A 144,179-nucleotide genomic window follows, 5' to 3' on the forward strand; every position below is an offset into this window, starting at 1 on the left:
AAAAGCCTTAAACTCCTTTTTTACTACTAATAGGTCACCCCTAAGGTGGGCCCTAGATAGCCCTATCGACAGGGTGCTATGTAAGTGAAAGCTAGAAACGCCCACTCGCTCAATCATACATTCACTGACACAGTTATTCACCCACCTAAACAGCCACTCACACAACCACTGATACTCAAACACCCACTTATACACCCATAAAGCCACTCAAACCCCCATATAGCCAATCAGGCACCCACTCACACACATATGCACACTGCCACACAGCCACACACACAATATATGTTAGAAGTAGTATCACTCATTTGTAGTACACCGTAGTATACTAATATAACTTTTGTAGTATCTTAGTATATAGTTTTATTATGTTATTTGCTTACTGTAACGTCCCTGAAACCTTTGGGTTTTGTTAGTGAATTTATATCATTTTTAATGTTATTTCCCCAACTATAACACCCCTTAACCTTTTTTTGTGTGAATTTCTAAGGTTTTTATAATTTTATTTCCTAACTGTATCCTGGAACGGTTGAGGGTGAATGTATGAGTGAGTGCATGAATGTCTGAGTGAGTGTGTGATTGAGTAAGTGAGTGTCTCAATGGGTATGTGAGTTAGTGTCTTAGTGGGTCTGGAAGTGGCTGTATAAGTGTCTCACTGGGTCACTACAGATTGCACTCAGATCAACGATGCATTCACCACCACAAAGCATTTCAGATCGTCTTTTAACATGGAGTTGCTGAGAGAACACACTTGCTCTGCCTTCGTCAAGCCCAGGAAGTCACAGTCCATATCTCCTTTACAGAAATGGTGCTTCAGTTGGGGCACCTGCTATGTTTGTGCTTCTTGTTGAGGTTACATTTCTGGGAAATAAGCATCAGGGCCACCTGGGCCCGGTCAAAAGTTAAATGGGGCAACATGAGCCACCTCCCGGGCTAGTTTCAGCCCAGGGACCCCATCCCCTAGGCGTAGCCAAAATTTCCCAGGCTAGTTTTGGCCCTGGGGTCACCATCCCTTGGGGACTGGCCTCTTGCTCCTGGGTGCCCTGGAGTCCACACAGGGCACCCAGTGACCAATGTTGGGGATCGCGTTGGAGTCTCAATCCCCCACGGTCCCTGTCATCTCGCCGCCTCCAGCTGGAGCTGCAATTGCTCCCACACGTAGGGAACAGCTAAAAATGCTACTTCTTGCATGTTAATGTTTGCTCTCACTTGGAGGGAGCTGTCACAGCTCCTGCAAAGCAAACTGCTATTGATAGCAGGTGTCTCCCTGGGGAATGGCAGTCCCCAGGGCCATTAATGGCTCCAGAAAGGGGGCCATAAAGCCCCCCCATCAGTTTCTATCGGTAGGTGGTGGTCCCCAGGGTCATATATGGCCCGGAAGGGGGGATTTGAGGCCCCCTCAAATTTTAGTCGAATTTGGCCTGGGGAGGTGGGGGTCCTCGGGTCAGGGGGGTATGCTGGCCCATGCATCTTTATTTATTTATCCCGAGGGAGGGGATGTTCCCCGAGGCATATTAAATCCCCAGGAAGGGTGTCCATGTAGCCCCCCTCCACTGCTGATGAAAAGCGCCAGGGAGGTGGTTGTGTCCGGTGCTCAATAGGCCCAATGGAGGGGGTCTGCACGGCCCCCCTTCCAAATTAAAATAAAGCCCCATGGAAGTGGGGGTCCCCGGGACTAAAAATAGAGCTAGAAGGGGGCCCCCGTGAGCCCCCCTCCTTCTTTTTATTCAATACCTGTGTGCCCCCTGGACCTGGCCTACCCGGGGACTAAAGTGAAATCAAGCACAGGAGACTGGTTGTTTTTTTTTTGCTCCAAATTCACGAATCTGTCACAATTTTTGCCAAAAAATGTAAAATAAAAATGCTGCATTGCGTTACATTTCTTTACAGAGCCACGCAAAGTGGCGCAAATTGCCCCTTGAGTGGTTTTGTAAATACTAGGGGGCTTATTTACAAGCCCCTTGCACCAATTGTGCGTCATTTTTAACATGGGAAAAGTGACGCACGGGTGGCGCACTGGGCTTGTAAATAAGCCCCTAGCATTTTGGGTCATGGCTACGGAACAAAAGTGACGCAACCACGAAAACAAACTGTTGGTAAATCAAGCCCTAAATCAGTGGATCAGTCGTATTCCATTGTTCTCACAGGCACCAGAGCAAATATGTGCATTTATTTTCAAATGCAAGGATGGATTAAGTGATTCATTTTTAACACTATAAAAATTCTATTAAGACTGATTAGGATGTTTAAGACATTATTTCATATTTGATTAACCATATGGATGGTAAGTGCATAACATGCCTGCGTTTCATTACTGCAGATTAACTATAATAGGAGAGAGGGAGATTGTGGCTGCACAGTGACCTCAGGGAAGGTTCACCTACAGTAATGAGTACACATCGCTCATTTCAATCTTGTCCGTGAGTGAAAGTCCTGCTCCATTTTAACTGCAATTGTTGTATACATTTGTACTAACGGCTCAAAGCAGGCGTACACTGGCAAAAGAAAGAGTAATTTGTTTCTAAATATTATGATACTAGACCGATATATCTCTAGAGAACTCACAAGTAAGTGTAATATGAAAGCGAATAGTTTCTGCAATCGTGTTTTACAACCGTTTAAAAGATTCGAAAACAAATGTATATGTTCACCTTAAAATGGTAATTGCTTTTAGCACCAGGTACAAAGTAATATATTGTTCCGGAAGAAGAATTATTAAGCACACTGCATTTCATATGGATTCAACTCTCACTCTGGGGCATCTCCTTGACACCGTTCCAATCTGTACCAGTGCTGGACTTCAATTTTGCATTTTGTGGACAACCAGAGGTCAAAAACCATGAGATGGATTGTATAGTGCGCCTTGTACTGAACTACGAAATCATATTCACTTTAATCAGGCTATGCTAATTGCTCATGGGTTCAAACTGGAGGCTTGATTTTTGTTGCAATACTTAGTAAAGGTACTCTGTCCCCTAATTGTGGTGCTAGAAGTGATGCTACAATATTGCACATATACCAGTAGTTTAGCATCTCTACCAACATGATGCAACTGAGATACTATCATTTTTGTTTCTTTTTGTAACTTTGCCAGTGGCAAGATAAATTATAGAAGCGACCGGGGGATGAATATTAGCAAAGGCAGCCCCATGTATAACTTCTTCTCCCTTTGTTCTCGAGTACCTGTCTGAGAGAATGCACCTGATTTCCACCAGAGAAGCTTTCTTGTTGTTTCACCTGGCCAGTTGCATGTAGACAGTGGCTACCAGTATGCATTCTAGCAAGATATCAGGGGTGTTCTTCCCTAAACCACATACAGAAGTGTGGTTGCCTTGATTTTAAAACTATGACAGTGAACGCCGTTGCATCACGGCAGGGGCGAACTGCCAGGACCTGCAGACGTTTCCTTCCACCTTACTGAAAAGCGTTCCTCGAACTTCCCGAACATTTATTGTACAAACACCTATTTGAAACATGCCGCTCTTTGTTCATCTAGATCATCAAGCTGAGTACTTTTCTCTTGGAAGGGGGAAGGGGAGCGACTGGGAAATGGGAAATATTTAGCACTAAAGGGGAGGGGTATAGGGAGCTGTAAGAAAGGGTGAGGGTTGGAGGGGAGGGACATGAATCCACCCTCAAAAGAGTAAGGCCACCCCTATTCACAAACTGCACTTCTATAGTTACTAGTGCTAAAATTGGACCAAAACAGTAGCAGCTGGAGTACGCTCAGTACCGCACATGGATACTCATAGGTAAACCCTCCCATAGAATATAGTAAGGAAGGGAATTAAAATAAAAAACTCATATGAAATAGCATTAAAATAAATAAAATTAGTTAAAATAGTTAAAAATATAAATAAAGAGAATTTAATGATAAAACAATGAATTGTTCTACAAATTAGACATACTTTTGTTGTACTTTTTCATATTGTAATAAAGCTTTTTGAATTTAAAAATTAATTAAACAATATTCTTTATGACAATAACATTTTAAAAGCTTTAATTAATTCTATCCAACACTGTTAAATTAATTATACATAATACAAAATATTATGTTTTTACTTTAGGCAGATTTTTTTAGAATACAAACTGTAAAAAAAAAATTAAATTGAATTTAATATATATCAATAAATTACATTTGAAATGTAATCTGTTATTTATTTGGTAACTTTTTTTCTTTAGTACTAAATTTAAAATATGCTCAGCATCATAAATAAGAGGATGACAATAGAGAAGGGCAACAACCTAAAGGGGATACTATAATATATTGATAAGATTGGAGGAAATGTTTTAAAACAACTATAAGCCACCCCCTAAACACCGGCACTACCCTTGAAAGGATTATCACATGGCTAGACAACATTGCTTTAATGCTCAATAACTGTCTTTGTGCTTTGGCAATAACACCATTATTTCACTTGAGCAGTTATTAGAAGACCCAACCTAGCAGCAGGACAATTCCTGAACTATGGGGCATTGGTCCAAGTGTATACAGAACTATCGGATAATTCCATGAAAGAGTCTCAGCACCATACTGCACAAAAATTGCTTATGTCAATAGGGAATGGGAGACATTTATTTACACGGGTTTACATGGCATTCAATGGGATGATGAGAAAGGAATTGACCAGGTCCAGGACAAAGTTGGAGAGGTATCTGGGACACAAAATAGTAGATAAAGAATAGGCTGGGATACTGACTTATGAACAAAAAAGTGGCAAAGAACAACAGGTTGAAATTTACTCAGTTTAACTAACATGGAAAATATAACAAACATGTAGGTAGGGGATCCGAGACCCAGCCTGAGATGCAGGGCACTGACAGTAGACTTTTCCATATGGTATGGGCATTCCTCACAATTCAAACATTTTGGAACCAAATTGCCCGCCAACTGTGCTGCACCCTAAATAGAGAGCTAGCAAGACGTGGTCAATCAGAACCCCTAACACCTACGATTAATGTTGTCAGAACTACAACAGGCCCGACTCCACATTAATGCCAAAAAGAACAAATTGGGACACCAGTAAGTTAAATATTTGGATTACCTCCTGGGGGAGGGTGTCATAGAAACACAGACTTAAAAAAGCAAGGCTGTATCAGAAACCCCCTTCCCAAGACCAAAAAGGGAATTGAGTGTACTGTTAGGTCTTGTGGGGTTACTACAGATGATTCAGCCCTCACTTTTCCCAGTTACCTGCTCCACTTAAGGAAATGTTGAAGAAACTTGTCTCCTTTCTGTCTTTAAACACCTAGCTCCCTCAGTTCTTGATGATTTCCAGAGGTTGAAGACAGCCGTCACCAGATCTCCTGTCTTGCTCTCACCTGATTTCAACAAAATCTTTATACTACAGACAGACTCTTCTGATGTTAGGATTGGGGCGGTCCTGTCTCAACTGGACTCAGAGGGGCAGAAAAGGCCTCTCCTCTATATTAGTAGGAAGTTGTGGCCTAGAGAATGTCCATACCCCACTGTAGCAAAGGAAGTCTTGCCCTTAAATTGAGCATTGAAAAATGTAGTTACTACCAGAAAGGAAGACCCTTTACACTGTACATTGATCATGACCCCCTTACTTGGCTCCATCGTAATAAGTGGAATAACAACCGGGTCCTATGATGGTTTTTCTCTTTACAACCCTTCCAATTTAAAGTAAGGCATATAAAAGGCAAATAACAAGGGAACACTGACTATCTTTCCAGTTTCTCCCTTTTCCCCTATTGGGAAAATCCTAGGGAGGGCTGTGTGAGAGGGAGGACAGTGTGGGAGACTCAATATCTTGGCCATTCCCTCTACTCAAGCATCACAAGTTGTGCTTCTCATTCTTCCATAGGCTAACTGGGAATCCTCCACCTTTAAGACTCCTGCAACAGAGCCAGAGGGGGTGGTACTTAACCTTTGGCCCTGGAGGATGGATGCTGATTCGAGAATACAAACCACAGTGTAAAGCACGCAAACCTTAGAAAAGGAACGCATTAGTAGATGCAGAAGGCAGTAGAATAGGGGAGAAGGACATATCTTGGCCAGAAGGGACAGAGTCCGTTGTCACACCAGGATTTGCAGAAGTCGTCGCTGAACCATCCTGAAGGAGATGAATCCTCAACTCCGAGACCAAGAAGCAACGGGAGAACCCAGTCAAAGGAGTGAATCGTTGGATTGCCAGCGGTCCCAGTTACACTTCTGGAGGAGCATGGCTGTCTCAGATGGGTGCCGAATTCCAGGATTGGGGTTGTTATGAGGGTACAGTACTGGGTTCTACCGGCACGCAAAGGAGTGATGAGCAATCTGTCCTACTAACGTCTTAGGTACCTGGGAGTCCCAGTGGCCTCAGTTTTTTTTCTTATCTTCTAAATCTCTGAGGTCTTTATGTCACAAAGTCCTGCACTTTGCTTTCTATTGAACAATAGGTGATGGTGGAGGTTACAAAAGTCCTATGATGAAATAGGAGACTTACCAGAGTTATTCTCTTTGTTTCGAGGATTCCGGTAGGAAGACTCCTGGTTTCAGACTTAAGGAAGGAAAAGAAGAGAAAACTGTCATTCCCCAAGAGAACTTATATCTATAAAAAAAACAACTGATAATAAATCAAATCATGTGCAAGTAAGACTTGTCTTTGTTTGAGTCTATGTCATATACACAGTGACTAGACCCAAGTGTGACAAGGAAATTACCACTTTTGGAAGTTGCAGGAGCCTACATACCTTTACATATGAAGATTTCACAGCCTTTTCCCTTCAAACCATTATATATAAAGGTAACCAGATGACCTACTGTTTGCTCACAACAGTGTTTCAGTTTTTCACTGTTTATGTAAAAATAGAACCTTATTTCCTCGCTATCTATATGCAATTATCAAATGTGTGTTAATAAATATGTTATGTACGTAACAATACATACTTGACATCAAATGTTATAACTAGTAAACAGATACTGAAAAAGGACATTGTACTGCACTCTAAGATTTCTATGATAACTAAATTCTGAAAATCTCTGAGACATTTGAGTCTTTCCCTTGAGCTTAGTCAATCATTTGCCTGATTAATACAAATCAGCCATTTCAACTCATTTCATTCCTCAATCTGTGAAAGCTGTTACTTGCCTTGATCTCTCCCTAAAACACTGTCACCACTTGGAGCATATAATTACAAAATCTATTTATTCCATGCATTCTCCTGTCTCCTCCTTGTGAAACATCTCTTTTTTATAACTACTGCTTGTTGACCTTGATGGATCCTCTGATTGTGCCTCTTCTTTGAAAACATACTGCTGATCCTCGGACATTGAATAACATCACTCAATTTCTTTGGTATCTTTTCCATTTGAAATTCACAAAAGAAGATTTAGCAAAAGATCTTTAACTCTGATTACTCTAACCAGCTATTGAACACCTTACAGGCTCGTTTTACCCCATCATGACACCACGGTTGCTATGTCTGGTATGAACTTAAATAGATGTTGGATCACAAAGGATGAGTTGCCAAAGTGCTTCTTGATCTCAGTGTCACATTCAATACAGTGGACATTTGCTTCTTCTTAGTTGACTCATGCATTTGGAAATCCATGATGTTGCTCTGCCCTGGATTACCTCCATTATTTCACTTTCACTTTCCTCCTTTCTGCTCTCAGCCAAATCTTTCTGGTGCAGCTTGCCTCAGGGATTGTCTTTCAGCTCACCTCAGGGTCATCACAAGTGTGGTGAAACCCAGGTTAATTGCCAGGTGCCCACTCTAGGCAGGTGCCTGCACTTCTGTTGACAGGTTATCAGAATATTAATGGTTCAAAGCAAAAAGAAGGTAAAAAATTCCAATCATGACCAGCAGGAAACTGGCCTTGTTTGTAAGGCGTTGGAGCCACAGGAAGAGTAATTACTCTTCCCACAAAAGTGAAATCTACCACATGTGTTCAATATCCTATTTTGGATACAGCAGTGTATGTTTTCCTCCTCTAATTCACTAAATGTGTTAACATGCACAGGCATAGGCTTAAAGGAAGTTAGTGGATGATTAACGGAGACAGGATAGAGAAAGGACTGTGAGGAATGAGAGCTCGTTTTGGGAGAATAGAGGTAAGTACACTGCATTAGCCATTGCTAAATTGCTAATGAACTGGTGACACTTGCCTCAAGGCCACTTTCAAGGTGCCAAGGACTAAGCTTTGAATTTTCTTTCAAATGTTTCTAAATACACTCTTTTGTTTTGTATGCAGTTGGAAACAGTTAAAAGACCAGCTGTCTATAGTTGTGTGCAACTGGTAAATCTCAGATGTCAGTCCTGACCGTGCGCTTTGCTTTTCATCCTTACAACTCCCCTAACTACCCTAATTTATTCTTTCATCTTTTCTATCAAATCTAATACTGAGAACACCCAGAAAATAATTTTTTCATGATAATTAGGGAATTCTAAATAAGGATCTCACTCTTGTACATCTTCTTTACCTGCCTGGATAAATTCTATATGTCTGAAGTGTAGTGGGACACAGGTTCCTGTACTTAGTGGCCAATCTTCTTTGTGGTCTTTTAGATGGTGGTCCTTTGACCTCGGTCTTTACCCCTCTCTGGTTCAATTTGCTATGAATCTTAGCATCTTTTTAGTTGACAATGGAAAGTTCATGGTTCTATATCAAGATGTTCTGCAAGGTATTACAAAATCAGTGTATTTCAGCTGTTATAGTTATAGTTGGTGAACTAATTATAACTCGTGCCCCCACAATGCACTGCTTATAACCTTACATATTACATCACTCATGACATGATCAGTGACATCACTCATGAAATCTCAAATGACATTGCTGATAATATCACTGATGACATCATCCAATGACTGTGAGTGTTTAAAAAAAGTTTCTGTGTGTTAAATATATATACACCGAGGCGTATCGGTGAATCAGTGGGTGTATGAATGCCTGTTTGGATGATTCAGTGGGTGCGTGACTGACTGTATAAGTGAGTGATTAGGTGTCTCAGTGAATATATAGGTGAGTGACTGGTAGTGTAAATGTCTGAATCAGTCTGCCAGTTGGTGTCTAAGTGGCTGTATGGGTATGTGAGTGGGTACTTGAGTGTCTGGATAGTGAGTGATTGGTTGTCCTCTATAGGTGTCTAAGCGTCTGTGTGGGTGGGTGAGGGGGTGTGACTGTCTGTATGGATGATTGAATGTGTGAGTCGGTGGCTGTATTGGTTAGTGAGGGCATGTGTAAGGGACTGTATGTGTGAATGAGTATGTGTATGTTTGTGTCGTTGAGTTAGTGCATGTGACAGTCGTATATGGGTGAGTAATTGGGTATGTGAAAGGCAGTATCGGTGAGTGATGAGGTATGTGAGTGACTGCATGGGTGAGTGAGTGCAATTCTGAGTGACTGTATGGGTGAGTGTGTGCTTGTGTCAGTGACTGTATAGGTGAGTGAGTAAGTGTTAGTATCTGTCTGAGTGAGTGAGTGTGTGTGTAGATGCATGGGTGAGTAAGTGTCTGTGTTATTGGCTGTATAGGTGGGTGAGTAGGTATGTGTGTAGCTTTATGGGTGACTGACTCAGTGTATGAGTGTATGTATGGGTGTATGAGTAGATATGTCAGTGGCTGTATTAGTGAGTGAGTGGGTGTATGAGTCGCTGTATGGATGAGTGGGTGTGTGTATTGATCTATGAATCAGTGAGTGGCTGTGTGAGTACCCGTATCGGTGTGTGAATGGGTTTGAGAATGGTAGTGTGGTAGTGCATTACGGGGGTGCAAGTTATAGTTAGCTCATTAACTATAGCGGCTGAATTTCACTGGTTTCTTATGAGTGAAAGCTGAGCCTAACTATAACGTACCTGTAACCTTTTTTTAATTGAATTTCTATGTTTTTTTATTCCATTTCCTAATTATAACACCCCTATAACCTTTGTTATTTTCAGTGAATTTCTATGTTTTTTTAAGCAGTAATGGCGTTTGCAGAGTGGTAGCAAACGCTTAGCAATCCCTGTGTGGGACTTACTGGAGGTAACAGGAGGGGTTGTTTGCCCCCAAGGACCCTCAGCAGCCAAGGTGACTTCATCCCCCAACTAGTTGTGCACCAGGAGGCATGTTTGCAGAGTGGTAGAGAAATGGGGACGGGCCATGAAGACCTCTCAGCAATCTCGTAGAGTGGGAACTTACTGAATATAAGAGGAGAGGTAGTCCACTTTTTTTCTGAGGGTCCTTGGGGGCCAGCTACCCATCCTGTTACCTCCAGTAAGTCCTACAAAGCTGGATTCCTAAGAGGTTGTTGAAGGTCACACACCCTTTCTCCACCACTCGGCAACAGCGCCTCCTGGTGCACTGCCGGTTGGGGGAACAAGTCCACTTTAGTGCTGAGTCCCTCAGGAGGCAAGCGGACTTCATCCCCCACCCAGCAGCATGTTAGGTGTCGCGTTTACTGAGTGGTGGAGACAGGGGGTATGGAATCCAAAGACTTCTCAGCAATTCTGCTGTGTGGGGTTTACTGTAGGTAACAGGATGTTATGCTGGCTCCAAAGAAACCTCAGTAGCTAAGGGGACTTTATCCCCTAACCAGCATTGTGCCAGGAGGAGTGTTTGCAGAGTGATGGAGAAAGGGGGTGGGGCCTCCAGCGGGTTGCCTGGTGTTTTGTTTTCTTGTCTTTTCTTTTTTAGGGAAGAGGGGCTGCATATACTCATGTTCTCTTTGTTCTCTGAAGGCAGAGAGGCCTTAGCCTAGTCCAAAACAGTTCTGGTCAGTCCTGGAGCACTCTGTTCACATGACTCCTTCTTTCCTTTCACAGTCTAGGCCAGGGACATCAGACGCACCATTGGAGGTGGAGCCAGCATTGTGGAGGGAAGGCACAGCCCTATTCAGGTTCCAGGTGCAACTCCTCCCAACCACCTACATGCAGATCTCTCTATTCAGCCCTGTGCTGACTCACCCTGTCTCCTGGAATCCCCCAGCCCCTCTCACTCAAACTCCAGACAAGGAATACAAAACCTAGCAGAGGCAGGCTTGGATAGTTAGGCAAGAAAATACCTGCTTTGTAAGAGTTATATTTTCAAACACAGAATGTTAAAACCAACTTTACTAAAAGATGTATTTTATCACTCTGAATTCAGGCATACTAAACTCGAATGTCTACCTAGTTCTCTGAGTCAGTTAGGATTATAAGATGTTATAATAAAACTGCCCATTCTGGCCTATGGGGAACAGGCAGCCTTGCAATAGTGAAAAACGAAAATGGCTGTAATTCACTATTAGGACATGCCACACACACCAGGGCATGTCCTAACTTATACTTACAATGCACCCTGCCCTTGGGCCTACCATAGTGGTGTCTGATATGAAGAGAAGGGAAGGTTTAGGGACTGGCAAGTGGGTGCACTTAGCCAGTCAACATGGCAGTAACAGACTGCACACAGGCTCTGCAATGGCAGACCTGAGACACACTTTTACAGGCTGCTTCAGTGGGTGGCACAACCAGTGCTGCAAGCCCACCAGTAGCATTTGATTTACAAGCCCTGGGCACACTCAGTGCACTGTACTAGGGTCTGACAAGCAAACCAAATCAGCCAATCCTGGAATGACTAATCCACACATCAATTTACCAAAGGGAGCACTTGCACTGTGGCACTGAATAGCAGTGGCACAGTGCCCAAACCAAATCAGCCAATCCTGGAATGACTTATCCACACATCAATTTACCAAAAGGAGCACTTGCACTGTGGCACTGAATAGCAGTGGCACAGTGCCCAAAGCATCTAACACCAGCAAAAACACCTGAGGCAACAGCAAAAAAAATGAAAGGGAGACACACGCCAATGGTGCCAGGTCTAACAGTAAGCAAGAGGAATTTTTCTGCTCTCGCCTACTAGAAGTGGAGCAGAGTTTACTAAGGCTTGACTGGAGTAGTTTTGCTCCAGCCTAGCCAGAACAAACAGCTGCTTCCTGCAAGAGGAACCTTTTGATGCTTGGCAGGCAAGGGGTTGCCTTATGATCTCAGACCTATTCCACAAAGGAGAATTACTCACCTTCAGAGAATGCATGCGACAATTAAAAGTATCTGCTAAGGAGGAATTTCACTATCTACAGATTACACATTGTGTTGAGCAACCTCTGGAGCCGCAGGCCACTACAAGGGACCTGCTCCCGACAGAGAAATATGCCCAGTCTGGGTCCACTTCCAAGGGGCGCATTTCCTTCCTGTATGCCCTCATCCAGGCGTTGAGCCCAAAATCGACCTCGAGACATTGAACATTTTGGGACACACTTCTGGCCACTCCAGTAGCGGAAAAGCAGTGGGAACATCTATGTAGAGACATCACCAAGTATAATAGATCGATGTTTCTAAGAGAAGCTCATTATAAAATCATGTATGATTGGTATCTCTTCCCCCAGAAACTGAGCAAGATCTTCCCCAACTCGTCAGAGGATGTGGCTTGTTGGGAGATTTCTGCCACATCCAGCCGTTTTGGAAGGAGATCTTGTCTCAAATCAAAAGCATACTGGGGTACCCAATTCTGAACTCTATGGAACACACGCTGCTGGGATTGAGGGACCCGACCCTAGAACGCCAGACGCAAGGGGACAGATTGATCATGTGGCTATGCCTGGGTGCGGCAAAAAATGGCATGCGCAGCTGTGGAGGGCGCTAGCCCTTGAGTGCATGGCCGACATAGTGTAAGACACAAGAAAAGGGTTTGATTATATTTGGTCCCCGCTAGTTGGTTATTTATCGAAAGGGATCCCACTGTTAGCATGCAACCCGCGGCTGAGAGCCCTCCATTTGTTTCACATATAGAAATCGTGGGGTTTTTAGGGTGGGCGATGGGAGTTTGCCCTCGCGAGGATGCCTCTCTCGCCGGCTGGGGGGCATATTATCAAGCCAGGCGATAAAATTATCGCCGCTTTAGCGGCAGAAAACTACCGCTAAAACGGTGATAATGGGCTTGATAATATGCTCTATGGAATTCCAATTGAAGCCCATGTTAAATATGAAGGACGTCTAACGTGGGCTTCAATTGGAATTCCATAGAGCATATTATCAAGCCCATTATCGCCGTTTTAGCGGCAGTTTTCTGCCGCTAAAGCTGCGATAATATTTTCACCTGGGTTGATAATATGCCCCTAAGTGCCTTCCTCTCCTGACCTACACAACAAAGTATACACCATGACACCATTGTTTTTTTGTTTTTTTTGTTCTTTTATTTCTTTTCCAGGTTTGATATTTTAGTTACAAGGAACATGTAATGTGAACTGAAATCCACTGCAACATATCATAGCTTCGTACTATATAGATCTTTCTTCTCTCAAGCGAAATTGGAGCTTTTCCAGCTCAGTCTTTCTTCCTTCGGGGATTGTGTGTACTCAGGGAAGAGGCTAATTCAAAATAGATTGGGCAATTCGAGACCTCGTGAAGAAGCTGTAACTCCTATGTGATATCTGTAACTCTTGTCTGGCAAATAACATGTTGCTACTGTGCTATACTTGTGTCATTTGACATAAAATTGCCGAACAAGTGGTATCTGGGGCACTTTATTTGAAACGTTAAAAAGATTGGAGTTATTGAGCTCCAAGGCTTTGTGTATGTCATCCACTTTGGAATTTAAAAAAAGTTGGTATACGATCACAAGATTCCTGGGAATTTTCTATGCATTGTGGAATGGAGGGAACAGTAAGATAGCTAATTAATTTTAAAAGATCTTTAGATGATTTAGCTGCAGCAAGTTTATTGGAGCAGAAACACTTTTTTTCCTCCTTGATAACTGATTTTTATTCAGCCAACAGCCTTATAGGCCATTTTTTTAGAGAGAAGGTAGGATTTTCGCCAAACTCGCTCCTGACGATGACACGACTGTCTAAAGAGCCTGAGTCTTTCGGAGAACTATGGTCCTGTGGCCAGCTTTCTTTTTGAGTAGGTTGCCTTAAGCCGGGCCAGGATGTCACTAGCTGACGTAAGCCAGGTGAGAAATTATCTGCCCTCTAGCTCAGCGTCCTCCTGAACTGTCCATTTCCAACTATTTAAGGTGTGGGAAAGGGCTTCTATGCTGAGTCCCAGCCAGTTTATGTTAGGGGGTAAATGCTTACTGTCAACAGGAGAACTGAGAACGGGAAGCAAAGAAAGAGAAAAAGGGACCGCAAGATGGTCGGTCCAAGTAAGGGGCAGAGGGCTTGCTGCTTTCAGCCGAGCATCATTAATGAAGATGCCGTCCAGAATATGGCCAGCTTTGTGTGTCGAACCCGTTAATATTTGGAGCAGCTCACAACAGGCCACCATTTCTTTAACCTCTTCTGTGCCCATGACGAGATAGTCTCGTCATGGAGCACGGTCGCGCTGTGCCCATGACGAGACTATCTTGTCATGAAACCCACCCGCGTGGGAAACGCCCGGCACAGGAGGGGGAAAGGGCGTGGCACCGAAGGGGTTAAAGGCCAAGGTATCCTTGGAGATGTCACTTTCCAAATTAAAATTTAAATCTCCTAGCACTGTAAAGTTATTTTTACCCAAATAAAAAAAGACCTGCAACCCGGTGGTCTATAAACTAAAATCCCAGAAAAGGGTTCATTGGGGCAAATTTTTAAGGAGAAGAATGATGCTTCACAAAGTTCGGAAGCCTGGACTGTGGTAAGTTTGCAGGTATATTCACATTTATATATTACTGCTATCCCTTCTCCTACTCTACCACTTCTATCTGATGCTTAATCAAATATCCTGCGGGAACAGCATCCAGCAGGTTGGGGCCAGAACAGGTTTTAGCCCAGGTCTCTGTAAGAAAGACCCAATTGGTCTTATAGGTGTAAATTAACTCATCAACTTCTATGTTATTTTTAATGAGCAAGCGAGCACTGATCAAGAGTCCTAATGAACTCACTGTGCAATGAGTACACAAATACTCAGAGGGAAATGGCGAAAAAAGTTCCAGAACCAGGTTATAGGAAGAAGAAGGAGAATTAACTGGTATTGCCATGAGGAGGAATGGCTCGCATTTCTGTGATAGTATTGAAATCGAAGCAGTGTGTGCAGAATGAGACGATGCACTGATTTGGCAGATTTCAATGCTGATTCTAAGTGTAAAACAGCCCCAGGGCCTTTTTGTCAGTAAAAATGCCAGGGATTCTGGCACAAGGCAGAGTCCAGGCGTGGACGGGCATGGACGGGCACAGACGTGCTTGCCATTGGAGCACCTTTGGCATGCCAGTGGTGCGCCTGTTGCGCATCTGCTCTGGCATCCAGCTTAAATGCCTTCACCCCCTGCATACAACTAGCCTGCTAACCAGATTGTGCGCGCTCCAATCCAGAAGTGAGGAGGTGGAAAAGCGAAGAAGTCTTCCCTCTATACAATCTGCAACAGCCGTGATGGACCGGGAAATCGAAGAGAAGATCAAGTTGAGGAGTAAGGGTAAGAGCGGTGAGCAAGGTACACTGAATTAGAATAGGGAATATCAAAATGGCATTTAAAATCTTAAAATAAAAGTCCTGCACATGAGGTAAAACAGAAGAAGCCGCCTTCCATACAGCTGTCTGCTGCGCATCCGCTTTGGCATCCAGCTTAAATGCCTTCACCCCACCGCACAACTAGCCTGCTAACCTGACTGCACGCTCCAACCCAGAAGAGAGGAGGTGGGAAAGCGAGAAAGTCTTCTCTTGTACAATTGATAACAGCCGTAACGGACCGGGAAAGCAAAGAGAAGATCAATTTGAGGAGTAAGTGTAAGTGCAGTGAGCAAGGTACACTGAATTAGAACAGGGAATATCAAAATGGCATTTTAAAAAAATCTTAAAATAAAAGTCCTGCACAAGAGGTAAAACAGGAGAAGGCACCTACCATACAGCTGTCTGCTGCGCGTCCACTTTGCCATCCGACTTCAATGCCTTCAACCCCCGCACACAACTAGCCCACAAACCTAATTGTGCGCATTCCAAACTGGAAGTGAGGAGGTGGAAAAGCGAGGAAGTCTTCCCTCTGTACAATCGGCAACAGCCGTGACGGATAGGGAATCGAAGAGATCAAGTTGAGGAGTAAGAAAAAGTGCATTGAGCAAGGTACACTGAAGTGAACGGGAAATTTCAAAATGGCATTTAAAATCTTAAAATAAAAGTCCTGCACAGGAGGTAAAACAGTAGAAGCTGCCTTCCATACAGCTGTCCTTCTTTTTATTAAATAGCTGCATACTCTGGCACCTAGCCCACCCGAGGGCTAAAGTATAAACAGGCACAGAAGATCTGGCTTGGTTTTTTATTTTTATTTGCCACACATTTGGGAATCAGTCATTCACCACACATTTAAAAAAAATGCTTTTTGGTCCTGACGTGGCCCCTAGGGGACCCCAGCACTAGGCCTAGATGTTCAGGTTATTCCTACCCTTGTCTTTATTGTTTATGTTTTTCTTGGGACTCAGCTGAGACCAACTCCCAACATGGCTGCCAACACTTCTTGGTTGAAGTTTTGGCAGCCGATCCAATATCAGGCTGAGGACTGTCGGATCCCTCGGAGGATCCGCCTCGCTAGATATACAAATTCAGTTAATGTCTCAAAAACTACTGACCGGATTTACACCAAATAACAAAAAGGTCCTTTTCCTAAACAAAGACTTACTTTTCTGCCAAATTTTGTGTAATTCTATCCAGCAGTTCGGACAGTAATCATGTCGAAAATCTCTGTGGGAATTAACATGGGAAATGCACATTATTTTACACCAAAACTTTCCATACACAAAAAGGTCCACGCCACAATTTTTGGGGACATTTTTGTGAAGATTTGATAACTGGCACCTGAGATATAACTCAAAATATTTTGGGGCTTATTTACAAGCTCCTTGTGCCATTGGTGCGTCAATTTTTGTGACGCACCAGAGGTGCAACCTGCTGCCCCATATTTAAAAGGACACGTAAAGCCATTATGCTTGACTTTTCATGTCCTTGTAAATATGGCCCCTTTACACCCAACACTCTGCGTGAATGGGACTTACCGTTGGCTTTGCTGTGGGTGTTCCCATGCAACACCAAAGGCTTCTGCCGCATTTCGAGATTTACGGGAAATTGTTAACCTGGAAATTGTTCAGAATGCTATGGAGACGCAACAAGGAGAAATGTTTTCATGTCTCCTTGTGTTTTTGCTCTTTCTATGCATGCTGCATTCTGCAGCACACCTAGGAAGAGGAAATCACCTCTTGTGATACCTTCCTGCACATAAACAATCATACCGTGGTGCAGGCACCCTTACACCATGGTGCAAGGGTGCCTGCATTGGCGCATGGCGGTTAATGTAGATTTTCCTAATAAATTATGACGGAAAGTCTTAATTTTATTAAAGACACGGAGGCGCGTATTATGCTTACTTTTCTTGCTTTATTCCAATAGCAGCAAGATAAAACTACCACTCCCAGAAGGCTTGGTGGAAGAACTACCAGCCAATGGGAAACAAAGAAACAAATTCTGACCAATCACAACCAAGGTAATAGTAAAAGGTCTATCGTGACTGCGAACAGCTCTCTTTTCTTATGCGAGCAATTACAGAGAATGCAAAAATAAAGGAGAAACAGATAACAAAATGCATAAAGTCAAAGTCCACGTAAAAAGTTCTTTTCCGAAGACCACCAGAGGAGATTCGGAGAGAAGGTCAAATCCAAGAACGGAAGGTGACGTATCAGAAGGAACGATCTTGGCAGAATTCATGATGACCTCAGGATGATGCCGGTGGCAGCGCTGGAGTTCCTGTGGGGAGGGAGAACACCCGTTAGAAGTGTTGTGGCGGGATAATACTCGCCTCCGTGTCTTTAATAAAATTAAGACTTTCCGTCATAATTTATTAGGAAAATCTACATTTTATGTCAAGACCGGAGGTTCCTCTTATGCTTGTTTAAAGCATATCTACCACCAAAGAAGAAGCAGTAACAACAGGTTTGCAATAAAATGTACGGAACACTGTATCATTAGACCAATCTGCTGACTTCAGGATATCCTCCAGACGGGAGCCAGCCCAAAAGGCTTTAGAAGCCATGGCTCCTCTAGTGGAATGCGCTCCGAAAACGGAGACGTCAATACCGGCCAGGGACATGACCCAACGAACCCAACGGGCCAGAGTAGCAGCAGAAACAGGATGAAAGGGTTTACGAAAGGAAATAAGGAGTTGGGAGCTGGAGGAAGTCCTGAGAGCAGAGGTCTTACTTTCATAAACTTTTAAACATTGACCTACACACAATTTGGGATTGGAGGGAAAATAGGGATAGAACACAGTATGTAAATTGGTCTTGGTACGTTTATGAATATGAAACATTACACCAGTAGGAGTAAACTGTCAAGAAGAAACATCTAAGGCTTTCACATCAGATACTCGTTTAATGGAAATTAAACATAATAACATAGTAAGTTTAGCTGAAATCATTTTCAAAGAAAGAGCAGAATTGTCAGGCCAGTTAGAAAACAACTGCAAAACCAGATTGACATCCCATAAACTAGAATAGTTAGCCAATGGAGGTTTTGAAAAACAAATTCCTCTTAGCAATCTGCATACCAAGGGGTGAGCTCCCGCAGGTTTTCCATCAATTTGGGCATGATTGAGAGAAATGGCAGATCTGTATAGGTTGATGGTACGATAGGATTTGCCAGAGCTAGCCTCAGAGGCTAAGAAATTAACCATGAAATTTAAAGAGGCTGAAACGGGATCGACAGATTTCTGCAGACACCAGCTTGACCAAAGAGACCAGGCGGACTTGTAAGCCTTGGAGGTGCCTGGGGCCCATGCCCGACTAATGAAGACTGAAGCTTCCTGTGAAATGACGAGATCAGAACAGGAAGGCTGGAGATTTTCCAGGCGGGCAACATCAGAGACTGGTCGACCACTAAAGGATGGGGGTTGCCCTGAGGATCCGAGAGAAGATAGGGGGAAGGAGAAAGAAGGACGGGAAAGTCTACCGCCAACTCCAGGAGTGACGGGAACCAAATCTGGGACTGCCAAAAGGGAGTTACTATCACCAGAGACGTCATTTGGCGACGCACCTGTGATAGGACTCTGTTGATCAACAGAAAAGGAGGAAAGGCATAATTGAGGTGAAGGGACCAATCTTGGAGGAAGGCATCGGTCGCCAGAGCCAAAGGATCCGGACGCCAGCTGTAGAAGTGAGGCAACTGCGAATTGAGCCGGGAAGCAAAGAGGTCTATTGAGAAAGGACCCCACAACTGAGAGAGGGAGAGAAACACGGAGGGAAGAAGCTTCCAATCGCTGGAATCCCGGAGGAAGCGAGAATGCCAATCGGCAACGGCGCTGAGATCTCCTGGGAGGTATTCCGCAGAGAGCGAGAGTTTGTTGGAAAGGCAAAATTCCCAAAGGCTTTTTGCCAGATCTGCTAGAGCCTTTGATTTTCTGCCACCGAGATGGTTTATATAGCGAACCGCAGAAACATTGTCCATGCGTAGGAGGATGGTACAACTTACTTTGTCTTTTGCCAGACTCTGGATTGCAAAGGAGCCTGCTAGCATCTCTAAACAGTTGATGTGCAATTTGGACTCCTCTTTTGACCATGTACCGCCAGTCGATATTGGTCCACAACGGGCGCCCCAACCCGTCAGACTTGCATCGGATTCTAATACAAGATCTGGGGCGGAAGTGAAAATGGTTCGACCGTTCCATGCCTCCAAATGGTTTAACCACCATTGCAGTTCCAGGTGAGATTCGAGATCTAATTCTATTTGATCGGAATACGCGAGACCTTGTCGAAGATGTCTGATCTTTAGGCGCTGAAGAGCGCAATAATGGAGAGGACCTGGGAAGATTGCCTGAATGGAAGCCGATAGAAGGCCGACTATCCTCGCAAGGGTCCTGAGAGAAATGAATGGACGACGCAGAGCCTGGGAAATCTTTGTTTGAATCGTGGAGATCTTGGATTGAGGAAGAAACAGAGAAGCCAAAGGAGAGTCTATGCGGAACCCCAGAAACTCCATACTCTGAGTCGGGATGAGAGAGGACTTTTCTAAATTGAGGAGGAAGCCCAATTCGAGTAGAAGAGAACGGGTAGTGTTGAGATCGTTCAATAATGCCAATTTGTCTAGGTTCATGAGGAGAATATCGTCGAGATAAATGATGAGTCTGATCCCCAGAGATCTTAAATAAGCTACGACGGGTCTCATTACTTTTGTGAAGCACCAGGGTGCTGAAGAAAGACCGAAAGGCAGAGATCGAAAACGATAAGTGACGTTTTGCCATTGAAATTGGAGGAATTTCGTGTGCGATTTGTGAATAGGAATAGAAAGATAAGCGTCTTGAAGATCGATGCGGACCATCCAATCATTTTGACGCAAAGTGTCTCGTAAATGAAGAATTGTCTCCATTTTGAAGTAGCGATAAACCACGAATTGATTGAAAAATCTGAGATTGATCACCGGTCTCATCTTTTTGTTCTTCTTTTGAACAAGAAAAAGGGTGCTGAGGAAACCTGAGGGATCGAAGGGGGAAACGAGAATAGCTCTTTTGGATAGAAGGGCCTGTATTTTCGAGGTGACCAGAAGGGACATTTCTGTTGAGAACACTAGAGGAGAAGGAAGAATGTCTTGAAAAGGTGGAGCATAAAGCTCGATACGATAACCTTGGACGGTGTCGAGAACCCATGGATCTGCAGTGAGGGTCTGCCATCTGTGAAGGAAAAGAGCTAAACGACCCCCCACAGGAATGACTGCCCTCACCTTGTTGAGAGTTGTTGTGGCGGAAACCACGTTGGCCCCTGCCTCTGTAACCCCGACCTCTTTGGGGGTAAAATTGGGGCTTGAAATCCTGTTGGTTGGAGTTGAAGGCACCACGGGAGCCTTGGGACTGGAACCCACGGCCGGTAGAGCGGCTCCTGTCTCTTCCGGCCCTGCCAAAAACCCGAGAAGGGAAGACCTTCTTGATGGACTGCTGCGCCTTATCCAAGGAGGCAAAGGTGGTGACGAACCGACTTAAATCTCTCACTAACGAATCTCCAAAGAGAAGACTGTCAGCCTTGACACCAGGATCAAGGGGGGCAAGGTTGGCAAGCTTGGGATCTAACTTTATTAAGAGGCCCTTGCGGCGCTCATGAGTCAAGGCCGCATTAGCGTTGCCTAAGAGACAAAAAGCGCGCTGGACCCACAATGAAATATCTTCTGGATTAAGATCCGTGCCCTCCAGGCGAGCTGTTTCAGCCAAATCAAGAATGCGGGCCAGCGGCCCCACTAAATCAAGCAGTTTGTCTTGGCAGGAAGACCAAGCCTTGTCCACCCCTTTGCGTGGATCCTTGCCAAACTTTGAAAAGAAAGTGAGGAGAGGTTGATCAATAGCAGGGGTAGAAGTTATATGAGAAGGGAGAGAGGGTTTCGGACACTCGGACTTTAGTTTAGCCCTGACAGTTTTGTCTAAAGGAAGACGAAGTATGGAGGTGATATACTCTCCCACGTGGTCAATGGGGAACCATTCGGTAGAATTAGGGTGTCTGATAGAAGCAGGGTCAAAAAGAGGGGTACCTTCAGGGTCAAGCACCGGCTCCGATGCAAAAGCATCTAATTTTAATTTCTTAGGAGGGGACGATGGGCTTACAATATCAAAGATATCATCAAGGTCAGTGGCGTCACCCATATCGTCATCTGTATCATAAATTGTTGAAATGACCAATTTCTGTGGTACCTCCGGGTTGTTGGACTTGGCCTTACGTTTGCCAGCTAAACTTTTTAACCCCTCCTGAGTAGGAGGCCTGGGAGGAACCACGTCCTCTGTCATATGTGAGGAAGACTCACCAACCACTTTTGACGCCAAAGAAGAAACCTTGGAGTGTACCACTGTAAGTTTTCTGCTAGCCCCCGCAGATTGGGCCATTGCTTCGGTCATTAAACTTAAAAGAGAGTTCTCCATAGTCTTTGAAAAACGCTTTATAGAAGCCTCAACGGCAGTTTCTACTGAGGAATTAATAAAAGAACTCAAATCCTCTTTAAACTCTTCCCCTTCATTATCATTATGCTCGTTTGAAACCTGCATGGTAAAAGGAAGGCAGGGAACCTGCCACAAACCCGACGAGAAAGGGTTAATTGTTGAGAAAAAAGGAGTGGGCGTGTGAAAAGGAGGAAAAACCCCTCCCTCTAGGGGCGTGTAAAGCAGAGAACGTTAGACCACAAGGACTGAGGCAACGAAGCGTGTGGAACTGATACCAGCGGAGTCGTCGAAAACTGAGGAGAGGTTTTGGAGCGCTGCGCCACCGTTAGAGCCAGCGACCGGTGAGGGAGGCGCGCGCGGGACAGACAAAGCGCGCAGAGCGCGGGGGGAAACGGAACAGAGAAAAGGCATGTACGCGCGTAGGAGCGCGAGGGAAACAGCAACAGGGAAGTTTCGCTGTAAAGCCCACTAATATGATTAAAAGAGCACAATTCAATAAACCTTAGTCAGAAAATAATGGCAATGATAGAAAAAGGTACTTATCTTGACTGCGAGCAGCAAGAAAAGAGGGCTGTTCGCAGTCACGATAGACCTTATACTATTACCTTGGTTGTGATTGGTCATTATTTGTTTCTTTGTTTCCCATTGGCTGGTAGTTCTTCCACCAAGCCTTCTGGGAGTGGTAGTTTTATCTTGCTGCTATTGAAATAAAGCAAGAAAAGTAAGCATAATAGGAGCCTCCGGTCTTGACATAAAATTGTGCGCCAGCGCAGAGGACAGCAGAGGTATCTGTCATATCACTGTAGATATGATGCATCCCTTTGCTTCGGTATTTAATGCAGCACAGCACAGCCAAATAGCTTGCAGTACAGCACTGCATTAATTCCTTTTAAATAAGGCCCTTGATTTGAAAGGAGCACACAAAATGAAAGGAAATAATAACTAGAAACGCAAGTGTTTTCTGCTTTTATAAAAGACAATTACCAAGAGGCCTGCCTACCTGTTCAGAAAATGAAACCCCAGAAGCTGCATTCATAGCAGTGGTTAGGAGACATTTACTAACTCATTCTTCCAGGAGAGATATTTTAGAATGGCAAACAATGTCAGAGATAGATCCTTCAGAAGATTTCTTGAACCGAGAAAAGACACTGCATCCTAATGGCAATGATTATGTGACAAATGTGGCAAATCTATAGTTATGCAAAATATGCTGTTGCCACACAATCGGATAATGTCAGTGGCCCTGAATAAGATATGCTGCATTTCTGCTCTCATATAGCGCTGGTGCACTTCAGTCTGAGTTACAAGGCAAATTGTTTTCTTTCTTGTGGGAAAGGACACCTTTATGCATAAAAAACAATCATTTTTATCATTTTTCTTTTTCTATGTGGGCTGAAGAATGAAGCACACATAGGGAAAATTGAGAGGAGAAAAAAATATTTTTTTTCTACTTTACACTATTGTCTGGGAAGCATTGCGATTTCATGCAATCCCAGGTTTACAAACACTTGTAAATCTGGGATTGTGTGAAATCCATGGGTGGATGCACGGAACGTCCATTCTCCACCCAGGGAATGCCTTTGAAGATGAAATGTAACAAAATGCAGCTCAAACTGCTGCATTGTGTTGCATATCTTTACTCAAGATGCCCCTTTGGTCAAACACTATATGGAACATCAACATAAACCAACCGATATCCGTTGGTTTATTATTGAGAATCTTGATTTGGCAGGTGGCACAAAGACTGGTGAAATCCGCAAAAAACGTCAGGTTTATTGGATTTTTACTTTAGCAACACATAAAAAGGGATGGAAGAATGATATCCCCTGGGAAAACGTCATTCGTTATAATTCCATTTGATTCCTTTGATATGTTGTACCTTTTTGACTTTTGTTTAAGCCGCTATTTATCCTCTGATGTTCTCTAATCTATACCTTTTTGAGAACACAATTGTGACCTTTTTTCTTTTTCAATTTTTTTTTTTTACTGTTAATGTCTCCATATTTTTTAGAAAAAGATTTTTAGGTACCTTTGTTATCTTGCTATTTAAAATTCATCTTTACTCTCTGTGTTTTATTGATTCTTCTATCTTTATGCCCGCTTTTGAGGTTGGCGGTCTAGTGGCTGGTCAGGTTTTCTCTATTGGTACCATAGAGACTACATCGTATTATCTATACGGCACGACTCTACTGCCATGTCACGCCTAATTAGTGCTGACATAGACAGGAGCATGTTCAGGCTTGCGATATATTTTGCGCTATCACTGGTAAACTCTTTCATTGGAAGAAGAATATGTAGACGCCATCCTCGCTATCTCTGTGAGTAATTGTTCTATTCTTTAAGTCTTATTTGTATGTTTTTCACATACGTTTTCGGCCCCATGCTAGTATCGCTTTGCCTATTATTTGAGTTCTATTAGTCCGTCTTTTTCATTTACGTTCAGTCATATTTATTCCAAGCGTAACTACTCTCATTTGCCAGGGTTTCCTGTGACACGCAGCGATTTTCAACTCATTTGTGTACAAAAGTCTCCCACAGGACATCCCTACATGTATGCGATAGTAACGTTAACCTTCAGCTTTAATGAATTATGGCACTTGTAACGGAGACATTGTCGGTATAATTTTTATGAATTACCCTTAAAAATGTTTTTCACATGTCTTTTCATTTTCTTCAAATTAGAGAGATGCAACGAGTGAACGTTTGTTCTTCTTTGACAACACATCTATCTCTTTCTGATTGATAATTTTCTTTTGCATACGAAACAAAATCGACATCAAGCTCTTAAGGTATTATCGTTTCTAGCTATTGTTCCTAATTCTTCCGTATGCATTATGGTTGACAACCATATACCTACTACTCTTCACAGATACTTGTTACGTGAATCCCCCTCCTTAAAGCTCTTTGGTAAGGTGACTTGGGCTCAAGCACCACTAAAGCACTAGTCTCCATTTCTGTGAGACCTTTTGGAACACCTTCAGGTGATTGACGGCATAGATAAGTAGTTCTTAGTGCATTTCCCTATACAATGTTCTCTATTCCCTTATACATATTTATTTTTGTGTTCTTTAGATTTATCAAATCATCATTTTCCTTTTTGCGTTTCATCATTCAACTACATTGTTTACATATCAAGTGGACGTAGCATCTTTTGCAGGTAATTATCCGTATGTACCTGGTTGCGAATTCACTCTTGTTCTATTCTCTCTATGTCCCCTATCCTTACTGCTTGGTTCTTATTGCAGAATGACTTATCCAAGACAGTCCATATTCAGTGTTTAGCTTCTGTCTCTCTTCCAACTTGGTAAGTTTAATCTACCTGCAACATGGGGTCCATAGGTTGCTTTTGGAACACATAATTGTTATTGTGTAGATTCTACTTTACACAATTATCCTTGATTTTACCCTTTTTTTGTTGTATAATTATGTTTTTTTTTTCACTCACTTCGATATTCTTTTAACAGTTAGAACTCTTTATTTCTATATCTATATCCTTTTCCTTTTCCAATATTATATTTATATTTATGGAGTTTATCTATTTGGAAGTAATTGTACAGCCTTTATCCTTACATAGCCTCAGCGTACTGTCTTGTCTTAGGTGTGATTTATGTCTCTCTATTGTACAGATATCTATGTGGCACTTCCTGAAGAAGGCGTCCTGCACGCCAAAACGCGCGGAGCAAGTTGTCCACACATCAAGTGGACGTAACGTCTTTTGCAGAATCACTTATCCAAGACAGTCCATATTCAGTGTTTAGCTTCTGTCTCTCTTCCAACTTGATATCTATGTGGATCTTCCTGAAGAAGGCGTCCTGCACGCCGAAACGTGCATAGAGAAAAACCGTACACCTACAACTTTCAGCCACACGTGGTTCACACCACTAGAATATTCACTTTGTCTTTTATAACTCTTGGGTTATTTGTTTTATGGTATTATTCAAACTGATTATTTCAGTAATTTGTCAAATGTGTATATATTGTTGGTTTATATGTCATGTTTATGTTCTATCATGGCTGTTTATGTCCAAAAACAATTTTTACATTTTATATGAATAAAATGAAATAATTTTAACTGACCTTTGTAGTACACTGAGCCTATGTAGTTATTATCTTTACATGTATAGGACTTGATTTATAAATAGTCCCTTGTTGCCTAGGAATGTTACTTTATTAAGAATATCTTTACAGAGCCACACAGTGGCGCAAATTGCCCCTTGAGTGGATTGTAAATATTTAGTGGCATAAAGAGTCGTGACTATAGAACAAAGGTAACGCAACCACGAAACAAAGGGGTATATGTACAAAAACTTCCACTAACTAATGCTAACGCTAGTTAGCGTCAGTTTTCTAAATACGGCCTATCACCAAAAACGATCTCCCTGTTACCAGGGCAGTTACAATATGTCGCTACATGGCGATAGTTTCAAGTAGCCACGGTGAAAATTGTCGGTAACACTAGCGTGAAGGTGATACAAATTCTGATGCTAGTGGGTGAAAACTGACAAAAGGCCAATTTGCGGGCAAAAAACTCACGCTAGTCAGCCCAACGTTACTTTTTTTGCCTCTAGAGGCAAAAATAGCCTAAAAGTCCACCTCCAATGAAAAATTGGAACAAAAACCAACGGAATGCAAAATGGAGCAACCACGGTCAAGTGCAGCACAGATCAACAACCCCCCAAGACCCCCCCAAGAGCCAGGATGACCAGCCAGAGTCCTAGGGAAGAGGAAATGCAGGGCCACAAACATGAAAAGAGGCGCAACACTGGGCAAAACTAGTGATGCATCACTTATCATTGCCCACTCCTTGCAACACGATGGCATCCAAAACCTTGAAAGCGCAGACAGTTCCCGGGGCCTGGAGGCCTTTCTGGGCCTGTGTCTGGGACTGGGAGTGGGAGGCAAAGGTGCTGTGGAGTTGCTGGGCCGTGACAGTAGACATTGAGGTGTCGGTGATCGCCCTTACCTGGTAGTGAAGTCTGCCAGGTTGCATGGAGAAACATTGCTGTCCTGTGTGAGAAGACTGCCTGGTGCCCCTTGGAGCTGTGAATGGTAGAGGTCTTTATTGCATACCATGTGCCACCACTACACTGTTATGTACGGAGGAGATTACCAATGGTGGGCCTGGCCTTTCTGCATCACAGGCCGGAGGATGTTGCGCTGGCTGGACGCTGTGCAGGGTGAGGCCCCTGAACTGCGCCAAACTTGTGTGGTAGGAGCTCTACAACTTCACGCCTAAGGGGGCCCAGCTGCATCACCTGCATCGGGAGGTCCCCCAGCAGACTTAGCGGTGACTGCTGTAGCCAGGCTTGTGAAATCCCACCTGGCTGAGGCTCCTCCTGGCTAAGTCACAGATTTGGAGACAGTGCAGCAGATTGCACAACTGTGTCAATGTTCAGGTGAGGAGAAGGTGGTACATATAGCAGAGGAGGACCGGGGGTCGAGTCGGGCCCAGGTCCAGCACCTGTGGGTGACGCACCCCCAGTGGCAGTGCATCCGCTATGGCGGAAGAGTGTCGCCAAATTGCTTTCAAGCAGTGCAAGAAGAGGAAACATAAAATGATGATAACTTTCTGATGTACTCATGCTCTGTTTCTTTTGTGGACCAGAGGGTGGGTGGGGCTGCTCTACTCAGGGAGCAGGCTCACGGAGCAGGGCAGGGGTGCAGTGGTATACCCACTTAAGTGCCCAATGACTATTTGGTCTGCCCTCTTTGGCCGCCCAAAGCAGTCATGCCAGCATCCCTGTTCGCAATGCAAGCTGCATTACAGCCTGCATTGAAAACATGCCCACCCCTCCAGCCCCTGGCTCAACGCCTTGTCACACTGCTCAAGAACAATCACAACGCCGCATTGCAGCATTGTGATTGGATTAGGGAAGGGAGCCTGGCTGCCTGCTTCCTGTTTCTGGAAGCAGACTCAGGAGAGCAGGAGCACAGAAGACGCGGGACCCAGCCTCGAGGTAAGAATTTGTTAAAAATATATTTACAACCCCCGCTCCCCCCACATCCCCACCCCCTCCAGTATCCTTCCACGCCTCCCAGCTGTCCAGTTCCCCATAGTGCTACACAATGGCGGCTTCTGTGCGGCCATGCACAACAGGCGTACCACTGGTGTACTAAAGGCAAGTCTGTCTCACTCTGTCCGCCCCGGGACTGCACCCAGCACCAAGTACCCTTCCTCTTGGACACTCCACCGCTACGACCCCAGCACCGTCCTCACAATCACCCTGGATGCCACACTGCCTGCCATCTAGCAACACTGTAGAATTCTCTTGCACCCTGTACCTGTCAAAACTGCAAATGCACCTTCTGCTACATCAGCACAACAGCGTCTCCTGCCGCCCAGGTGACCAACAGTGCAGCCAACTGGCTCAACTGCAGCCTCCTCCATGTCAGGTCCCTCCACAAACATGCAACAGAAATCTGGGACCTCCCTGATGCCACCTCTTCAGCCACCGCCTTCTTCGTGGAAAACTGGACCAACCTCTGCTCCGGACCAGACATTGCCGTCACCCGCACAGACCACCCCGAGCAGCCAGGAGGAAACATTTCCATTGTCTGAAAAAGCACACTCCGACTGACCACACACTCTAATGACCCGATGGTGACCATGGAACACCTCCACTTCCAGATCTGGCCCAACCCCAACACCACCCTCTGAGGCATCCTTACGTTCCTCCACTCAAGGCAATTTGGCAACACCCAGATTTAAATAAACCAGAATGGGTGGCCGCTCCTTTGCATGTCTTGGGCCAAAACTCTGGAATTCCCTCCCAAGTTCTATGAAACACGAATCTTCCTACCTCAGGTTTCACCGAGATTTCAAGACCTGGCTTTTCTCTCAGTGACTAGCTCACCGTTTACTCAGTCTGCAGTAGTGGACATGCCTGCATCGGGAAACCCTGTCAAGGGTAGCTGTGCACAATATAAATTCAATTTAATAATAATAATAATACTCAACCACAGCCCCCCGGGCCATGAACTCCCATTCACCAATGCTATTGTAGACCTCGTTGCACCCCAGGCTCTCCCATCCAGGGACTGCATCCTACTCGGAGACCACAAGTTCCACCTGGACAACCCCAGTGACCAGAACACTACCCCTCTCCTGGGGAACCTCACCAACATCGGACTCAAGCAGCTAATTACCGCACCAACTCACATAGCCGTACACACGCTCCAGCTCGTCGTCTCCACCAGCGGGAACTTCAACTGCAGCCACAGCACAGGTCTCTCCTGTACCAACTATCATTGTTTACATCATGCCTTCACCACGCCCCCATACACCATTACCATCATTGCCCCCCTTCACAGCTGGATCAAGGCCACTGGAGAGCTTCCCGTCAACTCCCTCAGCACCACCACTCTGTCAACGCTTACAGACGCCAACACCGCAGTGCGCAACCTCCACCAATGGATCTGCAACTGAGCCGACTCCCTGGCACCCCTCAAGAATAGACCAGGCAAACAACACTCCAAGAAGGGCACCTGGTTCACTCCTGCCCTACGCTAGTCCAGCCCCACCTGCAGACGCCTTGAGAAGAGATGGAGCCACAACATCAATCAACCCTGCAACACAGTCACCCTTGCACCACGGAGCAAGGGTGCCTGCTAACCCTGGGCGTAGTTTGCAAAGTAACGCTACGCGTAGCTACACGAAGTGCACTTCGCACTACGCGAGCTACGCGTAGCTTCACAAACTGCGTAATGCACTGTGCAAGATGCTGTTCGCACTGATTGCACAGTGCCGGATGCTTGTCCGCACTGTGCAATCAGTGCAAACTGCATCTTGCACAGTGCAAGCGGTCATTTACTGCCGCTCGAGTAGATTTCTACTCGAGCGGCAGCTTTCTCAACGCGGACTGGGAGTTTCTCATCACGAGCGGTCGCGAGCATACGCGACCACTCGCAATGAGAAACCTGACCTCCCTGCATTGAGAAGCTCGCCGGGAGGTTTATTTTTCATGCTCGTGATCGACAACTTGATGTTGCTGATTGCGAATGAGGAAGAAGTCTTTTCGGGATGTCATTTTGCTTGCTCGCGGTCACCAACTTGAATGACCGCTGCACTACGCTACGCATGTTTGCACTGTGCTACGTGGAATTCACGTAGTGCGAAGTAGCGCACCGGGAGTTTCTCATCACGAGCGGTTGCGAGCATACGCGACCACTCGCAATGAGAAACCTGACCTCCCTGCGTTGAGAAGCTCGCCGGGAGGTTTATTTTTCATGCTCGTGATCGACAACTTGATGTTGCTGATTGCGAACGAGGAAGAAGTCTTGTCGGGATGTCATTTTGCTTGCTCGCGGTCACCAACTTGAATGACCGCTGCACTACGCATGTTCGCACTGTGCTACGTGGAATTCGCGTAGTGCGAAGTAGTGCAAACTTCGCAAGCTACGCGAGCGTAGCGTAGTGCTTTGCCCAGGCTTAGTGCCTGCGTTGGCGCATGGCAGCCATTGTAACGCCAACGTAGGTGAAAAAGACATGGGGGCTTATTCATAAGCCCCTTCTGACAGTTTCACCCCACTGGTGTGTCATTTTCTTGACGTACTTGTAGCGTGATTCTTACACCACGTTGTGCCGTATTTGCAAAGTGACTCATCTAGGCATATGCGTGACTTTGTGAAGCCCTGTGTCACATTATACCTGCATCAGGTATGATGTATGCAGGGTGGGTGTTCCCATGCAACAAAGCCTCATAGGATTTCACAGCAACAATTGTAGGACGTCACGGTGTCATTACCTTACGACTGCCTCATGGCAGGCATAGGGGTGACGCAGTGCCATAGGGATAGGCTGGCCCCATGTATTGCTGGAGTTGCGTCATGCTTGTGACACAACTGCAGTGATGCGTGGCTTTATCACTTACAGATACGTCAGGATTCCAGATGTATCTGTCATTAATTGCGACATGAAGCACCATGTAGTGAATACAGCGCATCCATGGTGTCGCAAGAAGGGTGTAGTGAAAAGTGTTGCAACGCTATTTAGTCACAGAGATGCAACACATTTTCATGAAGGAGGTCCAGGAATGCACCCTATCTTATTGATGGTGTGCATTCCTGCCCTGTAATTTTGTTGCAGAGCAGAACAGCAACGTTCCTTGCAGCACTGTCCAGCACCAAAACCTTCTGAAACGAGGCCCCAAGTGTTTTTACCATTTTTAAGACCAGCTATCTTCTGGACTTAAAAAACTGCCTCTAACTGGAGTTAGAGGCAGTTTTTTTGGTTTTGCACCATAGAAGTAATTGCTTGTAAATATCGCAAAGTGGGGTTAGTGGCAGTTTTTGCACGGGAATGCCTACCTTGCATCTCATTATCGATAAGTCCCGCTAACAGAAGTGGCGATCCTAAAATTTCCCGTAACTGAGGTTAGCGGCAACTTGTACATACGGTGATTTAAAAAAAAGCCGCAGTAATGTAAAAACAATTACGCTACGGGGGCTTTAACGCCTTGTACATATGCTCCAAAATGTTGGTAAATCTGGCCCCCAATCAGTGGATCAGTCGTTTTCCATCGTTCTTACATCACCAGAGCAAATATGTGCATTTCTTTTCAAATACAAGGAAGGATTAAGTGATACATTTTTAACACTATAAAAATTCTATCAAGACTGATTACGATGTTTAAGGCAATATTTTATATTTGATCAACCATATCTATGGTAAGTGCATAACATGCCTGCGTTTCATTACTGCAGATTAACTATAATAGGAGACAGGGAGTTTGTGGCTGCACAGTGACCTCAGGGAAGGTTCACCTACAGTAATGAGTACACATCGCTCATTTCAATCTTGTTCGGAGTGAAAGTCCTGCTCCATTTTAACTGCAATTGTATACATTTGCACTAACGGTTTAAAGCAGGAGTACAGTAGAAAAATAACGAGCAATTTTGTTTCAAATTTTGTATCTATTAGACCGATATATCTCTGGAGAACTTATAAGTGAGTTTAATTTGAAAACGAATAATTCCTGCAATCGTTGTATTTTACAACCGTTTAAAAGATTCGGGAACAAATTTAAATGTTCGCCTTAAAATGGTAATTGCTTTTAGCACCAGGTGCAAAGTAAATGGTGTTCCGGAAGTAGAATTGTTAAACACACTGCATTTCATATGGATTAAACTCTCACTCTGGGGCATCAACTTGACACCGTTCCAATTTGTACCAGTGCTGGTCCTGAATTTTGCATTTTGTGGACAACCAGACGTCAAAAACCATGAGATGGATTGTATAGTGCGCCGTCTACTGAGCTACGAAATCATATTCACTTTAATCAGGCTATGCTAATTGCTCATGGGTTCAAATTGGAGGCTTAATTTGTGTTACAATAATTAGTAAAGGTACTCTGTCCCCTAATTGTCGTGCTAGAAGTGATGCTACAATATTGCACAGATACCAATAGTTTCGCATCTCTACCAACATGATGCATCGTTTTGTGTCATTTTGAAACTTTGCCAGCTGTAAGATAAAGTTTAGACTCGATCGGGGATGAATATTGGCAAAGGCAGCCCGATCCATCACCTCTTCTCCCTTTCTTCTCCATTTTCCCCCAAGAAATTGTCTGAGAGAAAGCAGGTGATTTCCACCAGAGAAGCTTTCTTGTTGTTTCACCTGGCCAGTTGCATGTAGACAGTGGCTACCAGTATGCATTCTACCAAGATGTCAGGGGTGTTCTTCCCTGAACCAGTACACAGGTGTGGTTGCCTTGATTTTTAGGTCTCGCCTGACCCAGCGCATGCGCTGGTCTGGCGAGACTTATTGAGAGGGCTCCAAAAAGTGCTACCAGGCCAGCCTAGAGCTACAGTGCATATGCGCGGGCGCGCGCGCTGCGTTTTACCGCGATTACTTTCACTTTCGCGGCCACACGGCCGCTTTGCATAGCTAAAGGTCTCGCTTTTGGGACCTTATAAGTATTTAGTTATGCAACTGTTCCATGGCTAAACACTTATAAGGTCCCAAAGGCGAGACCTATTGGCTATGCCAATGCTTGTTAAACTATGACAGAGGACGACATTGCATCATGGCATGAGCGAACTGCCAGGACTTTGTGAGATCAGCAGAAGTTTCCTTCAAAATTTCAGAAAACCGTTCCTCAAACTTACTGAACACCTCTTGTACAAACACCTATTTAAAACACATGCTGCTCTTTGTTCCTGCAGCTCATCAAGCTGAGTACTTTTCTCTTGGAATCGGCAAGGGAAGTGACTGGAAAATGGGAAATATTTAGGACTAAAGAGGAGGGGTTTAGGGAGGATGGAGGGAGGGAAATGAACCCACCCACAAAAGAGTAAGCCCATCCCTATTCACAAACTGCACTTCTATAGTTACTAGTGCTAAAATGGGACCAAAACAGCAGCAGATGTACTGCAGCTGAGGCCTGGAGTAAGCCCACTATCACACATGGACACTCATAGATAATCCAAAGCCCTCCCATAGGATATAATGAGTAGGGACTGAAAATAAAAACCTCATAGGAAATAGCAATAAAATAAATTAAATTAGTTGAAATAGTTAAAAATATAAATAAAGAGAATTTAAAGATAAAAAATTGCCTAAAAATTAGATATTCTGTGGTTGTAGTTTTACATATTGTAATAAATCTTTTTGAATTGAAACAATTTTCTCTGTGAAAATAAAATTATATAATGTTTAATTAATTCTATGCAACACTTTTAATAATTATTTATACATAATACAAAATGTATTGTTTGTGCTTTAGGTAGATTTTTTTAGAATAATAAAAAAGTATTTAAATTTAATTTAATATATTCCAATAAAATATATTTCAAATGTAATATGTTATTAATTGGGTAACTGTTTTTCTTTCGTACTACATTTAAAATATCCTTGACATCATGGATAAGAGAATCACAATAGAGAAAGGTAACAACCTAAAGGGGATCCTATATTATATTGATAAGATGTTGAGGGAAATGTTCCAAAACAACAATAAGCCATCACCTCTTTGCTTCGGAACTACCCCTGATCGGATTATCACATGGTTAGCCCCCATTGTTTTAATGGACAATAACTGTCCTAGTGCTTCGGTAATGCCACCTTTGTTTCACTGGAGCAGTCAATAGAAGACCCTACCTAGCACAGGACAATTCCTGAAATATGGGCCATCAGTCCACTTGGATACAGAACTATGAGATAATGGCATGAAAGCGTCTGTGCACCATGCTGCACTATTATTGCTTATGTCAATAGGGAATGGGAGACATGTATTTACATGAGTTTACAAGGCATTCAATGGGATGATAATTCCCAGGGCCAGGACAAATTTGGAGAGGTATCTGGGACACAAAATAATAGATAATGATGGGCTGGGATACTGACCTATGATGAAAAAAGTGTTAAAGAACACCAGGCTAAACTGTACTCAGTTTAACTTAACTGGAAAATATAACAAACATATATGTAGGGGAATCAAGACCCTGCCTGAGATGCAGGGCACTGACAGTAGACTTTTCTTTATGGTATCAACATGCCATACTATGCAAAAAGTTTGGAACCAAGTCACCCTGCACCTGGGTAGCACCCTAAACAGAGAGTTAGCTGCAACACCAGGGAATTGACTGCTGGGAGGTTCTCTCACCCCAAATCTACAAATACAGGCACTAAACTAATGGAACTTGCCATACTAATGGCTAAAAAACAAATTCTCAAGACATGGTAGGGGAGCTCAGGCCCAATATATTTCCGGTGGTGTGCAGTAGTGGAGCATTGTGCCAGGGCGGAAGAGTACGTTTTAATACATGAAGGAGCAAGGGGCTCAACAGAGAACCGCTGTCAGATATGTTGGAAGAAGTGGTCCAAAGTTTTATTGAATTTTCTGCTACCACTCTGGGCCCCGGATGGGACCGCTATTGTACCTGATAATGGGGAAAGAGATAACAGAGTAAATAATAGATACATTTGTAGCTGAAATGGCATATACTAATGGGATGGGGATGATGGTGTGGGTGAGTCGATACCTTGGCCCTTCCCCTCTAATCAATCATCACAAGTTGTACTTCTCATCCCTCTGCAGGCTAACTGGAATCCCAAAAATGTTATTCTATAAAATGAAGGATGCCGCTGATCAGTGGTTAACCCCTTCAGTGCCCGCCCCTTTCCCCGCCCTGTGCCGGCCGTTGCATTAGCGGGCGGGGTCTATGACGAGCTGGACTCGTCATGGGCACAGCGCAACCGCGGCCCATGACGAGTCCAGCTTGTCATGGGCACTGAAGGGGTTAAAGCCTCTGGAATCAACTTGCGAAGAGATCATGGATAACATTTACATTGAGCAATATCTTGAATTACTACCCTTCCACACACAAAAATGGCTAAGGCAACATGCAGAACTGACCGTGGAACTTGCTGTGAAATGGCCACTATATTTTCAAATGCTCAATCATGTGGATTTCAGTCACATGGAGAGAACAACCAAACCTCTAACCCCAACAGGTCATAAGTTTGAGAGAAATACATGCAAAACATCCCCTGAACCACCAAGGAATAAGCTAGGGCATCAAGATCCTGTTGTTAATCAAGGATCCCAGTCTTACGAATGTGGGGAGTGGGAGCACATTGCCAGGTTCTGTAAGAAGAAGACAGAGAAGAGTAAAGAAGAACCCGTGGACATCAGGTACATACCTCTGTCCGTCCTTTATGCACAAGAGACAGGCTCTATCAAATATGTAAGTTAAAGCCTAATGGAAATTTCCTAACTACATTACTACACTCTGGGTGTAGACAGTTAGTAGTTAAGATTGAGCTGGTCTATCCTTCCCAAATTATAACAAATAAAAGTGTAGGGATACGTTGTGTTAACGCAGACACCAGTATATCAAGTACTCTGGATAACCCTTCCTAATACAGTAGGACAGGAGAGCGCAGTTGAGGTTTGGGCTGCTTCCCCACCTTCTCAAGAAAATCATTATTAGAATGGACATCTCCTGTTTTCTCATATTTCTACTTGGTAATCTCAAGAACTTGGAACATCCCCAAAACAAAAAAAATGGTAGACAAACTCTTTAGGGTGGCTCAGATTGCACACTTCCACTATTTGGCTGGGCATTGTGAGTTGGAAAACACTAGCCAAGCCATCTTGTAGAACTTATTTTGCCCGAGGATATATGCCAAAATCAAATGTTACTGCCAAGAATGCGCCATATGTCAGAGAAAAACCCAGTATCAACCACCCTGAGTCCCTTTACAAAACCCTTTGATAGAATAGTAATGGATTTAATAAGACCCTTACCTCGCTCCACAAAAGCCTTCCAGTGCCAACTAATCATAGTCGATTATGCTACCCAATATCCTGGGGCCATGCCATTAATGGTCATCGCCACCAGGGTAATTGAACCACACCCCATAGAAGTTTTTTCGAGTATGGATTTCCTCTGGAAATCGTTATGGATCAGTGTACCCCTTTTGTTTCATAATTGATGAAACAAGTGAGTAAGCAGCTTGACATTAAATACACCGGAAACTTCTGTGTATCATCCCCAGACCCATGGCCTCATCGAGAGATACAAGGAAAGCCTCAAGTGGACTCTCAAAAAGATGTGATCTGGGGATGAAAAAATGTGGGATCCCTTACTACTCCTCACCTTTTTTGTTTCACAAAGCAGAGTACAGAGTTCCCTATGGAATTACAAAGAAAATTGGGTGGGCTACTTATTAGTTACATCTTTTGTCTGGGAAAGAACAGATCTATCATGTTAACATTCTAAAAAAGTGGTTGAGTCCACCCCCAAGACAATTCAAACAGCAATACGTCTAGAACCCGAAACAATCTCATTTCTAAGGAGGAAAGGAAGGATATTCTTATGGTCTTACTGTCCTTCTCAGACATGTTTTCTGATTTACCTGAAAAAACCACTCTCAGCATGAATTCCATACCTACCCAAGAGGACGATGTTATAAAACAACAGCCCTATTGGCCCCTGTAGCTCGTAGGCTGGCCCCTCAGACAGAATTCAATCAAATGCTCAAGATGGGAGTCATTGTCCCCTCCAAGAATGAATGGTGTTTGTCAATAGTGCTTGTCCCTAAACCTGATGGAAGCATACCTTTCAAGCTGTCAATAGGGATGCCATACTAAATGTCTCTCCCTTACCCAGAGTAAACAAGCTGATTGAGAAGCAAGGAGAGGCACACTATATAACAACCATAGACTTAACCAAAGGCTATGGGCAGGTACCCTTAAATCCTGCAGATCAAGAAAAGAAAGCCTTTGTTATTCCTGACATCCTCTATCACTTCACTCTCCTGCCATATGACGTACATGGTGATCCATCCACCTTTTAGAGACGCATTAATACCTTACTCCTAAACCATCTAGCATTCATCATCCTACCTGGACAACATAGTTATATATAGCAAGACTTGGTCAGAACACCTCAAACACCTACGGTTAATTTTGTCAGAACTACAACAGGCCTAACTCCACATTAATGGCAAGAAGTCCAAATTCGGACACCAGAACGTTAAATATCTGGATTAATTCCTGGGGGAGGGTGTCCTAGAAACACAGACTTGAAAAATCAAGGTTATAACAAGAACCCCCTTTCCAACGGCAAAATAAGAACTGAGATCACTTTTAGGTCTTGTGGCGGTACTACAGATGATTCATCCACCACGTTTCTGAGTTATCTACTCCACTTACAATTATGTTCAAGAAACTTGTCTCCCCTTCTGTACTTAAACACCCCTCTACACCGTTCTTGATGCTTTCCAGAGGTTGTAGACAGCCTGAACTACAGCTCCTGTCTTGCTCTCACCCGATTTCAACAAAACCTTTATACTACAGGCAGATGCTTCTGATGTTGGGATTGGAGCGGTCTTGACTCTACTGGACTCTGAGGGGCAGGAAAGGCATCTCTTCTATAGAAGTTGTCGCCTAGAGAATGTGTATACCCCACCATAGAATGTTTTGCCCTTAAATTGAGCATTAAAAAGCTCTGTTACTACCTGGAAGGCAGACTCTTTGTATTGTATATTGATTATGCCCCCCTTACCAGGCTCCATCGGAATAAGGGGAGTAACAACAGGGTCCTATGTGGTTTTGTCTTTACAACCCTTCCAATTTCAAGTACGACATAGAAATGGCAAAGAACAAGGGAATGCAGACTATATCACCAGTTTCTCCCTTTTCCTCAATTGGGAGAATTCTAGGTAGGGGGGTGTGACAAGTCCTGCTTCTCATCCTTTTATAGGCGTACTGGGAATCCTCCAACTTTACGACTCCTGCAGCAGAGCCAGAGGTGGCAGGACTTAACCTTTGACCCTGGAGGACGGATGCTGATTCGAGGATACAAACCACCGTTCAAAGTAGGAAAACCATAGAAGGGGAATGCAAAGTAGACGCAGAAGGCAGTAGAATAGGGGAGAACAACGGATTTTGGCCAGAGAGTACAGAGGCAGTTGTCACACCAGGATTAGCAGACGTTGTCGCTGAACCATCCCAAAGGAGATGAATCCTAATCTGCGAACACAAGAAGAAACCCGACAACCCGGTGAAAGGAGTGACCGGCCGTTCTGCCAGCAGTCCCAAATATGTTCCTGGAGGAGCGTGGCTGTCTCAGGTGCGTTCCATATTCCATAATTGAGGTTGACGGGAGGGTACTGTACGGGCTTTTATTTTTATACATCCTTTTAATTTGAGCAAAAAAACAAAAAGAATCAGGCAGTACAAATTAGTCAAGCATTACTTTTGAAACGTACAGGTAAAAGGCAATTAAAAACATCTCACAAAATAATCATCTAATTCATGCAAATAACCTAACACATCATCCTCATAATAGCAGCATCAATAATCTACTTTAGAATACCATAGTGCAATCGTATCTTATTAAAAACAACAAGATTAAATGTGCAAAATCCAATACTAAAATCTATATAGCAGCAGTAACCTTATTCCAATAAGAGCAGGAGCTTCCCATACTCCGCATCACAAACCTCCTTCATCTAGATTGCATAAAGATCCTTATATTTCATTGAAAAACTGAGAAGTAATCAGTTCACGTAGCCTTAAACCTACAGGGTGCCCCTACCGTCTTCGCATATGCCTCCTCAAATTCATAGGTCTTACTCAATTTATTAAGCCACTGACCTATTGTCTGCACCATTGATGGTTTCCAGTTCTGCAGTACAAAGGACCTAGCTACCGCTGTTGCTATGCATAGAAAATACTGCTAGTGTTTTGTTAACTGAAGCCACAAATGCGAGAAGCTAAATAAAACCCACATTGATGATTAAAGAAAACCCATTGACATGCAATGACTTATAATCTTAAAAACTTCTTCCCAAAAGTGCTGTAGGCTAGGGCATGACAAAAATATTTGGGCCCATCCATCCGCCTCATTCATCTTGCATCTGAATCATTTATCCGGAGTTGATGGGAACATTTTATGTTGTCTATGAGACGTATAATAAGCCATCCATCTAAATAGGAAAGCCATTCTCTCAAAGTTTGCCGCTCTCAATGCTCTATGACCAATATCTCTAAGTAGCTCCCATTTTCTAATGTTAAACCTGTAGCCTGTTTCTTGCAAATCTTTGGGAAGAAACTCCTCCTCTAGATTATTATTAACACTCTGTGGTAATAGGCAATACCAGTTTCCTATTCCACTAATCTTAATGTTGTTAATTCAGTTTATTATTGTTCTTGAAGTTTCATTAATCATCATGTAATTATTTGTAAGAAAACCAGTTATTTGGTTAAAACATAGCCATAGAGCTGCATTTTAACTACCAAATTGTTGCAATACCACTTCCCATGTAATCAAGTTAGTAACATTATAAAAATCACCTAGCTTCCCGAAACCTGGATCACTACAGGACTGCAAGAGCCCTTGTGAAAACTGTAAGCCCCAAATCAGACAGTCCTGGGGAGAAGCAAGAGTGTGGCATGCAGGTATATTATATGGATGTATGTCGTTACAACGCACACTTTTACAACGCATGCACTTACAACGCATTTTTTACAAGGCAACATCCACTACAACGCATTCCATTACAACGCAGGACACTACAACGCATTTTTAAAAACTACCTTTACAACGCATTCCATTACAACGCATACTACCTTTACAACGCATACCATTACAACGCATAATATTACATTGGATTTAAGGTAAGTATTGGATAGTATAGGGGTAAAAATTACTATTCTTACTCCAGGGGGTGCAACAGTAGGGTAAGTGTTGGATAGTATAGGGGTAAAAATTACTATTCTAACTCCAGGGGGTGCAACAGTAGGGCAAGTGTTGGATAGTATAGGGGTAAAAATTACTATTCTAACTCCAGGGGGTGCAACAGTAGGGCAAGTGTTGGATAGTATAGGGGTAAAAATTACTATTCTAACTCCAGGGGGTGCAACAGTAGGGTAAGTGTTGGATAGTATAGGGGTAAAAATTACTATTCTAACTCCAGGGGGTGCAACAGTAGGGTAAGTGTTGGATAGTATAGGGGTAAAAATTACTATTCTAACTCCAGGGGGTGCAACAGTAGGGCAAGTGTTGGATAGTATAGGGGTAAAAATTACTATTCTAACTCCAGGGGGTCCAACAGTAGGGCAAGTGTTGGATAGTATAGGGGTAAAAATTACTATTCTAACTCCAGGGGGTGCAACAGTAGGGCAAGTGTTGGATAGTATAGGGGTAAAAATTACTATTCTAACTCCAGGGGGTGCAACAGTAGGGCAAGTGTTGGATAGTATAGGGGTAAAAATTACTATTCTAACTCCAGGGGGTGCAACAGTAGGGCAAGTGTTGGATAGTATAGGGGTAAAAATTACTATTCTAACTCCAGGGGGTGCAACAGTAGGGCAAGTGTTGGATAGTATAGGGGTAAAAATTACTATTCTAACTCCAGGGGGTGCAACAGTAGGGTAAGTGTTGGATAGTGTAGGGGTTTTAATGTAATATTATGTGTTGTAATGGTATGCGTTGTAAAGGTAGTATGCGTTGTAATGGAATGCGTTGTAAAGGTAGTTTTTAAAAATGCGTTATAGTGTCCTGCGTTGTAATGGAATGCGTTGTAGTGGATCTTGCGTTGTAAAAAATGCATTGTAAGTGTAGTGCGTTGTAAAAGTTGCGTTGTAAAGGTTGTATACCATATTATATGCCTTAAAAAATACATGGCTGTGTGATACTTTTGTCGATATGACCTTTAATCTCATTTTCTTAGGTAGTGTTGTTGCCTGAGAAAAACTGGTGGATTACTTGCACTTTCTTTTAGCATATAATTTAAAATAAAATATCATATTTTGATGATGCTGTTGCTAATTGTACCAACTGACTAACCAGAGAGGCCTGATAATATGTTGGAAAATGTGGAGATGCTAATCCCCACTGCTCTGTGCTTAGTTGAAGGATAGACAATTTTACCCCAAGCTTGTTTTTTTGCCCATACAAACTCACTAATAACTTTATCGAACTCACTAAAGAATGAGCAAGGCACTTTCAGAGGAAGGTTCAGAAACAAAAATACAATCAAGTGGAGTATTGACATTTTACCTAACGAAACTCATCCAACTAATGACAAAGGTAATAGAGTCCACCTATCTAATAACCTTTTTACCTTTATGAGAGTATTCCAATAATTTTAATGGAACAATTGTATATAATCAACTGTCAAGTAGACCCCTTAAATATTTTATGTGCCGTTGTGGTAGAGTCTGTATCCGTAGAATTAACAGAAGCAACTCGGTTTTGGATTGAATAACTTTCTATGCACCTAGGCCTGTAAAAGACTGAATTTCCCTCAGCGCTTCTTGTATATTTGCACTTTCAGCCTTAAATATATAAGATGATGTCAGCAGCAAAGTGTTTGGTTCTGGCCATCCCATTATGGGACCTAGGATTAATGGGTTAGAATGGATTTTGACAGCGAGTGGCTCAATGAAAAAGAGAGAACAGAAGAGGGGATAATGGACATCCCTGACGGATGCCACCCCAACCTCTCCCATCTGTTCCGCATTAATCAGTATCTTTACTTCAGCCTCCTTATATAATTCCTTTAGCATCACTATCAATTGAGATGTAAAGTCAAACTTCCCTAAAATAAAAAACAGAGTTTACCAGTCAACAAGGTTGAACGTCTTTTAGGCATCCATCATTAATATCATCCTCATCATCATATTTTTCTTTATTTCAGTTTATACACCATAAAAGAACAGACACAAATAGATAGAAACATTGCAAAAACAGGTAAAAAGGCTAAAAATTATGGTAAAAGCAATTATAGGTTAAGATGGTACTTGAGATTAAAACAGTGAGCAGGTTATTCACATAGCCTAGTCCATGGTTAATCTTTGAGAAAATTCATCTGTGCCCACCACATCGAGCTCGCAAAACGTGATACCACATAGACAATGTGAAGTTCTGTGTTATATTTTAAGAGCCTGAATGCTTCTTTGAAATGTGTTGTGCCAATGTTCCTACAAAATTGGATCAGCCATCTTTGTCTAATTGTATGGTATCCCTGGAAAAAGATGAAAACATGGAGTTCAGACTCCTCACCCGAGCTACATCTAGGACACCCCAATGAAGTACCACTGGACCACTTGTGGTGAAGGAACCCAGGGGAATATTGTACGTAACCTTCACATCCAGAAAGTTTGATGTAGGATAACCAGTGTTAGAATCTGCATGGAGTTTATCGAGTTTGCCACCCCAATAACTGGTAACTAATTATTTATGCTGGATTCTCAGGCAGACTGTGTCTGGATTATCCCAAAGATCGTCTCTACCAATTGTACAAAGACCTTCCCCAATATGTACAAACCATGTCAGCTTTCCTATGCAGGGGAGTCTCAACATTTCTAAGAGTTCAGATCTATACTAGGCCAGTTCCGGTGTCACCAGATGTGCAGCCAAAAGAGTAGAGGTATGCAGCCAATTTCCTCTGCGATGGGTCTCACCCCTAGATCCATACGCAGTTGAATCCGAGGGGAACTCACCGTTAATCTGAATAACTGCCGAAGAAAGTTGTTCTCTGTTTTAACAATAGGCATAAGGTGAGAGTGCCCCCAGAGTTCAGCCCCATATAGGGCAGCACTTCTAAGATGAGTTTTATAGATCTACATGACTCCACTTACCGGCTTGTTGGACGACTTTCCATAGAACTTGGCCAGGCCACCTGCTGTTTGAGCCAGTTTAAGATTTGACTTATCTATTTGAGGCTCCCAGGCCATTTTTTCAGTAAGTTTAAGGCCCAGGTAGTCAAATATAGATACCCATTCTAGGGGAGTACCGTTCATGCATAGGTTAGGGCGGGTTGATCTATTGGAGTTGAAGACCATACATTTTGATTTTTGGATGTTGATCTCCAACCCCATAGACCTACAGAACTCACAAAACACGTTTAAAATTCTCTGGATACCCATAGAAGACTTGGAGAGGAGTAGGGTCTAGTCTGCAAACATCATGGCCGGAATTGGCTTGTGCGCTAGTTTGGGGGCGTCTATGTCCTTAAGTACACTCAGCGCACTTACCCGTCCATTGATGTATATGCAGAACAGGGTAGGGGCAAGCACACATCCCTGTCTTACTCCCCTGTTGACAGGGATGGGCGGCGTGAGTTCCTTATTTTTCCTATACCTAATTTGGGAATAGTTACCATTGTGTAACCTTCTCAATATATCCAAAAGATAGAGGGGTAGTCCTACCTCACTCAGAACCCTCCACAAAGCATCTCTGGGTACCGGGTCAAATGCACTCTTGAGGTCCACAAAGACCAGATACAGGCTACCTCCTTCGAGATGTACTGTTTTCCAATAAAGGAGTTGGAGCCTGAAAATCTGGTCTATTGTTTTTTTCTCTAAAGCCAGCCTGCAAAAGGGTCATGATTTTATGTTCCTCCAACCAGGATTGCAGACAATCTAATACAATCCTGGCAAATACTTTTTGTGAAACATCAATCAAACTGATTGGTCTGTAGTTTGTAGGTAATAGAGGTGATCCCTTTTTGTATACCGGAAGGATCTCAGCAGCACCTGGCCAGGTTGCAGGAAGGGCCATTCCCTGTAAAATGGCATTAAGAACCACCCAAAAATAAGGACCCCAAATCTTGGGTTCTGCCCGATAAAGATCCCCTTCTATCTTGTCCAGGCCTGCAGCTTTCCCAGGAACTATTCTACTAAGGGCTATTGTGACTTCTGCCAGAGTGATCTCGGGATAGCTAGTTCAGACACCAAGGGGGTCGGATTAGCTGGAGTCAGGCTAATGGCCTCAACAGCATGTGAGGCATAAAGAGCCAAAAATGCTCTTTCCAACAATCGGCTGCTATGTTTGGCTCGAAGGCCGCCTGTCCTTTGTTGCTACCTGTAGATATAATGCTCCAGAATGTTTTCATATCTCTTGTCTCCAGGGGCCGTTTTAAACTATCCCATTGATCCATGTCACATGCTGTTTTAGCAGATGCAATGGTGGTTTTATAGAGGGACCTTGCTGATTTTACTGCAATATAACACTTGGATTTTATATAATCCTGGATAGTGGGGTGGCCAACTGTATTATAAGTATAACTCCCGGGGGAGTTCAGAGCTAAAATGACCATTGCAGGCTTGCAGGGAGTGATTTAGGGTGAGTGCTTTGATTTCCAGAGCCAAAGGTGTCCAAGCCCTAATTGGAGAGATATTGGTCTCAGGAATAGCCCACAGCTCATCCTCCTCTGTAGCAGGTGTACCAATTAGATCTTTCTTTGGTTCAAATTGGCAATTAAGGTTGCCACCCAGCACTATTAGAGCGTTATTCGAGAAACAAGATAGCAGATCGTCAAGTTGGTCTAGAGTTGGAAATTCTTGACCGGTCCTCACCGGCCTCAAATAAATCTTGATTAAGGCTATTTTAAACTCAGGGTTGAAGGTCAGTATGAGACACAGTATGTCTGGGGAGTGATGCACCACTGGAGTGATCGTACATCCTAAATGACACCCAACCCACGTAGAAAGCCCTCCTGAAGGTCTACCCCGTCCCCTAGTTACAGCAGTTATGTAAAATTCAGCAAAACCTAAGCGAGTTGGTTCCTCGGTTGCCCAGGTTTCCTGAAACATACAAATGTCACAGGTATCCACAAACCCCCCCCAGTCAGGACAATCTAATTTGCTTTTAATATCAGCATGGACCAGTTGTTGCAAACTATGAGCAAACCTGTTCGCCCAGATTTTCAGAAATAGCTTGTAATCCGAATCTAATAAGGTTATTGGGTGATATGAGTTGGGGTCACTAGGATCTTTGTGCCAGATGTATGACCATTTTATTTTGCGCCTCACAATTTGCGACTAATAGCGAGGCGCAAAATAAAATGTCCAACAGTGTGTTTAACACTGTTTGTGATTTCCAATGGGGTCGCAAATTGCGAGCCCATTGGGAATGGCAGGCCATCCCAGGGATGGTGGCCTGCTGGGCTCAGCAGACCACCATGTCTGGGACTGCTTTTAAATAAAGCAGTTTTTTTTTTAATTGCAGCCGTTTCCTTAAAAGAAAACGAGATGCATTTAAAAAAAAAAAATTTAATGTTTTTGTTTCACTTTTTAAGGGCAAGCAGTGGTGTCTGGGACCACTGCATACCCTTCAAAAATATTTTCGCATGCATTTACAAAGGGGAACGGGTCCCCGGGGGACCGCTTCCCATTGGTGAATGCTTAACCACCTACTTGAAGTAGGTGGTAATTGCGAGTGTTTTGCGACCGCACTTGCGGTTGCAAAACATTAGTACATGGTTTTGAGACTCACTATTTGGAAGGAAACGCCCCTTCCAAATAGCGAGTAGCAAATAAATTGCAACTCGCTAAATAGGCTTTGTACATGGCCCATTATGTTTTTGCAGGCGCAAACGGGTTCGCAAACTTTTTTGCGCGTGCAAAAACGGGTCGTACATCTGGCCCTTTATCTTTTTTAAGAATATTGATCACAACTGTCTCCTTGAATATTTTGTAGATATGCATCACGTCCATAATTTTATTAAGGAGAGATATTAAGAATGGGGAAAGAGCAGCTAAAAACATGTTATATACTTCATTGAGAATCCAGTCGTCCCCACTAAGCTTTGCACTAGCCATACTTTTTAGTGTTTCAGCCAGTTCTATAGGATCAATGGATTTATTCAAAGCTTCTATATTGTCCCTAGTGATGTTTGGTAGCTGGAAAGAGCCAAAGTAGTTTACTAACTCTTGTGGGTCTATTACCTGTACTTCGGCATAGATTAGTTTAAAATGGCAAATAAATATTTCAGCTATCCTGTCTATATCTTTCAACATTATTCCAGTGCTAGAATCTCTCATTTGTGCGATTTCTTTGCCTGTTCCTCTGTGATTTGGTAGTCCATGCTAGATATTTGCAAATAATGCTGGATTTCTTCATACACTTTCTGTTGGTAGGCCTTACTTCCTGTAAAATCCTCTAAAGTAAAAAAATGTCTTAGTTGGTCTTTCACCCTCATCCATTCTTGCTGTAGTGCCTTACTACAATGATCTCTAAACATCGCACAGTTGAGTTAATTTCTAACCTGTTCTAGCATGTTTTGTAAAATTTCTATCTTCTGCGCCCTCTGCTTGTATGTCCTAACTGTATAAGAAATAACCTGGCCGTGAAAGGAGGCCTTAAAGGCTTCCCACACCATAAAAGTTGGGTCAGTATAAAATTATGCATTTGTTTCAATTCATATTTGGGCGGTAAGCAGAGATTTATCAAACTGCCATTTGGCATTCCTTTTTTGAGGTATACCTAATATTATGACTGAGGAGACTATGGAGTCATCCGAAAAAGTGTTAGTAATAGTCCCGGAATTGGGGTTGGCGGGAGAGTACAGTACGGGCTTCTACCGGCACGTGAAGCATGATGAACAATCTTTCCTCCTCATTGATATCTGGTAGTCCCAGTAGCCTGATTTTTTTTTCTTTGCTTCTAAAGCTCTGAAGTCATGCACTTCATTTTGTGTCAAAATCTGTTTATTTGAGTTTTTGTTTGAGACTGATATAAAAAGCAGTACACAGGCAACAAACAATCGAGAAAACCAAGAGTTGCAGATTGCATATGATGGTTACAGTTTGTTCACGAGGTCTATGGCATAGCCATTGGGTGAGGATGACAATCCAAACTTGTTGCCTCCATCATCCGCACGTGTTATTCAATACCCCATTCCATGAGGGTAGCTTAAAAAGAAACTTAACATGTCTATAAAACCTAATAAAACTGAGATGTCATGGTGCAACAAAAAAAATAAAATCGTCATCAGCTTTGCTGTGTGATTAGATAAGAAACAAATTGAGGGCCCGGAGTCTTGGGTCGCAGGCCATCAGAGGAAGCCCCTCTGACAAGTAGCTCACCAGTGGAGACCATATATAGTCATAACCTTTTCTGGCGTCGTCCACTATGTCGGCCATGCGCTTCATTGCCAGTGCCCTCCACAACCTCGCGTGCCATTGAGTTAGGGATGGTGCCTCTTGTTTTTTCCACACTGCTGCTACTGCCATTTTAGCAGCCCCCAAACAAAGCCACATGACCGACCTATCGCCTTGTGTTTGACGCTTCAGGGCTGGGTCTCTCGCCTCCAACAACGTGTGTTCTATGGACATAGGGATTGGGTAGCTCAGGATAAGTTTAATTTGGGATAGGATTTCTTTCCAAAACGATTGTATTGAGGGACAGTCCAACCAAATGTGGCAAAAGTCGCCCAGCATGCCGCAGCCCCTGCAGCACCTGTCTGAAGTTCTTGGAAAGATCCTGTGCAACTTCTGGGGATAAAGATACCAATCGTATATAAGCTTGTAGTGTGCCTCCCTCAGGTACATCGAGCGGTTATACTTCACTACATCCCTACTCGGGTGCTCCCACTGTTTTCCCCCAAGCGGGGTATCCAAAAGGTCATCCCAAAATCGTTTATGTCGCGGGGTCGACCTAGGGCTCAAGGCTTGTATGAGAGCATACAGAAAGGAAATGCATCCCTTAGAGGTGGATCCCGATTGGGCAAATTTCTCTATAGGAAACAGGTCCCTAGTGGCGGCCAGCTGCACCAGGGGTTGCTGAACCCAGTGTTTGAGCTGCACATAATGGAATTCCTCCTTGTCAGTTAACACAAATTGTTTCTTACACCCTTGAAAGGTGAGGAACTCTCCTTTGTCAAATAGGTGAGATATCACCTGACACCCTACTTCCCGCCACGCCTCGAAGGGGCCCTCTTGAAGTGCCGGGGGAAAAGACGCATTATAGTGTATGGGGGAATAGGGGGAGGGGAAAGTAGTGAGCTGCAGCTGTCGAGTAAGAGCATCCCATACCCGTAATGTAGTAGATGTGGGGGTGCTAATGTATGCGTTAGGAGGTCAGTCCTGTTTTGGCTTCCATAGTAAGTCCTAAATAGATCGGCCTATGATCTGTCTGTCTATGTGTAGCCAATGCTTCTCTGAGGCTTGCAGGGACCACTCTGTGATCACGCGCAGTTGCCCCACCCTATATTACCCCCTAAAGTCCGGCAGCGCCAAGCCCCCATCCCTCCGTGATCTTGTAAGCAGACGGTAAGGCAAGCGGCCCTCTTTCCCAGCCAGATAAATTTAGTAATCATTTGTCATAGTTCCCTAAATAAGGCCTGCTCCACTGGAATGGGCAATCCCTGGAAGAGATAGAGTAATCTAGGAAGAACATTAATCTTAATGGCATTGATCCTGCCTAGCCAGGAAAGGTATGCAACTCTCCATTTACCCAAATCAGTTTTCAGTTGTCGTAATAGGGGGGGAAAGTTTGCCTTGTGAAGGTCTGATACACGGGGGTGAGCTTAACTCCCAGGTAGGTAATCTCTTTAGTCGCGCATCCAAAGGGGGATAACCCTTCCAACCTTCTCCACTCCTCCCTTGGAAAGGACCTATTAAGTAGGTATGATTTGGCCAAGTTAATCTGAAATCCCGCCGCTCGCTTAAACCGCTTAAGCTCTTCCTGAATATTTGGGAGGGAGAGCATTGGTTCTGTCACTGGGAGAAGCACGTCATCAGCAAAGAGCATTATCTTATGCTCATCTGTGCCAAAGCGTGTACCTCGAATGTCAGTGTTGCCTCTAATTTCATGTGCTAGGGGCTCGATGCTCAAGGCAAAAAGGAGGGGAGACAGGGCATCCCTGCCTCGTCCCACGCTCCAAGCCAAAGGGGGGGAAGCCTGTTAGGGTTTGTGCACAGCAAAGAGCATGTCCCCTCTCATTGCACTAGTGGTCTTAGTAATAGCTCTCTTTTAAACATACTATTGAAAGCCTTTCTTGTTATCTCAGCCCCCTCCCAAGGCTTCTGTGTATGTTGCTTAATGTATTCACAAGTTTGGATTTTTCTGTTTGATTGCACATTGGACCTTGCATTTACCAAGGCTTATTTAGAAAACCCCTCCCCAGGCCATGTGTTACTTCAACTCATTTGCTTAATAACTGACGCTCTGCACCCCTTTCTAGAACATGGGCAGCAGGTGTTAATTCTACTCATTAGCATAATAACAGAAGCTCTGCACACCGGCATGTGAGAACCACACCCAGTTCTTTGAACCACACCCAGCTCTTCGAACCACACCCAGTCCTGTCTATAAAAGACAGCCCCTGAGCCTCATCCAGTGCTTGTGCTCGTCTACCTCCTGCTTACCTGAGGACGTATCCTTCGGCGCTGGCATTCCTGCTCTCTCCTGACCTTCATTGGCTTCAACGGGCGTGACTGCTGGCTCTTCCTTCTTCCGGTTTCCGGCTCCTTCCTGCCTCAGTCCCTCTTCTGCCCACTGCAATCAACCTGCAAAAGAGAAAGAGGACAAGGTTAGACTGATCAGTATCCCTTTCCAGCAACAAGTAAGTGCAAAACCTTTTATTACCTGAGAGAACTTTGACGGCGATTTCTGGATTCATGTATAGACAATTTGGAACAAGATAGCTCCCACGAACTTGTGGAAGAATACTTTGTGGAACTTAGTGAAATAAACATTGTTTTACTTGGAACTTTTGAAAATCGAACAGAGGAAATCATTGGCAGCAAGGCCAACAGTAAAGCAAGGACTTGAACTAATTACCTGCGTTATCTTGATGTAAAAGTACAGTATTTGTTTTATAAAAGTCTGGAAATGTGTCAAAAGTCAGAATTGACCTCAGGATTAATCACAAAACAAACAAGTCCACTTGTCACTGTCTGTCAAAACGGACATTCAGAAATGATTAACTTTGATCTAATAGATACCCCTAATTTTGGCTTGATTCTCGGGGTACCCTGGTTAACAACTCATAACCCAAGAATTGACTGGGTGAACCGAACAGTTACTTTGGATTCCTCATTCTGTAGAACCAATTGCTATCAAGAAGCAGGTACAGAACAAAGCACGGTAATACACTGTGCTAGTGTTTCACAAGATGAAACAAGTCTCCCTCTTGAATATTCTGACTTTAAAGACATTTTTGACCCAGTGAAGGCTAGTGTATTGCCCCCACATCGGTCATATGACTGCCGTATAGATCTTATCCCAGGGGCCCCTTTACCTAATAACAGAGTATATGCTTTGACTGACGAAGAACCTATCTAGACGACCTACTGCTGTCTGGGTTCATCCGACATTCCACATCTCCAGTGTCATCTCCACTTTTTTTTATCCCGATGCCGGATAAATCTTTGCGCGCGTGTATCGACTGTAGAAGATTAAATAAGGCTACAGTAAAAAATAAATATCCTCTTTCGCTAATACCTGTGTTGTTGGATCAATTAAGACATTCTACTGTATACACTAAACTTGATCTGCGGGGAGCTTACCACCTGGTCTGAATAAAAGAGGGGGATGCGTGGAAGACAGCTTTTAAAACAAAGTTTGGTCTATTTGAGTACACAGTAATGCCCTTTGGGTTGTGTAATGCCCCTGCGGCTTTTCAATTCTTTATGAATGAGGTCCTACACGAATTCTTGGACGTTTGTGTCATAGTATACATAGACGACATCCTCATTTACTCTAAGAACCCAGAAGAACATACCCAACATGTTCGTGCAGTATTATCAAAGTTAAAAGAAAATCATCTCTTTGCAAAATTAGAAAAATTTACTTTTAATGTCAGCAAAGTGGACTTTTTAGGTTACTGTCTGTCACCTCAAGGAATAACTATGGATGTAAAGAAAATTAGTGCTATCACTGATTGGCCAGAACCATCATCTGTGAAAGATGTTCAGAAATTTCTGGGTTTCGCCAATTTTTATAGGAGATTTATTTCTCATTTTGCAGACATTGCGGCCCCAATAACCACTTTGTTGCGGAAAGGGCAACAATTTCTTTGGTCTGATGAGGCAGCACACGCCTTTCAACTCCTGAAACAAAAGTTCACTTCAGCCCCAATTCTGACACATCCTGATCCTGACTTGCCATTTTTTGTTGAAGCGGATGCTTCACAAGTAGCTTTAGAAGGAGTTCTCTCTCAACGGAATGCTTTAGATGGCCAATTACATCCTATAGCATTCTATTCCAAAAAGTTATTACCAGCTGAACAAAATTACACTGTGGCTGAAAGAGAACTATTAGCTATCAAAGTAGCCTTTTCGGAGTGGAGGCACCATTTAATGGGAGCTAAGTACCCTGTTACCATCTTTTCTGACCATAAGAACCTACAGTTTTTCGAATAACTAAAAGCACTAACTCCACGGCAGATGCGCTGGTTAAATTTTTTTAGTACTTTTGACTTCGTTATAACCTATAGACCAGGTGCACAACAAATTCAATCTGATGTGCTATTTAGATACGGACATACCTCAGACATGAAACAAGACAAAATAGGAGAACCCATTATTCCTCCCCAAAAGCTTTTGGCACCAGTACAACAGAAGGATTTCATCACAGATCTATATAATACACACATGCAAATAGCACCTCAAGATTGGTTAAAGGATTCCCATAACACAATACAACAAGGTTTATTGTATCACGACAACATGCTGTTAGTGCCCACCACAGAATTACAAACACAGGTGATAATTTGGCATCACGCCTCACCGTTGGCAGGTCATCCTGGCTGGGTAAAAACTCTGGAAAATGTGCGAAAACACTTTTGGTGGGATAATATGATTAAGGACATTAAGCAATTTGTCACTACCTGTCCAGTTTGTGCAAGGCATAAATCTTCTCATAAGGCCCCTGACGGTTTGTTAATACCAATGCCATCACCCAAACAACCTTGGCACACTGTGAGTGTAGACTTTATTGTAGGTTTACCACTAGTAAAATCCTTCACAACAGTGTTAGTGATAGTGGATTTTTTGTCTAAAATGGCACATTTTGTACCATTACGGAAATTGCCAACTGCGGCAGAATTTGCCGATATTTTTATAAGAGAAATTGTGCGTTTACATGGTTTGCCAAGTAAAGTGGTGTCAGACCGAGGTAGCCAGTTCAACTCTAGATTTTGGAAAACCATATACAAAAAACTGAAAATAGATGTGGCTTTATCCACTGCTTTCCATCCTGAAACAGATGGACAAACTGAACGACTGAACCAAACCTTACTTCAAACGCTACGTTGTTTATTGGCTGATTATTCTAGTGAATGGTTGGAAGCTCTCCCAGTAGCGGAGTTTGTTTATAATAATACTGAACATGCAGCTCTACTTTGTTCACCATTCTATTTCATGCAGGGGTATCATCCAAGAGCTATACCCATTTTGTTAGAAGATTCCCTGTTGCATACAGTCACAGATAGACTAACGAGATTAGGTGACATACAAGACAAGGCCAGGAAACATTTATTAAAGTACAAAGAAAACATGAAAAAACAAGCAGACAAACACAGATCTGAGGCCCCAATGTATAAAATCGGTGACAAAGTATGGCTCTCTACAAAGAACCTAAATATAGAGGGATCCCGAAAGCTGCAACCACGTTTCATTGGACCCTTTAGTGTAACTGCCATAGTAAACCCGGTAACAGCAAAATTGGATTTACCAAAAGACTACCCAGTACATGCTACTTTCCATGTGTCCTTGCTTAAGCCGTACAACCCAAAAACCCGACCTGAACCACCACCTCCACCCATACTAATTAAGGGAAATCTAGACTATGAAGTGAAAAGCATAAAAGACGCAAAAATAATTCGGGGACGTCTGTTTTATTTAGTAGAATGGAAAGGTTATGACGAAACTGAGAATTCATGGGAACCAGCATCCTATGTACATGCCCCGCGGTTGATTAGACAGTTTTATTTCAAAAATCCAGGGAAACCCCGTCCAGTAGGAGGGCCTTTGAGGAGGGCGACTGTTAGGGTTTGTGCACAGCAAAGAGCATGTCCCCTCTCATTGCACTAGTGGTCCTAGTAATAGCTCTCTTTTAAACATACTATTGAAAGCCTTTCTTGTTATCTCAGCCCGCTCCGTAGGCTTCTGTGTATGTTGCTTAATTTATTCACAAGTTTGGATTTTTCTGTTTGATTCCACATTGGACCTTGCATTTACCAAGGCTTATTTAGAAAACCCCTCCCCAGGCCATGTGTTACTTCAACTCATTTGCTTAATAACTGAAGCTCTGCACCCCTTTCTAGAACATGGGCAGCAGGTGTTAATTCTACTCATTAGCATAATAACAGAAACTCTGCACACCGGCATGTGAGAACCACACCCAGTTCTTTGAACCACACCCAGCTCTTCGAACCACACCCAGTCCTGTCTATAAAAGACAGCCCCTGAGCCTCATCCAGTGCTTGTGCTCGTCTACCTCCTGCTTACCTGAGGACGTATCCTTCGGCTCTGGCATTCCTGCTCTCTCCTGACCTTCATTGGCTTCAACGGGCGTGACTGCTGGCTCTTCCTTCTTCCGGTTTCCGGCTCCTTCCTGCCTCAGTCCCTCTTCTGCCCACTGCAATCAACCTGCAAAACAGAAAGAGGACAAGGTTAGATTGATCAGTATCCCTTTCCAGCAACAAGTAAGTACAAAACCTTTTATTACCTAAAAAAATTTTGACGACGATTTCTGGATTCATGTATAGACAATTTGGAACAAGATAGCTCCCACGAACTTGTGGAAGAATACTTTGTGGAACTTAGTGAAATAAACATTGTTTAACTTGGAACTTTTGAAAATCGAACAGAGGAAATCATTGGCAGCAAGGCCAACAGTAAAGCAAGAAGATGAACTAATTACCTGCGTTATCTTGATGTAAAAGTACAGTATTTGTTTTATAAAAGTCTGGAAATGTGTGAAAAGTGAGTTTACAATTAAGAACTTCGGCTTTAGTTATATTAAGGTGAATGTTAGATGTTGATAACTCTGATAATGATATTCGTTTGATTTTTATAGGAATATAGGAATTTTACAGTAATAGAAAACACATCCCAGAACAGTAACACATACCAAACCTGGAAGCTAAAGACCAGGATCCAAGAGGTACTTGTAGAAGGGAATTTCTAATAGATTAAGGGTTAGTCAGGAACACATGTAGGGATAGGTTGCACTTATCTGTTCTTTGTTTATATTCCAATAGGCACCCGTTTCTACAGAAATCAGAGAGGGCCGCAGCTTGTAACGGCACTTCAACAGTGGAAACGCAAGAACGGTGTTGTCTCTCTCTCTTTTTATTTTATCCACTTCCCCCCTTCCCTTGAGCTTCTGGTTCTTAGTGCACTGTTTACACTAGTGTGCTGGAACAAGCGGTTTCAGGGTGGGGTCGGACTGTTTTCAACCTCCATCAGAACTGAACAGAAACTCAGGTGAGCTGGGCTTTGACAAAGCCACACCGTTCACCAAGACCGAGGAAGTGGGAGAATAATAATTGGATCGAACCATCCCTATAAAAGTCTCACTGAATCCAAAGCGCTGCAGTACTCGAAAGAGAAAGGACCACTCTACGCGGTCAAACGCTTTTTCTGCGTCTAGCGATAAAAGTGCCGCCCGGATATTCTTCTTTCGGGCCTTTTCAATTATATGGATGATGCGCCGTAAATTATCATGCGTCTGTCGTCCCTAGATAAAGCCCGATTGATCTGGGTCAATGAGGCCGGGGAGCACTGATTCAAGGCGGGTGGCTAGAATCTTGGAGTAGATTTTGCCATCTAGGTTTAAAAGGGCTATTGGACGATGGGAGGAGCATGCTGTGGGATACTTCCCGGGTTTGGGAACACCGCTACAATCGCCTTGCCCATGGTGGGGGTAACATGCTGTGTAGAGGCATTAACATTGAATAATGTAGTTAAAAAAGGGACTAGCTCCGGCGCAAAAGTCCGATAGAAGTGTGCCGTGAAGCTGTCCGGTCCCGGTGCTTTTTGAAGTTTCAGCTCATCAATTGCTTTCTGGACTTCCTCACCAGTTATGGGTTGCGCCACTTCTTCATTAGTGCTAGCCGCGACCTGCGTGAGAACTAGGGGATCTAAATACTCCACTTGATCCAGCTCCCGTGGGAGTTCCGAGGTGTATAGATTACGATAAAATTGCTTGAAGGCTTGCGCCTTCCCTTCCTCTGTGTTTTGTGGGATGCCCGCGCCATCTACAATAATTTTTATTTATTCCCTCTACTGTTTTGCCCTCAGTTGCCGTGCTAATAGGAAGACCACTTTGTTCCCCCCCTCGTATCCCCTGGTCTGTAGGCATAAGATGGTTTTTTCTGCCCTATTAGTATGTATTGCCCTCAGCTTTCCTTTGAGAGTTGTGACCTTCCTCATCGCTTGGACCGTGGTGCTAGCCTTGTGGGCCTGCTCTGCCGCATGCAGCTCCCTTTCAAGCATAAGGCGTTCCTCTCGCTGCTGTGACTTCAGGGTGGTGGCCAGTTCGATGCATTTACCCCAGATGACAGTTTTGAGGGCATCCCAGGTAGTGGCGTGAAAAGTACTTTCGTGGTCGTTGTGTTTGAGGAAGTCCTTAATAGACTTCCTGATGTCATCTCTTAGCAGTCTATCCATGCAAAGGAAGCTAGGAAAATAGCAGCGCGTCGGTCTTGAACGTGGATTCAGCCAGTTGAGTGACAGCTCAGGGGGCATGATCCGATAGGCAGATCGGATGGAAGTGAGTTTGCAGCATCGAGGGGAGCAAGGATTGACTAATGAATATATAATCGATGCTGGAGTATGATCTGTGGGAGTGAGAGAAGAAGGAGTAGTCAAAAACAGTAGGATTAGCATCTCTCCATATGTCTACCAACCCTATAAGTTGGAGTTGTGATTTGAGTGCCTTGCCGAAAATTCCTCCCGCCGCCCTGTGTGCATGAGTCGTATCCAGCTTTTGCTCCCAGACCAGGTTGAAGTCTCCCAAGAGTATTATGTCTCCCTGAGCAAAGAACTCTAAGTCCATAAGGAATGAGAGAATAAAGTCTTGCTGACCTGTGTTTGTGGCACATATGACTGCAAATGTACATTGTCGGCCCCTTAGCTCCCCCCGAACCATAACGTATCTCCCTACCTTGTCAGCCTTAGTGTCTTGTGCTTGGAAGGGGACTCCCGCGTGAAAAAGTAGTGCCAACCCATTGTGTTTTGCAGTGTGAGAGGATCTGAAAATTAGCGGATAGGCTTTATGACGCAAGCGCTGTTCCTCCGATTTTTTAAGGTGTGTCTCCTGAAGAGCCGCCACCTGTACCATTGTGGTCTAGCAGAAATTTCCAAAGGCGCTGTCGCTTGTTAGGGGAATTTAATCCCCGGGCTTTCCATGTTAATGTACTGACCGCCATAGAGAAATGTGTGAGACACTTACTCCCTCGTGAATGGCCCCTCTAAAATCAGGTATCCAAACTCCCCTTCCATTCTCACCCCAGTGTTTAAACAAAATAAAAAAGGCACCATGACCTCTAACTAAAGTAACAAACCAGAACAAACTAGAATTGAGTGTGGAGAGTAACCCTCCTAGAGGAGAACCCCTTGCCAGATCGAGCTCGTGGAGAGAGTAGCCATTCCCATTCCCCCAACCCCTACAACACTCTCTATTGAGGCAGATGCTCCATAATGTTGTACGTCCTGTGAGAGCTAACAGATGGCTTCTCCCCACTCCACCCAAATTCGTTCAGATCGATAGGCCCAGCGGCACCTCAAGGGTCCCTGTGATTGCAAGTCCTCAGCCCCATTTAACTCTTCTTACCACCTTGGGACTAAGTCGCTCTACCCCACTTTCACAGCCAACGCCTCTTGCCCAGGCTGCTCCTGAGCATCAGGCAGCAGACCCCGGGCCCCCAGGAGCAATCAGGTCCAAGAGTGTCTCATAAAGTCATTGCAAGTCCTCCACTCCATCCAATTCTCCATGGCAGAAACTGCTCGCTCCCCCGGATTCAGAGGGGATGGCAGAGTGTCCTGACCCGTGCTGTGATTGTGGTCTCAGGTTCCTTGTATCGCGGGGCTCATTCCGGAGTTTTATTACTCTTGTGGCCCACTCTCTCCATTGGCTTCCCCCCACTCGGTCTCACTGTTTGCCTCCTTCCATTGGCCTGGGGGGTGCAGCGCCAGCAGGCATAGGGGTGTTGATTCCCAGGATGTCCGCCGCATCAGTCAGCTCGGTCCAGTGCAGATATTTACTGTCCCACTGGAAGGAAAGACCAAACGGAAAGGTCCTTCTGTATTTGATCTTCTTCTCCCTCAGACAGTCAGTGATTGGGCGGAACTGCTGTCGGTGAAGAAGGGTGGCCTGCGCCACATCGTGAAAGAGCAAGCATGTGGCATTCTGGAACGAGACTCTGTCCATGTTTCTGGCTTTTTGCAGAACCATTTCTTTGGTTTTAAAGGAGCTAAATTTCACAAGTACGTTGCAGGGTCTCCTGCCTTCCCCGGGTAGCCACGGGCCCACCTGATGCACTCGTTCCAGCCGCATTTTGGGGCCGCACTCCCCCAGCACTGAGGAGAAGTGGCCCACCATGAAGGCCTCTAGTCCTCCTCCAGGCCCCGGACGCGGATGTTATCGTGATGAGATCTATTCTCCAGGTCCTCGCGCTTAAGCTGGGTGGCACGTAGTTGAGCCTTTATGTCCGCATTGCTCTCCTCCAGGGGCCGCACGCGATCTGTCAACTCCTGCATTTTCACCTCAAGATCTAGTGTTCTGGTGCCGACCGAGTCAACATCCGTCTGCAGGGATACCACTTTCTTTCTCATTTCTGCCCGAAGCACCTCAAAGGAGGCATGCATGTCCGCTTTTATGTCTGCTCAGCGTTCCTGTCTAAAATATCGAAGGGAGGCCAGCAAGTCCTCCCTGGTGAGTGCCATTGCACCAGGGGGTTGCACAGTTTTCTCACTGGAAGAACCTGCTCCGGTGGCCACAAAGTAGTTGGATACTTTATTGTTGGGGGTCTTTTTCGGTGGCATATGTGGGTGCTTTGCTAGGTCAGCTCTGTGCCAGCCTTCCTCTTCACAGAGAACCCAGGCATGCGTGCCTAGCATTCCAAGGGCCCCGCTCGACGTCCCAGGACCCTAAGGGCAAGCTCCAGGCGCCGGTTCCCTGGGCCACAACATCTCATCTGGGTGGGCGCTTGTTGAGGCCGGGCTGTTATTTAATGTTGATGTCTTGCTAGGAAGGGGCCGCCTCGGACGCTCTCCTTCTCTGTGCCTGAACACCTGTGGTAGAGATGTGGTAATGGGGGCCAGCAGCATGGCACCACTGTGGGCTGCAGAACAGTGCTGCCAGAGGCCTCAGTGACCAGCGGCCATGTTAAGGTCAGGCACCCACAGCACAGAGCGCCACATTGGGGCTATATATAGGGCTCTTGTATAGCATGCTTCATAGGCCAGGTACTCCCAGCGCCGCCCCCCGGAAGGTTAAGACCAACCCAGTCTCTGTAGGGCTCACATTTTGTGAATGGTGGCCATTTTAGGTCCAGGCACCTTGTGTTGCTGGAGATCTGAGGCCCACATACCTTCTTGTTGGCCCCCTCCTCGACGGTAACTGCCTGATCTCTGAAGGGCCCCCCGTCAGCAGGGGCCCCCTCGTATGGCAGAGGAAGAGAATCAGCAATCTGGGGGTCCCGCCTCCGGCTTCACCTGGTGCTTTCACTGCTCCCCTCGCCTTCTCGACTCAAATCACCCGGCCTCCGGAGATTTCCAGCTCACCTCCCTTGTATGTTAATGTTTATAGGCCCTTGGCGGCCCATCGGCAGCCCACTCGGGTTCTGGTCACAGCAGACCCACAGTCCACCATAGCCTGGTGCTCACCCGATGCGGTCCCGCACCGTCTTCTCCGCCGCTCCGCACTCAGGGCCGTGTGTGCGCCAGTGCATCTAGGTATTTCGCGGGTGCCTCCCGCTGCTTTATACTGCTCTTCTTTCCCTGCAAGCCTGGATTATTTCAGCAGTGGGTGTGTTTGGGGGCACCAGCCACCGAACCCTCTCGCCAAGCCCCTCAGGCCGTCTGGGGCTCAGCTGCACGGCGCATCGGCCTCTCCGATGGGAGAGGTCGCCATTATGTGAGGTGCGCGCCGGATCATCTTCATATGGCTAGGGAGTTGTTGCTGGCCCCATCAATCGTCCTAAGAGTGGTATCCGCTGCGCTACAGCTTCCCCTCTTCTGGGCTCTGCATGGGGTGGTCAGATCGCCCTAAGAAACGCCTCAGGCCGAGTAGTTCACGGGTCTTGGGATGGAGCCGATCGGAGTCACGTTCGGTCAGCCATGATGGATAGCCATGCCCCCATGCACTTCATTTTGTATCAAGCACTAGGTGACAGTGGAGGTTTCAAAATTCCTGTGATGAAATAGGTGACTTAACTGAGTTATTCTCTTTGTTTCAAAGATACCAGTGGGAAGACTCCTGGTTCCAGACTTAAGGAAGGAAAAGAAGAGAGGACTGTTATTCCCCAAGAGAACCTATATCTATAAGCAATATACCTGATAATAAATCAAATCACGTGCAAGTACGACTCGTCTCGGTTTGAGTCTATATCATATACCCAGTCGCCAGACCGAAGTGTGACAAGCAATTTACCCCTTTTGGAAGTTGCAAGACCCTACATACCTTTACAGATAATGACTTAACAGCCTTTTTGCTTCAAAGCATTACATATAAAGGTATCCAGATGACCTGATGTTTGCTCACAACAATGTTTGAATGTTTCAATGTTTATGTAAAAATAGAATCTTGTTCCGAAAATATTCATAAGCAATTATCAAATGTGTATTAATGAAAATTTTATGTATGTAACAATACATAATTATCATTAAATCATATTAATAAAGAAATACTGAAAAAGGACATTATACTGCACGCTAAGATTTCTATGATAACTAAGAGGCCGATTACGATGGCGGAAGGCCCGCCACTGCCAGCCGTGCAGTGTCGCACCCTCTGCCATCGTACCTCAATTCCCCGCCCTCCAAATTAGGATGGTGGGGGGAATTGGACCGTGACCATGGCAGGTGCAAAGACCAACCGCCACGGATCCGCCACATACAGAATAAACAATTGGTTCTGTCGGGTGTGGACTATTTCTTAAAACATTAGAACAATCATAGGTTGATTCACATAGAAAACAAATTATCAAAAACAACACACATAGAGACCAAAATAGGGGGGTATTTGAAAAGTTTTATGAATTACATAATTTATAAATCCCCACATTCAGTTTGCATGGCTGTCACGACGAAAGGTAAACTATAATTTGTGACATGGTGACGTGTGGTGCTCAGTGCTGTGGTGAGGGTGCGTACTATATACAGAGTGACTTTTGTGACATTTCTTTTAAAAGGGTCAGAACGCAACAGCTATTTGAATACTTCTGTAGACTGAATAAGTAGGTCTTAATACAGAATCTTTCAGCTGGTCCAAGAGATATGTCGACGTTTCAACCCAAGGTGGCATTACTGTCTTAGTCAATGCGGGTCTTCATCAGGACAGGGACAATGGGGACAGCCAAATGGGGCCCAGAGCGATTCAAGGGGCGAGTTATTTCTCTTTGTCTTGTGTCGGTATGCACGCACTAGCAAGGGTATAATGCACTGCAAGAATTCTTCCCAGTGGAGACTCCCTATGAAGGGGATCGACTCCTGTTCTTCAAATTAATCTGGGATGGCAAGGTGTGGTGAAGGATCACAGGCGATCGTCCTGTCTCTTGTGATCATGAAGATCACTGTGCGATTCTCTTAAGGAAAACCAGGAAAAAACCAATTATTCCGGTTAGCGGGCGCAGGCAAACGTCCTGTCTACTCCAGCTCCATCATTGGATCGCTCTGATTGCCTGACGGAGTGGTCTGCAGCTGTAAAATGGCTGGTGGTGCCTAGCAGGCACCATCCTCCAAATTACGATGCTGACCTCAGCCAGACTTTCCATGGCGGTAGAACCGCCATGGAAAGGCTGGCAGGGATTGGTTTCGGGGCCCCATTGCAACCCCCACCTTGTGGCGGGGTGGGGAGGTGATGCACTGGGGGTACCATGGGTACCCCCCTGTATATCCCTGCACTAAGTTGCAGGCACCGTGTGGTGCCTGCCACATAGTGCAGGTAAATGCATGGCATGGTAATTTAACATTGCAGCGGGTGCTGCTGCCAGCAGCACCTGCCACAATGTTAAAATGCCTGAATACGACCGTCATTGTGGCGGTCGCATCCTAATGTGGGGTCAGCGGTCCCCGGCACTGCTACGATGGCGGGCAGAATCGATTCCATCCGCCATCGTAATCACCCACTAAATTCTGAAAATATCTGAGACATTTGAGTTTTTCCCTTGAGCTTAGTCAGTCACTTGCTCGATTAATTCAAATCAACCATTTATAACTCCTTTCATTCCTCGATCTGTGAAAGCTGTTACTTCCCTTGATCTCTCCATAAACCAACGTCACCATACAGCATATATTTGTAAAATCTATTGATTCCATGAATCCTCCTGTCTCCTCCTTCTGAAACATCTCTCTCCATAACTAGTCTTCATTGACCTGGACAGAACCTCTGATTGTGCCTCTTCTTAAAAAACATACTGCTGATCTTCAGACATTGAATAACATCCCCTAAATTTCATTGATATCTTTACCATTGGATATTCTCAAAAGAAGGTTAAGCAACATATTGGTTACTCTGCTTACTCTACCCAGCTATTGAACACCTTAGAGGTTTGGTTTACCCCATTATGGCACCACCGATGCTACGTCTTGTATAAACCTAAATAGATGTTGGGTCACAAAGGATGAGCGGCCAAAGTGCTTCTTGACCACAGTGTCACATTTGATACAGTGTCACATTTTGTTCAAGTTTGCTGCCTTACTCATTTGGACACCCATGAGGTTTCTCTGCCCTGAATTACCTTAATAATTTCTGATAGTTTTCAAGTGGTTCACTTTCCTCCTTTCTGCTCCCTGGCCAAATCTCTCAGGAGCACAGTGCCTCCGGGCTTGTCACACAGCCTCACCCTAGGGTCATCACAAGTGGGGTGAAACCCAGGTTAATTGCCAGGTGCCCACACTAGGCAGGTGCCCTCACTGTTGTTGACAGGTTATCAGAATATTAATGGTTCAAAGCAAAAACAAGGTAGCAAATTCAACCATGACCAGCAGGAAACTGGCCCTTTTTTGTAAGGCTTTGAAGCCACAGGAAGAGTAATAGCTCTTCACCTCACAAGTGAAAAGTACCACATGTGTTCACTGTCCTATTGTTGATACTACTGTGTATGCTTTTCTCCTCAAATTCACTAAATATTAGCAAAGCAAATTGTTTTGTCTTGCAAAAACCATTTCAGTGTTCACACGCACAGGCATAGGATTAAAGGAAGATAGTGGATGATTACCAGAGACAGGATAGAGAAAGGAATGTGAGCAATGATAGCTTGTTTTGGGAGAATAGAGGCAATTGCACTGTATTAGCCATTGCTAAGCTGCTTATGCACTGGTGACAATTGTCTCAAGGCCACTTTCAAGGTATCAAGGACTAAATTTAGAATTTGCTTTTAAATGTTTCTAAATACACTCTTTTGTTGTGTGTGCAGTTGGAATACGTTAAGTACCAGCTGTATATAGTTGTTAGCAACTAGTAAATAAATCTCAGATGTCAGCCCTGACAGATTCACTTTGGTTTTCATTCTTCCATCACCCCCAGCTACCCTAATTCAGTCTTTCATCTTTTCTATCAAATCTTATACTGACAACACCCAGATAAGCATTTTTTAATGCTGATCAAAGAATTCTGCATGAGGCTGCATGAGGATCTCACTCTTGTATATTTTGCAGATCTTCTGTACTGGACTGGATAAATTCTATGTGTCTGAATTGTAATGGGACGCAGTTTCTTGTACTTAGTGGTCAATCGACTTTGTGGTCTTTCAGATAGTGGTCCTCTGACCTTAGCCTCCCCCCCAGTTCAATTTGCTAGACAACTTTGCATCATTTTAGGTGACAAAGTCTCATTTTATGAACGAGTAAGTCAATTGTCATCAAGTTCATGTTTATATATATATATTTTTTTAATAAACTTTATTCGCATTTTCAATAAAGCAAACATTCCCATATGCAACATTTTGACATGTCTAATTCTTAGTATTTTCAGGTTACATCACGCTGTTTGCTCAATACAAATTCGAACCTCTCCTTATGTCAATAATTTTCCTTAACCCTACTTCATATTGATCAAAAGAAACAGCAACCCCAACTCCCCCCTCCCTCCCCCAGCCGGTAACTGTTTCATCTACTACACTCTCTGTCGTCCATATGCGGTCTCTGCCTGCTGAGTCACTTGTTTCATTAATCTCCAATCGTGAGTTCCCCAGAGTCTGTGGGCTGTCTGTCCCCGTCTGTGAGGGCTTTACCCTAGGGGGTTGTAAATCTGTTATAATCACCGACCATGCCTGGAGGTCATCCTCTAGTTTTTCGTCTCTCTCCTAACGTGTGCCATGCGGACCCTCTCGGCTATTGCCCATTCAGTTATGTCTTTCAGCCATTGGTCTAGCATTGGGGGCGACGAATTTTGCCATTCGATGGCAATGCATCACCTTGTGAGTATGAGGCCCAGATTCACAAATTTCCTGCTCAGTTTCCTATTTTTTGGTATCAGTAGAAGACCCAATATTGCTTCTTTGGGAACCTCCCAACCCGTGGCAATTCTTGTTTTTCGTAAAACTTCCACTTAAAACGCCTTCACAGGCGGGCATGTCCGTACCATATGTACGAAGTCAGCCCCCGGGGCTTGGCATCTGGGACATGTATTGGAACGCTCATGGTAAATTCCACAGAGAGTTTTGGGGTAAGATAGACCTGATGAACAAAATTGAATTGTATTAATTTAAAGCGGGCATTGGAACTCCCTTGTTTTACCCCTTCATGGATCTTACAACAGTCTTTTTCTGACATGGGTTCGCCTATCGTTTCTTCCCATCTCGCCTGAAGTGGGAGTGGTTTCCATGGCAGGTCCTCACGGATCGCTTTGTAGAGCTGGGTTATCATATGCCTCCCTTGCGCCATGGACAGCATCATCTGTAGGGTTCTGGTTACCGGTGGTTCCTCTGGGAATGTTGGCCATATCTCCCTGGCCACCTGCGAAATCTTTGCGTATTGTAAATACTGTCCCGCGCCTAACGCAAATGCGGCCTCTGCGGTGTCCCTTGTGACAAACCGCCCATTGTGATATAGGTCCCCCATAGACAGGCAGCCTCCTTCTTTCCATTTGTGAATTGACATTGATTCTGCTATTTTTGCAAACCCTGGAATTACCCATAGATGGTCTTCTGGTGCGAACGGTGCATGTTTCACTACTTTTTTAATCATATTTTCCCAAACCTCCGCTATCTGTCGAATAAGGTATGGCTCGGTGACAGGAACCCTTCTACCCCTCATCAACAATTCTGGAAGAGAGCCTCCCTCGTACGACTCTTCCAGCAAACTCTTTTCCCAGTTCCCCAGGTCATCCAACCAGTGAATTGAATGCTGTAGGTGTGCGCCCATATAATAAAATTCAATACAGGGGACTTCTACCCCTCCCAGCTGCCATCGTATGCCCAGACGTGGGTCCCTTGAAAACTGTGCCACTGGATTCAAGCAAGCCTGGCTGATGAAAGGTGACATACCCTGAAACCGGTCCCAGGATGTTTGTTTCCGGACCAGGGAGGACCTGGCCTGGCAGTTCGGTCTGGACTGTTTCCATGGGGCACAGGGTCAAGACTGATTTGCATATGGCTGGGTCCAAACTGAGGTGGTTTATTCGGCAAAAGAACGATGGATTTAACCCTGATCTTTAGACTGGGGGAGAATGTTTGCATTGTCAGCATTCCATCCACTATTTGTTTGCTGTAACACTTTTCACCCTAAGTGGGATGGGTATGCCCAGACGTGAGTCCCTTGCTCACTGTGCCACTGGATTCAAGCTAGCCTGGCTGATGAAGGGTGACATACCCTGAAACCGGTCCCAGGATGCTTGTATTCGGTCCAGGGAGGACCTGGCCTGCCAGTTCGGTCTGGACTGTTCCCATGGGGCACAGGGTCAAGACTGACTTGCATATGGCTGGGTCCAAACTGGGGTGGCGTAGTGGGCAAAAGAACAATGGATTTAACCCAGATCTTTTGACAGGGCGAGAATGTTTGCATTGTCAGCATTCCGTCCATCATTTGTTTGCTGTAACGCCATGGTTGCTTCAGCATTGACAGGCTAACGCGCTTTCGTTTGGACCGCCACAACAGGTCTGTTATTAGGATATCTAATTCTTTGAAAATACTAGGTGGTATTGTATACAACGAGTTTTGGAGTACATATAAACATCTCGGTACTGTAATAATTTTTGTGGTTGCTACCTTTCCCATCAATGACAGGGGCAAATCCCTCCAGAAGCGCAGCGAACCCCGTATCCCGTTGACCACCTTGCTCATGCTGAGACCTAGAAAGCGCTACGCTGGTTGTGCTAATCTGATCCCTAGATATCTGGGGGGTCTGTCGTCCAGGGCAGGCCCACCTCCGGCAATGTATCTGTCGGTTGGGACGATAAAACTCCCCAATGGCAGCAATTTTGACTTCTGAGGATTTACCCGGAGGTGGGATACCCTCACAAACTCCTCCAATACCGTCAACAAGACCGGGATCGAGTCTGTCGGTTGTCTGCAGTATACCAGGGTATCATCCGCATACATTGAGACCACATGGCGAGTGTTCCCCACCTTATTGCTCCATTCCTCTAGCCACTTTCTGAGCATCTCTGCCAGCGGCTCCATAACCATCGCAAATATTAAAGGGGAGAGTGGGCACCCCTGCCTCGTGCCCCTCTGAAGGTGGAACGACTTACAGATTATAAGTCCGGTCTTTACCCTCGCACTGGGCCTAGCACAGAGCAGTTGCACCCAGTTTCTGAACCCCAGGCCCAGTCCCATTGTTTCCAATACTGTCCAGATATAGACCCATGCCACGGAATCAAACGCTTGTTCGATATCTAGAAGAACTAAGGCATGCTCCTCGTGTATCAAATTGGGGTCATGCCATACATGGGCTAAGCGCCTCAGGTTAAACATCGTGTTCTGTCGTGGGATAAATCCCGCCTGATCTGGATGGATCAAATGTGGCATATGGGGAAGGAGTCTACTCGACAATACGCCGCTCATCAACTTCACATTTATATTAAGAAGTGAGATTGGTCTGTATGACTTGGGCAGTCGTGGGTCCCTGTCTTGTTTCGGGATCATGATCACTAAAGCTTTGCGCATAGAGACCGGCAACCGCTTCTCTTGCAAGGCCTCGTTGTACACTTCCGCTAGCTGGTCTACTAAAAGTGGTGTGAATTTCTGATGGAATTCCGCCAGGAAACCATCATTTCCAGGTGCTTTCCCTGATTTGAGCCGTTTAATAGCTCCCAGAATTTCCTCTCTCGTGATCGTCCCACCTAGCGATTCCTCCAACCCCTCAGCCAGTTGGGGTAACTCCACTCGCTCTAAACATTCCGCTATAGCTGCAGCCACAGGCCCATCCCCCCTCCATATATTTTAGCCAGATGGTCCGCAAAGAGATCTGTCATCCCCGCTTGTGTATACACTAGGTTCCCCGCCCCATCCATAAGTGACAATCTCGATTCCAGCGACGTTTCCCTTTTTAATAGTCTCGCTAACATGGCTCCGGATTTATCTCCCTCCCGGTGCAGTCGCTGCCGGTACACCGTATAGTCATGCTTTTCCAGCTGCTGGCATGCCTCCAGCAATGTAACCCTGGTCTCGCACCACTCCCCCTTCGCATCGTGGTCTCATGTAACCTCTTCTCAAGTTTAGCCAGTCTACGTTCCTGCTCCTCTCTGTCTCTTATTAGTTGCCGCCTTACCCCGTATGTTGTGTGCATACACACCCCCCAGAGGACCACCTTCATAGCATCCTATTCATAGTAGGCCTGGGCGAAAATTTCGTTCCGTTCGCAGAAATTGCGATAATTTGACATTTTCGCGTTCTGCAGAGAGCGCGAAAATGTCAAAATTTCCGCATTCCGCATCTTGGCGATAATTTGTTTCTTGCTCGCGCTGTAAAATAATACATTCTCGCGCGATCGCCTTACCTGAATCCCTGCGTTCGCCGACAAGTTTTCTTGATCCGGTCGCGTTCTCCATGAGATGTTGTATTGTTTTTAGCCATTTGCGCTGTCTCGCGACAGTTCGCGCCCGCAGTGATGTCATGCGTCGTGCGATCACGTCTTTCTTCTCGCGATCATGCACCACGAGACAACTGAAAACAAGATGGCCGCGCCCGCGAGCAACCACATGGGTAAGTTGGCGAGCCGCAATCATGCAGAAAATCTCGCGAACATACGGGAAAAAAACTTCCGCATCTTCGCGATATTTCCGCGTGTTTGCGATAATTTTTAACATTTTCGCGATAATTTGCGAAAGTGGATTTCGCAAATTCCGCCCACCCCTAATTCATAGGCTCTATTCGATGCTGATCAACAGTTTTCCGTGAAATATTTGTCTATTGCTGTCTCCACAGCCTTTTCGAACAGGGGGGTCCAGCAAAGCTTCAGCCCTAAGGCGCCATGTATCCCTCCAGAAGCGCAGCGAACCCCGTATCCCGTTGACCACCTTGCTCATGCTGAGACCTAGAAAGTGCTACGCTGGTTGTGCTAATCTGATCCCTAGATATCTGGGGGGGTCTGTTGTCCAGGGCAGGCCCACCTCCGGCAATGTATCTGTCGGTTGGGACGATAAAACTCCCCAATGGCAGCAATTTTGACTTCTGAGGATTTACCCGGAGGTGGGATACCCTCACAAACTCCTCCAATACCGTCAACAAGACCGGGATCGAGTCTGTCGGTTGTCTGCAGTATACCAGGGTATCATCCGCATACATTGAGACCACATGGCGAGTGTTCCCCACCTTATTGCGCCATTCCCCTAGCCGCTTTCTGAGCATCTCTGCCAGCGGCTCCATAACCATCGCAAATATTAAAGGGGAGAGTGGGCACCCCTGCCTCGTGCCCCTCTGAAGGTGGAACGACTTACAGATTATAAGTCCGGTCTTTACCCTCGCACTGGGCCTAGCACAGAGCAGTTGCACCCAGTTTCTGAACCCCGGGTCCAGTCCCATTGTTTCCAATACTGTCCAGATATAGACCCATGCCACGGAATCAAACGCTTGTTCAATATCTAGAAGAACTAAGGCATGCTCCTCGTGTATCAAATTGGGGTCATGCCATACATGGGCTAAGCGCCTCAGGTTAAACATCGTGTTATGTCGTGGGATAAATCCCGCCTGATCTGGATGGATCAAATGTGGCATTTGGGGAAGGAGTCTACTCGACAATACGCCGCTCATCAACTTCACATTTATATTAAGAAGTGAGATTGGTCTGTATGACTTGGGCAGTCGTGGGTCCCTGTCTTGTTTCGGGATCAAGATCACTAAAGCTTTGCGCATAGAGACCGGCAACCGCTTCTCTTGCAAGGCCTCGTTGTACACTTCCGCTAGCTGGTCTACTAAAAGTGGTGTGAATTTCTGATGGAATTCCGCCAGGAAATCATCATTTCCAGGTGCTTTCCCTGATTTGAGCCGTGTAATAGCTCCCGGAATTTCCTCTCTCGTGATCGTCCCACCTAGCGATTCCTCCAACCCCTCAGCCAGTTGGGGTAACTCCACTCGCTCTAAACATTCCGCTATAGCTGCAGCCTCAGGCCCATCCCCCCTCCATATATTTTAGCCAGATGGTCCGCAAAGAGATCTGTCATCCCCGCTTGTGTATACACTAGGTTCCCCGCCCCATCCATAAGTGACAATCTCGATTCCAGCGACGTTTCCCTTTTTAATAGTCTCGCTAACATGGCTCCGGATTTATCTCCCTCCCGGTGCAGTCGCTGCCGGTACACAGTATAGTCATGCTTTTCCAGCTGCTGGAATGCCTCCAGCAATGTAACCCTGGTCTCGCACCACTCCCCCTTCGCATCGTGGTCTCATGTAACCTCTTCTCAAGTTTAGCCAGTCTACGTTCCTGCTCCTCTCTGTCTCTTATTAGTTGCCGCCTTACCCCGTATGTTGTGTACATACACCCCCCCAGAGGACCACCTTCATAGCATCCTATTCATAGTAGGCCTGGGCGAAAATTTCGTTCCGTTCACAGAAATTGCGATAATTTGACATTTTCGCGGTCCGCAGAGAGCGCGAAAATGTCAAAATTTCCGCATTCCCCAGCTTGGCGATAATTTGTTTCTTGCTCCATTGTAAAATAATACATTCTCGCGCGCGCGCGATCGCCTTACCTGAATCCCTGCGTTCGCCGACAAGTTTTCTTGATCCGGTCGCGTTCTCCATGAGATGTTGTATTGTTTTTAGCCATTTGCGCGGTCTCGCGACAGTTCGCGCCCGCAGTGATGTCATGCGTCGTGCGATCAAGTCTTTCTTCTCGCGATCATGCACCACGAGACAACTGAAAACAAGATAGCCGCGCCCGCGATCAACCACATGGGTAAGTTGGCGAGCCGCAACCATGCAGAAAATCTCGCGAACATACGGGAAAAAAACTTCCGCATCTTCGCGATATTTCCGCGTGTTTGCGATAATTACGACCCTCCATGCATATTAAAAGCGGAGAGTGGTCCGAGCAATATCTTGCTTGGTATGCTACCCCTTTTACTTCTTGGGCTAGCGATGGGGAGATGAAGCAGCAATCTAGACGGCTGTGTGTATGGCATGGGAATGTTTTGCATGTGGGGTTGCGTTCTCTCCATATGTGCGTGAGCTGCATGTCCCTCAGCAAGTCCGTCAGGAAGCTAGTCATGCGTGGTTTTGTACGAAGCTGTGGCGGCTCCCGGTGAAGGTTGCCATCAATGACACAAGTTACATCCCCAACCATAATGGTCACCTCACCTATAAATGGTGCGGCAGCCACTCTAACAGATGGGAAGAAATTTGGGCAATCTACATTCGGGGCATACACATTGATGATGCATAAATCCTTCCCTTCTAATGTGCCATGCAGAATTACATACCGACCGTCCGGGCTCACTATCTGATTCAAACACTTAAATGGTACTCCGGCTGCCACCCATATCAAAATGCCCCAGGCGAAACCTGAATACGAGGTGGCATATAATTGGCCTCTCCACCTGCGTTTCAGACACGGTAGTGCATTCCCCCATACATGAGTCTCCTGCACGCACGCAATTTGACACCCTGTATATTCTCAAATAAGCGTACACCCGTCTACGTTTCTCAAATGCAGCGAGCCTCCGAACATTCCACGTGAGAACCTTCAAAGTTGAAGATGACATTGCTACGTTTCAGCTTCACCCCACTACCTCCCGCGCACCCCACTCCCCCTTTCCCAACTGAGAGTAGACTCGGACAGTCCTTCTCTCATACCTAAGCAGAGACCTCTGTAGCTGCATGAACAACCGACTTTCCCCCACCCCTGAACTTAAATAACTCTCCCCTTCCCCCCACCCGCTGGGCAACCCGGCTACTTCCCCATCTCTCTTGGTTCGGCAAGTCCGGGCTCGATGGAGATGCCCCATACCCCCCTAGATAGTTTGTTGGGGGCCAACTCGCTGACAATCCAGTTCTCCAAGAGTAGGTCCGCAGCCGGCTCTTCCGCCTTTTCACAGAAACCTATGAAGTGCAGGTTATTTCTTTGCGATCTACCCTCTGCATCCTCCTCCCCCTCATCCAGTTGCACCACCCTTTTCTGCAGTCGCACCATTGAGTCACTAAGTTTGCGGACCTCCTGTTGCATAATTTCCATGTTGTGCTCCGTGGCTGTTACCCTGTCTGACACTTTGTGAAGATCGCATCTTGGAAGGTTCACCTCTATCGCAACTGCGTCAATTCTATGCACCACCTCAGCCTTTGACGCCTGGATCGCTGCCATAATTTCCACCAGTGATTGGGACGTGTCTGGTGACCGACTCGGTCCATCCCCCTGCTCGTCCGGGTTTGCTGCCACTCCGGGCTGTTCCGCGTGGCACTGCTGTGTGTAGTTAGAGATTTTGCTAGTTTGGACTTTTTTGTTCCTGTCGTTCACCATCATACCCGGGCAACACAGGACCCCAGGGCCCAGCCAGCCCCCAACATTCGCACCCTCAAATAGCGTCTCCTCCGCGGGGCTCTGGCACCCTCACTTGTCAGGTGGAGTCCTCTTCTTCTCCTTCCGGCCAGACAGCGACTCAGCTCAGGCTCCCTGGTGTCCGCTTGTCTCGCTATCTACTAGTGCCAGGCCTGCATTGCCATCACGAGGTGCCCCTGTCTGGCAGGCACTTCCCTGGTGTGCAACGAGCAGCTGTGCCCCCCCAGTCCTGTAGAGCCAGGGGATTCTCCCCGCATTTGGTGTGTGCCAGCACCTGGTTCTTGGGTATATCCCTATCGCTCAGCATCTCCTGTAAGGCCTACCAGTTTGCGCATGCTTCGGTGATCCGACCGCCAATTCCACCACCCCTGTTTCTCTGAAGCAGCTCGGTTATGGCTCCAGCCACCCTCCGTTCTATCCACCCAGTCGTGCGAGCAAGGGTGTGCTGTTCACAGCCCCCACACCTCCGGTGGTTCTCTCCCAGGTCCAAAACTAAGCCCTCGGTAGGAGGGGGCACTCGCACTGCCGGCCAGTCTCCTTCTTAGCCCGCCAGCCCTCCGGCTTACTGTACTTCACGGCGGGCTCTCATCAGGGCTTGCCGGGTCCACCACTGCGCCACCCCCGCCCTCCGTTTGCCCGGGGCCCGACCTGGACATGATCTCGAGGTTTTCTGTCACGCTTCGGGACGTTCACGCCCCATTCGCCGTTAACGGTCCCTGGGTTGCCAGTATTAATCCCTCGGCTCCTGCCGGGCGGTCTGAGCCTCCGAGCCGTACCGTTCTGCACGGGGCCTCAGCAAGATGGCGCCCGCAGCTCTTGCCGGCTCAGGATTCCCAGTGGCGTTCATGGACGGTAAACCGAATCTTCTCAATCTGTAGATGTCATAGATGTCGTAGGTCAGCGAAGACCTTATCCTGCCTTGAGGAGTGTTTTTTTGCACCTGGAATATTGCGTATATATGCCGGATAATTATTAACCAGCGGGCGCTCCGGCAAACGTGACTATGCCTCCATGCGTCCAAGCCACGTCCCCCAAGGTAATACCCCTGCAACCTCTAGACATACGCAAAACCGTGGCAAGTCTATTATTTTTTCTCATGTTAATTTACAGCAATTTACTCAGCATCAGCAGTCCTACTTTCTTCATGCATATATTGCACTTTATTCAAAATATGTCTACCAGAATCATTTGTGTTCTCCCAGATCTCACATCTGTATCTTTAATCTTTATAGTCTATAATGGCTTCAAACAAGCTATTTTGAAAGCACTCGGCATCAGCCAATTAACTCTACACAACAATGTCCCCTCATTCAGAAACACATCCACCGCTATGCTCCTTGGACTACTCCTTTCTCTGCTATCATCTACCTTCTATATATTCGAATTATCACAAAATCTCACCGGGAGGCCGCTCTTTTTGTTACTTAGCTGCCAAAACCGTTTAACCCTCTTCCTCTGCACCTACTTGATTATAACCACATAGATTTCCATAAAATAGCTTAAGAATGTACTTTTGTTCAACATGGCTCTCCCTCATTGGCAAGGGTAACAGTCAGTGCTTGAAGAAGCCTACTTCATGCATTCAATTGGAACGACAGATTTGATGAGTCTTTTGCCTCTTAGTTGATTGGATGGCTTCTGGTGTTGTGGTAACTGACAGAAATATGGGAAAATTAATGGATTGCTGTTCAGATGCTTTGGGTATGCCCCGGAACAACGTCAGTTGGAATTTAAGGAGAAATTGAAACATCTGCATGAGACATGCGGGTCAAGAGTGGATGCTGCTACCAAGAACATGAAAGGGCAAGAAGGTGGGTGACATTTGATTAGCTGTGAAGCTTGCTGTTAACACAGCACCTTTTGGATGATTGACCCCATCTCTGAGTCAAGACCAGTCAATGTGAGAGACTCGGCATCCTTGAGATCTTGGATAGGTAATGTAAGTAAAAAACAGTGGTTCCCTTGAAGTAAATATCTACATACTCAAGAAAATAAATAAAGAGGAAACACAAGCATTGGATAGGCAGAATTTTATCTGAATCTTTAAAAAAAATGCAGGTCCTCCCTAGAACAACACAGTAATAGTGATCAGTGATAGGAGTGACAAGAAGTGAGCTGTGATAGTAATAAGACAAAATGTTGACTGCGATGCAGATAAATTTCACAATTCACATACTTTGATTTGAGTTCAGCATTGACAGTTGTACATTTTTTGAAAAACAGCCAACACATATGGATGTTAAAATCTGACTAGTCTTTCAGGTTCCCAGAGTTCAAAGACTGGAAAGAAACTCTTATGTAGTGAACAAGTACTCCAGGATTGCAGAGATACTGACACGTGTGGTTTGTTCCATCAATGTATAGTCTTTGGAAATTCTTGGACTACTCACTGCCACCTTCAAACTTTTGTTTTTATTGAGCTGCAAAAATGCATGATTAAAAATGTCATTAAATACGATAGATGTTTCAAGGGAAATGTACACCAACAGACAATACTTCAAGCGGTTTTCATACAAAATAAAAATATTTATTCTGTTTCTATAGATGTAAACAAATATCCCAAATCCTTGACTTTTCTAAACTAACCCAATTTGCTTGTAGTATAATGCTTTTATATTTAAATGTTTCATTCGATTCAGAAGTGTTAAATCTACAGAACATTACCATAAGAGACTCTGGGCCATATGTACAAATTGTAGGGACTTGGACTTCCTAATTATGAATCTTTGCAAATCACAATTAGGAACCGCAGTTCCTAATGTATTAAAATCATTGAGTTTCATTTAGCAATTCATAATGTGTTCACAATCATCCTACCTCATGAATATTAATGAGGTATGCCACAATTTGCAACCCATTAGGAATCGCGCCCACCACAGGGGTGGTGGCCTGCTAGAGTTAGCAGACCACCATGTCTGTGACTGCTTTTTAATAAAGCTAATAATGCATTCAATTTTCCTCAAAGTAAAACGAGAAGCATTTAGTAACAAAAAAATAAACTTTGAAGTTCCATTTTTGAAGAGAAGGCAGTGGTCCCTAGAACCACTGCCTGCTCTTCAAAAATATTTGTTTCAAAATTCACAAAAGGGAAGGGGACCCCTTCCCATTTGCAAATGGTTATTACCACCCTTGAGCTGTCAGTAAAAAAGAAATGTTTTTTTACTATAATTTGGTCAGAAAACAGTCATACATATCACAGCGATTCATTATTAGGAAGGGGCGCCCTAAACACGCTCCTTACAAATACTAAATCACAAATTCAAGTTGTGATTTGGTGACAGGTTACTGAATCTCAATTCAGCTTTTGTACATTTCAAAGAGCCTTTTTTGCAACCACAAACAGCTCGACTTTGTGAATCGGACCATTTGCGGCCTCAAAATAGGTTCTGTACATATCTCCCTCTTTTACTGAAAAAATGCCCAATCCAGTAAAAATCTTTCTAGACAGAGACACTAAATCGAGATGATTCAGCTGCATATTCATACTAAAAATTAGTTTTCACAGTCTAGTAAAAGTCCTGATCAAACTGCCTGAAGCTCGTGGTTGTATCAGGAATATACACCATAGCAGTCAACTAGTGGAAGAAAACCTAGGCAAATGCGGAAAGGTGTGAGAGGGATGTTCTGTTAGCGTAAAGAAAACCTTCTCTAGACCAGCATTCTTATATCTAATATCTATATGTTGGCCTAAATTAAAAAGAGCTTGTTGTGATTTACTCTTGAGATCTAGAGTAAGCCAAGAGTAAGTCAATAAAGAGTGTTGCAAGAGTAAGTCATAACTACTCATAGCAAAATCTTTTTTAAGTCAGCCTTTTTGTACTTTAGTTTACAGTTAGTCTTGCAAAGTGCAAGGATATATATCCTCAAAGCACCAGTCAATCACATATATGAGTCAAAAGCTGTTCTACTTGCAAGTTAATTTGATCAAGTCCAAACAAGCTAACCAGTTGTGAACATTTATATAAACAAGATCTTTGGTGCAAGTCATATTTCAGAACGGCATAAACCATTTTGAGTAAAAAGATACTGTAAATGAGGTAACACATTTGTCTTCCCATCCCTTCATCCCTACGTGTATGAAATTCTAATCATTACATTTAGAAAAATAGCTGGCATGCATTGAATACCCAAATTTGTCATTCAATCATTTAATGTTCAACAATTTAAATCAAAATCTGCACATTTTGTAATAATTGTTATGCTTTTCTTTTAAATCGATAAGTCCAGTATCTCCCTCCTATCAAATTCAAATCAACACAATTGAAAAAAAACGTCTAGTGCCGGCAGAACCAACCTATTGAGATATTGTCAGTTGATTGTGTTTTATTTTGTCAACAGCCCAAGACTGGAACTGGCCTTTTGGGCCTGGTACTTAAGATGCAGCTCGAGTCCAACGGTAAAATGAGCGTGACTTGGCACTCCCATCATGTTTAAGGCATCTCACTTAAAAAAGGAAATTTAGGACGGGTGGAATGCTTGAATAAACTAATTATGCTAATTAACATCAATATTATTTTAAGTGTTGAAGTGAAAGGATGTGCAAGTGGAGGCCCATTGGTGGATCCGCTCGCCGATCCGGCTTTTACCTCATGAAGGTTGCTGTAGTGGATTTCAGAGTGCATCTCCACAGGTGGGAACCTTGGAGCTTTGATGTACACGCGGCCTCCCAGCCGCGGGAGATGCACCACCTGAAAATTTGGGGCCACGGAGCTCTATATCACGGAGTCTCAATGTGGAGGCATCGATGGAGGATTGACAAGCCGGATGTGCAAGTGGAGGCCCATTGGTGGGCTTGAAATGTCTCAGACAGTGGCACATAACTGAGGCACACACCACTAGACCCACAAACCAATGCAGACTCATTCGAGTCTCCCATTGGAGGGCGCATATTTCAAAGTGGGAGGTGTGGCCTCTATGCCAAAATGACTGTCGCGCCTCTGCAGAGTGCAATGAGCACGAAACGCGTCAGGCGTGAATCGACAGGCATGCTGTAAACTGGATCCGCTCGCCGATCTGGCTTTTACCTCATGAAGGTTGCTGCAGTGGATGTCAGAGTGCGTCTACACAGGTGGGAACCTTGGTCGCCAGTAGATAGTTATAGTTAGGACCTATTTTCCATAGGAAATCTGCAACATTCTATTGGGAATATCTTTGGGGCCGATTGACGAATCTTCGCGAAATTCTCCAAACTTTTGGCCAGCTCTGCTCCGCTCCTACCCTGAAAGTTTTGCAGTGATCCGTGAAGCGGGGACCGAGAAAAAAGGGGTCCCAAATCGCGTTTTCCCCATGCAATTTCCCATAGGATCTGTTGTCGCAGCTACAGCCCGAACCGCTGAACGGAATGACACCAAATTTGGCAAAAAGGTAGTCCTCAGTTCGGACTCGTGCCTTTTGCATATTTGGTGTGAATCTGTTCAGTAGTTCCTGCGAAAATTAGGGTAAAAAAGTTAGTGATATCTATGGCCGCGGAGGATCCGCGGACCGTACCCGCACCGTAAGCGCACCCTCCCCGAACGGAGCGCGCACCCTCCCGATCGCACGCTGAATGCTAATTGGCTGTTGAGCGTCTCCCTACATTCTAAACCAGGAACTGTTGGCGGCCATTTTCTGCCTCGGTAGAAGCGAGGCTGAAGATGGAAGGGGAATAAGTGTGTAAAAGATATAAAGGGGGCAGAGTGGAAATACTCTGACCCTCTAGATCTGCTTAGGGGGTCCCAGAAGGACCCCCTGTGGCCCCCCTTGTAAAAAAAAAAAAAGCGGCGAAATGCGCGCACGGTGCGCGCATCCTATCGCGTTGGATGCACAGATTCTCTGGCGGTGGGTGCGTGGATCCACGGCAAAGTTTTTTGAAAAACGACAAGAAATCATTGGTTGTATAACAACTTTCTAAACTGAAAGGTAGGGTGTATATTTTTGTTTTCTAAAGGTATGATTGTTATTGGTTAACAAAAACAGATTGGAAGGAACATTATATATGATAAGCTGATATGTTGAAAAGTCAAGCACACTTCCTGTCTTGTGTTTGGTATCAAACATTTTGGAATCATACCCCAACACCATAAATGGTGTTGGGGTATGATTCCATACACTGTAAAGCTCCTCCAGGAAGCCCTTAGTGCTCCCGGTACCAATCTTCTAGACCTGGACAGCAGACTATGGTTCCAAGCTCGAGCAGGGGAAGTCAGGACAATAGGTTTCCTGTCACAGGGAGGTTTGACTACCTCCCAGACAGGACGTATTGTATTGGGACAGGGTGGAGATGCTTGCCAGTGCCACTAGACTGCTTTGAGGGGCACATTTGGTGCCCTTCCTTGCATACTCCAGTTGAAACCAGTTCAGGGAGCCATTGGCTCCTGCTCCTGTGCGAAACTGGACAAAGGACATGGGAGTATCCTCCCCACTGTCCAGCCCCTCCTCTGGGAGGGACCCGTGATTCGTCCCAACCCTTTCCTTACGGTATGTAAGGGCTTACCTGTGGGTGGGTGCCTAGATTCATCATGGGACAAGATTCAGACCCGAAAACCCTTCAACTTCAGCCATCTGGGCACTTTAGACTACGCTGGACTTCGCTTTAGGAACCGAGACCGCAACTGCGAAGATTCCTGCTGCTCCTAGTCTCCTGGTCCTGCCAATCTTCTGCAATGCCTGTGTCTGTGCTCCATATAGGTTCTTCTCATGGTCTGTGGCCATCCAAGACACCCAAAGGAATCTCCCTTGAAGTGAAAGAATCACTCCCAGACATATTCAGGCACCACAATTAAGCTGATCCGTCTGTGTTACTGAGCTCCTATGGACTCCGAAAGGTTCAGCAACACAGATGGTGATTCTGCAACTCTCTAGAGGTCTGATGTGTCTCCACAGCAAGTTTGAAGTCAATATCTCTTGTCAGAACCCCTGGAGCAGTACCCCTGTGCACCGCGTCGACTTGCCATTGCCAAATCTTGTTGACTCTCTCTTCCAGAGATCTTTGGGCTCCAAGAAGCTTCAGCCTCAAGCATTTCCTGCAGCCAAGATCTTTGTCTGCACTGCATGCTCTGGACCGCGGGCCTTCATACTTTGGTGAGCTGCTCAAGGTCCTCTTGCAACTACTGTTCCTCTGGCCTTTAGGTCCTCCTGAGGGTCTTCTTTGGTTCCAGTGGGTTCTCCTACTTGCTCGGGCCTTGTCTGACTTACCTGATCATGGTAAGTCCCTTGGACCTTGCTGATTCCTACACTGCACCTTTTTCTACAACTGTGTTGGTTGCTGTTGCCAAGGCTTGTTGGTGCCCCTGCTGGACACTGACCCCTTGGCTCTTGACATCCGATGTGGGCAGCTTGTGAACAGCTCCTGGTCTTCCACGTTATCGCCTGGTACGAACAGCTGCAACTTAAAGGGCACCATCAACTCTCATGCATCCTCCGACATCGGTGGGCATTTGTCTTCTGTGCCTCCTGGTCACTCCTGAGTGCCATAGACTCTGTCCCCTCTGCTTGCAGGAACCTCTCATCTTGAATCCACCTTTGGGTTCTACTGTACTCTTTCATCTTACTCGCCAGCTGCATCTTTTCTGAAGTCCTTCATTGTAGTCTACAGCGTTTTCTGACGTCACTTCGCGCCAATACACCCGGCGTCCTTGGTGTGGGTATCCTGGTTACTGGGGTATCCACGGGTGAGGTGACTCTCCAACCTTCCATCACCAACGGGATTTCTTCAGGGTCCACTGGGAAGGGTCTTTCTTCTTTAAAACTGCACCCGCAACTTACCCATTGGCTTGCATTGAGTTTGCCTTCGTGTTCCCACAATGCACATGGCTGCATGGAGGTTCCTAGATACTCACCTTGGGTGGTTCTTTGGGTCCCTGACTGTTCTACATCTCCTGGGTCCAGTCTCGACTTATGTCGTGGTTCGTATTCCACCATTTTAGCATATGGGTTAGTCTCTCCTGAAGACCACTGTATATTTCATCTACTTATGTGTACTATTTCCAAATTATTTGTGGGTATTGTGTTACATCTCCGGGTAGGAGATATTGCAATGTGTTAGTGTTTATAAAAAGTACATATTTAAATAACTACACTGTGCGCTTCTTTTTCACTTAACCTACATGATAAGATTAAGTACTGGTAAAACACGCTGCTTTACACTCGTTCTGGACTAAGCCTGAAGGCTGATCTTCACAGCTACCACTTAGAAGCTTTCTAAGTATGTCTAAGACCACAAACATCACCATAAGGGTTGTCTAGATAAGTGAGCACCATATATGAAGGCAGCCTCCTACATAGGGTTTCACCACATTCCACAGACCTGATTGAGCAGCCAAGTGATGAGGCGGTGGTGGTGGAGTTCTGTGACTAGGTTGTCTCTCTCAATCCCATCTCTATTGCTGGCCATCACATTAGTGTATGTCTGCTCACTAGTGGGGCTGGGGAGGGACAGAAAAGAGCACAAAATCTGTTGAATGCTGACAGATAGTTAGGAGTCTTTTTGGTAATTGGCAAGGACTATTATATTTCAATATAAATTTGGCTTTCCTACATGTTATCCCTTTATTTTCGCCTCTTAGGGACACTATTTTTTGCTGGTTTTATGACTCTGTACTGAGACACTGCCATTCAGTACCAAAGTGCACGTGTCCTAAAACTGCACTTTTAAATAGATTGTATGTAATTGATTTCTTTAAACATGCCATGGTAAGTTAGCACATTAAATGGACCAGTGGTGTGGATGTTAAATATCATGTTCTCCAGAGTACATTTACACAATCGAAAGTAGACAACTTCATAGAGGAATATTGGACTGCAGTTTAAAAGCAATACAGTGTCTCATTACAAAGAAAAATGCTTTGCTATGGAGGAAAATCTACTTTTGCATATTAGCTAAGTGAGCCCCAATGTGTGGTGTGCCTTGTAAGTGCACAAAGGTGGGTGCTATAAGTATGAAAGTTCTACGTATTAGCATGACCCACAGTGAACAGTTGCAAGAGGCTGTTTGGCACTCTGTAGGTATAGGTAGAGTTTGCATGTGCAGACCTAGCTATGAATAGAAACCTCTTTTACCCAATTTCACCTGGGCCTGGGAAAATACTCCAGATTTCAAAGTTATTCTCTTTAAAGCATTTACTTCACATCACATTGATTGAAGACTGTATTCTTTCATCTGGAAAAAATGCATGCATTGCTATTAGGAGCCATTCTGTGGCTTATTTTGTCAGAGTAGAGTCAGAGAGCAATTTCCGTCCTGCTTCTGACGAAAAAAAGTTATAGAAAACTGCTTGCTATGTAGGTATTAAAATGTTCAACACAGACTGGCAGTGAAGGAGCAAAGAGGTTGAAACATTGTTCATTCAGTGATTAGCTTTGAAGTAACAAGATGCATGTCTCCTGACTTCCTCAACGAAGGTATAACTGAAAACAAAATAATGATAAATGGCATGTGAAAGAGAGATATTAAAACTTAATGAAATGGTAAATAAATGATGATGTACAAAGAGGTATGAACAGTTTGCCATATGAGTGAACTGCAAAATGAATTTAAGAATGTATCTCACTTACAGCATGATTAAGATTGTCTGGTCGGATTTACAATATATACTTTGGCTAGTGCAAGTCCTTTAAAGCTGTACCACATTTTTCTACTTTTGCCAGCAATTCAATGCAAGTTTGGCAGCTTTTACAAGGTCCAATTAATAATCATAATTTTGTAGTTCGTAAAGTAGTGCGACAGTAGTAATACACACATACAGCTTCTGCTGTCTTTTCTCTGGCAAAGCTATCTACACTCTGGGCCTGATTTTGACATCAAAGGTTTCAATTCTGACCGCCTAATTTCAATCTAGGCAGTCAGAAGTGAAACCGGCTGGTAATTCGGCTGGCTTCTGACGGGCTCATGGAGCCCATTGGCCAGTCAGAACTGGCACATAATCCCTATAATACGACATTTCCACTGACAGGATTACAATGTTGGTTTCCGACAGGCTTTCCATGTCGAGATTTCCGACATAGAAAGCCTTTTGGAAAGTGACTTTGGGGGCTAGGGGCCCCCATCTCCCTGGGGCCTCCGGTTGGGGGCTAAGGGGGCACCTATAGTACCTCCTGTTAATCCCTGCACCATGTGGCAAGAGCCTTGAGGTGCCTGCCATGGGGTGCAGTGATTAACAGAATCTCCCAAATCACTATGGGAGCTTGTGCTACGGCCGGTTTACAGCTGCAGCACAAGCTTCCATAAAGAGATGGCAGTATGCGACGTCGCATTGTAATACTGCCGTCAGGTCCACCGACTGGAGGTCGGTCGGTCCCAAATCTGCAATGATCATAATCAGGGCCCAAAGGTTTCAATTCCGACCACCTAATTTCAATCTAGGCAGTTGAAAGTGAAACCAGCCAGTCATTCCAGCTGGCTTCTGACCGGCACATAATCCCTATACGACAGCATTTCCGCTGGTGAGATTATGCTGGGGTTTCTGACAGGCTTTCCAAGTCGCGCTTTCTCACATGAAAAGCCTGTGAGAAAGCAACTTTGAGGTGCCTGCTATGCAGTGCTGGAATGAACAGAATCTCCAATTTCTCTATGGGAGCTTGTGCTACGCCCGGTTTATGGCCTTGCGTACAGACTCCCATAGAGAAATTGAAGTATGCGACCGCACCATGTGCGGCCGCATTGTAATACTGCGGTCAGGACCGCCGACCAGAGTTCAGTCGGTCCCGAATCTGCGGTGTCAGTTGGAGGCAATTCCAACCGAAATCTCATTAATGGCCTTTATATATGTATTGTTAGTAAATGTGGGATGGACAAGAGGGAGTTGTTGGAAAATGGGAAATATTTGCCATTAATCTATCTCATGTAAAGAATGAGTAACAGGAATTGTAGCTTGGCGCTCTACTCCCAGATGCCTGGTTACCCAACCTTTGTATTCGTACATGTCCATACTGTAGCAAGTCCAAGGACCTGAGAAAATGAAAATTTCAGTATGACCAGTCTTTGATCCTCTATAAGAAAAAGGCCGTTTATTGATTTGATACTGTTCATCACATTGTGTAGAGTTTACACAATGTTCCCATCACATCACTGATCTCAATATTAAAGTCACAGATGATACTAAAATTAATTAAAACTGTAGATTTTTCAGGGAATTTCTAAGGATTTTTTTAATGTAAAGCAATATTTTATTACCATACCTAAGTAGGTAAACTCTGTGCCAAGTATAGCCTTTAACCATGCAGGGTGTGTTGGTGGTCTGTGGCCAGACCCAATGCGCAGGCCCAGCGCCCAACCCTATTTGGGAGCCAATCCTAGGCACGGAACCCCCTGTTGGTGGCGAACTCCATTTGCAATCCAACCCCCCCACTATCGCAAAATAAGCCACCAAAACCCATCCAACTTTTGTTTCCCCCACAGTAATCTCATGGTAAACTTGCAGTAACTTAGCAGTCATTTTGGAGAAATGTTGTGGCACTCACACAAATTTCTGTGCTGAGTACAATAACAGTACAGCAAGTCGCAGTGATTTAAATTATTTTTTTACTTTGACCCCAAAGGAGGGTGCCTTAGAGCCCCCCTTCACATGGGGGCTTATATGTTGTTTTGTTTTCAGATATAGGACATGGTTACCGAGTCCTTGAGTCCTAAAAGTGCAGCTGCAGCATTTCGCTACATATTGCAACCAACCAATCACAGCCCTAAGACCCATGGGACTGGTCTCTGTTCCCACAGATCAAGCCAATAAGTATGCTTCATTTGTCATTTAGTGAATCGGTACTCCCTTGATACTCCCTGTGTAGTACCACATCGCTGGATATTTATAATTGTTGACGTTTAATTTCTCTGAATCGGCTGAATGGATTTTACAGCAAATCAAAACAAATATGTTTTCTGGGTAAAGATCTTGATTTCATTCAGCCATTTTGGCAGTAGCGTTGTCTAAAGTTTCTATAGGAAATTGCATGGAAAAAAGCTGTTTTGAGCCCCCCCCCTTTTTTCTTGCCCATCACTTGACAGATCAACAAAGCTTTTCAGGAAGGAGCTGAGTTGGATTAAATTTTTTTGTGGGAAGATTTGTAAAGATTTGTCAAACAGCATCAAAATTATTAGCAACCAAAAAACACTTCCTATGTAAATGTGGTCCTGATTACATCTGCACAGTAGGGAATGCCACTATGTAATATAATATATACAGAAAAAAAACAGGCTGACCTTTAGGCACACTCAGAGGACTTGGAGAATAGATTCTGCTTCAACAACATTCATCTGTGGGAACTTCTAGTGGACACTGAAAATTGGACGAAGGGAGCTATTGCACTTTATCCTAAGCCAAGCTGAAGACACAGCTTTGCAGCTTGACAGGGTCCACTCTGTGGGCAGACCCAGGAATAGCAAAGCAAGACCTACGGATATACTAGATGTGTCCATGATTTTCAGATCGAAGGGGACATCCTCAAGAAGTTCAGAGGCCTGCACACCCTCCATTTCTGGGGTAATAAACTGTTGCTCTCCCAGGACATATATGTTCTCAGCCTACAGCACCACAGAAACTTTAAACTGATTGTTGAATTCCTGCATATTAAAGACTTCTCATGTGGATGGGGGCACCCCTTCATACTGGTCTTTTGGCCAACTCCAGCAGCTCAAAACACTTGTGAAGGCACAAAGCATCTCAGGCCTACATGGAGAATCCCTACCCGTTCAACTTTAGGGTCTGCTTGGGGATCTACCCTGTCTACTTCGTATTGGCGAAAGCAGCTAAACCAAGGAGACATCCTCACCCTCGACCAAAGGAAAGAGCTCAGGAGCACCAGGCTGTGCTGGACAAACTGTCGTCTGACACTGGCAATGGCTCCACATGACCTGCCGCACCTCTGCCACTTGGCAAATATGACTTGGGTACTCCATCCCTTGAACTAGTCTGGGGCGGTGGGGAGCGCAACACTCCCTTGCTCAAGGAAAGTCACCCACCGTCTTCCCAATTGGATCATGCCCAGCTTGCAGTTCTCCAATATTAATAGACTTGTTTACAAACTGGTTTTGTTTGTAATTATGTTAGGGGTTCCTCATTATTCACTCCTAATTGCATTGACTGCCCCACACAGCACATGTGCGCCAGGGCTCTGATACACCCTTCCATTAACCAACTTTAATATGCCCTGGGCTCAGACACTCTTCTGCTGGCTAGTACTATAGCTTATTTGGTGCATTGACAATTTGGTAGTCAAGCTTACCTGCCTTAATTTCAGAGACTTAAGCAACCCAACCAAGTGAGCCGCAGCTCTATCCCTCTTGGAGCAGAGAGGCAGCAGCATCTATCTACTTCAAGAGACACATCTCTGGGCCAAGTATGAGTATAAAATTAATTTGTGAAATTCTTCAGAATGAAAACAATTGTGGAAATCAAGAGTTCATTCTACAATGTCTAGAGATCGTACTCAATTAAATTTTTTTTAGTTCGATGGGGAGTTATACCAACAAATCAAAGGGGTTAGCATGGGCGCATGCCTCTATATGGGCAATTCTGAGACTAAACACATCTACAATGATGTCACACCATTTGTTGAGAACATCTTTAATTGGTCCCGTTTTATAGAGAAATCTTTCTTAATATGGAAAGGAAAAGAGCAAGATCTTAAGGAATTTGAGGAATGGATAAATGCCTTTGATCCCAACCTCAAATTCACTGCTAATATCAGTAATAAGAAGGTGGAATTTCTGGATGTGTGGATTGAACATCAAGATCATCAGTTACTGGTATCATTATTTAACAAACCGATGGCCAGAAACACCCTCCTTCACTTTAGAAGCTTTCACCTGCGCTGTCAAAAAACAGGGCATACCTTTTAGCCATTTTCTGCGCTTGCGTAGAAACCACACCACCATTGAGGAATTTCTATGTCATGCGGAGATACTCAACTCCAAATAGGCAGCAAGAAGATATCCCAAAAAAATGATTAAAGATTCTTTCAAAAGGGCGAGATACTTTAACAGAGACAGCATGTTTGAAACAAAAAGCAAACAACCTGACGACAAATTAGTATGTGTCACCAGAGATTCTAATATGGATGGTAGTATCAGACAAATTGTAAATGCCCAATGGCATTTGCTGAATGTCAACAGTGTTCAAAACAGACTGGCAAGACCTATGTTTGCTTTTAACAGGAATAAGAATCTCCCAAACCTTCTGTTAAATGCAAAACCTCAAGAAAATTTTCAATCTTTCCAGAGGTCCATTATGGGAAATCGTCCCATTAAGGGCAATCACAAATGTGGCACATGTCAAGCCTGAGCCAATGCGATAGTGGCTGACTCTGTTAACATTGGCAAAAGAACTGTCTAACTTAAAGAGATGACCAACTGCCGAACGTCAAACATTGTTTACGTCATTCTATACCCCTGTAAACTTGGCTACATTGGTGAAACAGGTTGTGAATGTAGATTGAGAATCTATGAGCACTGATCCAACATCCGCACAGGCAGACATACTGCCCCATTAGTCCAACATTAGATGGAAATGAAACACTCAGAAAATGACCTTCGCTGGACAATCATTTAAAAAATCACCTCACAAAAAAGGCCGGGATAATACCGCTACCCATAAGAAACGGGAGTTTTTAAAAAAAATTCTGTTCAACATCCACAAAAAGGGACTCAATGAGCATTCCCCTTGGGAGAATGCCATTTGAGTGTCTTGCTTCCCTGACTAGACATCGATGTTTTCTTCACTCGTATTCTGCCTCAATTTGAGCGGACCCCATTTTCAGGCCTGTCCTTGTGTCGATTTCCACCCTATAGGACATCCATTCACTCCATATCCCCGAGGTATAGCTTTGGCCCTCTATCTTTTTGCTTTCTCGTTTTTCCCTCTGGGACCACCCACCGTCTAGCATCTGCTCTAGCAATGGATACTTATGTTGGTAACCATATGTCACCGTTATCGGGATTGCCTGCCTGAAGCTTCATCAGGGTCCCACAACTCCATCAGAGGTTTTGACAATATGTATAATATTAGTGTTTTGGGTCCCTTGAGGCATGCATTTTATGGCTGAGGGTTCTCAGCTTTACCACCTTCAGAGGAACCAATTAGCACTTTTTGGAGCCAACTTTGTTCCATACTTAGTCTAGAATTAACTAGGCAGACGTTCCTTTCTTCTTATGTGGCGGGTGGATATCTCTTTACCTTGCCTATAGTTTTGAGCAGAGACTTCTCATCATATAAGTTTCAATTTTTCCTACCCTCTCCAATATGGCGACCACTGGAGCCCATTCTCTAGATCGACGGTCTCCCACATGCCAGACGGGTCACATGATTCCCTGCAGCATTATGGCAACCGCAGAACTTATATTCGGGATTCGGGATTCAAACGGGTGATTCGAACATGGAGGAAACTACGATCCCGATAGAATACTGTGAAATTCTCCCTTTGAAACCTGAGAGGTAGGTGTCTCAAAACGGATTCTCCTGTTAGTGGTGGGTGCCCATATATTTTTATCACTGGATTTTATGGGTTTGCTCTTTTCTGAGCGACGACTCCGTGTCTCAGCTCAGACGGTTATAGACCATCTTGCTTGTTGACACACCCGTCTTGATATCGTACTTGTTTGGCTTAGTGCTGTCCACTTAACTGGCAATGTTTGGCCATTATGCCAGAAGGTCCATCTATTTATTCATTGCAGGCTGCAGATTATTTCATCTTTATCATCACATTGTTTTTCAGATGATGGGTTATTAAGTTTTATACCTAAAAACCATGCAAATAGATGCTCTGCCCTTGGGTATCCTTTTCGCCAGATCTACGAATGACCTATTCCATCTTTAAGTTTCTCAACTGCGGCATTGCCAGGCGGGGTCATCTTTTGTGTATGAAGGTATTCAAATTCTCTCTGAATTCTCAGTACTTATGTATCATACTTTGGCTGACACCAGCTGAGTTCTTCTTCTTATATTTATTCTTTTTTTCTGTATACGTTTTTAAGACATTGGTTGGAGGCTGCTATTGAGCGTATTGCTTAGTTCATCCGCATATAAGACTCCAGAGAGGAAACCTGCTTCTATTTATGGGTGGCCAGTCAGCAGCTAGGTATCTATTCTTGAAATGAGACACCTCTGCATCCGATGGAGAGGAGACCCTCTCTTTTGAGGATATATGGCACCCGGTTGTCAGTATATATGTTTTTGAGTAGGCATGACGGTATCTGACGATCATGTATGCCTGCATGGAGATTATCTTTCTGCCACAACCGTTTTGTCTGGAACTTTGGAGCACTGCAGAATTGGGCTATAAGGTTCTTTCGATGTTACTTCTTCTGTACGCCACATTTTTTCTTTTTGTTTCATTTGTATCTTTGTTAATTTTGGACAGAGGGTCCGATGGAGTCAGGTTATATACATAGTTTGTTATATTTTGGTGATATTGTTTTATATTTGTAGATTTCCCTCATGAAACTCTCCTGGCTACTCTTTCAGTGGTGTTGTTTAGCTCCCTGAAAAAGGATTGTGGGACTATACCGAAAAGCTCATCAGCGCATCATTAGACCACAAGATATGAGTATTAGTAAACCCAATGGATATTAAGCTGAAAGGTCATGGTATTTGAAAGAAATTGATCATATATATGTATAAAATAGCTGAGGATTGGTTAAATCTTTCACTTGTACAGCATTTATAGATTGCTATTATCAATTGGCGATTAATGTCTTGTGAGTTTAGGTTTTCTATGATATGTGATAAGGCTTATCCGTTGAATAAATGTGGTATGCATGGTATGGTTGATGAGCTGGAATACAAGTGGGGGTGATGGTACTGTTATTTCTGTTGGTTCAATTATCTTTTTTCTTTATATCAATGGACTTATGCTGTGCCCTGTAATTAGAGATCTATGAATATAAGATTATTTATATAACAATATTGAATGATATGTATTTCTGATAATATTTTGAATGGGAAATCGTTTTTTACTTTTTTTTTCTTATTTTTGTCTTACATACTGTTGAAAGTATATGTATGTATATACACCATGACTCCTAGATGACTTAATCAGCACCTCTTAAAATACAGCGAGATACTCCATCAACTGATTCGATCAGGCTGTCTGTTTATTTCCTGTGTGTGAAATGTACTTAGACACATCAAAGTAATACACAATGAGGGGGGATGAGGTCCGGGGGGCATGCAAACAGTGGGGGGTCTTTCGCGACTATTACAAAACACTATACACAGCCCATGATCACTGTCATGACAGTATCCATCCCTACCTGGAGAAAGCCCTGGTGACCCCTCTTACCTCAACTCAGGCTGACAGCTTGGGGAACCGAATTAGAATTGAGGAGGTGATATCTGCCATCTCCAGGCTGAAGCCACTTAAGGCCCTGGGCCCTGATGATTTCTCTCCCCAGTTCTATAAAACACTTTGCCACACACTGGCCCCACTCCTCACTGGAATGTTTAACACCTCTGCTGATTCCGGGACAATATTTGACAGCATACTCGAGGCCTCCATCACTATCATTTCCAAGCCTGGAAAAGATAAAACAAAGCCACCGAGAAGCATTGATGCTTTATGGATCATGCGGTGGCTGGAATTCACATCTGGAGTGAATTACTCCTCACCGGTGACGTGATCCAGTTTCAAAGTATGGATAATGTAGTGCTCCAGGCTAAGCAGACTTCCTTTCCTTCCTTTCCTTCCCCAATGACCCCCATAGTGGCCAACCCCGACTATTTGCCAGGCATGCAGGAGGATGGCTTTTGCAGATGGCAGGAGATGGGCTGAAAGTGCATATGTTGCCTTTTTGAAACCCATGGGATTATCCCATTTGACCATATGAAGATGGATTATGGGCTGGAGTAGGCGGATCACATCCAGTACTTGCACATTTGGCACTGGGTGTGACACCCTGGTTTAAATCGCAGGCTGAGCGGCCCCTTATGCCTTTTGAGAGATGAGTAGTCCTTAAGAGAGATGATAGACGTCTCATTGTGAAGATTTATGCGCTGTTGGGCCAAGTGCCCGTACAAGACTTAACAGCAGGATAGAAAAGATGGGAGATGGAGCTTGCCGGGTACTAACACCCAAAGAATGGGTAGAAACCTATTATTGAGCAAGGCAAACAGCACACAGCAATGCAAATATAGAAGTGGCATACAAAATAGCCTCAAATTGCTACCTAACTCCTGCCTGTGTCCAGAAATGGTGTCTGGAGCGAACAGGGGAATGCTGGAGGGGCTGTTGAAGGATGGGCACCTTATTGCACCTACTCTGGAACTGTCCAAAGCTGGGAGAGCATACTTGACAATATAGACAGGGCTTTTAATACAGATCCTCCGAAGTTACCTGCATACCCCATACTAAGGCTTTCTTTTTTTAACTTTAAAAAAAAAGTAATTTTAGTAAGGTGAAAGGTGCAAAGTACAATAAATGTCATACATAGCAAGCAATTAGAGTGTCAAAAAAGAGGGGAACGATTACATAAAAGAAAAACAAAATTTAGTAAGCTGTAAAATGAATTGAGTGACAGGGGACCATATTAATAATCGCTTCATAGCGATAGAAGCAGGGTACACATAAGCTGTATCTAATCTGTGGTTGTGACAGACTGTGTACCACCAAGTGTGGAAAAACAGTTTAGATAGATCTTTCCAATTTTTAGTGATTTGTTGAAATGAAACTGCTATGAGTAAGTCCAGAATTCGTATCTTTGAGGAACAATTTTCCCAATCATCTGATAAGAAACCTAAAAAAATGTTAGCGGGGGAAAAAGGAGCTGCATAGTCAAAAATTACAACTATCTGTTTCCAAACTTTCTCCCAGAAATCATAAACAAAAGGACATGCGAAAAGTAGATGTTTTAAATCGGCTTGTGCTAAAGACAAACACCAACAAGCATCTGATATGTCATTGTTTATTCTATTTAGGGTTGTGGGGGAGAGAATGACCCTATTATATATTAAAAAAAGAGTTTTGAATGGTGTAGGCTACTCTGGAGGTTTTCCTGATTTTAGACCATATTTTAGTACAAGTGGGGATTGACCAATCATTTCCAAAGTCTTGTTCCCAAGCTAATTCTACATTAGTTTTGATGTGGAAGACCTCGAGGTGTCCATGCTCTCTATCTTGCAAGAGTTTATAAAGCTTCTCAGTGTGCTGGGGACTTTGTAGGCCATCATGTTGTTTCTATAGGTAAATTTAAAAAGGCAGGGATGGAAAAGACCATAGCGGGCTCCCAAAGAACAAAGATGCGGTCGATGCTTTGAAATTTCTTGCGTCTATCAGCTGTGCTCTTGGCGTAGTCCTCAGAGAAAAACAAACTGCGGCCAGACGAAGAGAGAACTTTGAGTAGGTCTGTATACTCCAAAAAAAACAGGATAACACCTCTTGGGCGTCTTGAAGCAGAGGCTGCAGCAGGTCCTAATCGATGTTTAGAGAGATGTTTTCAGGAAATTTTAAGAGCTCTGGGAGAAAATTCTTGAAGAAGGTGAGAGGGTCTGACCCTTCCACATTTTCTGGAAAGCCAGAAATTTGTATATTATTTCTTCTGTCTTCCAACTCTTCAATTTGTTTTTGTAGAGATGAAACTTGAGTTTGAAGAGAGTTGACCTTAGTCTCAGTTTCACTGAAAAGAGAGACGTTGCGTACCACTGCCAACAAACGTTCGTCCATTTGAGTACATATTTCGATAAGGTATTTCAATTCATTATTTGTTTCTTCCATAAATGGGCACAGAGCTCGATTTTCTACTAGTAACAGATCTAGTGAAACTGGTGGGGGAGATTTTGCATGGGAAGGCGGGTCTTTTTTTAGACGTTTTGTTGAGGCTTTTCCCTAGGCCGTCGAGTTAGAGCTTATGCCAGATGAGGCACTATTTTTATGAGAAGAGGTTGCTGAAGATGCTTCCCAAGCTGCAAATTTTGTAAAGACTGTGGAATTTTTTATACATTTTTGCTTCACGGGCACAACACAGGAGTCAGCTTTCTTCCATCTCCCCATATGATGGCAAATTACCAGATTAACACATTTTCCACAAAGTCACTGAGGTAAAATAAAAAATATGGTGCTGTTATAGGGGGAATGCCACTCACCTTATTTATTTAAAAAAAAAAAAAGCCTGAAAAGATCATAGCCAGGCCAAGGGATTCAACAGTTTATTTGGCCAAAAACACAGAAGGAAGCACGCCGTCTCCTCAGCTTGGATGCAGTAAGATGAAGCAGTTGTAATCCAAAATGGCGGCCGCTTCTGAGTGAAGAGAGAGCGCACTCATTAGGAGGCTCAGAAAACAATGTTGCGAGTGTGTCAGCTCCCTCTGAAGGCTTCGCGCTGCTCTCCGCGCCTTCACAAACCCATTCCTGCTCTTCTGGAGGGTTGAGAGCGGGGTCTGTCGTTCGCGATCCGCGTCAACCCAGCAGGAGCTACAGACATGCCGCCATCTCCCTCGGGCGTCAAGCCACGTATCCGCGAACTAAGGCTTTCTAAACCCTTGACATATCCTTTGAGATCAATGAGGGGACGTCAGATTGCCCTAGCTCTAGGCGCAGCTCATCAGGTAATACTTTTATTATGGGACTCTAATAGGCTCCCCATGACTTGATTGCATAAATTATGGTGCATTTGGGGAATGGAAAAACTGCCGCTTGCAGGTGATTCAAAACATTCAGCTACCAAGTGTTGTGGACGCCTTTTATTAACATTCTGTCTTCTGAATTCAATGCGTTGACTGTTCTGAAATACCATAAGCTGCTACACTTGATCCCATCATCACTTCCATCCTCTGAGACGGCCTCTAATGCCAAGGGCTTGGGTGTCAAGCTCAGGACAGACTCTGCTAGTAGCCCCGGGCGGAATATTAGGTGGCAAGCGACTAATTGTGCATTTTTGCTTTACATGAGTGATGAGTGGCAGCAGAAATTTCTTGGGGTAATATTGGGTTCAATTCTTTTCTTATATTAACATGACACTGCTGACACGTGGATTGTAGGCGGACAGCTGTGTATGTGCCTTAGCGTCTGTTAAACCCTAATAAACAGAATTGATCCATAAAATTATAGGCTACATTCAGGAGGTTGTTAGTTGACTGTGGCCTTTCCTTATTGTGCAGCATCTGCACTTGTAAGCCCCTTGTAAGCCCCTTCAAGAGTGTCCCCATTGGTATTTCTGCCTGCCAGCTTTTGTATAGTTATCATTTTCCCGTAGCATTCAATTTTACGTGTAACAAAATAGTTTTACTTTTTCAAAGAAAAAGCACTGCCTGGAGAAGTTTGTTGTTTTTCTGACTTCTGAGGTTCTGGCCCACAGCACCGCCCATAGGTAATTATTTTCCTGCTCTGCCTCTCTATCCTGACAATCAAGTGGAAAACAGGGTATTTAATTCTCAGTTTGTGGGTCTGAAATATGGTGGCGGTACACTAGAAGTGAAAGATCCCAGTCATAACAACTTGGTCACAGCCTTATGACTGCCCAAGAATCGCTCTGCCTGAAATTCTCATAGACACAATTTACTTCTGTCAAAGGGAGCTTGCAAAAAACCACGCCCTCTTTAAGCCCCCTGCCAAGAGGTTAAGACAAAACATCTGGAAAAGCATGCTTCTGAACTTGAGACGATTTTGCTGCTGTCTAAGGGCAGGAGTCAGATCGCTTAAAACTTCAGGGATGCAGGGGCTCAGAGATTTTCCTGGCTCTAACTTTTTGTTGAAGGGGACAGGGGTTATTCTGTTATCATATGATGATCTCAGGAGTTGAAATGGAAATCAGTAAAGCATTATCAAACACTAAGAAACATTTGCCAGACAGCAATTTGAATTGACAAATAACATAACTTGATGTCTGGCAAAGAGAGACAGTCTTTTTTTCTTCAGAGGAAGCTTTATGTACTCCAAACAGAGAGACTGTGAGAAAACAAAGGCAGTAAGGAAGATGAACTGAGACTTGTTACTGGCCTTGTTTCTTAATGGAAGTATCCATCTTCCTTTTATACCCACTGATTTATGGCATTTGGGATCGAGTCAGTTTAACCCTAACAGCAGGTACACTGAAGGTCATATCGAACAACCTGTCCTAAAATGTTCCAATGTTTATGAATATTATTGCAAAAACCATGAACCTAATGTTAATGAACATCAACATTCATATTAAAAAAACATCAATTAGTATCTTTTCCCATAGGTCACTGCGATTACTTTCTATGGAGAGACCAGGCAAGAGCCCTGGGGACAGCTACTACACCTCAAAAACAATAAAATGTTTACACCAGGCGCAATTTGGACACAGGAGTGAAGGGGCTACCTCTCGGGGCTATAGGTTGGGGGACCAAATGAGGATCTCTAAAGTCTTAGGAAATACCATGGGTGTCGCTAGGAAACATCAGCTAAACAATTTCAGAGGGCACTGGAGACTTAAATCACCTCAATCCGACCACAAATGCTAAGGAATAAAGAGGAACTTAAAGATAAAGCAAACCATAGTGGAGATGGAAGGCAGCAAAGGTAGTTGGGTTCATTAGTTCTTGCATTCAATATCTCGACTCTGGAGAAAGGGAAAAATTATGTTTTCTGCTTAGCCTTATCAGAGACACTAAGACATGGTCAATGCTTTAAATGGGAAAGAATAAGGGCAGGTACTCACCAAATTGATCTATGGAATAAAGGTGGAGTTTGGAGCTGAGCTAGAGGCGAGTCTCAGAGGAAAGCATTTTCTCAGAGCACAAGTGTGCATGTTGATACAAATTTCAACCTAGACAAGGACATACCGTGATTCTGTTCATATCGACAGATTCCGCCTCTACTTATCGTCTATTATTTTCCTGTTTGTTCAGCTATGGTGGTTCCTTTGAAGTTGCAAATTAATGAAGTACATTGATGTAAAGTATTTGAAATTCAAAAACAAAGGCTGTGAAACTGCATGTGGTGACTAAGAAAATAAGCTTTGATTAATTATTTAATCACCCTATATTTTTGCAAGCCGCTGACTTCATGGGAAAGTTAAAAATTAATTCATAGTTTCTCCTGTGTCTTGTTTTTTGTATTTAAAAGGCCCAATAACCTATTTTAAATATTACGATGAAAATACATAATTATTGTTTGTTTACTTTTAACTTCATTACACCATGCAACATTATATGAGGTAAAATAGTGAGTATTTCAATGCATTTGGGAGCCAAGCCACTGCTTCATGAAAGTGGAATCCCCTCCTTCCCCTCAAAGTTATGCATTTGTACCTTATTTTTGATCTAAAACTGCACTTTTTCCAACTTCTTTTCCTTAATTATTTCTTCTGCTCTCTTATCCTTTCCACTACCGTCCCTCCTCCTTTCTCTAACTATATCTCTGTGACTCCCTGGCTACATACACACTTCTGTCTTCAACGTAGTATTGATCTTGTCTTCACCGGTCAGTGGAATGGCTCAAAGCAACGCAGAGCGAATCCCGCTATTTACTTTGCTTTCGGCATTGCACCAGGGGATTTCCTGTCGGGTTCTACACATTTTATTTTGAATAGAAATCACCAAAATTACTTTTTCTCAACTGAGAAATCCCTCAAACTATTTGTTCTCAAATATGTTCTCTCTGAAAAAGTCTTCACCATGCTGTTTTTCCGTACCGATAACACGCTCATTTTAATTGGCTCAGAGTGGAAATAGCACAGAGAAAGGGCAACTTAAACACAAAAGAACGTGGTGTCATTGGATGTGGTGAAAATACATAAAACGGAACTAGAAAGGTTTCGAATTGCCATTTTACATAGCTCATGCTCCTGGGAGTCTAACCATTTCCATTAAAGAAAGTACACTTGATTTTGCATTTCAGTTCTTAAACGACCACTTTGTTTCCCTGCTGGAGGGTATATTCCAATAACAGCATGAAAGGCAAAGCAGGACATGATTTAATAATTTATCTAACTAAATGGAACAAGACAAATATTTGACCAATGAATTATTTGTGATGCGGAAGAGAAACACATTTCCAGTAATACATTTAAAACTGTTTGTCGGTATCTTTGCTTCGAACTTGTATTGCATATTGTATAAAATTTCTCTGAAAACTAAAGTGTCAAGCCTAAAGAAGCCGCTAAAGTGATGTATAGCGTTTTGAAAATTTGCCCCGCGTGGTTCTCTCTTACTCTTTTAGGGCCAGATGTACGACCCTAAATTGCATGCGCGAACAGGTTTGAGACCAATTTGCGCATTGTTAACTGACAATGACTTCAGATACCTTTACATCTACCAGGCACGCTTCCCCTGTATATATATCCTTCCTAAGGTCCACAAGGGTGGTGATTTCCCCCCGGGCCGACCAATCATCTCTGGGGTGGGATCTCCCACAGAACGAATATCTGAATTTGTTGACATCACATTGCAAAAACATGTCGTCAATCTCCCCTCCTACCTTAAAGACAGTAAGGACATCTTGGTTAAATTGAATGGTTTTGTATGGTCCGATGACCTTATGTTTGTCACATTGGATGTGGTAGGACTATATACCTGTATACAAAGGAAATTGGGCCTTTTGGCAGTCCGCCATTACCTGGACAAGGAAGGGGCTGACCATTATTCATATAACCTCATGATCATGGAAATGATAGAGCTCATTCTCACGAACAACTTTTTCAAACATGATGAAAGGTGGTACCATCAACTCCAAGGTACGGCCATGGGTACCAGGTTTGCTCCCTCTTATGCGGGCCTCTTCATGGGGTGGTATGAGAGGGAGCATGCATGGAGCAGGAATGCCTCCCCCTGGACAAATTACATCGTGTTTTGGGGGAGGTACATAGATGACATTGTGTGTCTATGGTCAGGCTCAGAAATCCAGCTCAAGGAATATCTAGCATACCTCAACAACAACTCCTTTAATGTACAACTAACAATGTCACACAGCAAAGAAAATATCGACTTTCTAGATATCCATTTTTATATTAAAGAGGGCCTAATACACAGTACAATGTTCAGAAAAAAGACAGCATGCAATAGTATCTTGCATGCTTCGAGTGCGCATGCCAGCTCCGTCATTTCCAACATTCCGTATGGGGAGATGGTAAGAACCAGACGGTTATGTAGTGAGGAACAAGGATTCAGGGAGAACATCAATGATATCAAACAACGCTTCAGTGGGAATTTACGTTTTTGGACTGACATTATGTTTGGATCAAGTTTCAAGACCTAGTGGTATTTAATTGAAATGTTTTGTGACCATAAGCTTTATTGGATCTGTTCTTTACCTTATACATATAGTTTTATACCTTTGGACTTGATTTAATATCTTTACGCGGTTTTTCTGTTTTTTCTGTCTTTTTTCGTTTATTCATTTATTTTTTTACTTTATCTTTATCTTCTGTTTTCATTTGCTTTGACAGTAACGTGTACAGTGCCCTTATCAAGGTGGCACTGGAAGCACAATCAGGATTGTTTACCTGAAACATACAACGTTATTCACAGTTCTTCGCGAGACGGATATTGGTCTACATAGACTTTGGTTATACTATTGGATTGCACTCGCACTTCTACTCATGGTACGTGTCTCCCCATGGGAGACGGTTTCTTAACAGTTTTTCCTGCCTTCTTTTCCCTAATTAACTTGCTTTTGCTATCTCTATATACAAGAGTTTATTGGCAGCTAGGGTCAATCTAACTTTGAAACGACGCAGACATACACATGTCCCTCCCCCATCCCTCTCCCTCCAATTTCTGACAAAATATTCTATATTGCACATGGCTGGATGGGACAGCAAGACATAAACCACATATATAGGATTTATGCTCAAGTTGGGGACATTTTTGATTAAATTATACTCTCCAGCAATAAGGGTTTTTTAAAATATATTCATTTTGGAATCACAGCGGTATACTCATGCCTCCCCTGTTACTAATGAAATGGTTTCATTTGTACTGTTATGTGTTGTTCTATATAATATCGCTTTGTTTGGCAATGTCTATATACTCACTGCTTAGGGTACATCCATGATCTGTCCTGTGCATATTCTCTTAGTATATGTTAACTTTTAAATGGTGTCTTTTAATGTACTTTTTAAATGTTATGTATGGTGCGTCCATTTATGTTATGTTTTTCTATATTCTTCCAGCCCTGACGAAGTTCAATCTGAACGAAACGCGTTGGCTGAGGCTTTGTTTGGACAATTAACTTAAAATAAAGACTTTTTGAGTACCAACTACTGACCACTTGGTGTAATATATTTACAAGCAAATTGGTGGTGCACCACCCCAAACCCCTTTTGAAATTTCATTGATCTGCCTGGCAGTTGGCATCTACTAACGGCGGATGCAGGGGTGTTAGTATGCACACCATCATCAACTATACCATTTTATACACACTGGGAACACAGTAAGGAGGTGCAGTCATTGGAGTCCACCGTTAACCCTGCTTTTTTCTAGAACCTGGCCTGGCAGTTCCGGTTGGACTGTTCCCATTGGGTGCAGTGTGAAGACTGATTTGCATATGGCTGGGTCCATTTGGAATGGCATGGTGAGCAAAAATCGATGGATTTAGGCCCAGATCTCTGTACTGGGGTGAATGTATGATATTGTTCTGCATGCTGTCCATCAATTGTTCTTTTTGCATATTCTTCTCCCAAGTCATCTATTTTAGTTAATTGCCTTATGTCTCCTTTTTTACCTCTTCATAGAAGTATTCCACAAGGTTGTCTGCTCTCCCCTTTATTATTTATTTTTGCTTTGGAACCCTTTTTAATAAAGATTACTTCTAACCCACAAATCAAAGGTTTTACCTATGGGGATACTCAGCTTAAACTTTCTTTTTATGCCGACTATATTTTGCTTTTTATCTCTCATCCACAAACATCCTCATCAGCTTTTTTATTAGAAGTAGATAACTTTGCGTCTGTCTCAGGCTATAAAATAAATTCGAACAAATGTGAATTCTTCCCCTAAATAAGTTATGTTTTAATGCTGATTTCAGTTTGTCCTCCTTTCATTGGAATCCAGATAGGATTAAATATCTTCGTCTGTGGTTCTCTGATACCGTTAAAGATACTATAGCTTTAAACTTGAAAACATTGCTCACAGTCCTTCTTGCGCATACATCTAGTTGGAATCCTTTGTTTTTATCTTGGTTGGGTTGCCTTGACACTATCAAAATGATGCTAGTAACCTATTTTATTGTTCTATATTTTAAATATAACTATTAATATTCCTCAATCTCAATATAAAAGCATTGATTCCATTTTATCTAATTTATTATGGAATAATAAAAAACCCAGGATTTCCCTTCTTAAACTTAAAAAACCAAAACATGTGGGGGGAGTTAATTTTCCAGATTTCCCTAACTATCACTTAACCTTTTGCCTTATGCAAATATCTCTTTTTCTACAAAAGAATGATTCTACACTCTCTCCCTTATGGACAGACCTTGAAAATTCCATTTGGTGTCCTTTTTCTCTGATGGAGTGTTTGTCTTTTACTTCTAAACCCTTATTCATATCTCTTCCGATTTTTAAGAACACATACAAAATTCTATCTCCTAATTGTATTTCTTATAAAACTCCTGAAGATCAATTTTTAAACTCATCAATTTGGTACAATATTTCTATTAAAAAAAATAATAGAATAATTTTCTGGAAATATTGGTACTCTAGAGGTTTTAAATGGATTCATCGCTTTTTTCAAGATGGTACCTGCTTGCTATTTCTAGTAGTACAATCACTTTTTTTCCCTCCCAGATCCGTATATTGACAAATACCAGTTGCTTGCCTCGGCAACTCAATCCTCTAATGACAAACTCTCTCTTGATCATGTATCCTCTCCTTCACCTCTTCCTGTTCATACATTATTGAATATATTGCCTTCTGCATTCCAATTATATAAGCATCTCATTCTTGTTCCTGATGATAGAGATAAAACAGAGGTAGAGAATCTTTGGGAACTCGAGTTACAAACTACTTTTTCCATGTCATTTTGGAATAGTATTTGGGTTACAATAAGGAAATCTTCTAGAGAGGCTAATGCAACTCAAAAATTGTTTCTTTTTTATAACCGCCTTTTGATCACTCCTGTTACATTACATAATAAAGATTCTGCTGTCCCTTTTAACTGTTGGTCTTGTTCTCAAACCTCGGCAGATCTTAAATATATGCTATATGAGTGTGCTCTTATTTATGAATTTTGGTTGAGGGTCTGGCAGCAGATAAATACTATTTTCAACACACAAGTCCCATTTAATGTATTACATTTTCTAGGCAGTACTGCTGACTATTGGTCATCCCAGTCCAAAGAATTTTATATTATAAATTTACTTCTGGACGTTTCTTTTCAACAAATTACGAAATCCTGAAACAATACTTCTCAGGTGTCCTTTCAAGCATGGTGGTAAATTTTTTTATAATCACAGACTTGATAGAGCCTATGCGTATCCAGTTGCACTTGCATTTAAAAGAGATCTATTATGGCTACCCATAACTACTTTTTAAAATAATTCTGCCCATAAATCACAGTTACACAATCCTAGAATTGAAGAAGTGGCTAAACCTCCATGAATAGTTCTTTATTAATAACATTTGGTTTATTTGTTTTATGCCTTTTAGATCTTATTATAGAACATTTTGATATTGTCATATAATTAATACGTTTCTTCCTCATGATGTTATGTATTTCAAATTTGTGATGATATGCTTAGTGAGTATTTTGTTTCTTCTTCTACTATAATTGCATACTTATTCCAATAAAATTCTTTTTCAAACTTTAAGAAAGGAATTCAGTCAGGATTGCACGATAAGAAATATGGTTTAAAACAAAATGAGTTTACAACAACGTTCTTAATACTTGTATATTTGCTCACTAAACACCATGGGTCTATGAGGAAGTGTGTGTTTTTATCGGAAATTAAGTACGTTTTAATGAAATTGGTTTGATTAAGGCAATTTGAAAAATATAGCTTGAGTGCTGTCTTGACCTTCTTTCAAGATACCAAGAAGCACGGTTCTTTGTTAAATGATTATTCCAATTTACTACCAGCAATATGGCACATGCTCTGCTGGTGGAAGTAGCTGGCTGTATGCACGACTGTTATATATACAGTGACAGTTGCCACTATGCAGTTTTAGTTAGGATCATACCAGGTGAAGTGCAATCTTTGCCAAAAGACACTTTCAAGAGGGACTGACAAGAAGTACTCTTGTGGTATTTCAAGCATGGTGCAGCACCTGGAGACTATCCACAAAAAAACACTTTATGCATGCTTTGAAAGAGCTTGAGAGGAACCAACAAGCATCACCTGAAGCAGACAACACACATCCAGGCAGCAACAAGCTTGTAGTTTGCAATGCTGGAACAATTTTTGTTTAAAATGTAAGAAAATGTTGAGCATGGGTGACCAGACAATCCCTGCTCAGGTGCTGTTTTTTTTCTTTTATAACATTCATTGCACACATTTTGTGCATTTTGTTCTCAAGAGGTATGTTTTACAGTTTAAAAAAATTGTTTAAAAATACAAACAAAGAAAAGATATATGTTTTTAAAAAAACAAAAAACAGTTCTTGTTAAAACCACCTATGCTGGTTTAAGAAAGAAAAATGGTATGCTAGATGTATGTGTCTGTAACAGTGTGAATACATATTTTCAGATCTGTTGGTATGTCAGTGAGTTTATAGATGAGCAAGTGGGTGTGTGAATGGTTATATGAGTGTGTGAGTAGATGAATGACTTCCTGTATGAATGAGTGAGTGCCTGTGTGAGTGCATGTAGGAGTAATTCATTGTGAGTGTGAGTGTGAGTGGCTATGTGATTGTATATCTGGGGGTGTTAGTGTATATATGAGTTTGTGCTTGGTGGGTTAGTGTATGCATCAGTGTGTGCATGGGTGTTTTAGTGTATCCTTGAGTGTGTGCATTGGTGTGTGAGTGTGTACATCAGTGTGTGCCTGGGTGTGTTAGTGTATGCATTATTATGTGCTTGGGTGTGTTAGTGTATATGTGAGTGTGTGCTTGGTTGTGTTAGTGTATGGGTGAATGTGCTTCTGTGTGTATTATTGTATACATCAGTGTGAGCCTGGGGATATTGGTGTATGCATCAGTGTGTGCCTGGGTGTGTTAGCGTATGGAACAGGGTGAGCCTGAGTGTGTTAGTGTATGTATCAGGGTTTGCCTGGGTGTGTCAGTGTATTCATCATGTTGGGCCTGGGTGTGATAGAGGGTGCATGATTCTGCACATGGATGTGTCAATGCATGCATCAGTGTGTGCCTTCTGTGTGTTAGTGTATGCATGATTGTGCACCTGTGTGTGCCAGGGATTGTACTGGAATGCCCATTAGTGTGTCAGTGTGTACATCAGTGTGTGTCTGGGTGTGTTATTGGATGCATTAGTGTTTGACTGGGTGTGTCAGTTTCTATGTGTCAGTGTCTGTTTTGGTGTATGCCTGGCTGTGTCAGTGTCTCCATTGGTGTATGTTTGGGTATGTCAGTGTATGCATCGGTGAATGAGTAGGTTTGGCAATGGATGTTTCACTGTGTGTCTGTGTGTGTGAGTGCCTGAATCTGTATTTATCTAGGTGTGTGAGTGGTTGCACTGGTGTGTGCCTCGGTGTGTTAGTAGCTGTATGAGTGTGTTCTTCTGTGTGTACCATAACAATGTAAAGTTAGCGAACAACACTACAACACTAAATTAGTAAATTACATTTCTCCAACAGGTGGTACCATTCATCTGTATAGAAAGAAAACAAAATATAAATATTAATTAGTATTACAATTTATAGAATAACAATAGCAACTTACAATTTGAACAATGCCTAACAACATAATTGCAAGAGACCAGTAGACATTTGGCATGCTGTAAAGGTATGTTATGATATAAAGAAGCATTTCATTGTTCCTATTCAGACTTATATCCTGAGGATAGCTTCATCACTCAAATCCTACAGCTCTAGACACTCTTCTCACCTGTTGCACTATACGTAACATGTACCTTTCTCCTCCACCTCCTCTGCTAGCGTTGAAGCTCATTCGCGCCTCCCCTTCCCCGTGCGACCTCATTGCTTGCTTATATAACAGTATGCAGACCACCTCTCCGATTATTGTTCAAGCAGCACGTGTGGCCTGGAATGCGGATTTGGTTTCCCCCTGACTAATAATCAGAGGGAGTTCTGCTGAGGACAATTGGAGCATCTCTCCCCCAACTATAAACATAGACTTATACACTTTAAATTCCTACATCGGCTATACCCCCCCTCCCCCACTCCCACTGTTTAAAGTTGCATTAGCTCCTGGCCTGAGGTGTCTGCGTTATGGATTCCCACATGCTGATTATATTCACTTGGCATGGCTATCTCTGAAAGTTGCAGCTTTCTGGGAAGAAGTCTTCAAGAGTATACACACCATTACTGGCAATCAGCTATTGTTTCCCCACTGGTAGGGCTGCTGAGTTATGTCTAGAACACCCACTTCCCTCGAGTGCCTCACAGCGTGATGTGCTTGCTTACTAAAAGACGAGTGGTCATGCACTGGGGGCAAAACTTGATCCTACATACAAGTTTTGGTTATGAGATGTTACATAATGCCAGGAGTAATTGACAAGCTATTGGGAGCTAATGCCCTTATGATCCCATCCCAAAGACATTTGAGAGCCATTTCTCTCTTTCCTGTGCCAACAAGACTCTGGCTAGCCATACTCTACTCTACATTCATGATGACGTCTGGTGGAATTTGCTAGTCTGATCTCCAATTAGATATTATGCTGTACAGATATATATATATGCGCATTTCTTGCGAGAAATGCGCATGCGCGGGCGTCCGCGCATGCGCATTTGTCACAAGAAGTTGAAAATGAGGAAGAGGGAGCCCCGGAGACGCCGCGCTTCAGGTAAGTCCCTGGCGTGTGCGTAGCGCTGCCTGCTTCGCCTACTTCGAAAACTGCAAAGCAGGCAGCGCTACGTACACTACGTGGGCGAAGCGTAGTGTAACGCCCAGGGTTAAACTAAATCAAAAACAAACTGGACAATGTTCTAACTCAAGAGAATGCTACATATGACATGCCTTTTTTAAACACAGTGCTGCCAATCTTTATGGATAGTCACAGCTTATGCTAGAGGAGGTAGAAACTGATTCCACCAAACAAGTCTTTTAAAGCACAAAATGTACAATGCACCTTCTAATCTGATTTACTCCATTAACCTGATCAAATTTAATTTTTAAGTATTCAACCTCAATCCTCTTTGGAAAGGTAATGAAATCAATCAGTTTACCCATGGCACCATTTACTAATCCTCCCTCAACATTTAAATTTCTAAGGGCCTCATTACAAGTTCAGAGATCTAGGGGACCGCTGTACTGATGGTGGCGGTCCGACCACCGCCACACTGCGGGACCACCCACAGTGTTATAAGTCTGGCTGTCAGATCACCACTGAACCGCTGCTACCGCTGCAGATCAAGGATCCTGCCACAGTCTGGCAGCAGTTTGAGGCCAAAATATGCTGGTTGTTTGACAGTAGCACCACCAAGCATATTTTTATTTGCTTCACTGCCACCCTTTTCATGGTGGTCGCATAGCCATGAAAAGGGTGGCAATGAGGCAACAAATATGTGCCTCTGATAATGGGGGTGCATGCAGGGGGCACATGTTATGTCCACCTGTAGTTTTTCACCCCTAGTTTTTGCACGGGAAGGAATGCACAACATGGTGCATTCCTTCCCATGTAGGAATGTCACTGGCAGTCCTGTGGCAGTGCTTTTTAAGGCTCAGAATGAGCCTTTAAACAGCACCCCTGTGGGACCGCCATGTTATCCACCAGCTAGACAACACAATTACTTGTAATCTGACAGGCGGGCTGTGGTGAGTTTCGGCAGTCCTGGAGCGGAGCGTTGTCATGCTTCCTGCTGCAGGACCACCAAAACTCGTAATAAGGCCCTAAACAATTTCTAATTCTGCAGTTCTGGATATAGATTTTTCCAATGAATACAGTTTTCCTTGCAGTTTTTCATTTAGGAATACTGCCACACCTTGGTGTTCCATTTCATCAATTGCTGAAAGTTGCCCGCGACAGACATCCATTTTCACCATAGGAGCCTGTTTTGTCGGAACACAGGCTCCCATTGAAGTCAATAGGAGTCCTTCTGAACGGTGTTCGGAAGCATCGTAATCAGTCGAGTTGGTTGGTCCCGATTTCGAGTTGGTGTTGGTAGGAGGAAACTTTGACCAACATCATAATGAGGCCCTGAGTGTCACAAACCAAGTAGGTGCACCTAAATTTTGCAACATACATTTCAGTTCTCCATGACGACAATACCAATACTTGTTGGTCTCAAGTTGGCATGCCATCAAATTAATCAAATTGTATTCCATCTTTTCATCCTTGCCATGAACGTTGTTAACAAATGTCTTTGTGGAGAGATTTTGTAGATTAACTCCTGTCTTCAGTAGTTGGTTTACAGCATATGATAGTACAGACAAGACACTCTCAAATAATAGATGAAATATTTTTGGAATACACTGGCGAAATCTAACAACCTCTGAATATAATCCGGTTGACGTGTACTCAGCTGCTGGTATGTGTGTGGTGCAATTGTCATACCGGCCACCTGCTCTAGTGAGAAATAGTTGTGGAAAGCAGAGAGCCTCTAAGATTTTCTTCCACAAACTCATTGGAGCTCCTTATGCTTGTTTCATTTGAAAGAGACCAATAGCATTGTCGATAACGTTTTTTCAATGCCGTGGTGGCTTTCGCATCATTATGCCTATGTCGGGATCGCCAACAGCATGTCGGGCTGTCCTGATTCCCAATAGGGTGTCTGCCTGTCATCCTAATCGGGCCCTTAATTCTCAAAGTTTTTCTGGAATTGATACCAATTCTAACTTGTTATGTATTGCTATGGCTGGCGTTTTGTTATTCTCTAACCTATCATAGCAATACTTACATATAATTTGTTGTGTTGACTAAACAAAACATTCTTCTACAAATAAATGTACAGCAAATTATTGCCACTTATCCCTGTTCTCTTGTTCAGTTTTTCAGAACAAAACATCATTGCGAGTTCGGCTTTTCAAGTGAATGCGTCGACAACAAATACAAACACAGTTTGGATTCTTTGAAGATGCTTTTTTAACAGTATTCAGACAAAATATTGAGAAAAATATATGATGTTAATATACTTTACAAAAATATTGTTGTTAATAATATTATTATTTTTATGTATTTTATTAAATATTTTAATCACATTTGTTATACATTGTTTGTAAAATTATATTGTTCGTGTTTTTTTAATATAGTTTGTAAATTTGCTGTTGTTTTTAAATTTAATGTAATAGTTCATCTGTATTTTTAGGGCCATAGGGGGTTGTGGAGGTAAAGAGAAGTAAATTAATTATCATTAAAAAATAATTATTGATTAATATCAATGATTTAATTATTTAATGTTAATTTTGTAATTAAGGTTTTTAATTGCTTTCATTTATTAAGTGCAGATTGTGGGGTTTGTTGGGGTATAGGGTGGGAAGTAATTTAATGATAATTATTTATTAATTATTATTTTATAGTGAAATATTTAATTGCCAATTTTTCATGTAAATTGTTTAATCAATTTAATATTTGTATTAAGATTTTTGGTCTGGTTTGTGATTTTTGTAGGGGTGTAGGATCTGAAGCAAATTATTAATTAATCTTAATTATTAATGATTATTTAATTGATAATTATTTATGAAAATTGTGCAATTAAGACATTTTTTAAGTCATATGTGAGGTGCGAGTTGTGTTTATAGGGGCATAGGGCGGGAAATTAATTAAATATTATTTATTATTACTTAATTGTTATTCATTGTTTAATTGATAATTAATTATGTACATTTTGTAATTAAGATTTTTCTAAATATATAAATTAGGTGTGTGTTTTTGGGTTTGTAGGGATAAAGGGTGGGAAATTAGTTAAATATAATTATTCTATTACTAGTTAATTACAATTATTTGCTTAATTGAAAATCAATAATGTATAATTCATAATTAATTTATTGTTAAGATATATTTTAGGTGTATGTTAGGTCGTTGTAGAGGTATGGGTTAGGAAGTTATTCATGTATGAATAAACATAAAAATAGTTATTTATTGTTTAAAAAATGTGTTATTTATTATGGTATGTGTGTATTGTGTTATGCTTATTAATTGTTACTACCATATTTTAGTATATTATTATTTGCTTAAATTGTTTATTTTAAAATATGTGTTAAACATTGTATTAAATATACAATGTTTTCATTTTTTTAAATAAAATATATATTTTCGATGTAAATATTTATATTTGTTGTTATTTGATGTAGTTGTTAAAATATTTTATTTTTTTGGTGTGAACTACTCTCTCTCTACTGTTGCACAGACTGTGATGGGAATAGCAAATTGTACCCCTCCACAATCTAACACTTTCCCTACTGTTGCACAGACTGGAGTGGGAATATTACATTGTGTTACCCCTCCTGAGTCCAACCCTTTCCCTACTTTTGCACAGAATGGAGTGGGAATAGTAAAGTGTATCCCTTCACAATTCAACACTTTCCCTATTGTTGTGACCGACTGGAGTGAGAATAATAAATTGTTAACCCTCCTGAGTCCAACCATTTCCCTACTGTTGCACCAACTGGAGTGGTAATAGTGCATTTTTCCCCTCCGCAATCCAACACTTTCACTGCTGTTGCAGCGACTGGAGTGGGAATAGAAATTTGTACCCCTTCTGAGTCCAACCCTTTCCCTACTGTTGCACCAACTGGAGTGGGAATAGTAAATTTTACCCCTCCTGAGTCCAACGCTTTCCCTAATGTTGCACTGACTGGAGTAGGAATAGTAAACTTTACCCCTCTGCAATCCAACACTTTGCCTTCTGTTGCAGTGACTGGAGTGGGAATAGCAATTTGTACCCTCCTGAGTCCAATGCTTTCCCTACTGTTGCATAGACTGGAGTGGGAAAAATAAATGTTACCCCTCTTGAGTCCAATGATTTCCCTACTGTTGCCGGGATGGGAGTGGGAATAATATGTGTATTATTCCTACAATTTATTGTTATAATGTTTCTGTGCATTTAAGATCATATTATTTTTATTTATTGATGTTCGTGAAATGTTATATATTTTTACTAAAAGACATTTTTTTATTTTGTTTACTTTTTTATGTGTAATTAATTTGGTATGCTTTTTAGATTTTTTTTCCCAGTTTATTTGTTGCAGTGCGTAATTTATTACATATATATATATATATATATATATATATATATATATATATATATATATATATATATATATATATATATATATATATATATATATAAACATAAGTTATAATTAGTATTTTAATAGATTTAAATTATATATGTTTAAATAAATATAAACATATATATGAGTTTTTACTTAAATAAGTATTAAAAAACAATATTTTGCATTTGATATTAGTGTATACCGAATTTTGTTATTTACATTCTAAATATAGGATAATGATATTTTTGTGCTCGATATTTTTGACACAATATTTATGTCCCACTATATTTGTGGTTTTGGTATTTTGTCATTGAACTGTGTTAAATTTTGCAACCACTTGTGTAAAGTTATCAATACTAATAGCTGTGTCCTATTCTTCCGCACCTGCACATACCACCTCCTCATTTTCCCTAGACTCCTCTTCAGGACCAAAGAAAATAAACTGAACATCTTCACAGACAATCTCTACTCTGCTAATGTACCATGCAATAGAGCTCTATTCATTTCTCCTAAACATGAGGTAGAACTTTACCCTAAGTCTCCTAACTAAGGGGGTCATTAGGATGGCGGACAGACTTTCGTCCATCCGCTATCCATCGTATTTGGAAGCAAGAGCATTTTTCCTTCTCATTAAACAGACCAGAGTTTGCTATGGGTTGGCGGGACCTGCCGCCAAGCCATAGCAAACTGCAATGACCCACGGGTGGGCACCCTGGGACATAGCTGGAGTCGTCCCTAGGGAGTGACGGTCCCAGGGCCCTTTACGGCTCCTCGAGAGGGGGCCGCGTGGCCCCCTCCAACAGTTTTTTAGCTCCAGGAGGTGGTGGTCCCTAGGGCTACGGGGGCCTCTTTCTGAATTTAGCCCCGGGTAAGTGCGGTCCATGGGGCTGTGGGGGGGGGCTGCATTGACCCCCGCATTTAAGATAATTAGCCCCTGGGAGGTGGCGGTCCCCTGGGTTGCAGGAGGCACGTAGCCCCCCGCATTCAATCTATAAGGCACTTAACTCAGAATCATCTCCACTGCTAGTAATCACGACTACTGTAATATTTCTTTAGTTTGGTTGGGGACCAATGCTAGCCATGCTGGATTTAAAAAAAAAATAATTTTAGTATTGCTTCATGTATGTTATGATTGCGAATACAATTTGATAATTTCTTCCTCAGTATAGGTCAGGTTAAGTGTCTCTTACCAAGACGAGAGTAGTAGTTGGTTTAAGGGTTCATTGTAGAGAGATTAAATTATATATCTGTATAAGACAGATATTTTCCCTTTGTAACTTGACCAGATTTTGAAGTTCTCACGTACAAGGCAGTTTGTTAATGACCACTAATTATGTTTCAAGGATCTCCTCAGAGAGGGAATCAAGGGGCATATTAACAAGCCAGGCGATAAAATTATCGCCGCTTTAGCGGCAGAAAACTGCCGCTAAAACGGCGATAATGGGCTTGATAATATGCTCTATGGAATTCCAATTGAAACCCATGTTAGATGGGAAGGACATTTAACATGGGCTTCAATTGGAATTCCTTAGAGCATATTATCAAGCCCATTATCGCCGTTTTAGCGGCAGTTTTCTGCCGCTAAAGCGGCGATAATTTTATCACCTGGCTTGTTAATATGCCCCAATGTTAGTACATTTTCACTCTTGAGTAGATGGTAGCCTGTCTTCAACATGCATCAAAAACGTGACCTGTTTTGTCAACAACATTAAATAAATAAGAGTAAAAGTTTTGGAATACTGACTGTGTACGTGGATAATTTTGATCAAATATGTGCATAAGGCTGTGCAACTCTTTTGTGACTTGTAAATCACAGGTCACGTTTTTGATGCATTTATATAAGCGCACCTGGGACGGGGCGCATTAAGAGTGCATGCACGCCAAACTTGAGAACTATAAAGGTAAAACATGGATTGAACACAAGACGCAAAAAAAAGAGTGTGCTTCAGTTTAACTTCTAGTGAGCCTGTCTTCAACAACCAGTTCCATTAATCTCTTTAGTGTGGGTTGCATATTGGGAGGGACAGATTTTCCGGCGACGCCCACGGTTGTACTATGGGAAAGGCACTTGGCTGACAATACCAGTTACATAATGAATATTGATGTACAAACATAATAGGGATGACATCGACTTGTTAGGTTTTAATTCTGCAAACCAACAAGAAAATTCCTTAAATTTCAAGAAATGCACCGTTTAGTCTCATAACATATAGTTTGAACTCCAAAAGTTTTTTGGTTGTTACACAGAACGTGCAGCAATAATTAAATTCAATACAATATTCTGCTCCGCATTTTAAAGTAATATAAACTAATATCTAAACTCTCAAAATGGTTTTCCCGATCTGCAATCTAGCACACGTTAACAAAATCAGATTTCGAGAAACTAGTCACTGTAACCTGTTGCTTAATAACCCTTGTTACTTCACTTATTTTTAATTAGTACTCTTTATGGAAATTGACGAAGACCAAAAGGAATGGTCATTTCCGCAGAAGAAATGTTTATGAAAAAGTGTAGACTTGCTCTCTCTCTCTCATTTTATATATTTGTGATTTATTATTTTAATAAGCAAAGATTCGCATATTAGACTAAAGAAAGTGATGTCAAGCTACAGAATGATCAATATGGCCTTTATGGAAAATGAAAATGATTACATCTCAGATGATAAATCTTTGCAGTTACATGAACAAACTTCGAATATGAAAAAACCATTAAAACATAATATAAATGTCCTAGTGAGATATAGTGTTTGAGATTGGCATCACGTATTTCCTGATTGCAGACTATTAGTATAACTATTTGCTAGCACATCTGCAAAGGGAAAAACTAAAAAATATTCTAAGGGAATCTACATTAAATCAATTTAATTATAAATACTTTGTGTCCCCCACCACAGACACACACAAATCCAGGTGACTTATTAAGTATTGTTTCCTTGTGTAACTATCTACCAAGCCATATAGTCTCACAGGGTCAATGAGAGGTTAGAAACTAGATCACTATGCCACATTTATGGATCCAGTGCCTGGGTGAAGTTTAAAACTGACATGCAAATAATATTTACTCTCTATGCTGAGGTTTTAGACTTGAAAATAGTCAAGAGTCAAGTTAGGCTCCTGATGACCTCCACCAATTTTTGCTGGAGGATACAAGAACTGCTTTAAAATGTGCCTTCTTTGAACATTTTGCATCCATGCAGGTGTGTTTCAGTAACCCAAAGGGAATTATTACTTAAGTTAAAATAAACATTAATTGGCATTTAGACCGTAGTTGCTGGTCCGTCAGCCTACAAGGTCAGTGGAAGTTGGTGGATAACCATCATCACATATAGAGATGTTTGCCTGCTTGGATCTCTGTTCCTTTGGTGCATCTGCAAGTGTTGGTGCAATGGATGCACTCAAGGTGCAGATTATTGCTGGGGCAACATGTGTCTTTGATCCATTCATTTTTTTTTTTTCGAAAATAAACTCTCAAAGAAGGTGTTTGGTTAGAAAAATCAAATAAATATGGCTTTGTGCCAGTAAAGGTCATTACTTGTTTCTTCTGGTTGGGTTGGCCATGCTTTGTCTGGTAGACTTGGACAGAGGAAAGTATTGGCAGTAGCCCTCTAAAAAAAAGAGTGAGGTACTGTGATCTGGAGCCGCATTTGCAAATAGACTTGTAGTTTAAGGTGTTATGATAGCCAAGCCAGCAGTGGCTCCTCCTTCTGAAATCTAGCAGTTGTCTTGACTAAAAAAGCAGTAGGGGTAAATGTGATTTTGGTGAACATGAGTTCTGCCATTTCATGGCCGACCTAACTATAAATAAGGCCTTTTGTCTATAGTATGCAGGCAGTGAAAGATAAATTGTCTTCTGTTTTTACGTACACATAGCAACAGAAGGTATTCCTTGTCTCTATAATTCAGCATTTTGAGGGCAGTAGACATATTTGTGCTAATCAAAAAGCAAATTAATCATTGCCTTGTGGGGGAGTCTTATCCCCAGGGCTTAGGAAGAAAATTGCCTTTTCCATACAGGCGATGGATGTGCTTTGTTTGCTTTACTTCAATGCAAAGTCCTATATTCTCCTTAGGGGGATATTTAGAGTTTGAGGGAGTGGTAGAACAGCAAGTGCAGAAATTAAACTGGACTCTAGGTGAACTGTTAACTTTGTGTAGTTTCCAGCGATTTCAGGAGCAGTGACTAATTTGTAAAAGGATGAGTGCGGGTGCCTAAAGCTCAGTTCAGAAACCCACAGCCGATGTCAGCGTGCCCCATACCAAGGCTGAGTAGTGCTGAATCCACCCTGGGACTCTTTAATCCACAAGTAGGCACTCCCCGACCCTTCATCTCACTCTTGTAGGTTCCTTTATTCTCCCTTTCTAACGTGTTTTCCGTCTTTCTCTTGCTCCGTCTTTCCACTTTGTTTTTCAATCCCTTGCTCTCAGTAAATATCCGATGAGGAAAGATGGGTACCAGTCCCCAAAAATAAGAACCGTTGACAGGCAAATATGAGGCTGCCGACTGCAGTGGCGGCTGGTGACCTTTAAAAGTAGTGGGGTGTAATTCACGGCTCAAATTCCAGTAAGGTTCTCTCATACACTAAGTTGACTCTCTCACTCTGACTCTCTCAGGCTCACTCGGTCTCACTAATTCACGCATTCCACTCCAACCCACTCTGTTTCACCAAGACCCAATTATTCTCACTCATTCTGAATTACTTAGCCTTAATATGACTCTCTCACTCTATCACACAGTAACCCTCAGTTACACACACTGTTATTCTCTCACTCACTCACATTCATTCTCACGCATACTCGTTCTTACTATCACTCACTCTCAGCCGCTCTGACACATTCCTTCACCGACTCTTTCTCACTCCAACTCACAAACATAGTCACAAATAGATTCTCAGAGTGCTGGTATTTCACAAGCCCTGAACAATCCCTCTGACGGCTGGCTCAGGCACCTTCATGCACCTGCATCAGGAGTCAGACAATGTCACTAGCTGCCTCAGTTTGGTGCCAGACCCAAAGCTGGTCTGCAGTTTATTTTTATTATATCAAGAGTCAATAATTATTCACTCTTGATATGATAAAATGGACCAAAAAACAAGAAGGGTGTAGTGTAGCTGTGGAGCCTGTGAAGGAGAGCCACCCATACTCCAGGGATACCTATGCATAACATTTGAGAGACCAGCGTCTAATACTGTAAATATTGCACCTGATGAAAAGAGAGACCCCTGTGTTTCGGAAATTATTGGGAGTGATGATTATTGCAAACTCTGAGCTATCCCATCGAAAATTGGGCATAACATGCAGATTTTGGTACTTTAGAACTAAGACAAGGCAGTCATATGAGGACCTTTACTAACATCACTAATACCAGAAGAGAGAGACAGGGTGTGTGGTGTATGTGTGCCCGTCTATCCTGCAGCAAGGTGAGAAATGTTTTGTTTAAAAACCAACCAAAGGAACTCTTTTCAGTGAGTCAATGCATTCACACTGCCCACCCACTTCTACAGGGTATGATGAAATAGCCCTTACATACCCAGCATAAACTGCCTAGAAACAGAATCAACACTATGTTGTCCTCGAACCTGAGAACCAAAATTACAGCATCTTGATAAATGTATTCTTGCAAGGTCAATCACAGTTTTTTCTACTTAAAAATTACTTGACACTAACTGCACGAAGGCTGTCAGACAGATCTCTACCTGCACAGGATCACACTGACCGATAGTGCATAAGCTGGTGATTAAGAGGGATCCTGGAGCTTTTCACTAGCCTGAGACATGTGAAGCCCAAAGGGTCAGCTCTAGGATGCTCTGCTATCCGTGGTTCAGCTTGTTAGCCACTAAAAAAGAGAGGTGGGTTGGGCACTGAAGCACTGCCACCCATTATCATCCATCGGAGACGGTCAACCAAAATAACACTCTGCGCAAGAAACAGAAGTGTTTCTGTAGAAGAACAGAGCAAGGAAATCAGACAGCACAGGTAAGTCTTTGTCTACACCCTACATGTACTGAAGAAATCCGAATGCTGGCTAGGGGAAACAGAGGATGCCGAATTGCCAATAGACTGTCCCCAGCAAAAAGTCTGGAACAGCAAAGAGAGTGCAGCTACTCCATCCCTCTGCAGTCCACCAGGCAACAACATGTGACCTTTAAAGGAACAGCTAGGGTGGCCAAGTTTCACGACATTTCAAGAATACCCCAATATACTAGCACTGTCCTATTTTCAGGGATTGATGGAGCCTCCATGAACCTGCCATCACCTTCTGAGCCTTGACTGCAAGCTAGTGAGCCTGAGGATTTGCTGTGAATGGAGAATGGGACCGTTTTCAATTATATATAAGGATAACATTGACATTTGTGATTCCCACATGTGAAGGCTTTTTACCACACCTAACTCACCTTCATTAATTTGTATTTTCCTTGCCTAGTATTTTTTTGTTTTTGCTTTTGATTTACACGTTGGATACTGACACTGGTTGTTTTACCAACATTCTTGTTCTTTTGTAACTGATGAATGACATCAGCCATGGGTTTACTTCATTTTCGACCATCACAAAAATAACATTCTTGAGTGATTATGGTATAAGTGTACAACATCTATAAAAAGTGGGGCAACACAAAGTTGTGTTTTACTACATCAGCTTTCTGGATCACTGGTGTGAAAGCACCAAACAGTGTGAGATATGATACAAAACTGCTTCAGGATTATTATGAATGGGAATCAGAAGTGAGTAGGTGCTTTTTTTTTTTTTTATTGAAGTCCAGAAATTACAATACAGTAAATATTAATTATTAAAACCAATACATCCAGAGAACGAGTTTTCCTTTGGGCATAATATTAGGTTTCCAAGAATTAATAAATAGTACATAGAGCACTAAGAAGTCAGGAACAGATACAAAAAACAAACACAAATACTATTAGCTTTTTGACAACATGCATAAGGCAGTGACCCCTCCTAATCTTAATCAAAGTATGTAGCCCAGATTTTTTCGAACTTCCTAAGACCCCCCACATGTAGTGAATAAGAGCGTTCACTTCTTTTAACCGCTTTCATCTTATGGACCCACTCTAGGACAGAAGGAATCAAATCGGTACGCCACCTTTGCAACAAAAGTGATCTAGCTACTGCCATTGCAATGTATACAAATTTAACCAATTGGTCAGGAAGGAGAAGATCTGGATCAAAACCAATAATAATTAACAAATCATTCACTACTAATTGTATACAACATTCAGTTTCCAAGTGACAAAAAATATCCTCCCAGAACCTCTGAATCCTAGGACATTGCAACATAATATGCGACCAATTAGCTGTAGGATGGTTAATACAGCGAAAACAGTGCGCTGATTGATTAACATACATTTTCGAGAGGGAGAAAGGGGTTCGGTAAAGTTGCCATTTGCTATAAAACAACATCCTTCGCCAATTCGCACCTCTTAGCGTGCTGAAATTAAGTTTATTAATAACTGACCACATATTGGCAGAGATTTCTAAGTCTTCATGATTCATCCATTTTTTATTTGCCTTCTGTCCAAGATCCAGGCCTCTAACTAAGGCTAAACGCTTTTTCCATGCCCCAGGTTTTCTGCCGGGTACATCCTCTAAAATTTCATTAAATAGCTGATGTTGTTCACCAATTTGGGATACATCTAGTTCAGCAAGGAATTTGTGGAAGATGTTATATGACCCCAAAAGAATAACATCATTAACAATCAATTGCGACATTTCGGTCATAGTCAACCATCTTCCATTCCTCAGAAAATCTGAGACCTTACGAAATCCAACCAAGGCCCACTTTAATGTGAGTTCTGAGGAATGTGTAATCCCTGCTAATGGTAGAATGCCAGATAGTAAAGTGGCTGAGTTAATTACAGGGATGGAATATATTTTATAGAGAGCTTGTTGTTTTTTAAAAAGCCATTGAAGACACTTATAACGGACCAGTTTAGGGGATTTAAAGATTGACAAAGGGGAGTGGATCTGACTTTCCTTACACATTGGCATCATAAAACCATTAATAAAGAGGTTAGATTGTAGTTGAGGTTTGAATCTAGATAAATATTGTGCAAAATAGGCATAGTAATAATCCCTGAGATTCGGAAGAGCTAAGCCTCCCTGTTCCGATTCTTCACATAAAGTGCTAAGTGCAATACATGATGATTTGTTTTGCCCAGAGAAAGGCTGTAAACATCGACTCTACTTGGGTAAAAAAGGAGCCTGATAAAATACAGGGGACGGTCGAAACAAAAAATTAAACAAAGGAAGAACAGGCATTTTAATCAAGGCCACCCGGCCCAGGATGGATAAAGGAAGAGAGTTCCAGCGTAGGCCTGAGTTTTTCGAAGGAGCGGGGCAAAATTCAGGTGATATAGGTCGCTGACCCTTTCGGAAAAATATACCCCCAGATATCTCTTAGGTTTGGTGTTGACGCAAGAAAGAATATCGGGGTGCAGATCAAGGCCTGCTCCACCACATTGTAAAATTTCAGTTTTCCTTTTATTAATACGATACCCACCTAAAACCTCAAAATCCTCAAAGACCTGGAAAACTTTGGCCTGAACCTCTGTCTCAGGTTTGATAATAAGCATGGTATCGTCGGCGTATAATTTTAATTTCGCCATAGATGGAATTGGGGAAGGAATATCAGCACAGTTCCTTATTGCTGTCGCCAACGGTTCGAAAAAGCAAATAAGACTGGCGATATAGGGCACCCTGCCTTGTGCCTCATTTTACTTTAACCTGCCTGGCCACCGAAGTATTAATATTTACATTGGCTTCAACGTTAAGATATAAATTATGGATCAGGGCCGTGATCTTTGAGGAAATACCAAAATGACCTAAAATCATAAACAATGTCTCCCACACGACAAGGTCAAAAGCCTTCTAGGCATCTAATAGAAGGACTAATGCGGGTATCCTCTGAGTGTCGAAATAATCTAACGCCTCAGTTAAATAATATGTGTTGGTGGCTAGCTGCCTACCAGCAATAAAACCATTCTGATGCGAATGGATCAATTGCGCAGCGTGTTGATTAAACCGAATCAATAATTTAGGGACAATTTTGTAGTCTGAATTTAACAACGTTATCGGGCGATAAGAGTTCGGATCCTCGCTGTTCTTACCTTTTTTTAGGAAACTAACTATGTTGCCTTATCTAAAGGACTCTGGTATTGCCCCCCCTACAACATAGAGTTTACTAAACGAAGGAAAAAATCCGCAACTGAACTAAAAAAAAATCTACAAAATTCATGCGGAAACCCATCCGGCTCACACGCCTTGCCATTTGGCAGATTCTTAATGACTCCCTCCAACTCTTCCATAGTAAAGGGGCTTGCCATAGATAGTTTTTCCATTCCCGAGGGTATCGGTAACCTGTTATTCTGCAAATATTTTTTAGGGAAGTCATATCCACAGTCTGTTGTTGACTATAAATGGACCCATAATGGTGTAGCATTATTTCACCGATTTTGACTGGGTCATCTATGCGAGAGGGGGTTGAGGGGCATTTTAACGCATTGATCCGATTAGAAGCAGCCTGCTCCCTAGCCTGCAAGGCCAAAAACCTACCCGTAAAATTACTTTCCTCATATGTTTTTTGGCGGTATTGTTGAGAAGAGTCTTCACTCTGAGTGTAGTAATTAGCCCTGAGTTCACGCTTAGCCTGATCCCGCTGGCGCTGGTTAAACACAGAGGGATTGTTAAGAAATACAGAGTAAGACCCTTGGACCTTCTGCTCCAAGTTTCTCTTATCTTCCCTGGCTTTTTTTATGTTTTCTGCATCTTTTCCAATGATTAACCCCCGGATGAAGGCCTTAAGTGTGTCCCAGACCACACTCAGTGGTGCAGACTCACGATTTCATGATAAAAATTCCTTGATCTCTGTCCCAATAAAACCCACCCAGTCCTCTTCATTAAAATATTGTCTGTTCAGCGACCATCTTTTAGGGGTCCTAGCGCAGTCTCCTAATTGTACCTCGAGCACCAACATAGCATGATCAGAGAATCCGTTATGTAGAACTCTCTGCTGGCTAAAGCGCAATCTCCGAGAGACCAGTAAGAAGTCAATGCATGACGAGGTATGGAATCTGCCTGACCAACAAGTATACGATATTTTAGTTGGAAGGGCCGCACGCCATGCATCCTGTAGGTCCAGAGTTACTCCATAATGTTGCATGGTTCTTAAAACTTTAGGTTTCAACTGTTTTTTAGCCCGCGCTGAGGAGTCGATTTTAGGATTCATTACAACATTAACCCCTTCGATGCGCGTGACGGAGTGGTTCCGTCACGCGCGTCGGTCGCGCTGTGCGGATGACGGAACCACTCCGTCACGGCCCCGCCCGCGCAAGAATCCTTCAGCACAGCGCGGTAATCCGCGCCGCGCTGAAGGGGTTAAAATTGCCCCCCAGAATCAGCTCGCCCGGTACCTGAATTAGGGACTGAAACAGATCTTCATATCCTCAACTGGGGCGTATATGCTGACAAAAGATATCGGTCTCTGTCTCTGTCTGAGAATGCAGGTAACCCAGGACCAACGACCATACTGATCTTTATCAAAATTGACAACCTTTGCCTGAAATATTTTACTTAAAAATATTGCTATCCCTCTATGGGCAGCGGAGGATGAAGAGAATCCCCTATAAGCTGCCCAGGACCTGAACATCGAAAAATCTGGCAGCTTTGCAGCTGGTATATGGGTCTCTTGTAAAAAAGTCACAGCCGGGTTTTCTGTTTTAATCCATAATTCAATTGCCCGCATTTTCTTTTTATTATTGAGACCATTCACATTAACCTCTTCTATGCCCATGACGAGATAGTCTCGTCATGGAGCACGGTTGCGCTGTGCCCATGACGAGACTATCTCGTCATGGACCCCGCCCGCTAATGAAAGGCCCGGCACAGAAGGGGGAAAGGGCGGGGCACTGAAGGGGTTAAAAGAGACCACTTTCAGCAGTTCCTTGCTAGCCATAATTAAGAACCGACCAAAACAAAAACCCCCTCAACACCCTACCCAGAGTCAAACTAAAAAATGGATGTATAAAGCTTGAATGAATTTGCAAAAAAAAGGACTTAATTTTTTCCCTTATACTCCCATCCCACCCCTCGTGACCCCTCTCCCCAAAATGTGGAAAACCCCCCACCGACCACACTAACCACATTTTCTTCTTCTAACCTGGGTGTCATGTAATTACACCAGAGTGATCCTACCCCTGGCCCATCCAGCAATGCTTAAAATTGTCAACTATTAATTAAACATGCAAGCAAATGTGCACTATAAGGGTGGAACCCCGACTGTGATCAAAATAACAGCTTGGCAAACGACTTGACCTACCAATGACAGAGGCAAGAGGCAAGAGAGACCTTACCCACCTGACCCCCCCCAATTTACGACAATGGCAATTATAATAAATCAAGCATTTCCTTCTAGGCCCTGGAGCCCTGCGAGATCTCTTTTATTAATTCCCGGGCTTCATCCAAGTCGGAAAACATAAAAAATTTGCCCTTAACCAAGACTCTCAGTTTGGACTGTTGGGCGATAGATGCCTGGCCCCGTTAGCTTTAAACAAATGGAGGATCTTCACGAATTAATTTCTCCTACGTGCCGCCACAGCAGTCATATCAGAAAAAATACGACAATTTACAGTTTCATTCACTACAAACTGTCTCTGTTGGATTGCTTTAGTCATTATTCTCTCTTTTACACGATAATCCGCGAAGTTTAACAATATTGTCCGTGGCATTGTAGAGCTGGGAAACGGACGGACAGGAACACGATGAGCCCTGGTAATGGTGAGATCTCCTTCGAACACTGGAATGAGCATTTGTTTAATGAACGAGTTGACCCACTACAGGGTTTGGGAGCCTTCAATTCCTTCCGGGATTCCAACTATCCGGAGATGGGACCTCCAGGAATGGTTTTCTAGCTCCTCCAGTTTGTTCCCAAGAAAATTCTTGCTTTTGGCTGCAGCTTTGGCTTCTCGTATTACAATAGTCATCTGGTCCTCTAGAACTGAGATCCTGGCTTCTCCCTCCTGGAGTTTAATTGGAAAACTTGACATTGTCTCTACAATTTCCCCTAATCGTTGATGAAGAGAGGCAAGTTCAGCTTTCTGAGTTCTCTTCAACTCACGGACTTCCTCCAGAATTAAGTTTAACATGTCTTTGACACTAATCTGAAATTCGCCAGCTGGCTCCGTATCTGGGCTAGAAATAACATGGGGGGGTCAACAGCGGAAGAAGAAGAGCTCCCTACCATTATCCCCTCGGGAGACATCAGGCCAATAGGGGGTACCAGTTCTTGCGGAAGAACCCAAAGCTGTATCGGTGTCTTGACTTGGGGAGTCATCGGTGAGCCGGTGGCACTGGAGGTGACAACAGCCTGACCAGGTGCTTCTGATGGTTCTGGTTGCCCCACTTGTCTCCCATTTTGAGCGGTCAGCAAAGTTAAGGAGGTCAGTTCATCCTGACTTGGATTTTGTCCCAAGGAAGTCTCCATGATTGTAAGAAAATAAGTTTTAAGGTTACCTTGCAATTTCCTGACTACTAGGGGCCAAGTCTGCTGCTGGTACTAGAGCTGGTGGTACTATGACTCCAGAGGGTCCCTTAGAAAGTTTCAGGGCTGGGCTCGAACCTAGAGAGGGGTATTGCAGCGTTGCTTCTTTAAAAAATAATGCAAAATGTTTTGCTTCTTTTGTCTCTTTCGCCTTTTTGGGCCCTTTGGTCCCCGAATTATCCTGTAGAGATGTAACTGGCAAAGATGTACCTACATTCTTGTCTGCCAAGCCCACTGTGCCCGCCTGTTCTGAAGATGCGACAAAGGATAACTCCTCCTCTTCTGAGCTCTCTAGTGTAGTAACCAGACCGAGCAAATTGGGGGCATTCTCCTTACTAGTCAGTCGGGCTTCCCATTTTGACCTCTGCACCTCCTTACAACTCCCCGGTGTAATTTAATGGCACTTATGAATTATGCTTCTATTATGCTTCTTTTATATAGCAATGAAGCGTGAAGTTGATATACACACACCGAGGAAACATGAAGGAGACACCTTGTGGAGAAGGGAGAAATAAGTGAAAGTCTATCCTGCTCTCCGATGATAACAAGCTGTGCAAGCTCTGTAGGACGTTTTTTGACTCTCGCTGCCCTTATCTCTACTCAACCTTTAGGGGGATTTTCACCGTCAGCATCAGCGGGGGCTCACAACTTTGCACCCAGCACTAGGCATTTGCGCTCGCAGATCAGATCACAGCGGCCGCCGCTGCTCGAAACAACCTCCTTCTCCTCACCTACTGCAGGCACCGTCCGAACACGCCGGGGGAGCCTTGCCGTCGCAATGCCCAATCGTTTAAACAGGAGAAAAAGCACCCTCAGAAGCAGAGAATGCTCCGCAGCTGGTCCGAGGCAAATCCCGACAGGAAGCCGCACTCGCTCAGCAGGACTCATGAGAATGCCAGCCTGCTGCACGTCAAAAACGATCCACCATTGCTGGGGGTGGGGCGGTGATCATCTGCGGCTACTCAGAGGCGTGGTTCTCTGTAGCCCACATGTCCTCCCAACCAAGTGAGCAGGTGCTTGTTAGGAGTAGTGTAGCAACAATGCAAGCAAGGAATGCCCCCTTTGATTGCTGCTGCTGTGTTCAATAAGGCCCTCAGGAACCTGGTGTCACTGGATCAGCTGTACTAATGGTAGCTATGCCTCCGCTTGCTAGAAGGAGCCAAAGGAATATAAAGAAGAAGCAAATCAGACAGAGAGGAGTGGGGTGTTTATGTGCAAGGCCTAAGAAGGACAGAAAGCATAAGTGAGCAAAGGGAAAATGGGTGGGGAGGGCCCAAATGAAAATGTGGGATTTTGACAACAATAAGAGGTACATAACATTGAGCATATTTCTTTCTATAATGATGTGCAACACAACAGCACTTACTTGTGAGTAGGCCTGGTAGAAATGTAAATCACACTGGAATATTTACACTCATTTCAGTTATCACGCATTACTTTTGTGATGTGAAATCACCGAAATTACGTGATTATGCTATCTTGAGTATTCATGAGTACTTTGGGGCAAAATTCATAACAAATGAGCACATTAACAATGAACTGTGAGAGAACGAGTGGCTGCTGGCTACTGCTGTTCATGTCCGACAGCATTTAGTGCTATTTTCTTAGCGCAAAACACATCCTCAGTTCCAATTTGGATGGAAGGGTGAATTTCACACTAAGAAAATAGCGCTAAATACTGGATTATATTTCTCACTTAATTACACGTAATTACGAGTACCTGTGAGGTAATTACAAGTAATGTCATTAGCAAGAATTATTCCAGTTACGCCCACCCCTACAACTTCTTATGCATTTTGTTGTCGGTGAACTAATGCTGTACTTAAATTTTTCCCCACTATCAGCAAAGGTGACAACAAGAGGCAGGTAAACTGGAGCAAATAATACACTTTTGCTCTCTCGTGAACACAAAATTTCAACTTTCAATATGCAAAGAACTAAGGGGCTCATTACGATGGCGTAATGATCGGCGGTGGTGACCGGTATGCCATCGTAACAAGAAATCCCCCCACCATATTATGATGGCGGTGGGTATCGCGGCAGACGCAAAAAGTCCATCCGTTGCTTTTCTGGCAGTCTGCAATCGTTCCGATTGCCGGCCGGGCCGTGCTGGGCCATTAATATGGTGGCGGTGCCTAGCAGGCACCGCCAGCCATATTATGATGTGGTTGATGTACAGGTCCTTCCATGTTGGCAATGCTGCCATGGAAGGGCTGGTATGGAGATTGGCTTTGAGGGCCCGTTGCGGGCCCCCACGGGTGTGGGGGGTGCACTTGGGGGGTACCCGTGGTGCCCCCTACAGTTCCCTGCACCAAGTGGCAGTCACCGTGTGGTGCCTGCCAAGTGGTGCAGGGAAATGCTGTGAATGCCCTTTTACCATTGCAGATGGTGCTGCAGCCAGCAGCACCGTCCGCAATGGTAAAAGGCCAGGATGCGCCCGCCAGTATGGCGGGTGCATCCTAATTGGGCCAGTGGGACCGCCCCACGTCTGGCGGTCGGTCCCATCACCGTTATGGTGGCAGGCGGACTGATGTCCGCCCGTCATCATAATGAGCCCCTAAGTATCATCTGGATGAGTAGATCACAGCCTTCTGTACCAGGCTTAGGGACCTTGCAAGTAACTGAACACTGCCTGAAGTGAATGCTGAAGTCAGATACCTCAATATTCATGTCTATCACCTTGTTGAGCTCTTATAACTTAATTTAAGAGAATCTGGCCTGTAATTGGACCATGTTTTTGAAATGCTGATGGCAGTCAAGATTGATGACATTAAACTGCGTGCATACAGGTGTCCAGGATTCTAAAAGTGCTCATGTGATGCCAAGTTCTGGTGACTGAAACAGCATGAAACGGATTTACTCAATTAATTCACCAAAGTGACCAGATCGCTAGAGTGTGCGGGTCTGTGGTGCTACACTGCAGCCCTAGGTCTTAAATGTTGAGAAGAAGGCTTGACCTGTCTGTCAGTACCCTATGTTTCAGATATATTGATTGGTAAAAACCTGCTGGTTTCTGCATTGCAACATTGATGGCCACTCCTACTTCATCTAGCGGAAATCCAATTCCTACCCTCAATGTAGCTGGTTACAAAACAGCCATTAGTGCTAGTACGAACCTAATCAGTGCTTACTTTGTGAAAAAAGAGCACCAGAGCCCAAAGTTCTTCACAAATACCTGCAGACATTGCAAATCAACATCGGCATGCCAAATAACAAGGCTGGTAGTCTTGAATCTGCTACCAGGCATTCCCTTCTCCTTTTTCCCACTTTTGCAGGATCCAGCTTTCTCCCTGTGAGACGGTTTTGCATTCTTTCTCTTCCTTCGTTTTACTAATCTGTGTGTTTTCCCATCTCTTCCTCTTGATAAATGTCTGATGAGGAAAAATAAGTGTTGGTTCCCAAACATAGATTCCCGTGGCCTCCAACGTCAACCACCAGCTCAAATTAAGCACTGGCCATAATAATTCTAATGATGTTTCTCCAAATAAAATGAAAAGGGAATCAGGATTTAACTTCAACTCAGAAGGGTATAATTATGCATGTTAAAAGTCTTTCAACAGCACTCTCGCCATACACTCAGCTGGTCTCAAATAATGCTTTACAAAATACTTGCATTAGACCAGTCAACCACTTTCATAATCTCCTCCAATCTCCCATCAGACCAAAAAGCTTTTCTTGCCGTGGTTCCTCTCATAGAGTGTGCTTGAAATCTGTCCAAAGTTACTCCAGCCTCTTCCATAATTCACTAGATCCATCTAGCAATCGTAGCATATGTTACCACTCTAAAAGGCTTTACATAAGAGATCAATAATTGATTTTCTCCATCAGACCTCAACCCAACAAGTCTACTCTTATACTCTTGCATACAATTAACCACACATAGATTCTTACATTCATTAAACTACAGATAGAAAATTGACTCCTTCATTGTTTTAGTTTCATAAATCCTGTTATTTACCTCCAAAACTTTACATCTGAAACTCTTTGACACAAAATGAACATCACAAAGATGCCAGCTTCATGGAAAACCTTTTCAAATCCAAATATGTATTCCTTGGCCAAGACAGTAACAAACTCAATACCAAATCTACATCCCAAAGGACATCATATCTCGCTCTAATAGGCCTCCTCAAGCTAATATTCTTCATAATCCTACACACATTACATTTCTCCCCACAGACTTATCAACTTAAACATGTCCCTTTGAAATTGCCGATCAATAGCAATTCATCGTCCCCTAACTAAGACCTTTTTTCATACTGCTTCATTGTAAAGTTCACTATCTCTACCACTGGACCCTCCATGGGATCTGGACCCCTCTCCTAGCACAAACAAAGCATTATTTCCAAATTGCCCTATATTTTCTTCTTGTGCCTGTCACCCAGGACTCCTCAAGCAATTCAAAAGCCTTGTCCAAACATCCTCTGAAACAAGCAGATCTCTTGATACTTTCTTTACAAGTAGGGTCAAGACCTTTAACATTATCAAAGGATGCTCTTCTCTACCCCCATTCTTTAATAATTCTTATCTGGCTGGAATAAGGAAAGGAATTTTCCACGCCAACTTCATAACTGTTGGAAACAAAGCTTGAGACACTCAGAATGGCATCACCAACAAACCTTGACATTTCTCTCTCCTCACCTTCAGTGGAGCCCTCTGAATTATCTCAACAGGCGGAACCCATAAGCTAGAGTCCCCTACCAACTCTGTTGAAATGCATTCACTGCTGCCGCACCTGGATCTGGAATCCACAATTCAATGTGCAATAACATTCTCTTGTTCAGGAAAGTACTCTGCCATCAGATTGATCTTGTATTCTAAACAAAACACCCAATGTCCCTTTACCAAATCCGATGAGAGACAGGACCTGCTTTCCCATAATCAATTTATATATGCTACTGCAGACAGACACTTTGTGCATTCTCATCAGCACTGCATTTTCCCTCATAAAATTATTGAAACCTTTCAAAGCATGCAATCCTGCTGTAAGCTCCACATGATTTATGTGCTGTTTCCTCTCCTGATCATAAACCACCATTCTCCTGGACTCCTAATCATACTGTTCATCTTTTCAGACTTGCATCTGTCTACCACATAAAGTCCATCATGCAACCACAAACTGCTCACCCATTTCAGGCCTCCAAATTCTCCAATGTTCAAAGCAACTTTTCCTTTGTATACTACCTCAAAATTATCTTGTTGCCATACTGCAAACCTTGTCTTAATGCCCATGATTTTACTCTCTGCAGAGCCTGATAATGCAGAGCTCCATCCACCACAGCGTTTTGTTCCTAAGTCAAAATGAACTCCCTTAATTGTTTATTTTGACTCTTCATAAACTCTATTTTCAATCCCTGAATGATTTCTGTCACCCAAGGATCCTGGGAAATTGTTTCCCACATTTTCACAAAATGTTTCAAATAACCGCCTACTTTTTTGGGGAGGACCAGAAGAAATCACTGTACTCTCCATGGCACTAACAACTAAGGTTGTGCCCCCTCCCCTTTTCAAAATAGGTCTGGCCCTGGGGGATGGGGTTCCTGGGGCAAAAAAGACCTGCAAGTCACTGGAGGCCCGTCACTCTTCCCCACCGCTCTGCAAACGTGCCTCCTGGTGCACTGCCAGCTTGGGAATTAAGTCCCTTTGGGTCCAGTGGGCCCTTGGGGGCCACCTACCCCTCCTGTTACCTCCAATAAGTCCCACACAACAGGATTGCTGAGAGGTTGTTGGAGGCCATGCCCCCTTTCTCCACTACTCTGCAAATGCACCTTCTGGTGCACTGCTAGTAAGGGGATGAAACCTCCTTGGCTATTGTGGGTCCTTAGGGGCCAACTAACCCTTCTGCTTTCCTCAGTAAGTTCCCCAGAATGCGATTTGTGTGAGGACTTTGGAGGCTATTCCCCATTTCTCCACCACAATGCAAACGTGCCTCCTGGTGCAATACTGGTTTTGGGATGAAGTTCTCTTGTATGCTAAGGATCCTTGGGGGCCAACAAGTCCTCCTGTTACCCCTGGTAAGTCCCATAGAGTGTGAATACTGAGAGCTGGTCGGAGGCCCCACCCCCTTTCTTCACCACTCTGCAAACAATAGAAATTAACTTTAAAAAAGCAAAGGTTACGGTGATGTTATGGTTAGGAAATAGATTTTGAAAAACCTTAGAAATTCACAGAAAATACCAAAAGTTTCAGGGACGTTAAAGTTAGGCTCAGATGTCCCTGTTAAAAAATAAGTGAAATTCAGCAGTTATAGTTACCTGAGCTAACTATAACTTATGCAGCTGCAATGCACTGCTTATGACCTCACATATTACATCATTCATGACATGGTCAGTGACATCACTGAGGAGATCACCAATGACATCTCCTTCTGGAGCCCTATGTGGCCCTGCGGAACACCACTGCCCCAAGCTGGCTCCAGCAATGTCGGAGGATGCCCGAACACTGCTCTGCTTTGAGTAAGTGAGAGCATGTAAAGAATCGCTTTCGGAGAGAGGGAGCAGCAGCCCCCTCTCTTCAAAAGAAAATCCAGCTTCCGCAGAATGCGGGGGTGCCAGCAGGGACCATGTATGCCTTGAAGCTCCCTCGCAGTCCCCAACAAATAAGAGTGGGTGCCGTGGGTGGGACCAAGGCACCCGCAGAAGATGCCTGGCCCCAGAGGATGGGGTCCCTGTGGCTGTAATCAGCCCAGGAGGGGAGACGTGTGGCCCACCTCCCTTTTTTAAAAGCAAACAAAGAAAAAGGGGGCTCCAGAGGGTCCTTGGGGGCCAAAAAGCCCTCCTGTTACATCAAGTAATCTTGCTGTTTTGGACTTACTTGAGTGAAAATGAGTGGAGAACAAAGGGCGGTGGGGCCTCTAGCTGCTTGCCATTTTAAAAAATATTTCAATGTTATTTCTAATGTATTTTAGGAAGGGCCCCCCTTCCCTGGGCCAATTTTACCCCGGGGACCCCATTCCCGTGGGCCTAGCATTTAAAAAAAATGTATTTTTACTCATTTAAAGGGACAGAGGTCGCTTTTGGCCCCAGAGACCCCGACCCCCGGGGCCTGGCCTTTTTATATCCCAAAAATGTCAAAGATTTAAAGGGAGGTGCCAAGCAGCCCCCCTCTTGGGCCAATTTTGGCCCTGGGGATCCCCTCCACCAGGGCTCGGTCTCTGATGCACACACACTTCAATGATGGAGACCATGGGGGGCCTCAAGTTTGTTATGGCTTGGGGGGATCAGGAAAGCTCTCGCCAAGCCATAGCAAACATCTATGTCTAGGGTGGGCACACCGGGACATGGCTGTAACTGGATCTAGGGGTGTGTCGGTCCCCAGAGCCATGAATGAAGCCATGAATACTCTGTTTAATTTTGCCCCAGGGAGGGAGTTGTCCCTGGGACTGGGGGTCCCGCTCCATTATATTATTTGAGCCCTAAATTACTATGGCAATTGCCCCAGGGAGGTAGCGGTCCCCGGTGCATTAGGGGTGCCGCATGGGCACGCACCGCATTAATATAAAAACTGCCCCCATGATTTGGCCCACAGAGGGGCTTCATAAAAAAGATGCCCTGGCTATTTTTTTAAATGTTGCCACAGATCCGCTGGTCCACCCTCGAATTTGCAGCAAAATTCAATAACAAAAACCTTTTAAAACCCAGTGCTGTCCCTATGGATTCCCCCACCATGTCTGGGGGGGGCAGGCTATTCCTACCCTACACCCTTTTCTATATTTTAAACTTTTTTGTGGGACTCGGCTTCAAGCTGTGTCCCAAGATGGCTGCCAACACCTCCTGGTTGAAGTGTTGTAAGCCAATCAAATTTCAGTAGGATCCGCAAGTCCATTGCAAGGACTTGCGTTCCAAGATATCTATACTTTTCTTAACTTAAATATCTAAAAAACTACTGAATGTATTTACACCAAATGACAAAAAGCATGCTTTCTGGACCAACATCTAGCTTTCTGCCAAATTTGAAGTAATTCCATTCAGCAGTTCGTACTGTAGTCATGTTCAAAAAATGAAAAATAGCCCTAGAAGTAACATGGAGAAAATGAGTTATAAGACCCCCCTTTTTTATCAGCCCCCCACTTGACGGATCACCCCATTTCAGATGTCATCAATAATGTCACTGACCATGTTCTGAGTGATGTAATATGTGATGTCGTAAGCAGTGCATTGCGGGGCGCAAGTAATAGTTAGCTCAGCTTATGATAACTGTTGAATTTCTCTGGTTTCGTATGAGTGAAGTGTCAGCATAACTATAAAGTCCCTGTAACCTTTCCTTTTTTCAGTGAATTTCTAAGTTTTTTTAAAATCTGTTTCTTACCTATAACACCCCTGTAACCCCTGCTTCTTACAGTGATTTACAAAGAATTCTTAAATGCTAATTGGTAACTATAACATCCCTGCAACCTTTGGTTTTGTTCAGTGAATTTCTAAGGTTTTTTTAATTCTATTTCTTAATTGTAACATCTATTTTTTTTAAGTGAGCCTCTAAGAATTTCATATTTTCTTTCTATAATTGGATATTATATGATATATTTATATTATATACCACTCGTTTTTTGATTGGGTATGTGTTTATCATAAAGTACATTAATAACTGGTTTTATTTTTAAAGCAATTTGTCGGCACAACATTGTAGCATTTACTGTTGAGAATCTGTGATCAGTGGGGAACATGGCGGCCATCAGCTAAGCGGCTGCGGGGCGGCAGTCCCGGGCGGGCGATGTGATCCCAGGAAACCCTAAGGCTCCACCCGCACTCTGCATTAATCGCTGATATTACCTCGCTCACTTTCTCGTCGAGGTGCCGAAGTGTCCTCTTCTTTTGTATTCCTACTCTCGCTCTTGCCCTTGCTGTATTACGCTGGCCGATGGTGTCGGAGCTCTGGGAGGCTGTTCCTTTACTCTCTGAGCCCCATGGTGGGACGACGTGGCTTGGGAGTGGCACCGCAGTCGAGCGGCAGGTTTCCAGGCCCAGGCTCTGAGAAGCAGAGTCAGCACTGGAGACTATGCCACGAAATTGCCAGAGCGTGCCTGGTGGATCAAGACAGGGGGGAGATCCCCTAAGGTAGGAGGTTGGGAGATCAGTTCTGACCCCCGGATTGTTTGTGAGCCTGATTTAAAAGGACTAAATGGAGATAAGGTGGCTCAAGAGGGAGGCAGGGGTGACAATATCTTATGTCTGGGGACCCTCCATAAGCCTGGTTGTTGTTCTATTTGTTCTATTGGGCAGGGAGTCCCTAAAGTGGATGGAAACAGCCTAGGAGGAAAACCAGGAGGAGGGGGTGTTTTTCACTCTATGGAGAGGAGTGAAGGTCATAAACACCTGCCCCCTTAATGAAAGTGTGTAGGAACACACTCCTTACGAGAGCTGCTCAACCTTCACCTCCAACGGGTATTACCATTCAAGACCCTCCTGCCTAACTAGTCTATTCTGCCAGAGTAGACCCAGACCACTCGAGGTGTCGGCAGCACTGGAATGAAGAGGGGAGGAGAGGCGAAGGACAAGGCAAGAGAAAAGGGAGTAAGAACAGAGTCTTCTGAAGGCACCAAGAGTCTTAGCCCCAGAGGGAGAGGTAGAGGGAAAAAGACATTGACACCGGTGCCATTACCAAGAGTGAAGATTACACCTTCTTTAAAGTCTTATTATAAGGTTCTTGCCACCCCAGCATCAACATCAGCCTTAACCTCAGTTTCTACCAAAGAAGGAGTTTTCTCCCCGAGTGTAAGTAGGATGGAGAAGAGTCAGACCCAGACTGCGTCGAAAACCGTCCCTCAGTCCCTTTCTCCCCCATCGGACCTTATCCATCTATCAGAGATGACGCCTGAGGTTTCTTGTAGCCCATAAGCATCTGTCCACTCTGCAATACCTATTTCAAATTGCTTCAGTGCACTGGAGGCACTGGAGTCGCCAGGTGTTCAGCCAGATGTCCACCCAGAAATAGTACAACATGTACTGTCTCCACAGAAGTGGCAGCATTCACCCAGGTCAAGCCCCGAGTCTCTAGCAGATATGCTTCTAGCTCTGAAGGAAGAGATGGGAAATAGATTTACAGACTCCAAGACTAATCAAATAGCAATTCAATCCTCCTCTGCAGTGCTAGTCTAGAAACTAGATGAAGTAACCTTGAGGAACACATACACTACAGCAGGAGATTCCGAAGATTAAAGAGGCACTTGATACATCTTCAGTTGAAAGGGCCAAACTGACAAGGTAAAACAGAGAAATGAGGGATGATTTAGAGCATCTTGAGAACCATTCTAGGAAGAATAATCTGAGATTGCTCAATATTCCTGAAGCTCTTGAAGGCTCTGATATTAAGGGGTTTGTGATCTCGTTATTAAAAGACACAGTTCTTAAAAATGTTCCAGATATAGATCTATCTACAGAGATACAACGGGCCCATCGAGACCCTTATAAAAGAATCCCGGCAAAACAGAAACCAAGGAAAATTAATCCATTTTCTTACCTACACTGTAAAAGAGACTATACTGTCGGTGGCACTTAAAGAAGATGTCTTAACATCAGACTTATTCTCATTCGCCATTAGGTCAGATGGGTGCCATTTTACTGCGCAGAAGCAATGGGAGATGGGAAAACGGATGAAAGAACTAAACAAGCTGGAGGCAAGGGCACAAATGAAATTTCCTGCGTCACTTTGCACCATGTGGAATAAAGATACGTATGTACACCGCTCTGTGGAAGAGGTAGATGACTTAATTACTGAAATTAGATAAAAAAGCGGGCATAAAAGCATGGAAGACTTAAGTGGGGGAGGTCAGGGAGTCCAGGGAAAAGGAAAAGCGGAAGATGAGAAATGAGCTACTCTTGCCCTGGGGACATGAAGCCCCTTCGGCCTTAAGCTTATTATAGTAGGGAGGGTTCCCCAGAGGGTTGGGGGGATGACCGGTCATGGGGGTGGGGTTGGGGGAGCACGAGGTGGGGAGCAGTGGGAATTGTTTTTTTTAAATATCCTCTATCAGATTTTTTACACCAGATAGCCAACTTCATGTCCTTTTTAGCTAGTTATGATCAGATTGGCCCCTCGACAGATTACCTTCTATGGGATACAGAGATTTAAAATGTATTTTGTGGAACGTCAATGGTTTAAGATGTCTGCGCAGACAAAGATTAGCTATGAAATATCTAGAGCAGAGCACAGCCCAGATATGCTTTATCCAGGACACCCATCTAAATCTCCTAGAGAGCCGCACTACTTTTTCAAGGTATCCCTGGATTAAATACTTCTGTACATCAGAACAGACTGCCCATTGTAACGGGGTCGCTATATTGATCAAACAAGGAGCGGGATGTGTGATAATTATTTTTATAACAGATCAAACTGGGAGATGGGTTATAGCTAAATTGGATTTCGTCGGAACACAGTTAGCATGTATATCTTTCTATGGGCCAAATATTGACGATCCCATACACTTATGTAAACTTCAATGGAATCTGATAGAAGTTACTATTCCCATAATAATTGGAGGGGACATAACGTATTGCTTGACCCCCTGCTGGATAGATCAAATCAGACCCGCTATGTAGAGGCACCCTGAGTCCGTCAGGCTTTAAACAATATGATGAACGACTTGGAGCTTGTGGACATATGGAGGGTTAAGAAGGGCAACACACAGGGCTTTACCTTATTTTGTAAGAAACAAGGTCATTTTTCCAGAATAGACTATGACTTGGCAGATAGATCTATTATAGATGATATAACGTCAATTAGCATTCAGCCAAGCCATATATCAGACCATTCTACGGTTGCCTTCTCCTTAGCAAGGAGTAGACTGTTTTTAGATCTAGATGGACACTTAAAAGATCAATGTTGGCAGATCCAGAGATAGTAGTAGAGATCAAAAAGGCTTGTCTTGACTATTTTGCTATAAACACTGGATCTACATCACCCGATTTTGTTTGGGATGCCTTTAAGGCATATCCGAGGGGCCTCCTCCATAGTCTTATATGCACCAAGAACGGAGAGGAATCTTGTGTGTTAAAAGGCATAAAATCTCTCACTGTGAAACAGATCTGCTCCGGTTGAACTGGGGGAACTCCGAAAGAATGCTGCAAGCACAGAGGATGCTCAAGGGCGCCCGTCAGGATTATAGAATCAAATTAGACCAGAAATATAAGGCACAATGGCTGACTAAGTCCATGCAGAACTTTGAGTATGGGGAAAAGTCAGGATCATTCCTGGCCTGGAAGGCTAGGGTGGACCGGGTAAAGAACCATATAAATGAGTTAATCATAAATGAAAATGGTGAGACATCAAATAAATTGGAAGATATGCAGGCCTGTTTACTTACTTTATTTTCTGAACTCTATAAGGAGGAGACTTTCCCAAATCCTGAGATCCTTAAATCTTAACAACAAAAAGTCGTGGAAAGCTTGATGCTCCAATAACGGAGGACGAGATCCGGTTGCAGCTCGGGAAAAGTAAAAATAACAAAGCGGCAGGTATAGATGCCCTTCCTAATGAGGTGTATAAACTCCTATTAGAGGAGTTGGCTCAAAAAATAGGCATTCTGTTTAATTCAATCTATCAATTAGGGGTCAGGTACCCAGGTCTTGGAAGGAGGGAACGATTGTGCTCATTTTGAAGCCTGCTAAGGTCCCGTTAAGGGCCGATTCTTATAGGCCAACTCCCTGTTGAATGCTGACTATAAGATCTTCCTGCTCATTCTGGCGGGGAGACTAGCCAAGGTTGCACCACAATTGATCAATTCAGACCAGAAAATGTTTATCCCCAGGAGATATATCCAAGAACAGATGCAGCAACTCATTGGCAATATAGATCTGGCAACAGCTCGATCTGAATCCTTGGCTGTGGTGGCACTCGATGTGGCCAAAGCGTTCAATAGAGTGTGCTGGTTGTATTTATGGGAAGTGTCAAGAACTATGGGTTTCGGCCCCATTTTTATCCAGACTTTAGAAAAATGCTATCAGGGGGCTTCTGCTAAGATATTAAATGGGGTTCTAACATCTAGCTTTAACATACTAAGAGGAACGAGGCAGGGCTGCCCCCTCTCTCCTTTGTTGTTCAATATATATATAGAAACATTAGCACAGGCAATAAGAGCAGATGCTTTAATACCCCCTTTTAAATCTCACCGATATAGCTGCAAGATCACCATATATGTAGATGATCTGCTTTTATACACTGCTAATCCAGTCGTGGCAATGCAGAGGGTTGAAACTCTGTTAGAAGAATTCAGATCAATGTCAAGTTACCTAGCCAACACCTCTAAAACCGAGGTGATGTGTTGGAATATTAAATATTGGGATGGGAGAATAAGTCAAAGTTTTAAATATCTGGGTATTATAATCACCAAAGACATTGAGAAAATTGCACAGATCAACCTTAATAGGGTAGTAAAAGAAATTGACCGGCTTTTTGCAAAGTGGAAAAACCTTCCATTAACTATCTATGGAAGGGTTAATTTAGTCAAAATGGTTATACTCCCTAAAATAACTTACCTACTCAATGCCATTTCACTTGGATTTCCAAAGCTGGGTATAAGCAAAATCCAGGGGAAGATTGTAGGTTTGATCTGGGCATGCAAGGGTGGCCTGGAAAAAGCTTAGATGAAGGCTCGTTAAAGGAGGGTTGGCACTCCCAGATATTAATTGGAACTGTGTGGCTTTTCAATTTAAGAACATCTGGATGCTGCTTGGAAAGTCTGACGATTTCACTTGGGGAAGACTCTTGGACGAAATGACTAGGCAGGATGGTGGGGAAGGTTTTCTCTAGAAATTCGGTGGTCCTAGGTACTTCATAAAAGTTTGTTGAAAGGTACTGTGGTCCGCCCTTCGCCTGTGATATAAAGGCAGGAGTAGATGGGGATTAGGTTATTATTCTGACTTCGCTCCAATTTGGGAATCCCCTGGGACCCCGGTATGTCTTATGGACAGCCTAAGTACTCCAATTAGAAAGGTGGACATTACAAAATGGTCAGACTTGATAACATCGGGAGGGGATGACCCCTGGGAAGTTTTAAGAGCAAAGATTGGAAGAGACTTCTCCAGTTTCAAATACATACAATTAACTTCTTGGTTTACATCTGTAGCAAGTAAGCAACCTTAGGTGACTGGGAGCTGGAGCAATCTCTCAAAGATATAAACCTAAAGAGTAAAGAAATCTCTAAATGGTATGAGAAGCTCTTGGAGGCAGACAATAATGAGTGTCTGTCGCTGCATTCAGTGTGGAATGGGGTCTCCTTTGAGTGTGACATCGCAGTAGTATGTGAATACTCTATGAAGCTTCTGTATAAATTTATAAAACCGGCCAACCTGTTTTATTAATCGTTTGTACTGGACTCCAGCAAAGATAGCAAAGTTTGCTCCATCTCCCTCTCCTAAGTGTCTAAGATGCGATCATATAGAAGCAAATGATCTCCACATGTTTTTTGAAACCCCAAAGCAAAGAGGCTACTGGAAGGGGATTGAGAACGCCTTTAGTGGGATTTTCGGCAGGGAAGTTACTTTGAATGTGGCACTTGTTTTATTTGACAGGATCAGTAAGTTGTTGAAACAATCACACAGAGGCCTATTACTCTATCTTATCCTGACATCCTGCAGAGAAATATGTATTAAATGGAGAGATCCCCTATCCCCTAGGTTGGAAGATTGGTTAAAAGCAGCTACTAAAATGGCCCGTGTGGATCAGGGAGCAGTGAAGAAAAATTGCCTTGATATTTGTTCGGACTTTAACTCATGGTGTAGAGACTTGGGACTGGATCAACCCCATACAGTCCAATGATTACACCAAGGTCCAACAAAGGTACGGGTCTGGACTGGTTAACAGACCAAAGTGAAAGCAGAGGCTGTGGGGCGCATAGGTCAGAAGGACTGCAGACACTTTTTGGTGAAATGAGGATACAAAAAAAAAAAGAGAGAATCTGTGATCAGTAAATGTGTTTCACATACTGAAAAATACACTTAAAGACCTTTTGCAGATAAAGTTTAAGTCTAAATATTTAGTAAGATATCGGTTTAACTTTTCTTTCTGTGATCAATGAAGGAGAAAACCACCTTTACAAAAGACTTTTATGTTCTCGAATACCGAAGCCATCACGCTGCCGTCAGTAGTTGTGAAGAGCTTGTGGTTTTACAAAGTGTAAAACATATCAATAGACACATTCTACAGTATATTTAACAGCAGAGCTTTCTTAGTGTACTTTTCAAACTCATATTTTTGTAGTAAGTTTCCAGAAAAGTCATCTACAAAGACTATTTTTTGTTTTCGTGGTGAAGCAGGGCATCGCGACAACATCGGTAGTCGTGAAAATTACATGTTTTTTAGAAACACTAAAAAACAAATATATACAGATATTTTAATTGATGGTTAACACTATTTATTTACTGAACTCCTGTTTAAAGTTGTCTGTCTATAATATTTTTTTAACAAAATCACTTTTACTTAGCATTTCCAGTGTTCCCGACAACAGCAGAAGTCGCAATGGTTTCATTCCTCGCGGATACGGCATGTTTATAGAAACTTTAAAACACATATATACTCCAATTATAATTGATATTTGACATTAGTTGTTTACTGCTCTCTTGTTTAAAAGAGTCTGCCTATAGTAATTATTAACAACATCATTTTTATTTAACGTTTCCGATTTTTGCAGTGACAGCAGAAGTCACAATGACGTTGGTAATCGCGTATACAGCGTGTCTTTCAAAAACTCTGAAACATACCTACAGAGATTTTGGGAATGACAACACAGGAATGAGATGGGGGTCAGCAGGAACAACAGGTGGTCCAGGATGAGGAGGAGGTGGATACTGAAGATTTTCAAGAAGAGGGCTCTCCACAAAAGAGAGCCAGAGTGGCATGGGATTTATTCAAAATCCCATCTGGGGAATTGAAAACTGCTGCAAAACTAGTGCAATGCACAATCTGCGAAAATACACTCTCGAGAGGGGAAAACATAATATATTCATGTGGGACAACGTCCATGTTATAGCATCTCAAAACTTATCATAGAAAACGTCTCTAACAGGCGATCAAGCAGAGGGAAGATGGAGGACCATCTACATCAGTGGCAGCAGCAACAATTCCTGGCCTGAAAGTCCCTGCAGAGTTGCAGACTACTACAACAGATATGGCTCCAGAGTATTGAAGAATGGCCATGTACTGCATGGACTGTAGTGTTGTTGTAAGTGTTGGTGAGCAGTGTGTTACAACATCATACATACTAATGTTTTTCCCCTTTATATTTTTTGAAACATTTTCAGTGCATGTTTTTTGCATTCCTCCTGTCCCAGTTGCCATTTTTGTTATCATAAAAAATAACAACTTTTTTCAAACTGTAGAAAAGCACTAAAACATTTTTTTTTTAAAAGAATGCTCCTGTTGGAACCACCATTTACAGTTAAAAAAAGATAAAGTATGTATGTATTTTGGAATGAGTGTATGACTGCTGTATGGATGATTGAATGAGTGCATGACTGGTGCATGGATGTTATAATGAGTGCATGGTTGCTGCCTGCGTGATTGGATGCATACATGGGTAGTGTATGGGTGATCAGATGAGTGCATGGGTAGTGTCTGAGTGAATGGACGAGTGCAATGATAGTGTCTGGGTGATTGGATGTGTGTAAGGGTAGTGCCTGGTTGATTAGATGAGTGCATGGTAGTGCCTGAGTAATTGGATGAGTGCATGGGTAGTGCCTTGGTGTTTGGATGAGTGCATGGGGAGATCCTGGGTGAATGGATGAGTGCAAGTGCAGTGCCTGGATGAATGAAAGAGTTCAAGTGTAGTGCCTAGGTGATTCCATAACTGCATGATTAGTGCCTGAGTGAAGGCATGACTCCATGTGACCAGCCTGGGTGACTGGATGAGTGCCTGAGTAGTGGCTGGGAGATTAACCGAATGCAAGTGCAGTACTTGAGTGATTGGATGACTGCCTCGGTAGTGGCTGGATGATTGGACGAGTGGAACTGTAGTGCCTGGGATATGGGATGAGTATATGAGTAGTGACTCGATGAATCCATCACTAGATTAGGGATTTGACACATGTAATAATATCACAATCTCCAACCACTGTGAAAAAAATAAACAGAAAAAAATGTTTTAGAATTTAATTTTGAACATTAGGCAACCAAAGCAATATTCTTGCTCCAGAACGTTAATACAACTTGGAATATTGTTTACTGTTTTCAAATTTCATATTTCTTCACTTTCAACAGTGATCTGTATGAGGCATCATCATCAAACTATCTTAGTGAAAGCAAATATATATTAAAAATGTTTTAGATTTTTTTATATCTGGTACAAAATTTCCAACAAATATGAAGCAGTCTTCATTTTTGGATATCCTTTTGTAAACATCATCCCTGTTAGGCCAAATAATGTCTACAATGTTCTTGGTCCATGTTTGAAAAACATAATACACAGTACTACATACATGTTTCTGTAGGAGACACAGAAGGGGGAATTTTTTTAGTGGTGAACAGACTTTTCAAATGGAACGTAAGGCTACTGGTAATATAGTACTTCCGTTTAGTTCTTATCTGTAGTAAAATAATGTAGCCCTCAAACGTTTTATTGATTCTTTTCCTGCAGTTAAAAAGAGTCTTAAATTTCTAACAGCTTGTTGTAGACAATACCCCTAATAGACCGAATATTGTCTCAGAAACACATAATCCATATATATGTCAACACAATATCACATTTCCTTATCCTAGGTTCTCCTTAGAACTTCGGTTCTAGAAATAGCAGATATGAGTTTTATAACTTTTTAGGAAGTCTTGATTTGAATGTCACGTGTATGACACTGCACTCTGTCCATCCTGTTTGACATCATAAATATAAAGGGGCCGAAAACAATGTAGGTTGGATTTGCCTCTTACTGACACAGTTGCAGATTCAGGACCGACCGACCTCTGGTCAGCAGTCCCGACCTCATGATCCTGATGCAACAACACACTGTGTGGTAGCATTCTCTCATTTCTCTATGGTAGCGTGTTTTATGGCGGTAAACCAGCCACAGCACAAGCTCCCATAGAGAAATGTGAGTTTGTGTAAATCCCTGCACCCTGTGGCAGGCCCCTGAGCTTGACCAGCTACAAAGTTTGTATTTTCATTTCCTAATATAGTACTATCCATTCTACATCGTTGCGGCATGACTATGACATATTTTCTATACCTTTGTAGAAGCAACGTTGATCTAAGTTCTGATCTGCTGTTTGGACAGGTCATTTCTTGATGAGCTTTTTTAGTAAAATTTTCAAATGGCACAGCAATACAATCTGGTAATGTCAAGTAGAGGAATCATTCTGAATAGGTTTCAGTGCTAGACGTCTCCACAGTTATGGTTTCATTTATGACTTGAACTAAATATTTAATTGATATTCACACCTTCTTCCTCTAATAGTCCTAGCATTACTATTAAAAAATCTTGAGCATCCTGCTGAAGATTTTGAGAAAACATTGCTGATCCAGTAAAGTCAAATATAATTGGATAGAAAGTTATGTATCATCTAACCGACTTGATTACACGAAAGGTGTTGCTACAATAGTTAGGAAAGCATCAGGAGTGGTTTTGATGGCCTCCTGTACCGACGATTCAGGAAGATGGGTGATGGCCACACTTAAATGCTCAGGCATAGACTTTGTATGTGTTGGTTTCTATGGTCCAATCACGGACGACCGCCAATACCTAGTGGACCTGCATTTGAGGGTGGTAGAGAAATCATCCCCTATAGTGATAGGAGGAGACTTCAATACATTATTAGATCCAACAGTGGATAGATCAACAAGCAGGAGGGGGGTACAGGCCCAAGCACCAAACACAAGGCATGCCCTTAAACATATGCTTATAGAGCTGGGAATAGTGGATGCCTGGAGACATCTAATGAAGGGTAAAAGAGCTTATACCTTCCATAGTAAGAAGTATCATTCTTTTTCCTGGTTAGATTACATATTGGTTGATAGAGAATGGGCAGGGAAAATAAAGGATGTCCATATATTCCCTGGACATGTATCAGATCATAGTATGGTTAGCATTACACTGGGGGAGATCAGTGTAAGGAAATGTGGTAGATGGACTCTGAAGAGAGCAATTCTATTAGATCCAAGAGATGCTGCCACATCGAAGGAAAAAACGGTGGAATTTTTTGTTATTAATGCCAATTCTGCACCAATCAGTGTCGTTTGGGACACCTATAAGGCCTATATCAGAGGGGTATTGCAAAATCTGGCTTCATATAAGAATAAAGAGGAACAAACTGAACTACAAAAACTGGACACTGCAGCAAGATGCATATTGTGATGACAAGACAGCAAAAAAGCTGGATGAAGCCAGACTGTGCTATATGTTGCAACTGGTTACAAAGAGCAGGGAAAGGAGGGAGGCAAGCTGTAAGCAACATTTTGAATATGGAGAAAAATCTGGAGCTCTCCTAGCCAGATAGGGAAAGAAATCATATTAGACAGATGGTTATAACTGCCGAGGGGGATGTATCCAATAATGAGGAGTTAATGCAGGACCTACTCTTCTCAGAACTCTATTCAGAGTCAGAAAGATCAGATACAGAGGCCTTAAAGAGCTGGTTGAGTAATATCGGTCTCCCGGTTTTAAGTGAGAGATAGGATGAATTCCCCATTTTCTGAGGTAGAAATAAGAGAACAATTAAAGCTTATGAAGAACGGTAAGGCGGCAGGCCCTGACTCAGTTCCGGCTGAGGTTTACAAGTTGTTATCGGAGGAGATTGCCCCAGAATTGACGTCTCTTTTCAATGCTATATATAAGGTGGGGGAGAAAATCACAAATTCATGGAATGAGTCTAATATTATGTTAATTTTAAAACCCGCCAAGGATCCAAAATATCCTGATTCATACCACCCTATATCTTTATTAAATGTTGATCTAAAAATATACACAGGTATATTGGTGGGGAGACTGGCTAAGGAGGCAACATAATTGATACACCCTGACCAGAAAGGGTTTGTCCCCAAGAGACAGATACAAGATCTAACACTCTCATTAATAGGAACCATAGATTTAGCAGTTGAAATATCAATCCCATTGGCGGTGATCACAACAGACGTTTGATTGGGTTTGCTGGTCATTCCAGTTGGCTGTTTTAGATACAATGGGATTTAGCTCTAATTTTATCGTTGCAGTCTAAATGTTATATGAGCAACCCACGGCTAAAATTCTGCTGAATGGAGTACTAACAAGAGGATTTGAAATTAGGAGGGGGACAAGACAAGGTTGCCCCCTGTCCCCCCTTCTTTTCGATATATATATGGAACGACTTGCACACAAATTAAGGTTAGATGATAAGATCATCCCCATAAACCAACTCCCGACCCATAGTAAAATAGCATTATATGCAGATGATCTCGTAGTTTACACCTCGGACCCAACACAAACATTGTCAAGAATAGAACATCTGACTGCTGAATTTGGCCTATTCTCAGGATAGCTCGTTAATCTAGCAAAAACTGAGGTAATGTGTTGGAACATCGATGGATGGGGAGGCAGAGTTTGTCCTGAGATTAATACTGTCTATATATGGGAGGGTTAATCTGATTAAAATGTCAGTCCTACCAAAACTAACTTATCTTTTCAACTGTATACCACTCAGCTTTCCAAAAGAGGAAATTGCGAAAATCCAAGGGAAGATTTCCAGATTTATTTGGGCTTCCTGGGGGATACGGCTGTGTTGGAAAAAACTCAGAAGATGTCTAAAAAAAGGGGGACTGGCATTACCAGATATTAGGCTTTATTGTATGGCCTTTCAATGGAAGAACTTCCATACGCTGGTGGGAGAACCTGAGAGCACTATGTGGGGCTTAATCTTGAGCGAGATGACCAAAGAAGCCGGTGGAGCATTTCTTTATAAATTTGGAGCCCAGAAATTTTTACAAAAGTAAGACTAAAAGTGCTGAAAGCAGCTTTAAGTCTCTGGCTGGCAGTGAGACGAATCCTTAAGATCGGTTATTTCTCAGAGTTTGCCCCAATATGGAATTCCCCGGGGACACCGGAGTGCCTGAAGGATGCCCTGAGCTTACCTTTAAAGCAGGCAGGAGTTAAACAATGGGGTGACCTAACATCAGAAGGCGCTTTGGTCCCATGGGAAGTTTTGAACATTAAGACAGGCAGCAGGCTCTCAAGGTTCAAATACCTACAGCTACTTCATGGACTACGACTGTAGAAAATGAAGTTGGTGGCGACTGGGATTTTGAGACTTTAATACAGGACTCTTCTCAGAAAGCTAAAGAAGTAGCAATATGGTATAGACACTTCTTGGAGGCAGAGGAGGAGAAAATACAAGATCCATCTGAGGTCTGGACAGGGGTGTTGCAGGAGGGTAGTAGGAATGCTCTGTGGACTGACTCAGTTAAACTCCTATATGCCATTGTTATTTCAGCTAATCTTAAACATCACCACTTTTTTGTCATTCATAGGCTATATTGAACACCACATAGATTATCGAAATTTGTGCAACAGTCGGTGCCAAGATCTAAACGGTGCAACTACCTCAAGGCAAATGACCTACATGCCTTTTGTACATGTACAGTGCTAAAGGATTACTGGAGCTCTGTGGAAAACAACATAAGGGACATTCTAGGAGAAAATACAAGTATAACAGAAACTTTGGTTCTCCTAGGAGTGGACTATGAATCCCAACAGGCCCTAAGATTTAAACTGCGGGATTTACTGTATTATTTAATCCTTCTGGCTAGAAGGGAAATTTGTAAACATTGGTTAAACCCTCAACCGCCCAATGTAATAACCTGGTTGAACGTGGCTAAATGGACATGTAGTTTTGACATTAAAAGGGAAAAAGTATCTTGGCTGAGGTGTGGGAGCCCTTCCTGAATCGGTTGGATTGAAAGGTAACCATCGATAACAAATTCAGAAAATGAGTCCAATGATTACATCAAGCCATGGATTAGGGTGGTAAGGAGGCTATGCCACATACCCCCTTGTTCTTTTAAGGACAGTTGGGTGCCGTGGAAGGTGCTGTATGTAACTGCCTGGACAAAAGAAGGATCGAGGGTCTCGCTTTTTCCAAACTGGCCCAGATTGCAGTAACCATGATGTAATGAGGGAAAAAAAAGAAGAAAAAAAAAAAAAGTCATTTATAAGTTTTCATATTCCAGTTGCAAAATGTATAATATTTCTGTCACTTCTTACTTCTTCAAATAAACTACATAGTTCTGAAGACATTTTTTTACCTACCTTTTCTTTAATAGAATTTGTAAAATGAGGCAAATGTTATAGTCAATTTAACACTATATTTGCATAACAGTTCACTCCAGATTTATTATCAAAGGGAATCCCTTCTATTTCCTAATTGTGCTGTAGTTTTCTTTTCTTAGGGCCTTGCTGTTTTTCTTCTTGTTCATCTTCCTCTTCAGTTCTGATAGACTGCTTTGATATTTTCCACTTTGGACCCATTATCGGTTTTCAAACACAGGATACTGGCCTAAACGGGGAACATACCGAGCACTTTAACCAATTATACTCCCTTACACAGTTCACATCAGCACTTCTCATCAAAATCAATCAGAAATAATCAAGACAATGTTCTAATTCACAACATAACTTAATTTGACATTCCTACTACCAACATTAACAAGAGCTGTATCTACACTTAAACCTTGTGATTTGTGGATAGGTATTGCATATGCTAAAGACACTGGGAATTGCTTTCACTGGACATAGAAGTCTTTCACGAGTAAGAAACATACAAGGCATCTACAATCTGCTTAACTTCACAAATATCATCACATTTTATGGCTAAGTATTCCACATAATTTCTGTTTGGATAATTATTACATTTCATAACTTTAACTATTTCGCCATTCACTAGCCCTTCTTCAACATTCAAATTATGACAGAAGATTACATGACAATTTTTACAGATAACTCATTATTTTTGTAATTCTGCAGTTTTTGCACAGACTTTTCTAAACTATCCAATTTCTTTCTGTTAGTAGCACTATAACTCCTCAATGTTCCAGTGTATCATCTGCTCTAATTTTGAATATCTCTTCTTTTTTCCAGTTACTATAATTGTTCATTGAATTTACTACACTCCTCAAGAGTTGGAATCAAACAAACGATACACTTCTCTTCTTTAACAAAATTATATATTACTTCTGCAGCTGAAACATTAGTTGGAAACAGATTTTGATGAAACTGGTTTGTAATGCTCTCTTTTCTTCTTTTGTGAGAACTCTCACTCTAATGTCCTTTAGTTTATCTCCTTATTGCATATCTGATGCTTGGCGCATATTTCTGATTAACTCTTTGTATTCACAGTTTTTTTAAACGTTTACATTTCCAACACTTCCTAGTAAATTCCTAGTTTCATTATGTAGTAGTGTCTTGGACTGGAGTTAGTTGTAGCTAGTCTCAAAAGTGTTTTTCTCCAAAAAGCATGTCGTAGTCAGTTTTTAATATTTGTAGCATTCTTAAACGTATAAAGTCTAGCATTAGTTTAGATACCATGCTGACTTTATCAATAATTAGTAGTTTTAATTTCTTTAATACTCTTCCCACGTCATAACAAGCATCACATGGTAATTTGTTGTATTCTTATTTGTCATCGTGTTCAGCAGGTAGCATTAATAATCCATGAAGGGTAGCTCCACTAATATTATGTGCAGCTAACCCTGTTTGTGCCGTAACTTCACATGACATATTGGAATCTTTTGTCTTCTTTAGATAACTTGTTGGTACTTTAAACAATCAGCTTTTTACATTGCCAGCGTGACCACTTATGTGCAATAGAACTGGTTTATATGTAGAACAAGCACACTCTTTTTACTCATGCAGAAATCCATGTTTTACGTCTTCAAATATGTCATTCTGATCTGTATTCAATTGCTGTATTAGTTGTTCTAGATCGAGAGTGGCATGTCTTGCTTTCTGAATTGCATTCTCCTCCTCATGGCTATTGCAGCTTCATTTTGAATAACTGGCTCTCCAAGAGGATCTTGACTTCCAGGTGCTGAACTTTGACTGCTCTGAGAACTCTCTCTTGCTATCTCAGCAGCAATTGTTTCTTCTTGCTCAATCTCATCTTTCAATATTTGAAGATTCAATGGAAACACAGTGCTCTCAATGTTGTCTTTCACAGTGTAGAATGTGTCCACATAACAGTCAGAATCTCCAAGTATCTCACTTTTAGTTTGCCATGGCTTGAACAACTGTGACCAGGCTCAATTGAAAACCCTCTTTTCTCTGGAGTTTGGCAACTTAGCTTCCAATGGTTGATTAAACTTCCTTTGTTATGTCTGACCAAACATCCTTCATATCTATGAACAGAGAATTTTCCGTCTTCTATGTTTTCACTGACAT

This window comes from Triturus cristatus, chromosome 2_2, assembly GCF_964204655.1.
Source record: "Triturus cristatus chromosome 2_2, aTriCri1.1, whole genome shotgun sequence".
Taxonomy (NCBI): domain Eukaryota; kingdom Metazoa; phylum Chordata; class Amphibia; order Caudata; family Salamandridae; genus Triturus; species Triturus cristatus.